At 39.9% G+C, this 124,056-nt stretch overlaps 9 protein-coding genes across 10 annotated transcripts; 5 read left to right on the top strand and 4 right to left on the bottom strand.

Moving 5' to 3' along the window:
- Nucleotides 1-2,220: 2,220 nt before the first annotated feature.
- pear1 (platelet endothelial aggregation receptor 1) lies at nt 2,221-29,551 on the bottom strand. Its single transcript, XM_073485177.1, has 22 exons — nt 29,445-29,551; nt 28,978-29,079; nt 28,780-28,880; nt 23,438-23,530; nt 18,881-19,127; nt 15,873-15,975; nt 15,352-15,488; nt 14,631-14,843; nt 13,875-14,049; nt 13,626-13,746; nt 13,341-13,504; nt 12,193-12,295; nt 10,777-10,929; nt 10,541-10,672; nt 10,290-10,421; nt 8,962-9,084; nt 8,537-8,755; nt 6,529-6,638; nt 5,869-5,995; nt 5,042-5,104; nt 4,272-4,466; nt 2,221-2,892 (listed from the first exon to the last, which is right to left on the bottom strand). The coding sequence occupies exons 1-22, from the start codon at nt 29,549-29,551 to the stop codon at nt 2,753-2,755; spliced, it is 3,060 nt and encodes a 1,019-aa protein (XP_073341278.1). The 3' UTR covers nt 2,221-2,752.
- Nucleotides 29,552-59,087: 29,536 nt separating this feature from the next.
- Nucleotides 59,088-63,879, top strand: gpatch4 (G patch domain containing 4). The gene is made up of 8 exons (XM_073485298.1): nt 59,088-59,225; nt 60,190-60,268; nt 60,349-60,422; nt 60,554-60,646; nt 61,230-61,346; nt 61,577-61,704; nt 62,143-62,196; nt 62,361-63,879. Exons 2-8 carry the CDS (start codon nt 60,190-60,192, stop codon nt 63,103-63,105), a joined length of 1,290 nt encoding a protein of 429 aa, XP_073341399.1. The 5' UTR covers nt 59,088-59,225; the 3' UTR covers nt 63,106-63,879.
- Nucleotides 63,880-64,259: 380 nt separating this feature from the next.
- On the bottom strand, nt 64,260-69,048 carry LOC141011516 (C-type lectin domain family 4 member G-like). The gene is made up of 8 exons (XM_073484678.1): nt 68,988-69,048; nt 68,418-68,483; nt 68,022-68,123; nt 66,698-66,892; nt 66,389-66,543; nt 66,063-66,181; nt 65,556-65,671; nt 64,260-64,297 (listed from the first exon to the last, which is right to left on the bottom strand). Exons 1-8 carry the CDS (start codon nt 69,046-69,048, stop codon nt 64,260-64,262), a joined length of 852 nt encoding a protein of 283 aa, XP_073340779.1.
- A 1,769-nt stretch (nt 69,049-70,817) lies between these two features.
- On the bottom strand, nt 70,818-74,728 carry LOC141011515 (asialoglycoprotein receptor 2-like). The gene is made up of 7 exons (XM_073484677.1): nt 74,681-74,728; nt 73,684-73,762; nt 73,486-73,593; nt 73,207-73,401; nt 72,347-72,507; nt 71,843-71,964; nt 70,818-70,971 (listed from the first exon to the last, which is right to left on the bottom strand). Exons 1-7 carry the CDS (start codon nt 74,726-74,728, stop codon nt 70,818-70,820), a joined length of 867 nt encoding a protein of 288 aa, XP_073340778.1.
- A 1,892-nt stretch (nt 74,729-76,620) lies between these two features.
- On the top strand, nt 76,621-82,512 carry LOC141012253 (tetraspanin-13-like). The gene is made up of 6 exons (XM_073485686.1): nt 76,621-76,785; nt 79,989-80,156; nt 80,378-80,458; nt 80,609-80,722; nt 80,846-80,965; nt 81,266-82,512. Exons 1-6 carry the CDS (start codon nt 76,723-76,725, stop codon nt 81,338-81,340), a joined length of 621 nt encoding a protein of 206 aa, XP_073341787.1. The 5' UTR covers nt 76,621-76,722; the 3' UTR covers nt 81,341-82,512.
- Nucleotides 82,513-85,600: 3,088 nt separating this feature from the next.
- bag6 (BCL2 associated athanogene 6) lies at nt 85,601-98,195 on the bottom strand. 2 transcript variants are annotated; one of them, XM_073484844.1, is made up of 25 exons: nt 98,061-98,195; nt 96,446-96,533; nt 96,237-96,354; nt 95,504-95,718; nt 95,027-95,098; nt 94,821-94,943; nt 94,505-94,722; nt 94,129-94,261; nt 93,295-93,495; nt 92,992-93,211; nt 92,600-92,650; nt 92,025-92,377; nt 91,862-91,934; nt 91,398-91,729; nt 91,000-91,261; nt 90,721-90,890; nt 90,488-90,541; nt 89,996-90,104; nt 89,492-89,616; nt 88,891-89,025; nt 88,440-88,496; nt 88,108-88,332; nt 87,308-87,415; nt 87,062-87,208; nt 85,601-86,202 (listed from the first exon to the last, which is right to left on the bottom strand). In XM_073484844.1, the coding sequence occupies exons 2-25, from the start codon at nt 96,524-96,526 to the stop codon at nt 86,107-86,109; spliced, it is 3,678 nt and encodes a 1,225-aa protein (XP_073340945.1). In that variant the 5' UTR covers nt 96,527-96,533; nt 98,061-98,195; the 3' UTR covers nt 85,601-86,106. The 2 variants fall into 2 exon arrangements, with proteins under 2 accessions (XP_073340945.1, XP_073340946.1); XM_073484845.1 differs by having other exon boundaries at nt 93,124-93,211; nt 98,061-98,172.
- Nucleotides 98,196-98,209: 14 nt separating this feature from the next.
- On the top strand, nt 98,210-99,774 carry glrx3 (glutaredoxin 3). The gene has a single exon (XM_073484846.1). The coding sequence runs from the start codon at nt 98,240-98,242 to the stop codon at nt 99,215-99,217; it is 978 nt and encodes a 325-aa protein (XP_073340947.1). The 5' UTR covers nt 98,210-98,239; the 3' UTR covers nt 99,218-99,774.
- Nucleotides 99,775-102,004: 2,230 nt separating this feature from the next.
- LOC141011423 (uncharacterized) lies at nt 102,005-107,429 on the top strand. The gene is made up of 7 exons (XM_073484577.1): nt 102,005-102,197; nt 102,616-102,755; nt 104,114-104,184; nt 105,367-105,501; nt 107,005-107,103; nt 107,198-107,225; nt 107,312-107,429. Exons 1-6 carry the CDS (start codon nt 102,084-102,086, stop codon nt 107,215-107,217), a joined length of 579 nt encoding a protein of 192 aa, XP_073340678.1. The 5' UTR covers nt 102,005-102,083; the 3' UTR covers nt 107,218-107,225; nt 107,312-107,429.
- A 9,452-nt stretch (nt 107,430-116,881) lies between these two features.
- lta (lymphotoxin alpha (TNF superfamily, member 1)) lies at nt 116,882-123,119 on the top strand. The gene is made up of 5 exons (XM_073485756.1): nt 116,882-117,176; nt 117,426-117,465; nt 119,203-119,235; nt 119,368-119,400; nt 121,551-123,119. Exons 1-5 carry the CDS (start codon nt 117,054-117,056, stop codon nt 121,883-121,885), a joined length of 564 nt encoding a protein of 187 aa, XP_073341857.1. The 5' UTR covers nt 116,882-117,053; the 3' UTR covers nt 121,886-123,119.
- The last annotated feature ends 937 nt before the right edge of the window (nt 123,120-124,056 follow it).

Genomic DNA, 124,056 nt, shown 5'->3' with positions numbered 1-124,056 from the left:
ACCAAACAAACATTATAGCATTTTTAAAATGAGGCATGACAAGACTTCGGTTGATAAAATACAATTTAGAGAAATGATATCAAAATTAAATGTAGGCCTAAATATTTTTTCTGCAAACTGACTGCAATGTTAAACACAGTTTTTAAATGCAGTTCTGGCTAAATGGATAATTAAAAAGCCAATTTACCCATTAAAGTTCTTTGAAAAAGGGAAAAACCATCTGAAGCGAGCAGAAAATCTTTTCTGTGAAAATGGTTTCTGAAATGTTGCAGCTTCCATCAACCTTTTCTAATGTGATGCTTCAAAATGTGCATAAGTATATGTTGATGGAGGCACAGCTGCAGATAGTTTTCCAGGATTTTTTAATATCTTGTTTCTGCCTCAACCCCAATAAAAAAAGACGTGAATAGTATTGTATTTATGGTGCTCTAAACGCTGAAACGGTGTCTTTGCAGAAAAACTGTCCCTGTTTCTTGGGATAATAATCGAACACACTGAACAGGATTCATTGGGGATATGTTTCAATGCAAAGTAGTTTCAGTAAAAACTGTTGATGGTGACACTGAGTTGGCAGCAGAAAGTCTCAGAGTGAATATGTGTAAGGCCTTTTGAGGCTTGAGAAGAAGGTGTCTGATAAACTGCCTCATGTGATGTCACCTGAGTCAGTGTCAGTACAAGAAGTTAAATACTACATCTGTAAATGAAAAAAATCTGGACATGTGAAGTTAGAAAGAAGTGATCTTTCCAGGCCCGTGTAGCCTGCTCTTTATCTCTGCATGAGGCTATATTAGCTGCTAATAGCATAATGCATCCAAATCTCTGTTGTAATTGCTGGCGGTCTAGTTGCATTGTGGGTAACGTAGGCGCAAGGTTTAGACAAGGAAGCATGGAATTAAAAAGACGTTGCATGTTCGATCCAGGAGTGCAATGATAAAATCGATGGAGAACTCTTTTAAAGGTCCAGTTTGTAGGATTTAAGAGAGATAAGGTTGCAGATCGCAACCAACTGAATACCCCTCACCTCATCCCTTTCCCTTCCAAGCATGCAGGACAGCCATTGATGGAATGTAATTGAGTTCCTTTACTCAAGTGCTGTACCAAAAATCAATTTCAAGGTACTTGTACTTTACTTGATTGCCTCCATTTTCAGATACTTCATGCATCCACCCCACTACATGTTAGAGGCAAATATTGTTCTTTCTACACTCATGGAATAAATGTAGAATGTAGAAATCTGTTAATCTTAATGCCGAATATGGAATCAGATGATCGGCCAGGCCAGGAATTGGTCGACCCATACGATAGAACAATGTATAATGTGCTTTTATTTGTACTTTATATACTTGAGTACATTTAAATGTCAGATACTTGAAGACTTTTACTAAAGTGCTATTCATATTGGTGACTTTCACTTTTACCAAAGTAATATTTAACACGATATCTTTATTCTTACTCAAGCACAACTTTTGTGTACTTTTTACAACACTGATGAGAACTCACAGTGGCCCCTTAAACATGAAAGGCTCTCTCTTAAGGTGTTTGGTTTCTCTGTAGAAGAGGACCGGCTCTCTCTATAGATATAAAAGGCATCGATTCTGAGTTTGAGGTGATTATACACTAATAACAAAATTTCTGCCATTTTATCCTCCTAAATCCTACACACTGGACCATTAAGTAAGGATAAATGTTTTTTTTTTTTTCTCTTTTAAGTGAACCAGCCCTCTAAATATCACACAAAGTTGCTGTAGGACACTGCATTGACATTCAATATGCTGCTTTGATTTGGTTTGTAATTCCCTGTTGGAAACATGAACAGTGTTTGTGCAAACACTGAGCTTTTGGTATTTGTCAGTGACCAAATATATCACGTAAACCCCTTAAAAACATGATCAACTTAAAATAAGGCTGATTTTCTTACTGTGAAGCTAAAAATATATTCATTTTCTATATTTACAAAGTTTTTCTTCTAACAGCAGCAATAAGTGAGCCACATATCTTTAGACAAACAGGGGACACGTGTATCATTGTGTATCTAAATCCCACACTTGGGAGTCAGTGATATGAAGTAAAAAATGCTGTAAACAAATCTTTGGCACTGCTGTTCCTGAAAGCAGCAATAGAGAAACGAGGTTTTTGAACAATGTGTCTCAGACAAAAGCCTCAAACACTGGCAGGATTTTTTTCACTATTCGATGACCTTTGTCTCTTTTCCTATTTTAAAGTTGACAAGGTTTTTCTGGACTTCATCCAGAGCTGCCTGTTTAAAAAGTTTGCAATTGCAATTTGAAAAAGCAGAATAGAAAATGTGAATTCTGATAAATGAGACCTTTTAAACAGCCGATCGGTAGCAGGCAAAATATGTGGAAAATTTAAATTGGATCATGTTTGGATGAGTTCAAACACATGAACATTCCCATGCGGCTGCTTTTAACCGTAAAAATCTTCGGGCGTATTTTCCCATGGGAGGTGAGCGCAGCTGAAGCCCCGCTGGCGTCGCCACAGTCCAGCCTTCCTCACCACAGCCTGTCTGGATGACAAGTCTGTCACGGTGAAGCGAGTACCACTTTCGCCCACAGAGGGGCGGTGTTGAGTTGAAAAGGGGGGCATCCACTGTAAACAATGGTTCCTCAGTGTGACAGGAGCCTCACTGCTGCTCTGATTGTCAGAGGAGAGCTTAAAGTTTGCTCTTTCTTTGCGAGAACAGGCCTGAATTCATCCCCAAAAGTCAGGAGGAGGAAACTCGCTCTGACTGTCACTGAGGTGTTCTCCTGGGGGAGGGGGGGCGGCGGACGGGCGGCAGGTCGTAGTGTCCCGGGATGTGGCTGTTCACGGGGAGGTCATAGTGGCTCTGGGGGTCCTCTTGTGGAGTGTGACCGAGGGAGCTCTGACGCTCTGTAGGGGAAAACATGAACAACAGACATTAAGAATAAAAGGTCCTGGAAGTTTTCAACAGCTGGATCATCTTTGATTGTTTTTCTTCCTGGATTACACCTGCATACTGTGTAGTATCGAGTAGGGCTGCACTATATGGCAGATACTGCGAATGAGTGGGAACAGTCATTTTTGCATTTAATTTTCTCTTAAAACATATAAAAAAAAGATGCATGTAAGCTCACAAATTCAGTGGCTAAGTTGCTTTGTGGGTAATGAAGGCACTGGTCTGGAATTGCACTGTTGGATTCATTATGGACAGTTTAAAAATCATCAGCAGAACCAAAGATATCTTCTATTTTATTCCAAATATTCTTCATCCTTTCAAAACCTGGCGCCTACATTACCCACAATGCAAAATAAGCCACTGAATGACATCACTGGAGGCAACCTATCTATACATGCAGCTTCCTCTGGACCCACAAAAGGCTTTATACTACTTAATTTCACGTATGCAGTAGTTCTCCAGAAGACTTGTAAACACACTTTAATGTGAAAATTTTCAGAGTGATCCTTTAACTGCAGTCTTCTGCTTTCAAATTAGTGTAAAATGAGTGTAAATAAAAATAATAAATTGTTGACGGAGGAGAGAGCTATTTTCTTCCACTTTTCCTCCCCCAAATTGTTCCCAACAACCGGGATCCAAATTAGTGATATTCTCCTTCTTTAGTGGAAAAAGAACGATATCAAGCTCTTATTTTATATTAATCTATGGATTTAATTTTCCTAACCTACTATAATACTTGTTTATCATCATTTATTAGTCGTACTTCATGTTGATGTGTTACTTGTTTTACATTATAATAAATAACATCCGCAGCTACTCTTCTCCCACTCTCCCTCTTCCCTTCAGTGTATTTTCTGGTCTTCCATGTAAACGCTTGTTCATTCATCAGACTCCGTCTTGAGGAAGCCCGTCCTTCCCATCTGTCAGAACAAATCCTGCTCTAACTCTGGACTGATTGGGACTCTAAAAGTAACTTAATGAGTTTCTCATTTTGATGTGAACATTCTTTTAAGTCTCGGCTTCCTCAGATGGGTTGACAAGCGCGTGGTCTGATTCTGATTAAAGGTGGAAGAAAACGAGAAATTGGAAACAATCATTCAATTAGCTGATTGGTCCGTCGACAGAAACATATTCTGCAACTATTTAGATAATCAACAAATCATTAACTTTGTGTGATTTCTGTGATTGGCTCACAAGAAAATCCAACATGTCTAACAACCTGATCCTTGTCTTGTTATACTAAAAAAACAAAAGGAAGAATAATAACTGGAATATCATATTGAAGTAAATTACGATCAATACGCTGCTGCAGGAGGTCTAAAGTGTCGCTTACCTCTGCGTAAGGTGGCCGTGTTGAACGGCGGTGGGCTGATCTCGGTGTACGCTCGCTCTCTGGGCATGGCGGACTTCATCTCCATGTAGCTGCTCTCTGGGGGGCAGAAGGGCAGGCCGGGCAGGTCCTTGATGGTGGCGTAAGGATTCTCGCTGTTCAGGGAGCTGCTGCTCGCCGCCACCGCGTCCTTCAGCTCTGTCATTGCACAGAAAAAAAACGAGACAGGAGTTAAAAAACATCTTCTGCACATACATCATTCTACACAGTGAAGCTCAAACATTCAACTGTAGGAGCAGGAAGAAAAAAGGCAGCTATTCTGGACTGGAGCGGGACTTTAAACCATTTTCCTTCACATTTTCCAAGATTTTTCATGCCTTTTTTGAGAAGTCAACCTGAGACTGACAGCAGAAAGTTTAAGGTCCCTTTGATTTTATGGGTTGAGAGGGTTTAAAGAAAACTATAAGACGGCTAAATATCACAACCTGTGAATGATCTCAATCACTTTGATGATCACTATTATTTTGGCTGATTTCAAAGTTCACAGTTTTGAACGAAAGTGACCCAAGTTAGTTGTCAATTAAGCTGAAACACGAGATTAAGAGTTATTACGATTCAATGTGTGCACCAAATTTAATGGCAATGCATCCAGTAGCAGTTGACTGACCACACTGCACGCACAGCTAAAACAATCACTGGTTGTAGTTTCCTTTATACGACAAAAGAAATATATTTCAAAAAGGAAAAGGGGTGAAAATGGGTCAATGAACTACCTTTGTTGTAATATTTTCCGAGGCTGGCACTGTAGCTGTAGCTCCGGTCGATTCCAAACGCTCCTGTAAACAATAAAAAGACAAAATCTGGCATCTTCGTTTTCATTTATGGCAAACTAATCAAAAGCAGGTAAGCTGCCTTTTGGAAACCTGCAAAATCAATACCAGGTGAGTGAAAGCTGGCAGTGCAACTATCACTTTTTATGAAGTCCTTTTTGGTTTTATGGTCTCAATTGTGCGTTGTTGACTGAAACGATTTTCTATCCAAAGGAAATGTGATGGTCGATAAACTTTTGTGCAGACTTTATAAAAGAGACGTTCTCTCCTCAGCTGTTATTGCGTCTCTCTGCCCTAAATTTCTCAACATCTACGCTCCATCTGTGGTTTTGTTCCATCTGGCACTCTGAAGGCTTTTATCAATACAGGTATCTTTACACTGGAGCTGCTGATATTTTAATGTGGCTTGTATAAAAACAGCTTTAAGCATGATTATTTTACTGTAAAACACATTAGACACATTTTTCTGCTCAGGATTACTAATTCTCCTGCAACAACTACTACACTTTCCACTGACACTTAGAATAAGGAAACACTTTTAGGTGTGTTAGCTGAAGGTTATATTAGCAGTGCGTTGCAGATTTAACAGATTTTAATGCAGCTGTGGTCAGGAGGTCAGGAAACCAAATCGTTTTATTAGCTTGTAAATGTTACTCCACTCATTTCATTTTACTCTCCAGCTGCAGGTCTCTCTGCATGAGTGTCTCCTCTCAATGGATAAAATACAAAGTAGGTGATCTTGAATGTGAATCACACAGTGAAGGACGGACCTGCATCTTTGCGGGGCTCGTGGTGTTTCCAGTCTGCAGGTAGGGTGGCGTTGCTCTCAACCCCGAAAAGGCCCCGTCTCTCCCTCTCCATGTTTTTCACGCTGCAGAACAGCTGGTTGTTGGTGTTCTGTATGACAAGCAGAAAAATAATAAACAGAAATCATCAATGAAAAGAAAAATCCCCAAGTTAAAATGTGCTTTAGACATGAAGTAAGAGCAATTAAATGTATCACTAAAGAGCTTTGAGTTACTGCATCAACATTTTATGATTTCATGCGCCCCGCAAACACAGCCAGCTGTTGCTGACTGGATAAATTAATATTTGTTGCTCAAGGGCGTAGGTTTCGTTTCAACACTGGGTGTTCTCTCCCTAGAAGCGCTGAACTCTTCATGCTTTCATCCCGGTGATTATTAATGCACCAATCCGTGCCTTTACCGCATCAATTTATAGACGAACCATCCACTCCAAATACAATGGAAAATAATGCAGGAAGCAGTTCATCAAAATAAAAGTCCTCTTCTAATTTCACATTTTTATTTTGAAGGGGTGGAGAAAAACAAAACAGCTCGTGTGGCAGTGCTGCACTCCAGCTGCTACGAGGCCTGAAAACTGCCGAAAGAATCAGATCACTGAGTTCATGCAACAGAGCTGACGTTCACCTTGATGGTGCGGTCATGGTTGTTGGGGAGGTGCGGCAGCGGAGGCCTGTTCTGGCTCAGTGTGTGGTAGCTGGGGTTGGAGTAGTAGTGGTGGTAACTGTGAGGAACATCTGTGGGCCAAAGCAAACACATGGATTCACGACTGCAGCAGTAAAATTACCTCAAGGTCAATAAAATGCATCTCCGTGGAACACTAATGACAAAAACACAACAGTGAGATACAACCAGGACCACATCATTACCAAGAAAAACTATAAATACCTGAAAATGTAATAATGATTTCTGGAAATGCTAAACATCCCCCAAAGAAAGCTAATTAATTTCCAATTTTCACTTCTTGGTATTTAATTTGACTTATAAATCGAGAGAAATCCAATTTAATTTAGACTTAAATGACGTGTTAGAACAGGTACACACACATTCAGTACATGACACTCACATGCTTTGTCTTAATATCTACTGACAGAAACTGTCATGGTCATGAGGTATGCTTGCACTTTGTTTCCAGTTTTATTTTGATAGTGTTTCACTAATTTCACTTCCTGTCTTTGTGCATTTTCCCGCCTGTTTGTTTGTCCGCCCCGCCCTCACCTGTCCCTCCTCATCTCCCCTCTCTTGTGTGTCTTTCTTTCAATCGCTGTCCGCTCGTCTTAGGCTGGACTCACACCGCAGGACTTTTAAAATCCCTACCGACGTGACATCTGGTTGCATCGTGCACATAAGGGGAATCTTTACAGATGTTCTTCTCTCTAATCTCAAACCTGCACGCACAAGACTTGAAAATAACGACGCATCACACACTACAGGATATCAAGAGGATTATCGTGCCAGATGGAGCAGTGCGGCACCTCCCGTGATCTCAAATGTGAACAACTTGCTGAAGTAACTTTAATATTTTGCAGTGAAAAAATAAAAAAGCTGAAGAAATTAGTGTGGATGATAAAATGGTCAACACGGACTCGTCTACTCTTCAATGACAACTGGAGGTGAGATTTTAACTGCCAACAGTTGTATGCTAGCTAGTGTTCGCCCAATGATGTAATGTAAGTACATTTTACTAAAGTATTGCACTTAAATACAATGTTGAAGGACTTGTACTTTACTTGAGTACTTCCATTTTCTGCTACTTTACACTTCCACCTCACTACATTTTGGAGGAAAATATTGTACACTTTACTCCACTACATTTAACTGATAACTTTAGTTACTAGTTACTTTTCAGACTACATGCTGCATCAGAGCCAATGTGGCACATTTTTAAAGTAATCAATTTTATCCACAAGCTGATAAAAAAAAAAAAAAACACTAATTCAGCAATCATAAAAAGGCAGATTATTGAAGCCAGGCTAATAATCAGTCCACCCATCGTATACAGTATATAAATACATGTAAGCGTATGGAAAATTGTACTTTTACTTGTACTTTTTATACTTAAAAAACAGAATAAAACACTGATTCTGAATCTTAATGCTGAACCTGGAATCTGATAATCTGCCAGGCCAGTAATTGGCCGACCCATACAACAGAACAATGTATAATGTACTTTTATTTGCTCTTTATATACTTAAGTACATTTAATATCAATTCCTTTAAAACCTTTACTAATATACTACTATTTGTGTGTATGACTTTCACTTTTACCAAAGTAATATTTCAACACCATATCTTTACTTTTACTCAAGTATGACTTTTGAGTATTTTATACAACACTGCGTTAGCTTAGCAACACCGTCAGCTGCTCCGTGATATCTCTCTCACTGGCTATTGTAAAAAGTAGTGACGTAATGACAATCATGGTCGTCCAGACTTTGAATCCTAGATATCAAACACATTTGATATTTATCAGGCAGCCCCTTTGTACCTTATGTGTCTATATCTGGGTTCTCCCTTTGCCTGCCTCACTGTTCCTGTGTGGTTTTGTACAAACATCTATAGTTGTGTCCAACCCTTCTGTATTCTCATTACCTAGCTGGCACACACTGTGACAGTTATATCATCTGTGCTGTACCTGGAACGGCGTATTCAGAGTTGACTGTGCGGCTGGTGGAGAAGGAGACAGACGGCGTGTTGTTCTGCTTGTCCTTCTGCCTGCGGCGGTAAAGCAGCAGCAGTGCCAGGAGCAACACCACCAGGATGACGAGCACGACGATGCCGCCGATGGCTCCCCAAGACTCCCTCTCGCCGGGAGGAAGAGGAACCATGACGCTCCCTGACTGCTCAGACGAGTCTGTCAGACAGGACGTGGAAAGAGAAATCAGACTTTTCACCTCTGAGACGGAGCGAGGAGAAGCCACAGGATTTAAACAGGAATATTAAGGCCTGATGTTTTAGAAAAAACACTGACTTGGATCACAATAAGTTAATAAAGGCAAAAGGAGAGGCAGTCATTATATTAGATCCTATAATAACTGGAAAGCTCGATTGTCTCTATACCTTGTTTACAGTCATCGCCTCCACCTTCACACAAACAGTCTCCAGTAAATCGGTCACAGATGAGGTTGGGCGGACAGGAGCAGGTCTGAGTGCAGAACGGGCCAAAACGTCCTGGAGTACAGGCTGGAAACACAGTGTGCATACCACATCCATGTATCAGACACAGGTAACAAGAATTTGACTATGGTCTTAAACTTGTGTGATCATATTTCATCAGATCTGGGATTAATAGAGGATGTGAGTGCAATGCTGAGTACAAATACAACGTCTCTTTTCATATTTAATTATATTTTATGTGTGTAAACTAATTTGGGTTTATAATTAGGTAAAACTGTAGAGCTGCAACATTTAACTCATTAATCGATTAGTTGATCAACAGAACATTCATCTGCAACAATCTTAATGGGAGATTAATTGTTTAAGTTATTTTTTAAAAATGATGGCTGTGGGAAACATAACGGAAAACGTTCCCTATTTTCTGACATTTTATAGATTTAATCGAAAAAAAAATCAGCAGATTGGTGATGAAAATAATTGTTAGTTTCAGCCCTTTTTTTACTTTTCATATTGTAAGCAAAACAAAAAAAAAACACTTAAGAGAGCATGCAAAACAACTCTATATGTTGGTGATAAAAGTTGCTTTATCACCCATAATACCAATGAGTTAATAAAGTTATCCATTATTGCAATGTTCAATTTGGCCCACCACATTTTTCTAGCAAAGAGAAAAATGTCTTAAAATGTACGTTGTTTTATTTTATGGAAGGTAAAAATGCTCTTTAAATCTGTAGGATCCCTAATTATTAATTATTTTTCATAATCTGAGCACGGAGGGCAGATCGACACCTCCCCCTAACCCTGCGCAAGAAGTCATTCAGTTAAGGGAACTTCCGAGTGCCAGTTTGCATCTTAACAATACAATACAATACTGCAGGCGTTTGCTTTTGGCCCGTGGCCCACCAATAAATTACATTTTTCGCCCTCCAAGGGCAAAAATGTGTGCATCTCTGCCACAGGGAAATTGGGGTGGGCAGCCACTGTGTAACTCCTGGGGACCGGCTCTACCCTGTCAGTGCCCTGTGAGAGTTAACCTAACATACATGTTTTTGATGGCATGCAAACCCACTCAGGAAAGCCCTGACCTGCTAACCACTGAGTCACCATGCTGCAAATAATACTGCTACACTTTTAATAACACTAAAAGACTCTCTTGGATGTTATGTTGTGACTGATGCAGCAATCAGCCATATTCCTCTCTCCACAGTCAAACTGTATGTCGTGTTGGTCATTGTGACATTCCTACTTGCTATATATGATTTTGCACTCACGTATGGAGCAGTCAGTTGCTGTCCAGCCAGGCAAACATTCACAGTGGCCGTCCCGGTGGTCGCACGTGGAGTTGTTGGCACAGTTAACACACACCTCAGAGCACAGTTTGCCGTAGTAGCCAGCTGGACAAACTGTAAAACACACAGTGTCAAATATAAAAATTAACTGAACTGCCACCATCTATAACTGATTTTTATATATGAAATGATGATTTTAACATTTGTGTACAATTATTGATGTTAATGCCAACCTTGATCACAGTTGGCTCCGGTGTGTCCTGGAAGGCAATCGCACTCTCCTGTCACATGGTGGCAGCGGTACGACTGGCCGCAGGACGGACATGACATGCTGCACTGGTCGCCATACATACCTGCTCGGCATTCTGGGAGACAAGAGATAAAGAGTGAGCCAAGGAAGGCAGGAGCTCAACTGGTCTGATCTCATCAGATATGAGCTGTCTGTCAGCTGGCTGACAACAACACTCACTGTTCTGACAGGTGACTCCCCAGTAGCCTGGGCGACACACACACGCTCCAGTTTCCCTCAAGCATGTGTCGCTGTTGGGGCAATGTTTGAAACAGGTCTGGTTACAGTGGCGACCCCACAGGCCCTCCGAACACGGCTCATTACAACGAGAACCTTGACAGGAAACAAAGGAGAGAGGATGAGTAAGAAGAGTAGGCCAAGAAGTGCTCATGTCCTTTATATCATTTTTAACACAAACCGTAAAATGTATTCAACTATCAAACGTTATCGATGTAAGTAATGGCTCCCTGTAGACTAAAGTATTGATGCAATCATCTGTAAGTTCTTAAAGGACCTCTGCTTTAGCATGTTTTAGTCTGTAAACTACACATTGTGTACACTTAAAGGTCCTATTTGTAAGAAAAGTTGATTCTTGAGTCCCATTCCCAACTTGTCAAATACTGAAGCTTCAGGTTTTCCAATTCATCAGAAAATGACACTTTGGGATGGCAGCCGACTCGACGTTACAATCCCAAAGCGTCGCTATGTGACTAGTCAGCAATGAGACTCAAAAATCAACCTTTCTTACAAATAGGACCTTAAATCAGTCCCTCCAGGAACCTACCTTGCAATTTTGTCCAAACACCACATCATCATGATGTTTGGACAAATTTGCAGGAAAGTTGCAGAAACAAATCCTACTCGTTCAGAATTCACAGGGATTGATCCCAACATTGCAACCTTCTGGAGGGACACCTTAGTACTTTCTTTAACTGATTTGTTGTTTACCAACCATTTTCCAAAGCATAGTTTAGCATCAGTTTAATTAACTTCTTTCCACAAAGACAACAGTTAACTTATAAACACTGACTGTTTTAAAGACTTTATTGGTTTCTGTTAAAAATAGTGTGAAAGGGATCATGTGAGTTGTAGTTTCTTGCCTTAAAAATGTTGCTGTTTTCAGTCGGTGTAGTACCTTTGGCTGATTGTACATTAATACTTTTACATAAGTAAGATTTTTATTTGTTTAATATTGAGGCATTGCTACTTTTACTTAAGTAAAGGATTTCAGTACCTCCTCCAACACTCACTGTATTAATAATGTTAATCTGAAAGAAAAAAACATTCAAGCAAACAAGCTTTTCTCTGTGATCATATACACATTTTTAAAGCCAATAACTGCAGCGAAAGTGAAAAATCAAATATAACATTTTTTTGTAAAGGATAAAAATCTTTGTCGGTTTTGGCAAATTGTTGTAAAGTAAAGGTGATTTGAAGTTAATTGGCACAAATATGCAGATTGAGGTCCTTAAAAGTCAGAATCAAACAGAGACAAAGTGCTTTAAAACCTGTGGCTCACTTAGTTCTGTTGGACCAGACTTATCTGTGATACTAAAGCCAAGCTGGCAGCGGCACCAGGACGACGTCATCACTTACCCCACCAGCCTGGCAGACAGTGGCACTCCCCGGTGGTAGCTTGGCAGCCGTCAGCATGAACACAATCACACCTCTTCAGACAGCCTGGCCCAAACGTGCCCATCTGCACACGTGAACAAATGCCAACGGGCAAGGAATCGTCAGGGGAATCTCTTCAACATTCGGCCAGCTCAGTCAGAGTCAGACAAAATACTACACTGGCAGTGTGTTGTTGTATAGACAGCCTGGTGGGCTGGCAAGTCCGAGACAGGAGGGGCACGCGTCCAGAACTCAGATTAAAGCGTACAGAGGGTGAGGTAAGGGATGAAAAGCTGGACAACATTTCTACAGACTGTCCAATCACCACTGACATGTTCTGTATAATTACCACCCTTATGATTTATGTATTAGTCTTATCAAAGATAGCAGTTCATTCGAGCACTCAGCTTGATGTAGAATAAACATAAAGTGTATTTTCCTTATCTCCTACAAAGAGTTCAGGACGTTTTCCGTTGTTTTGGGAGACAAAGTGGGAGGATTAAAACGTTAAAACTCATCTTTTCATTAAAACCGTTTCAACCATTTTTCTACTACTATTTTGTTTATTTAATTTCATTTGGATGTGTATTCATTTTATAATATATGTATATTTAGTATATGTTCAAAGGATTTCGGGCACAAAATGTCTTTTGGCATTAATGAAGTTCTCACCTATCTGACCTCATAGTTTACCCATTTTTTCATGACAAAAGTTTTTATGACCTAAACTTACTGCACTATACATCAACGGTTGTTGTTTGCATTCTTAAGAGATCACTAGAGGTTAGGGTTTACCCAACTCTGAATTTAAAGCAGATACAAGGAACTTTCATTTATTGTTGATTCTGGCGGCCCCTGTGGACAAAAGAGGTATGACGACCAACACCTCCTGTTGAAAAGATCTTGATCTGGCTACATTTGTCAGTGGTATTTTCTTTGGATGAGTAAAAGACAAACTGGTGGTACAATCTGCTCCCTGTGCAGTGATCATATCGTAAAATAGCAGGTTTAGTGTAGTAGGTTTAAGGTTTGCTCCTAAAAGAGAAAACTGTCTTGGATTAAAGGAGTTGCTGCAGACACTTCTTTACCGCTTCATTAATGAATACATCAAGCTTATATCAGGCATTTACCGGGCACGGTTGGTCACAGTGCGGCCCCCGCCAGCCTGCTGTGCAGACGCAGGATCCATCTGCAGCTTTACATTTCGCCCAGTTGGCACAGTGGCAGGTGGCGTTGCATCCTGGGCCCCAGGTTCCCTCAGAGCAGGGGGTGGAACAGTCTAGCCCTCGCCAACCTGCAGAAACAAGCAGGACCATAAGCCATGTTCGACTGCTTAAATAGAAAAGTTGCCGAGCCAATTTTGCCCATCAACAGGTCAAACATCGACTGTTATTGACTGTGTGTGAAGTTTTTACCCTCTTTGCAGAAGCAAGCCCCGTCGATGGGCGAGCAGTCAACAGAGTTTTTACAGGAGCACTCCAGAGAGCAGTTCTTCCCATAGGTGCCACTTTTACATTGACTCTCACAGTGAACCCCCTGATGATAAAACACATTATTAATAATAATAAACCTAAATAAAAATAGGCAATTCGAGCTCCTGTGTACCAGCACAGGGAGCGATCTAATAAACTCTCATTAATCGATCTACTGGTTTCTCCACTCACCGTGAACCCGGGGGAACACTGGCATTGGCCGGTGGCACTATCACACACGCCTCCATTCACACACAGACACGGCTCCAGGCAGCCTTGACCGTAGAAGCCGTGAGCGCAGGTCTCGTTACAGAACAGTCCTGCCCACCCGGGCTGGCATGTGCACTCTCCTTTCATTGGGTGACAGCTGAGACGATAAGAAAGGAGATACTGTAAATATGATGAAATTGTTACAAAATACAAAGAAAAGGTGAGAAAGTGCCGAAACAATTTTCAGATTGAAAATGCTTTTACAGCCAGTGCTTATTTGGACTCATCACTCTGTTCCAGTTATCAGGTTGCTAACGTTTGCAGCTAACGTTGTCCAGAAGGGGGAAAACCACCCAAAACTGTGGTCTTCAGCAGTTGACAGTCGACTTGAGGCGTTGGAGAAGCCCCGCAAAGGTAAGAATTATAAGAGAAAATAAACTTTTAAGAGAAAAGTCTCGATGTAGAATTGAATTTGTAAAATATCTCTAAACTTTTCCATCTTCAATAAAAAGCTGCACAAATCTGAAAACCTACACTTGGCTAACCAATCAGAAATGGCTTATAAAGAGTGGATGACCTAAAGTCTAAATGGGGCTCATAGCTAAGTCTCTTTCCCAAAATTGTGTCTCTTTGGCTCCACCACCAAACCAAAATTGAATTATTTCTGCTGCCAGAGCAGCACTGCCTCAGAGAAGTGTTTGCCCGACTTTAATCCCTTCCTTGACACCACCCACTCACCTGAGTGTGTGTTTGTCCTGGCAGAGACAGGTGCGCTCACAGTGCATGCCGTATTTGCCGGGCGCACACATCCTGTCCCTGCAGTGTGGGCCGCTGAAGCCCGGCTCGCACAGGCAGCCTCCGTCGATGTTGTAGCAGCGTGCGCCGTTAGCACAGTCACACACACTTTTACAGTCCTGACCGTAAGAGCCTGCAGCACACTCCTCATTGCACCTGAGGGCAGGAACACAGGGGGTTATAAATATCCAAAGAAGAGCTGGACGAATGGAGAGTCCTGCACAAGTCTGTTGTTGATTTGCACATGAACCACAAACCGAAACTAAGCTTCCATTTCGTATTGTGGTTAGCCAGTGCAGTAATGTTAGCAAAGGGCTGTTTTTGTTTTTCTCTCTGGTGTCTGTTAAATAGTTTGAATTAATTCCATTTGACAGTAAAGGACAGAAAAGCTGCTACGGTTGACTGTTTAGTGCCGAGAAAAATCTGTCATCATTAAACTGCACACAGTGTTTTCATGTTTACCAACCCGGCTGGTCAGTGATGCTTAAAGGACTTCAAGAGTATGAGGGACAAAATACCTCACCAAGGTTTTGTTTCAGACTAAACAATCACTAACAGCTTTAAGACTGAGGTTTTTTGTTTTGCTTCTTCGCTTGCAATGGAGAAAGACGTCCCTCGCTATGAATCGACAAGACAACTACATAAAACTCCTGCACATACACACCTGTTACCAGTGAAACCTTTAGTACACTGACACTGTCCAGTTTCAGGGTCACATTTGCCCCTGTTGTGGCAGACGCACTCCTCAGCACAGTTCGGTCCATACCGTCCCTCCGGACATCGCTCTGTGCAGACTGCACCCTGCAGATCAACAAGGACAAACAGTGAGGATGCAAAAACTGAAATGAGATACCAGCATAGTACGATCTACACGGTAACTCGCTCGGTTTGCTCTCTGATGGGATCACGATCATTTCTGCTCTCTTGCATGTCTTCTTTCCAAAAACAAAGAAACCTCACGATTCATTTTTTCACATTTGTGGAAAAGCAAAATCGTCTCCAGAGATGACAGGTTGCCTTCAAAATGTCTTTACAGATAAGTCAGTGTTAAAAATTAGAGACTCCTCGTCCAAAAGTCTGAGAGCCAGCTGGACTATAACACAGGAGCTAATTCAAAATCTGGCAACCTCATCCACAGATGACATGAAGGTTAGTGTCGGCGCAAGATTTAACTCAAAGACTCACCGTCCATCCAGGTGGGCAAGCGCAGATCCCTTTGCCCCGACAGATGCCACCATTCTGGCAGGGGCATCGTGCCTGGCATTTCCTGCCACACGCCTTCTCGCAGCTGGAGGGGGGAGAGATGGAGCCGACGCTTAAAAACAATCCTTTAATGGATCACTTTAGTCCAAAACACTTCGAGTGTCCTGGGACATTCCTGAGGACTTAGGTAAATGTTTTGTTGCACAGTAAAAAGGGCAAAAGTGAGCTTCAGTTTTCCTGAAATCCTGAAAGTACATTTACTCAAGTATTGGACCAACTACAACTTTTGAGGTACTTCTACTTTACTTGAGTTTATCCTTTTTCTGCCACTTTATGTTTAATCTCCACTTCGCTTCAGAGGCAAGTATTGTGTTCTTTACTTGGTCGCATTTTTGGACAAAGTAACTTAATTTTGAAAAATCGAGGAAACTGATTACCTCAAAATGACCAAGTAAAGCCGACTAATATTTTTTTAGGTTGCTAAAACCTTTAAGGTCGTACAACTTAAATCTAATAGTGTACTTTACTCTGAAGTAATCGGCTTCCTGACCTTTTTAAAGTAGTCAGCTTTTAAACATGTACAGTTTACTGGCTCGTGACGTCCTTGTCGTCAGTTTTTGATGCTGTGTTAGTACTTATTATTGTAGGTAGCTGTATAGTGAGCTAAAAGGCTTTTGAATATATGATTCTGTATGAAAGAAGGTCATTTGAGAGGTTGTTTCATACATTTGTATGTTCAGATTTGTTCTTTTTTCAGGAAAATGAAGTGTAAAGAAAGGCTGAATGGCTTTAAAAGAGTTCGGCTGTTTTTTCTATAATATAGTTTCTGAGATTTATTTGATGACTGCATACAAGTTACTCTGCAGAGTCAAAATATAATCAATAAACGCTTATGTATTATAGATTACGATAAGACTTTATTGATCCCCATGGGAAATTGTCAGCTACCAAGCAGTAAATGAAAAATATACATGAAACTTAATGCATCAATAATCTTAACCCAGTCATATAAAATGTTGATAATGATACTTTTGTTCTTCATGCAGGACTTTTACTTGTAACAGGGTATTATTTACACTAAAGTATTGCTACTTTTTCTTACTAAAACGATCCTAGTACTTCTTCCTCCACTGAACACCAGTGTTGAATATTGATGTCACCACTCTCATAGCTTAATAGTCTGTAAATCTTGTAACTCTAAAGCAGTTGTATGCAGACATTATGACCTCATGGACAACATTTAACTGTTCATACATCACTTTTAAATTCTCCTGAGCTACTCTGAAGAAAAGTAGTAGTGAAAGTAGAAAAAAGAAAGAGGGAGCAGGAGAATAAACCAACAGTAGCTCTGTGATTACTCTAAGACTTGGCCTCACAACAGCTTTGTGGGAATCAACAGCACAGCTGGAACATCTCCTCCACCAATCGGATTTCTTGGCTCAAGCTACCTGTTGTACAATTCATTTTTGGGGTATTATATTTTCTAAAACACCCTTGAGGTGTAATAACACGGACCGACTTCAGATATACACAATTCATCAAGGAGCTTTAGCCCATAACAAGAATTGCCAAGCCTCCTTTTTATTTAGCTCAAAGTGGCGTGTTGTGCTTTCACATTGGCAGTATAAGAGTTTCCACTAATATCTAGTGGGGAGGAATTTTCATTGCCTACTCATCCTCAGGGGCATCTAAAACAGGGTGTAACAGATGACTCATGGATTATAGTATAGTACAGCAGGGTCTGTTTTCTTTCTTAAATTAAGTTGTGGAAACAAATGACTTGGTAAGAACTGACAGATCTGACAGAACTCCTGAGAAAAATAAAGATAATGAAGTTAAGCGTAATGAAATGATGTGTAATGAAGCGAGGTATCGAGTGACTCCTCAGTGAGCTAATTAACTGTACATACTGAAAAGGAGGTTGTGTCAGTTTGTAGGTACACAAGCGGTGTGACTCTACAGATGTTAATGTCAGTTGGTTCACCGGTTTGAGTCCATTTTGAGCCTCACTTGCTCTTTGAAGGACCAATTACATATTTTGGCTTTAATTGAAAATAATCTGTACATAATCTAAATATCAAAACTGTCAAACCGTTCCAAAATCATATAATTATTCCAGATTTTCAGTTTATATTCTTCTCTTATTACAAAATCAACACAGCATTTCGTAATGAATCTCCTAATCTCAGAACCCATCAGCCATCGTCTGACAGTGGCGATGACTTCCTCTTTCGTGCGTCGACCATTGTTTACAGTCCGGGTGGCAACTTGAGACACGAAAATGGAGTTGGAGATGACATTTCTGCTCATCTCTATAAACAGTATCTGCATGAATTAATTTTTTTTACGTATAAAAAGCCAATGTGTTCCACCTTTTTTGCTCTCCACACTATTTACTATTTACCTCCATACAACCAAAGCCCAATAAAATGCACGGATCATGGATTAGTATCTGGTCACAGCGTTGGAGACGGAGCCCTGCTCAGTCCTATGAAAGCTGCTCAGCGGAGCACAAAGCCAAATAAGCTCGACTTCCTGGGTACAACAATACCCGGATCTTCTGAATTGTTATTTGTACATTCAATTAATTAATCTTGTGGCTTTTCCAAATTTTATCTGACCAAATGGCTCAAATTATCATAGTCAAACGAGTTATTTTGTGGGTTGTGATGCTAAAAAAATGTATTCACCATTCTACAGACGCTTCTTTCACAATGTAAGCTTATGGGAAAAGTCTTTTGGGGCCCCTGTGCATCATGTGACGTTGTAATTACACAGTTTGGCCACTGCGACCTCTAAGCCCGGCGCTCTTCCTCTGGGACTGCTCGAGTGTGATTTGTCAATTCAACACAGATAACAGACGGAAACCAGAATGCTTCAGATACCAAAGTCTAGTCCCTTGTCAACAGATTCCACATTCATATCCAGATATCCGTTTAAAGACATTATGAATCTATTTGATATTTATTTATTTATTTGTGTGTACTTACAAAGTCCCAGTGAATCCGTCCCGACATACGCACTCTCCGGTTGCTTTATCGCAGGCTCCTCCAGTCCCACACTTGCACCTCTGCAGACAGCCCTTCCCGAAGGTGCCGGCTGGACAGAAGTCCTCGCAGTAGCGTCCAATTAACCCCGGGGGACACTGACACGCCCCCTTGACGGGATCGCAGAGAGCTCCGTTCTCACACTTGCACTGCAGACTGCAGCCTGGCCCCCAGTGTTTGTCATCGCAGGCTGGAAGGTAACAGGGAACACTGTTATTCATTGATCCAGACTGTGCAGACTCCAATTCTTCTGGTTTATTTGAGTTTTGTTTGTGATTTTCTTTGTATTTTTGTTTAAATCTCCTAGTTTGATTCATTTCTTTTTTCTCGATTCAGTTTTGAAGAGGAGAAAAATACTATCTGGAAAAATGGATCCAATGTAAATCAAACACTACCACCAAAATTTACATTGGGCATCTCCTCACTGTTTAAAACTTATTTATACAGGTTTTTTCCAGAAGAGCCTTTACTCCTGCAGTTAAACAGCGACCCACATTCACACCAGGGATGTTCTCACTTTCCCTGCCCACATTTTCCAACGACTGCCAGTCAGCTTCCAGTAATATGCCCTCTATTCTAAACATTGAGTCAAACCTACTCTGCTGATGCTGGAAAATTAAATAAAAACACCGAAGCAAAATACGATTACTCATGATTATTGAAGCTCGCATGATCGTCTTGTGTCCCTTCTGTTTTTCCTCACACAGTTCTCCTCCTCCGTACACTGTGGCGTACGCTTACAGTAATATATGATGTCATTAAAAACAACTAAACAGAAACAAATCAGATTAAACGCAGAAACAGACACGAGAGAAGAGGAGTGCTTGAGGATGACATGAAGCACTGACTCTTCCACACATGCTTCCACAAACCAAATCCTCCTGTTTAGCACTGGAGTGTTATATTACCAACAAATAATTTGGAACTGGCAGGGAGATTTGCATGGAGCTCACAGGACGGAGGAGTTTTGAATGGTTAATTCTACAGAAGCCTGAGGATCGGCTCCGGGGGAGGGGGTTAGCGTGCAGCGGAGGTTCACACAAGGTTTGGATTTCAATTCATGATGAAGAGATCTCAGTCCACTGGGTCGTGTTATGAGAACCCAGATTGGTCAAGGGTGCATTCTTCAGATTTCTCATCAATAACTTCGCCTGTCTCGAACTTTGGACACCAATCGAGAAAATGTGACACCCAATCGCACTGACGTAACTCGTGGATGGGCTTCAGTTATCTTCTCTCGAGCTGAAAAACAATTCCAACAATTTCATGCCGACCTCTGTGAATCATCCTTCAGACATTCGTGCACCGAAGCCGGAGCTCCACATTCCCCCTCCTACCTTTTTCCTACGCTGAACATATGCCCTGCCACGGCTTTGAAGAGTACAAGGACTGCTTTGACAATAATTACACAGAGGGTAGAGTAAAGCCAAATTTGGGCCTGGAGCTGAGCACACTGCCTTGGACTGTAGTGTTTATTGCACTAAGTTGGAGCAGGACCCCTGCCTCCTTTGTTTAACCGAATCATAACTTCACTTGTTTCTCTGTGTGGGCATTGGAGGGGGGGGTTCTGCAGGAGTGTGTCACGTTGAGTAATGAGAAACTCAGCTGGAGCAGCGATTATGTTTACACAGACATTCTCCAGGACAGAAGGGGAGATTTACTGAAGGGTCTGCAGGGCTGATGCATCCAGACAGTAGATGAGTAAACGGGTGAAATTTACCAGATTGGACGTGTGATTTTTTTTTTGTTGAGCAACCAGCCAGCAGAGATGAAGCCGTCCACTGATGGATATCAAAACTCTCCCCATCTGTTTGTTTATCTGCACGTAAACACACATCCTCGAGAGCAAAGCTTTTCTCTGCTCGTGCTGCTCAGTTTGGTCACCTCCATCAAACATTTATCTGAAGTCTCACTTTGATTTAATCTCTGTCATGGAAAATTGCAAGAAGGATGACATTTGACCTCAAAAAAACGCTTTCATGGCCAATTTTCCTCCTAAGCATTTGCATCTGTGCATAAAAGTGACCTACCACATGTTTGATTATTTATCACAGTGACACAACACAATGCAGTCGCCCTGAAGTGTAAACCACGACCCCTCATAAACAAGTCAACGTATCGGAACATAATGTTTTGCGTACCAAATTTACAAAACTAAGGGATGTTTTAGAAAACAAATTAAAAGCAGAAAACACAACAGAAGTTCAGGGTGTATTCTGGATTAGCATGTTAACCAGATCAAACCCAGAAAACCTCTTTTCTCAATCAGCTTCTTACTATCGCACATTAGGTCCAACATGAAAAACCTATATTCTATCAAAAGATGTGGATTAAAAGAAAATTTAACTTTGATTGTTGCTCATTTAGTCACAAATATTTAATGTCATTTATCAGAATGTAATGGCTTTAAATCAAACTTAAGGAAAATCCTGTATTTTTTGTTTCTCAAAAAAAGCTTCTGTTCCAGAAAAAGCATCCACCGGCTTCACTTCACGTCAGGTTAACTTAGTTTTTCCCCTGATCCGCAGTTAGTTTTCAGCTTTTACATTTCAATTCCAACACTCCTCCATGGGGCTAAACTGTCGTTAGTACAACCATCATTTCCAACAAGAGCAAACCGAGCGATTTGTCAGTTTGTTTTGTTAATAGTCCTTGTAATTTCTTCCTTTCTAAAAATCTTGCTGTGTGTAATCACTGCAGCATGTCGTCATCGTGAATGTAGGTCTTCTGAAACCTTGAAAACAAACAGAAATTCTTGCTCTCAAGTAAAAATGTATCCAGAGTATCATTTACATGACATGAACAGTAATACAAACTGTATCAGCACTACTGTGTGCATGTAAACCCACTGATTAACACACACTTCAGAACTGGCATCTCTTGGCTGTCCTGTATGAGGAATGCACTCTGATATGGTGGGAACATTCTTCCTTTCCCTCTGAGAATTGTTCAAGTGGTGGTTTGGGTTTTACTTTGCATCCAAAGTCCACATAATCTCCTGGGCATCTAACCGTCCCTCGCTAATCGTTTTTGATTCAAGCTCTCCGGGTTCCTCTATCACAATCTGCTCTGGAAGCTCACGCACAGTAGAGTATAAAATACTTTGACATGAGGTTTTTATAGCTTTCAATGAGCCTCACTCCTGCGTTTCTTTTGCCTTCATCAGCGTCATTGCTAATATATTCTCCTTTTTCATTCCCTCTTCTAGTCTTTCATATATGGAGCTAAGAGTATACTTCCCCCTCCTCTCCTCTTTTCTCTATATTCATGGGCAAACAGTCCGAGGAGAGTTCAGCATGAAAAACCTCAGGCCCCTCTCCTCTTTCCCATACTTAGATAGCTCAACACACAGGCATCCAGGAAGTGTAAGGCCCATTCTGCCAGAAAGACTCCATTATAGGACGATGCAGTGCAGCCAAGGCTGGAGAGAGGAGGAGGAGGAGCAGGAGGAGTGGAAGAAGAGAGAGGAGCAGAGTGAACGAGTGAAAACAAAGAAAAAAGTGAGGGTTAGGGGAGAGAAGGAGGGAGTGTAAGGAGAGACGCAGGGAGCTGAGCCATGCAAGAGAAGGAGAGTAGGGTAACATTTTCCATTTCCCCTTCCCATCATCCCCCTGTCAGGACATCAACCGCTACCCGTTAAAGCTAATTCCTTCTCTCTGCAGAGGGGGGAAAATGGAGGATGGCTGTGTACTATTGACCCAGCTGACTGCCATGAAAACGGGCTGGAGGTAGTGGAAAACTTCAACGAGGGCAACAGCAGCCCCGCGAAATATGGTTCTGGTTTCACATTCGGTGTTGTTCAAATTTTTAAGGAGATTTCAGAGAAGACAAACAGGGTCTGATTTACTGTTCTGAGCTGGTGCCTTTAATAACTATTATATAACTTTTCTGCTGACTTTGGTTTTGTAAAAGAAGTCATAACTGGTAAAAGGAGCCATTTTAATGTCTGTCCTAACTCTTTTTATTGACGTTGGCTTCTTTCAGTACATCACACAGTCTTAAACTCATAACTTATTGCTCTCGTGCTATTTTGTTACATATCTGTTGGAGCAGGAGTGTTCAGTTTTATTAAATATGATTGTTTTATTCGTTTATTAAGGAAAGCTGCTAAAAAAATGAGCTATTGTGATCATTAATATTGAGAAGTGACTGTAAGCGAGAGGTGGAGGTGCAGCTCGGTGTCCTTCAGGTCCAGTAAACTGTTTTTCTGGACTGGGGCTGACAGTGATGACTCACTGCTGTGCATGCGGTAATGCTCCCTTGATGTTTCCAATGGAAAGGCGTTCTGCGTGTGATGGAGCGGTGTATGTGAAGATCGGCCACTTGACTAATGGCCAGTTGTCATTTCCTGTTGTGTATGTGGAGTTTTATTTGTGTGTGTGTGTGTGTGTGTGTGTGCACCTGAAGAGACAGTGAGAGGGAGAAAGCGATGGGAGGAAAAGCAAATGAGAGGGAGAGTGAGGAAATGTCTGCGAGCGAGGGGAAAAGGCTGATTCATACCGCTGGAACAGTCGTCGCCTCGCCAGCCTCCCTCACACTGGCAGCGGTCCGGAGCGACACATCGACCGTGGACACACTCCTTGGTGCAGCGAGCTGTTGATGAGAAACACACTTTTGTAACAGACCGGGCTTTGTGGAGAAAAGTTCAGTATTCAGTAGAAGCATTACAGCAAAGGTGTGCAGTTATCTGACGCTGCTGCACGGCATAGAGAGAAAACAAAACGCGAGAAACACAGCAAGCAAATAAACAAACAAACAAACAAACACATTAAAAAAAGCTGCAGTGTTTAAAGTTCTTTTTCTATTCTATATTTGTTGTAAACATCTGTTCTCCATGTCGCTAAAGCCTCTCAAACTGAATCGAGTACGAGCCAGATTGAATGAACATTAGTTCCCAATGTTGTTGGTCCTACTTGGCTCAGTCACGTTGTGCGTACCCCCACAGCCCAATAACCCAGGGCGGATATTTCATTTCACTGTTTGGGGGGAGAATAAACAGAAATATTTCTCAAGAGTAATTGACCCTTCCAGATTCCCGCCCATTTTCACTCTGTGCTCCAATAACAGTTGAGCAAGCTCGGTACCCGGATGAACCTCAGTCAACTTTGCCGTTTCCTGTTATACTCATATGTGCTCCGTGTTGGTTTCGTTAACACAACACCAGAGAGAAAACTGATGAATGATGATTGAAACCTTTTGTTCTTTAAAAATCATTTTCTTACAAATAACATGGACACCACATGTTTACTGTCCATAATATTCCCAAGGTACTTATTATTATGTGTCTTAATTGTGTTACATGTGTGTTGCTCTTTCAAACACTTGATATAAGAAAAGTGCTGCAGAAATGTTTATCTATGTTTCTAATGAGTCTTAACTTTTCTGAAAAGTTTTTTACTTTTAATCCCTTCATTTTAACACATATCTGGGCTTTTTACTCCTTTCATTTTAAAAACAGACTCATTACTTTAGTTTTAATGCATTTGATGGGAATTTTTTTTATTTTGTGTCATTGCACGCCGCCTTCCCAACATCACAAGAACCTGTCAGTGTGTATCACACACAGCAGAGGTAGAGAGAAGAAACGAGAAGACGTAACAAGACAGAAAGAGACAGCAAAGGCATGTTAGTGTCTCGTATCTGCAGAGACCCTGCAGCTCTCTGCCTGGATTTTCTTATTTTCTCATTTTGTTACTGCTCAGGACGCTTTAACAACCCAAAATGTGGTTATTTGACATCCTGGGAATGAGACTCAACAATCAGCTATCTTTCTGGTGTGTTTACGAACAGCTCACACAAATCCTCCTGATTCTACCTTTAACTTAAAAGCTAACAAACTCTAACTCTTTGAATAAAATGAATATGAAGTGAGGTTCAGTTAACTTTGCACAGAAATGGCTGTGAGAAACGTCCTTCAGAGGGATCATTTTCACTTTTATACTCTGAGTACATTTCAGAGTCTGTACTTTATTACTTTTACTCGAGTAAAGAAGTTGAATCCGTGCTTGAGTCTTTTTCTACACACGTATCTGTACTTCTACTTGAGTGAAGTACAGTACGTGTGGACTAATGCCACCTCTTATTATTAATAAACACCATCGGCCTGTTAAATCTATTTGTGCACTATTTCAAGGGTGTTTTTTTTCTTATTCAATCAAAAGTCTATTCAACTGAATTGCATTCTTTCCTTCTAAATGTATTCCACCCATAATAAACATTGTGGAGGCTGCCAGCCGACTGCTGGGCTCAGCCATACAGCTGAGAGCACCAGTGTGTTAGATACCATTCACACTGTCGAGGAGCTTCCTCTCGGAGAGAGCTGCGTGTTTGCCAACATCGTAAATGGTTCTGCTATTAATTAAGTTAATTCAAACTTGCATTTATGACTGAAGACTAATAATTCTGCCAGAGATCTCTTCATTTTTTGTTACGCTAGAAGTGTTTTTCTGAACCCACGCCAAAGAACCACATGCTGTATATGCACACTTATTTTCTTCTCATCCGAACACAATAAATAATGATGTCACTGATTATATTTCCTCTCCGGTTGAAGGTGTGTGAATACTGGAGGCTGGAGATTCGGGGGATCCATGAAAAGGCCAACTTGTCATCGAATGGAGGAGGTAAGTTTAGCCGGAAGGTAATTATATGTGTTTAAAAATAAAAAACATTGTACAGAAAGTGGCTTTAGGAGGAGTGACAGATGATACATCGCAGAGATATTTCCAATTACAAACTCAAAACAGCGATTAGTGGGCTCTTTTGTTTGACTACAAAAAAGGACCTACACACACACGCACACACACACACACACACAAGTCTGCAGTGTCGCATGAGGCTGCTGTGAAAGGTGCCTCAACAACAAACAAACCAAAATGCATATTACGGCTGCTGAACGAAAAACATTTATCTCCTAAATGACAGTATTCCAAGCACAAAGCACAGAAACCTTGTTATTACCATCCCGCGTCTCTGAGATCACCCAGGGGTGCATGAGAAGGTTTGTGAAGCTAAGGTAGAATTTTCTCACCCATGTGAGGCTGAGTATGGTTTCCCTTTATTTATACAAGTCGCCGCTGACTGTCAGCAATAACAGTGTGTCAGCAAACTGTTGACAGCTGCATCAGTCTGGTATTTTCAGATGACAACAATTAGTTCACTGTTTATTTCAACTACTGCACCCATTTAGTGTGAAATGCATTAAAATGACATTTGATTTTGAGTAAGAGTACTTAAATTAAGATTAGGATTGATTTATTGAGTTTATGATCACTGAAGTTACATAAAAAAGCTGAGTTTGTTAGGGTGAGATCATGGTCTCAACTGAGTCACCAATCAAACCCACATGTAGGATTGTTTTCCCCTTCAAACATAGTTGATTTTGATTTATTTATGGATCCACAAAACACAGTGAATCCAAAGGACAACATGTTGAAGTCAGAACATTTATTTCCACGCTGGATCCCAAAATGTTAGAAGACAGTACAACAAAAACTAAATAAATATCAGATCAAAGCATCTAAAATACAACAAAAACAGATGAACTGAGTGAAATCCAAAGAAAAACGTGTCACTTTACTCCAGTAGAATAAGTCCTGACCTGACATCTGAAAGCCTCCCTTGTTTTGAACAACTTGATGTGGAGCTTTGGCAGCATCAGTTTCACACGAAGGGACACTGGGCCTGGTGGTAAAGTCAAGCTACATGTGGACCACTGATGATATTAGGGATGGGAATCGAGAGCAGGAACCTTTGAGAACCAGTTCCAAATAGTCCGATCCACATGAATCATATTCCTCCGAGCTTATCAACTGTCACCTGTCAAATTTATACTCAAAACAAACAGGGATCACCAGAGTAACTGCTAACTCCTGCTAACTGTAGCTGCTGTTAGCACCAGCACCCAGCCGAGCAGCATATTTGCTACCGACTCCGAGGCTAAATATCTTGTGTTATAAAACATCAGCACCACACAGGCGGGCTGAGCAGATATTTTTCTTCTAAGAAAACAAAAATGAAAACGAATGTTGTAAAATGTCATTTATCCATTTCAGATGATGACGACTGTTACTACAGTTAGCTCTCAGGCTTCAGCCAGCTCGACTCGCCCATTATTGATCAAGAATCAACAAGGAAATTGCTAAATAATCACCATTCAGAAATAATGGCATTTATATCAATGACATCTTATTAATCCCCACCCCTCAATAGTATTGTTAACATGATGCAGTTTGTGTTGCTCTACCCTGAGCTGTACAGGCAGCAGTGCCACACCTCTGACTTCATCAGTAACAGATGCTTCGTTGATGAAATAACAGTTGTTGAAATGATGTGAGTTTCTTGAACTGAAGTGAAAATATGTGAATTACGAAAAAGGGTGTATGAGGGTTTTCACAGTGTCAGCAACACAAAGTTTAGTTTAGCTAGAGTTCCAGTTCATACAGCCAGAACATACTGTGAATGTCAGCATGAGAAGCCCGAGTGGGAACAGAACCTATAATTGTGGTAATTCCAGTGTCATATGCTCCTCATATTGACTAAGCACGTTGCATGGAAAGAAAAAAAAAAAAACCCTTACTGTCAATAACGAGAATCTGACTCAGAAATGTGATTGTCCTCTTCTCTAACATCGTCTCACATGCAAACCACGACCTTAGCATTCATTTTGGTAATGCGCTGGATTACAGCCAGCAGCAATCTGCCAACATCATCTTAACTTTGTTTTAGCCAGGGACTCTTTCACATGTGCACCTATGGCTCTATTGTGCAACACTGACTTTCAACATCAAGCCTGCAAATAGATAACTTTTTATCTGCGAACAAAGAACCATGCTTTCATGGTTTAAATGGAACCAGAAACTGTGAGAACTTGGAAATAAACAGATTAAATCCCCCCAAGGAGACTCCTCTCGCTGTTAAATTTCTATTTTATTACATTAGGAAAATGTCTAAAGCCCAAAGTGGCTCATAAATCTGTTTATACACGTGTTAGTTCAATGTTCTGCTGATATTGTTTGGATTGTCTGACTTAAGAGGTGTGTGCTGACCGTGGGGTTACAGCCACACCCATGGGTGGGACAGGGCTGTAGCTATCATTGAGGTCGTGTCCTCAGTATGTTTTCTGGGAATTTGGGCTTTTTAACAACTGAGTAGAAGATTATGTTCTATAAATAAAGAGTTATATTTTGTGGACATTTCACGGGTTGATTTTTCAGCCTTTTTAGATGAGAGATTTTAGATTTGACTGCATGTAAGCCAACTCCTACCCACACTACATTTTGTTATTGTTTGTTCCCTTGTGACAAATTGAATTTCTCCTGCAGGGGATCAATAATCACACTCCATCTTATCTTAAACCAAAACAATTAACAAATCAAGATTGCAGGTTTTCTCCATCAGAAGTTTAATTTCACAATAAATAAAATAAAAGCTTAAGATGTTCTTGGAAAATATTAATAATTTATAACTAAGGATTAAAACACTGTAATTTATTTTGGTGGCTTGGAAAAAGTAATTTAAGGAATAGGATGGGGGATTTACTTTGACTTACAGCTTCATTTTTTACGACCCTGAACTGGACAAGACTTTGTATTCAACACCTGAGCTGGTTTGTTACCTGACAAAGAGACAGTTTGGCCTCAAAACAGGCTTTTTAAATTGTGTTGATGGCGTTTAAAGCCTCATTGGACTCTAATGATTCCCTGCAGGCCGACGACTGAATCTTGCCAAACCTTTTCCTCTTCCCCTCCTCTGTTTTTACTTTTAGCTTTCCTGCTGTCAGTCTCGGTAATAAAAAAGCACACGGGCGACTGGATTGTTAAATGGTTTCCATAAATACTTACGGACACATTTGTCTCTGCTCTCGTAATAGCCCGGACAGCACTGGTACCTCTTGCGGTAGTCGGTCTTCACCGCCTGCCTGTAGGCCGTCTTGTAGGTGATCCTGAAAGAATAACACAGACAAACAGGACGCTTTGACCCCCCACTGACAGGAACAGGAAGTAAACCCAACAGGAAATGAGTCATCACTCTGCTGCTACCTGTGGCGCGTGCATCTGTAGGAGGTCCGGGGGTCTGAGCAGGGCTCCTCTGTCACGTGGTCGTAAGGATGCGAGTAGGACTCTTTCACCGAGGTGGTGAAGCTGAAAGGCAGAACAATGGCAATGTCTTTCAGTCCACCGACTATTAGTTACACATCTCCTGTTATAAAATAGGAATGGCCACTATCAGGTAAATGGTTTTCAGCTGTAAAGCAAGAGAAATGACAATTTTCATTAAGGGGGGGTTTCCCACCACTATGGAGCGAGTATAAAACACAGTGAAGCTGTTTTTTTCTTTAAAGTTTTCTTTGTCATGGTGTGACGAATGAATGTCTCGACCCCCGTGCATCCTGTTGAACCGTAAAGTAAACCCTCTGCAGTATGTGTGCAGCGCTGTATGAGAAAATGTTTGATTGGATACAACAGCAGCGACATTTATTTGTTTGTCACAGTCCGACGGGCCTCACCTCTCCCACATGCTGCACACATTCGGGTCTCTTGGGTTCAGAGAGAAGCTCAGACCAACCAGGAAGCTCAGAAGCAGCAGGACAACGGAGCTCTGCAGAGTCGGCATGGTCCTGAGGGAAGAAAGGACGGACATTTACTGAGGGATGTAAAAACCCAAACATTTCAGAGCAGAGGCGGCATAGGGCCCAAACATATTCGTATTGTTATGAGGGGGAAAATACAGGAGGCGGACACACTAAAAGCAATATTATTACAATGCAAAACAGTCTGGTTCTGCAAGAAAAACATCAGTGTGTAATGCTTTGTTTAGGCTGCGCTGAAGAGGTGGTGTTTTTGTTTATTCAACAGTATCATGTCCATCTTAACCGTAAAGGCTCATTTATATGCTTCAAAAACCTTTAAAAACAAACAAGAGTAATGTGTTTTTGAAGGTGAAGTGAAAAAGAAGTGAATAATCTGAGCAGCCTTGACACAGCAGTAACTGCGTGGTGCTCTCTGAGGCAAATGTAAAGTGGAAAATGTTGCACACACAGCTGGAAAATGTACAAAAAAAAATTCCATTCTTACTCTAAACTAGAGATTTGCATTAATTGTTTGTTTTTATTTACTATAATTAACATCTCACAGCATGGGCGGATAGAAAGATTCATTGAAAACTGGTTCTCGGTGCCTATAAATTGCGGTTTTAGCCTCTGACTGTAAAAGAGTTCATTAAACGCTCAGCGGAGGTGAGGCAACGAGCCAGACGTGGAGCGTAACGCTGTCTGCGCCCCGCCGAGCTCCACACCGTCTCAACAGGGTACATAAAACACAGGCATCAGGAGACAGCCTGACAGCAGACAGGATAGATGGGGCAGAGTGAGAGCGTTAGAGAGACAGACAACGAGAGAGAGAGAGAGAGAGCGAGGGATCACAGTCAAGAAACGTGACTCCCAACTTCATCTTGACCCCTATCAGTCAGTGCTGCAGTGAAGCCTGCACACTCCTCTGCTGTCCCCTTCCACACTTCAGCAGCATCTGGATCCGATCAGCGCATCGGCCCAAGAGAGCGCCTCGGCACAGGGACCCTGTTAGGCTCTCAGGGAGCAAAAGGGAGCACATTTTTTTTCCTCTTAAAAATATCCCGTAGAAATGAACAGAAGTTCAGCAGGGCAGTGGTGTGAGCCCCTCTGGTAGAAGCATCGTGGGAATGTTACGGCATTTTGTAGACCGCGGGAACGTCATGTTGACACTGCATCAGTCAGGCCAGTTCCTCTCTGTTTTCTCAACAAGTCCCATCTGACAGAATTACTGTACCACAGCTTCTCATGTAGTCTACGCACGTCCTCAGGGAGATTTCTGATATGTTAGGACAGTGACATCGCAGCCACAGATCAAGATTCTCTTCTTCGGTCAAGTGACGCATAAAAACAACAACTCAGATCTCAGAAGAAGGAGCGACAACAACACAGGTCTCTCTTACTGTTACACAGATTGTCTTTAAGGAACAAAATTTCATGGTAATCCATTAAATTAATGTTGAGATATTTCAGTTTGGACTGAACAACAAACATTAGCCATTCAGCCAAGCTGCTAGCAAGGCCAAAAAATGTCTACTGTTTCAAACTGGCATTAAAGTTTTTCACTCAACTTTTTGTTATGAAGTAACTGTTGATTGCACAATGTTAAAACTATAGGATAATGACATCCATCTGCGTTTCGATTGGTTCCCGAACTCATGTTTTGTCCTGTGTTGTTGTTTGCGACTGTGGAAAAAGGAAAAGCCATCAGCTGTTTTTGTGACAGCGCGGAGCCAACAATAGTACTGCTCGGAAACGCTAGGAGGGGAAACTGTTGTCTGTTTCCAGTTTAAGTTAGGGTGACTAGAGCTTTGGTAAGAATCAGGGCAAGATTTCTGGCAATGGTGAGAAAAAAAACTCCAAACTAACCCCCCCGAAAATTGGTTTGACCCCAGTTGCTGGCTGAAGTTTCCATTGCATCACCCCACTGTCAAACTACATCCTGTTTCTAGTACCGTCTCCTGCATGTCATCCATTTGTGGTGGAGTTTCATAATGCACATATTTGCATTGAAAGAGACTGTGTTCATTTTGGGGAAAACATCCTGACACACACATAAAAAGATTTGCATTCGGCTTTTCCAAAAGTGAGCAGATTGCGTCTCTTGTGAAGTATGACCACTTTCACATGGCTGTTGTCACATGAAAACGTTCAGGTGACTAAACCTCAGGGTAAGATTTCGATCATGGTTATGTAAGATAAAGTATGATTTAGAGACTTGACCCTGGTTTGTGGCAGTAGTCTCCACTGCATCATTTCACTGTCAAACTATTTTCCAGCCTCGTCTTCTTCATGTCATCTGTTTGTGGCGGAAGAACATATTTCACTTTTCATGCGCATATTTGCATTTTAAGCAACTGTGCTTGGGAAATTTTGGGAAATTTCCTGAGCAGAGAAAAAAGATCTGAGCTGTGGTTTGCTGAATACTACATGACTCTAATACTGCCAAGGTCAGCAGTTCACTTCCCATCAGAGCCACTTCACGTATGTTTTGAAAACGTAAACCTTCTTTAGGGTGCTGTGCAGAAGATAAACACCTCAGAATAGAGTTTATTCAGCGTGTTTGTCGAAGGAATCCACCGTAAACACCTCTGCCATCAATCAGAAGCTCGTTTAACAGATTTACATCTATGTTAACTGTGTCCAGTAGCTGGTTATCACTGCTGGAGATTTGGCATGGTGAGGACTGCAGCGTAAATCAGAGTGAGCGCAAAGATCTCCTGCTTCTGATAAACTGCCTCTTACTACTCTCCTACCCACGGTCAGGAGTTAATTCACTCGCTGGCACGAACGCTAACGCCTAAGAAACCCGTGCCACAAAAACAGGATTTTATGAGAACAGGCATATGGCTTTTATTAAGAGGAGTCATCAACTTCACCAGCCACTTCATTGGACTGGGGGTAAATATTTTTCATTACCTTCTTTTCATTTTAATTGTGCTTCATTAGAGAAAGGCTTCAAACCGCTGGGGAATTCTTAAACGCTGAGAACGAGAGCTTAATGAGTGCAGACGGAGTTGTTTTGAAGTCGAGCTCAGCCGTTGTTCGCATCGCATGTTTTGGGTTACCTACAGCGAGAAGGGCGGCCAGGTAGACGTCTGGAGCACCAGGTGGTAGTATCATCATCCGGATGCTGGACTTTATTTAGTGGGATAAAGGAGGGCAGGTACTAACATTGAGTTTTTCACGAAACCCCACCACAACTGTGGACTGACTGATTCTTCCCCTTTCCTCCTTTTCACATAATAGCCTTCTACTCCATTACACTCAGCCCTAAGCTATCATTATTTCCTTTGAGCTTTTTCCAGACTCCAGCTCTGAACCTTTTCACTTGGACAAGCTTGGCTATGCAAAAGCACAAGTAGCGTGATGTATTGCAACAGTTTTTTCCATTCACTTTTGATGTGTTCAGCTAAGAGCAGAGCGGCAGTAACGTGTGCACACCTCCACAATTCACATCCACTGGCGAAAAGAGGTAAAGTCTGGCCCGAGATCTGTGAGGAACCACAACAGTAGAGGTTTGCTCCGGCATATTTTGGGCTTGTTTGTAATGACAAAAGCAGACAATCTCATCCAGAGTGGTGAAACTTTGATGTGGCTCTATAAACCAATAGAAAACAGGCAAAATACCACACACACAGGCAATATGTGCACTTAAACACACCCATAACATCAACACACAATACACAGTTTGTAGGGCTTTCAACCACTGATCATGTGTTTTCATGTTCTGGAGACATTACACACACACACACACACACACACACATCAAATGAGTCCCAAACGCTGAAACGAGTTCAGAGAGAAACTATTTTTAGCATCTGAGGACGTTTTGCTAATTCGCTGAGCTTCTCTTGACTCATGCTGTCAAAGCCCAAAACAGCGGCCCACGCGTACGCCACGCATCGCACCAGCTGAGGAATTCTGTGAGCTGTTTGAGAGACCCGCGATGCTCTTTCCAGAACCGCACAGGGGCTTCGGCGAAAACAAAAGCCCAAATGAAAACACATGCACTGGTTTTATATTAATCCCGCTAGACACTCGTACCCGTGTTATTACCATATTCTGTTTCAATCAAGAGCCCTTCAGGACGCATTAGTGCTGACAACTGCAAAATCATTGTGATTCGATTTCATGCAGCGGAGCCATTTTTGTGACAGATGAGTTTTCAAATCTGACTGAAGCTTCATATTTCTTTGGGACCCACTAGCTGACATCATGGCGTTAGCTTACGGGTATCTTTAATAAACTAATAATGTGATTATCGACAGCATGAAGTCAAAACAATCTGTTAAAGGAATAATCCAACATTTTGGAAACTAGGGTCATTTGCTTTCTAGCGGAGAGTAAATGATACGATTGATGTCACTCTCGTGTGAGCAAGGAGACATTTAGCTTAGCTTAGCATGAAGACTGGAAACAGGAGGAAATAGTTAGCTTACTTCTACCCAGAAGTAATAAATCCAGCTAACAGCACCTTTAAAGATATCTTATCAATATGCTTTCTCTTTTTTTCTAATCTGCACAAAAACTGAAGTATAATAACTAGAAGTTTGGGGGTTTACAGGGGGTTATGTGCAGGACTTGTTCTTGGTGAAGCACAGAGACTTCCTGAGGTCTTGTGTTCACCGTGTGACAGTTAGTCTGCTGGTTGCCTTATGCTAAGCTCAGCTACTAGCTGCAGGCTCCAGGTCCATATTGAGATATGACAATAAGAAGGTTATTAGTCTTATCATCAGACTCCTGCCCAGAAAACAAATAAGTCAGCCGATCCTCACCAGAAAAATTACCAAATAGACTGTGTTTTTTGTTAGGCTGCGACCTCTTGAGGCGGGAGTGATTATTACAGCAGCAAAGAAGGAAGTCGGGTGATGTAGTATAAGAGTGACAAAGGCTGTGTAGACCTGGTGGACAGGTGGGTTAAACAAGCACAGGCCTTTCACTCAGGAGTTTTTTTACTTACTGAGGTAGAGAAGTTACATCACATACAAACTTTAACTGCAGTTACATGCAGAGCATAGGTACATTGACATTTTAACCCAAACTTCAATGTTTTCTTAAACCCACACAAGTAGTTTTTCTGCCTAAACCTTAACAAACTGCGACTATACGACGAAGGTCCAAAACCATTTGCTATATCTTGGTTGTGCCATGATCGACTGTTTAATCACTTTTCACGAGATTTCCATGTATTTTCGATTATAAAGCAGCTGCTACATAAATATGGTGAAAGTATTGAAAGGCTCAATCAATAAGTCGTTCAAGAGAAAATTAATTGCCAACTTCTTTTACAGTCAGTTAATTAGTCTAGTCATTTCTCAAGCAGAAATGTAAAACATTTGTAGGTTCCAGCTTCTCCAATATGAAGATTTTCTGCTTTTTCCAGCCAAATATAACAGTTATATAAGTATATTTTGGTTTTGGACTGATGGTCGGATGAAACAAAACATTTGAACACGTCGCTCAAAGGTCCCATATTGTAGAAAGTGAGATTTCCATTTGTTTTGTTGACTATAAAGCAGCTTTTCTGCAGGGGTGCCTTAAAAAGACATTCATCAAATATTGTTAATTAGCTTCACTTTTTTGATTTTGTCCTTTTGGGTCAGATTAAAACTAATACCAGGTTGCATTGAAAAAAAGTGTTTTTCATTCTGCTGAGCACATGGCCCCAATCAAACTGTTTGCCTCTCAGTTTCCTTTCCATCTAACCTCAAATGTCTATTTATTTCTTTGTACTTGCGACGCTAATTGAGGTAGAAAATATTAGTCACCCGCTGGAATGGAAAGTAACGGGGAAAAAGAGAAATAGAATAGACGGAATAACATATTGGCTGGGGTGTTAAGAGAGACAGCGGGAGAAAGTAAGAGTGACAGTCCTGCCAAATACGAGTTCATTTTCATGTCGAGGTGCTCTGATGTCAGTCAGACGGAGGAACTACAAAATACGTCTCCATTTTCCTCTTTTTCGAAGCCGTTTCTGAGCTTCTCTTGGCGCTGCAGACTCCACATGCTCTTCCAGAATCAATAACATAAAAAGTTGAATCGCCTTTATTCTGCGCACTATTTTTAAAACTCCAGCGGAAGTCGGTGGAGCTCCCAAAGAAAGGCAAAACAGTGAAGTGCTGTAGGTTTTCTTGCAGACTTTCTGCTCTTGAGTTATGAGCCATGATCCTGCAGGTGCAAAGCATTCTTGTTAGGTTTGGAAGTGTAAATCAACCTGCAGATAATGTATGTCTTGTTTCATGCTGTCCTGGTAATAAGTTAGTCTAATATCAGCACCAGAGCCCCGCTACAGTTTAACATCTGATGTGAAGAGTTCATAATAAGATCAAAACCGGCTAACTCGACAATAATAGCTTCAAGGTTCGAGCAGAAAGCTCGCTTTTCTATTGAGAGATTATATTAATGGAAAACAAAACTGGAACTGGATACCGTTGTAAAATATAAAATAAGATGCGTTCAATTATGAATGTTTTTGAGAAACATTAAAGGATTACGTCTGGGAATACTTCTTAAATAAAATCAAGAAACTTGGAAGGCCATTTAAGTGGAGGCAGGTGTTCTTAATAAAACTGTTTTCAACATGATATCGATTTCCTGAACTTTGTCACAGCAGCGAAAATAAAAAAGTAGAAATCACCAAGTAAATGACAGAAATCCGAATACATTTATGAATTTTTGTAATCCCTCGTGTTACTGATTGACTGGTTTAATGAGGTAATTGCAGTGGAAGACAGTGTCAAATTAAAAGTAGCCTGCCCAACCTGTCAGCATACAGCCGAACTTCAGGGAGTGATTTAATCAGCCAAAGGGAGGGATAAGGAGTGGTTAAACTCTATTATAAAGGCATTAAAACAATGAGAGAGAAGAAATGAAGAATAATTGCTCTAGTATCAGAGATTATTCCCAAATGCTCTGCCCACCCTGAGTGAACTCTGTACAAATTAAAATCTCCTTAAATTGAGCTCCCTGAGACAAGAAATTAGCAATCAGGAGTCTGTGGTTTACTACAAACCCTACAGGGCAGCCCAGTTATGTTATGTCCTCAGTTAACACTGCTGCAAACCACAACGACGTCCAAGGTTGCCATTTGTACCAAAGATGTCATATCACCATCACATTATATGCGTATTAGCCACCTGTCACAGCAAGAAGTGGAGGGGAAGGTGGTGGCGTTATTATAAGCCAAGAAGGCTGTCAAACGGGCGACCAGAGTTCAAGTCAACCCACTGGGTGTTTTTAAGGACATCTGGACATTTCCATACGTGTTTTGTGGCATGAAAAAAACAGTTTTTTTTATAGGAGCCATGGAGACGTTGCCATTCGTGCTGTGTGGCCTGAAAACTTGCTATTTTTCACGGGAAATCAAACAGGTATTAAGCCAAACCATGATTTTTTCCTAACCCTAACCAAGTGGTTTTTGTGCCTAACCCTAACCAGAGCATATAAGCACAGCGTTCAAAATTCAAACTAAACAAACTGAAAATTTCAACATGAAGAAATGTCCACGTTGTTTTGCAGAAACATACTTAGCTAACTTTATTCTAGCAACTGGGTTGTTAAAGGAGGCCTTTTATAAAAAATGGGAATCCAAGTTATCCTGAAAAATTGTGAGTATTATAAACAGTAAAAAACAGACAAAGAAAGGCAGACCAAAGGACAAAAATCAAGTCAAATGTTTCCTGGCAACAAGATGATCACACTGCACATGATTAAAGCACTGCTGTGCACCATTACACTTAAATGTTGGCCTATAAAGCTGCGGTGTGTATCGCAGCCTTGAAGAGATTTAAATGATCACCCTCTGATTGTGATCATTGCTTGTATCAGAAAATATCCTCAAACAGGAGATTGGAACCAAAAGTTTGCATCGCAAATTTACAATTCAGCTCCTAGAATAACAAATCTATAAAACTGCTCGGGGGCAGAAACTGACAGAAACTGGAATAAATTAGCCGGAGTCCTCCATGTGACACATCGACCGCAGTCCCCTCTCCCCCTCTCTCCCCAACCCACCCTCACATTAAACTACAGTTACTGTAAACTGAATATAAAACCCATAATCCTTTGCATCTGGGTTCTCGTCTTGGCGCGCAGGACGGGTTCGGCTGCGAGACCGCAGTTAGGCTGGCACACACTCCCCAGTTGCTGCTCTGCCTCATGTTGGGTGGGTAGAGACCCTTAACAACACACTGGAGACTCTGAGAAACAATCACACGCCACACCCAGAAATGTAACGTGAGAACACACTTTAAACTCCAGAAAAACACTCTACATCGTCACACACGTTCCACTCTGTTTACAGTAAAGACATCATCATATACGGTAGAAGGTGTTACGTTGCCACAAAAAGCTGAACCCCCACTCTGGAAAAAACTTCTGAGTGGAAAACTCTTGGCAGCTCAAATGCAGTTGACGGTTCTCGGGGGAGTTGCGTGACAAAAGGATGATCTAGCTGGGGATAGAGGAGGGGGGAGGCCGTGCACAGATCTTGGAAGTCTGAATATCGCTGAGTGAGCGCCGCAGTGTTTGCTATCTGCAGGATTGATGCAAGTGAGGGGATATTCCTGAACACATGAACTCTGAGCAACGCCGCACACCTTTGCACTCTGAAAAGTCTGTTGTTTTTTCTGTCTCTGTTTTCAGACGGTTAAATTGACTTAATTTGACTCCTTACTCTGCAACTTTATCTTTTAATTATGTCAGCAGATCTGCCCCACAGTTTTGCTAGAGTTTCCAGTAATAACATGGTTATAAATTTGGATCCCCCTCAACAAAAGACTTCTCACCAACAGGCTCATAAATACAACGACAGATGCCCAGTGCAGCCTGCCAATCTGTCCTTGGGTTCGACTCATTTTGTAGCTCTGTTAATTAGGCAAGCTGCAATGGAAAAACTAAATGAAACCACCTCATGTCAACTCTATGTCACCTCCACAGCAACGTCAGGCCAGCTTTCATTTGGCAATCTCAGGCATTGTGGTCTGGGATCTTTTATTTAACTGAGAAAAACAGGATGCAGTATGTGTCCCCCCTTCCTGGTCCCTCAAGTTTAGGTTTCAGTGGAGACCAATGACTGTGAGCAGCACAGATTTATCATATCAGCACAGCTGAGGTACATCATCACTTCACTTTATTGGCCCTTAACGTCACTCTGCAGCAGCCAATAAAAATAAGATTTCATGCAAGATCCATGCAATATGTATATTTATGTGACATGTATGCGCATACAAAAATGACAAAATGGCAGTGAACAAAAAGAGCAGACAAGAGACAAAAAATTAAACTTAACAACTTAAAATTAATTTGAAAAATCTTAAAACCTTTGTACTTTTTGGTTGCTGAGACTGAAAATATGGTTGCCATTTTTAGTCACCTTATATGTTACTTAATTAAGATACTAGGCAATCTATGCAGTCAAATATATGCTTAATAATACCAAACATTACATTAAAGAATGTTTAACAGCTTGAATACAAGAACTGAACAAAATCTTTTGTAGTTTGTTTTATGTGATATGTAACATTTTAGCAATTTCGTGAGTGTAAGATCAGCGATATTCAAATAAAACTAATGCAACAACTATTGATTTTGGGGGGATTTTGGGGTGCACATTGTGCTGTTTGCTGTCCCTAAAGTCCAAGAATTGCTTGCCAATTTCTCAAAATGGTTGCCAACCTGGTAACCTTTACTGTTGAGCCTCACGTGAAAGAAGAAGCTGATTTCAGATGATGGGATCCGGGAGGATGCAATGTGCGCTGACGACACCTTTTCCTGAAGTGGTAAACTACTAGTAGTTGGATACGCTAGAGCTTGTGTGTGTGTGTGTGAGAGAGAGTATGTGTGTGTTTATTTTGGAGAGTGTCTTGATGAGTGAGGTCACAGCCTCTGTCCCCACGGTGATGGAGAACAGAGCCAGTGGATAACAGTGGTTACACTGATAAGGTCGCCACGGTAACGGTGTTGTTTTGGACCACATGAGGACATCAACACGAGTTCGACACAGAGCCGAGGCCGGGCCGGTTTTTGTATTGGCTCCTATCTGAAACCAGTAGAAACTGCAAAAACAGTGATAGGACTTAAACTGAACATGTTTCTGCTGCAGAACACTGGAGCGCTTTCTGGCTCGACCATAAGTTGTTTTTAGCTTCACAAATCCAGAATGACACGAGCAAACCCCAGTTTTTTTTTTTTTCTGAGACATTAGTTAGAAAGCATCCAAAGAATAAACTAAGCAGGAAGATGGGGCCAATCTGTGGAGAGTGGTTTGGATAACAACAACAAGCAGTGCTGTATTTTGAGTGTTATTTAAGAGTTGATTACCTATCTCTGCACTTTCAGACCTTGTGATTATGTATTTAAAAATATGACATCGCAGATCTAAAAATATGCATGTTTCAGCAATTGAATTACCTTTTGCTCAGCCAACACTTCCCACAAGTTAGGTTGCATTATTTGTAATTTGTGTCCTTCAGAACAACACATAGAAGTGTTTTCTGATGTGACGCCACAGTCAGCAGGAAGACGTAAATCACCTGAGCCTTCCAGAACTGTTACGTCACTGTCGATAAATAAATCAGTCTCATTTTCTTATTTTCTTATTTTCTTCTATTCTCAGTTCTCACGATGGTTAAAGTCAGGTTTTAGGCACACAAGATCTTGGTTAAGATCAGGGAACAATTATGGTCATGGTTTGTACAAAATGTGACCTTTAGAAGCAAATTGAAAATGAACAGCAGTCTCCATCGATTAAGTCTAATGTTTTGGTGACCCATCGATCCATCTACCCTGACCTCCTCTCCACGTTGACTATGTCTTTCTATAATAATGTCACTTCACTTCCTCCTCTGCGCCAGATACACACGAGTCCAAACTGTCACAGCCGATAGAGGGCTGAATGTAAGCCAATGTGTTTCAACTGATTCTGTCGCTCAAACTCCAACCATGTTCAGAAAGGATTCATGCTGATCCTTCACAATCGTCTGCCATCTAGTTAACGCTTGTTTCAAATGCTTGCAGTTCAGTTCTACACCCATTAATGATGCTCCCCTCCCAAACTAATGTCTACTGAGTCATGACAAGCCACAGCTACACAGGCAACATGAGTGGGCTTGGCTTTCTGGCATTGAAGTCATGAAAGTGTCTGTAGTTAGCACCAACCTCCACCACTGAGGAGCTGTAAATGCTTGTAGTGGCTAGAAAACCAATATCTTGGGCTGCAACTATTGTTCTTGAACAATTTCCTCAAGTTGTTTGGTTTATAAAATGCTAAAAAAAAAAATAAAAAAAAATGTCTTTCAGTGTTTCCCAAAGCTCAAGAAGACGTCCATAAATGTCTTGTTTTGTTTACTGTCATAGACCAGGAAATACTCCCATTCAAGAAGCTGGAATCAGAGAATTTTGGCTTTTTTTCTTAAAAAACAATCAGACTAAATAATCGATTATCAAAATAGCTGATGATTAATTTAATAGTCAACAACTCATCAGTTGTTCAACCAATAAGACTTTTAGATCCTTTAATACTCAAGAACAGTGTTATGCATTGATCCCTATGTGAAAATGTGTAATATGATACAACAGTAAAACTGCACAGGGAATAAAATTAAAACAAATGTTGTGACTGCAGTCCTTCGGGATGCTGATGAGAAAACAAATAAATAATCCTTGTTTTCTCCCTTCACGAAATGTTTACTTTCTGCAGATGTGTGTGATCTGATGTGGTTTCCAATGAAATTCTCCTTTTTTTTCTGTTGAGCCGGGCTTCTTGCCAGTAGGAGGCCGTTGCTCTCCCTGTTGAATTACTCTGACACGTTTGAGGCTCGTGCGCTCTCGTACACAGACCCACAGTGCAAACTGCCGCCTGGTCCTCCACACTCCAGACCGAAACCACAGGCAGGATGACTGTGGCTTCGATGGTCAGAGAAAGCAGAGAGGTCCACAAAAACAAACTCAAACACTAAGACACTATGATAAACACACAAATTCACCTCTATGGTGCAGAATAAACAAAAACACAGACTCCCACACCTTGGATTGAAATCATGTCTGCGCTCTTTAAACAAGTGCTTTACACAAACTTCAGTGAGTGAAATGGTGGAAAACCCAAAATGGAGGCCCTGGCTGAGGTTTCAGAGGGACATGACCATACAGCGCTGTAATTATATGTGCCGTAATGCTCCGTTGATCATAATGGTGCAGAGACACATAGAGCTCTTTAAAAAAAACACAGCCTTTCCTCAAACCGTGACCAGAAAACATAGCTTTGCATTGTAAACTCTCACAGTAAGAACACGGGCGAAAAACCTCTCAGTCCACACATTAGAAGGCCGCCGCTCGTAAGAAACATCAGACGTGTTTCAAATTCACAAGCATGTAGAAGCAGCAGAGAACATGCCTGTTTTACGCGGGACAACATGTTAGTTATTAGTCACATGAACTTTTATATATCAATATTGTCCCTCGTACTCAAACTCGAACTGCGCTGAGTGATGGACTGATGTTGGTGTTGCCCTGTTGAGTGAACACCCAGCAAGCACAATATTTAACCTCATTCAAACCCCTTTACTGCCAACTTGGTGAGCTGGTGTCCTGGACTCCTCAGTATCTATATGCGGTCAACCTGTAGTAACCTCCCAGATATCGACACATCTTGCCTCTGCTGTCATGACCCGAGTGCATTTCTTTTCAAAATAACTCCTAAAGATGCTGAAACAGCTGTTCGATATTAGATATCGTGAAAAGTAATGCCATGTGACAGCAAATATCGCGACACTCTTTATTTAACAGACATACATATAAACACCTGGTAAAGTACTTAACTCAACTGCTCCTGTGTTAGTTCCCACTACAATAGGTGTCTCCAAGGACCACATTTTGCCATGAAGGCACACACGCAGACTCACATGTCGAAAACATTCTCAGCCGACGCTGTAGCGGCTGGTATTAAATAGAAACCAGTGCCTGTCAAGGTCTTAAGCCCACCCAACTCTTTCGAACAGATGCAGTGATGAGTAGTATAAATGTCATCGATAATGAATCTGAGGGCTGAGTGATGAATTTAAATCTTGGGGGCTTGAGAGTGGAGGCGGAGGCGCCTCTATAGATAACATCAGCATAATCCAAGACAGACAGGAAGATGGCCTCAATTATCCACTTCCTACTGAGCAGAAAAAATAGCTCTGTTTCCATACAAATATTCAATTGTGTGTTTAGATATTTGTGATCGTATGGCATCCAAATGTGATGGACAATGTAGAGCACGAAAAGACACGCCCATTGAATAACCCAGTGAGCAAAAAGTGGTCTAGATCACGTCTTTTAGGCGTTGTATAGACGTTTATATGTCGTTTGTCGACTAATTCTGGCTGTCTGTGGACGTCTAGATCATAGCCAGTATGAACGTCTATTCTCAGCTAATTCTGGATGTCAGTGGATGTCTAGATTATGAGCTGACTGGACGTCTTTTCTCAACATAATTTATCGACTAATCCTGGCTGTCAATGGACGTCCAGATCATGGCCTGGCCCGACGGACATGATATCAACCTGTTTTGGACGTCCACAGACGTTGCCTGCTCAGTGGGAATTGTTGAGACATTTCACTCAAAACTATGTCAGGAAAAGTCCGGTAATCACCAAAAACAATCGGCTACATCATCTGGGAACCATGAAAGCCTGTACAAATGTTTGTGCCTATCAAACTTGCAGATATTGAGATATAATTTGTAAAAATGTGACTTGCTGGTGGCACTAAATGAAAAGTTAGGGGATCGTCATAGTTATTAAGATTAATTCTCTAGGCACCTTGAAAATGGCACAAAATTGAATCCATCCATCGAGGCTTATGAGTCTGAACCAAGCTGGAGCACCGACCAGCGGCCCTCACCAGAGCCACGAGAGGCTAAAAATAAGAGCCAAGGTTTTGATGAAAAACACATTCACAATACGACAAGAATTTCAAACTCCACTGAATCACGTTCCAACTATTTGAAAAAGCCATAATGATTCTATAAGCAGGATATTTCTAATGACCGCGCCACTTGATTGATCTGCTGGAATGTCCTTCTCCCATTGTTTCAGCCTGAATCACAGGCATGTTGTTGATTCAGACGCACACTTCCTCCTCATCTCTTCCTGTGCTTTACTGTCTGGCTGCTTCACCGCTGCCAGTCAGGAAGCTCTCTGACCATGAGTGTTTCTGTGAGTCAAGTTATTCTATTGAATTTGTAATGTCATTGTATTACTTGACGATAAGGCAACTATGCTTGTAGTCTGACTAAATCAGGCTATGATGCTGTTTTATTACTTCCTAATCTCAAAATGAGTTATAGTAATAGGATTGAAAACAATTTTAAAACGTCTGCTGTGATGTCATATGGCACGAGAGAGAAAGTCTCCCATTTGGGAAAATAATTATTTTCTCTATTAATCAGTTATTTATTTAGCCCATAAAACATCAGAAAACTGTCCCAAACCACAAAACATTCAATTGTCTGTAATCTGAGACAGATGTTTTAAGTCTCCACTCAAAAAATGACTTGAAATGAGTTAATCAAAATAACTGCAAAATTAACAATCTGTCAGTCGCCAATACTCTACTCGAGCGAGGTCATTTATCAAAAAACAAGCATTTTGGTGGATTTATGAAACATTAAACACTTAAAAACTGAATGATTATTTCCGTTATTAGTTAATCTGCCATTAATTATCTTGATTATGTCATGTTTTTGGTTTTTGGGTAGTTATTTCCTGTTTTATTTTGTAGACCTCTTGTGTCTTGTTGTCACTTTCTACCTCCTGCTCACCTGTGTTCTCAGTGTTGTGTTCCTGGTGTTCCCTCTCTGTTGCCAGTGTCTCTCCACCTGCACCTCATCCCCTCATTAGTTTAGTTTGTTTTTTAGCCTGTGTTGTTCCCTCACTCTTTGTTTGTTCATCTGTTTTTAGTCGTCACGTGCTCCAGTGTTTGTTCCCCGGTCCTCGTGTGTTCCCTGTGTTTCTGATTTGTTCCTTGTGGTTTTCTGGTTTGTTCTCAGTTTTGTTTTCCTCTGTAGTTTTATTCCTTTGCCTGTTTTGTTACTTGCTTTTTGGATATTCTTTTGTTGTTGTTTTTTGGAAATGGGATTTTGGGTTTCATTGAACATCATCTCATTAAAGTTCACTTCTTGTTTTTAACCTGCCTGCCTCTCTGAGTTCTGCATTTAGATCCTCTTTTGTTATACCTGGTAGGTTAATCAGTTAATTGTTTGGTCAGAAAACAGGGAAAAATCACAATATCCTAGAGCCCGAGGTGATATCATCAAATGTCTTTGCATCAAACAATCGTACCAAAAATACAAATACAAAAAAAAAATACAACAAAAATCTGAGAACCAGGAAGTCCGACATTTGGCATATTTGCTTGAATAATGACAATTATCAAAACTGTTTGGTTACTTTTCTGTCAATTGACTAATCAATGAATAGAACAATCTTTGTGTCACCCATCACCATCTACCCGAGGAATAAGGTACATTCTTTGTGGAAAAGTGAGTGTTTTTAATGACGTAACAATATTTTACATTCACCTACTGTATGTTATTGATATTTCCAAATCTTGCAAGAAATAAATCTTTACATTTGCAATCCAGAGTCAAAAAACACATCTAAACTTTATTGTGCGCAGTGGAAAATTTTGAAGTAAACATAAAAGACAATTCTTTAACGTTTTGTATGAAAACATTGTTCAGAAAGATCCACAGCTGCACGGTGACTTTAGTAGTCTGTCCCTCAACATGTCAGAAAAATTGACCCCTTTTGGTCCTAATTCATTTTACACATAAGAGCGTCATCCTAATGCTCGTTTTCCCACCATGACAGGCTTTCTTTTTCTTGATAGCGCCTCAAAAACAAATTATTTCTGTCCTCCTCTTACGGGGTCAGAAAGTTGTGGGAAACGCTGCTTTAAAAAAAAAAGACTCGTAAGGAACTTTAGTCGCTGTGTCTTTAGCTGATCTTCCCATGAAAAAAGTATGCAAAGGCCAACACTTCTTCATCCATATTTATTAGTACGCAGAGTTCCTGAAACATATACAGAACCGGCCACGAGGTCAAGAAGGCTTTGAAATCTTCAGAGGAACTTAAGAAAACAGAAACAACCTCCACTGAACTTTTACAAACTGTTGATAACACACAGTAACTCTTTGTTGAGAGAAAAAAGGATGGTAATTGTACAAGCAAGCAAGAAACTATTGAACTGGTTTCATGACCACATTTCTGCAGCCCTGGTTTGTTCCTTTCTCTTAGACTTTATTTGTCTTGACAGTTTGCTGCCAAATTGCAACAGCATGTGGAGTAACTGCATCAATATTTCATTAATTTTCTCCCCATTAGCGGAAAGAAGATGACATCCTGTCTGCAGAAACCTGCAGAACCTCTGAATACAATGAGGTTGTATAGAGCTGATGTGCAGCTAAATCAACACGTTCATCCTGAAAAAACCTAAAAACCATTAATTTTACTATTGGGAATTGTTCAAGCAGAAACTGAAACTTCTTTTATTGTTCTCTTGAGTCAGAAAAGGTCGAATCAAGATGAACTTATATTGTAAAAAAGAAAGGCAAGACCACTGATGGCCCTTTAGAGCCAGGGAAACAAAAAAATCTTCATCTGATCTGTTTTAAAGCTATTCAGCCTTTCATTGTGGTGTCTTTGAAAGAGCAAAAGATTTGATCATACATTCAAGGAAAACACCTTTGATACAACCTTCTTTCACATGAAAAAGATTATTTTAACAGGAACTGATTCAAAAGGAGCCTCTTCAGCTGCTATACAACTTCCAGTTCAAGGTTTTTTTTAGTATTTCCACAGCCTTACAAACAGATGGCATGGAGGTCACAAGCCAGCAGCTCATGAATGTGCCAAGTCACAGTTGATGTGACACAAATAAACATCGACCGCTGATATCGGTGAATGTCATCTCATTTACCGACGGACCAACAGCAGGCAACAAGGCGAATATCAGCCGATGTATCGCTGCATCTCTTGTCACACTATGATCATATGCTGTATATACTGACTCCTTGGTGCAAAGACTGATGGCTGTAGGGTGTCATGTATGCATTGCGCACATCTGGATGTACTTATAAAGTGCGGTGACATATGCGAAAACAGTCTGAACTTTTTTTCACAGCTTTGCCAAACTTTACAGTCCGTCCCTCGCAGGCTGGTCCATCACTGCTGTTCACTTCTCCAATCACTTGTTTGCCTCGTAGTTTCTTACGAGGGGAAACAGCCGATCACACCGCCGCCACTAAAGAGGAAACGCTGAAACACTGCAGGCGGCCGAACCTGCCAAGTCATCACAAAACTCTGCATCGTACATCGACATAAACACAGATGTGCACACAGAGACCTGGCCTGTTCCATGTACCTCAACACACACACACACACACGGGCTTGTCGTTCCTTTCCATTACAACCTTTGTTTTGGCTAAAGACCGCGCAGATTGCTTACTCTTGTGGTCTTGACCCTCATGGTTGGGGAGCTGCTGTCCAAACCCTGTTGGAGAGGTGTGAAATCAAACCCCATCTGCTTTGGCAAAACATAGCACGAGCAAAGGAAGCTGAATGAGCTGCAGAGTCTGCACGACCCCAAAATAAGCTTGTTTTAAATCATTTATGCTGCTCTTAATAGGAATTTTGTTTTCTGATTTGAACAAAAACTACTGCACAAAAACATCTGTAGCAGCTCGGTGTTTTGTTGATGCATGTTGGGTAAAATATGGGCTTCTTGGGGGGTCTACGGCGGCTAACAAAATTGCACTGATCCCTCTGAACGTCTGCGGTGTCTGAATAATATCACAGGAAGCATCATCCTCTACTGAGACACGGGGGTTTGAGAACAACATATTTCATACTGCGGACAACGTTCCCATGCAACAGCTTTAATACGAGTCTTTAAGTCATGGCTGTATGAAAGGGAGAGCAATTTACAGTAACAGACGTTAACCACGCCACATCTGGTTTCAATTAAGACAACACTTCCAATGTGACTGGATGGCAGCTTTTTTCTCTCTCTCTCTCTTTGCAGCTGCTACGACACAGCGAGCCGGGACCCAGTCGAGCTCGTGTGGCCGTCTTTTTTCTGTTGTTGTTGATGTTTTTCTGCCATTTGTTTCCAGGATTAATCCTACAGTGCCATTTCCTCCACAAGAAAAAAAAAAAACACCTGAGTGATTTACCAAAGACTGGAGTGTTGCTGCCTGCAGGGTGGTACAGGCATTATGCAAGGAGAGTGGGAGCTGCACACTGGGAGACAGATGTGCATCGCAATTAATGCCATGTGGTCAAGAATCTGCTGTAAGTGAGGTACCTAGATGGGCAGGAGAGGCTTGGCAAAACAGTAACACAAGCAGCAGCAGCAGCAGCAGCACCACCAAGCCAGGTAGAGTTCAGCAGAATCGTTATCAGTTATTATCTCTATTGATTTTCCTTCTCTATCTCTATTTCCAGGAAGTCCAGCCTGGGCCAGTAAATTCCTAAAAGTTAAACCCCATTGATTTACAGGGCCTACCTCTGGCACATGGTGTGCTGCCTTTCTGGAGGACGAGGTGGAAACCTGCAACTTATTAAAGTGATCATTTTTAGAGGGGTTTTTTTTTTCACTTTACACATAGACCCAAAAGCTCCGTCCCCCCTCCCTCTCTCTCCAGATGGGCCTCATTCGGCGAGCATCTGGAAGTTAAAGCCTTATTTTCTTCACTCAAAAAACTTCGGCCACGTGTGCTACCCTGAAGGTGAACCCTCGGAGATGTTCCTTTACTTAGTCCGTTTCTCCGTGCTTTTTCCCAGCAGTGTCACTGGACTGCAACAGTTTCAAACTCCACAGGTGGTGCCATTAATTCATTTTGTTGGACTGCCTCGTGGCTAAAGAGAGATGAAAGTAGGCCCTGCAGAATTTGCTCAAGTTAATTGAAAACCCTGGCATGGCTGTCTGCATTGCACAACACATTAGCCTCGAGGGGCTTTTTGGTATGACACCTGCATATCTGCCCAGCACAACAGGAAGACGGGGGGCAAAGAGGAGATGAGAGCCAGATACAAGTCACCACACAGGACATCCTGGGCAACACTGTGGGAGGGCAAACACTGTCGATGGTAGGAGGGAGAGAAATGTGTCCAGGCGCCTGTCAACTTGTTTGGGTATGATGTTTCAACTCAAGGAAACCAAGTGGAGGAGGAAACTGTTAACACTTTTCTTTTTCTGGATGCCCAGAGGTAAACAGAAGCAGCAGGAAGCACAGCAGGTCTTCTGTGAGTCACGGAGGGAAAATCTTTTTATCGTAGTGAATCTTCTTCTGCTGCTAATCAGTTTCAACTTTTTACCGATTAATGAGCAAGTAAGCTACTTTGTTAACACATTGCAACAGCAAAAGAGTGTCCTGTCAGCACTTTATTGATGATGTCTTTGAAGAAAACATGCTTTTCTCATTACTATTTAATTGACTACAACTCCCTAGTTCATTATCATCTGTCTTTAACTAATAAGCTCAACAGCTGACTTTCTGAGTTTCTTTCTGAGGGGCAAAAGAAAAACAACTTTCCAATAATCAAGTCCCATCAACTCAGTCCCTCAGGTCCTCTACTCGGTCTTCACTCATCTCTGCAGAGCAGCAGGGGAATGAAAACTGGGACAAACAATAGGAAGCCGATAGGAAACATCTTGCATGTACATCCAGGTCTGCATCTCAACACTCTGTTCCTCTGACATGTAAACAGGACTGAGCTGGGAATAAAGTCGGGCGCGCAAAAGGAAAAGTCCTTCAACGATGCCATGAGACCTATACCGGCTCTACAGCTCCCACTTTTTTTCCAAAAGCAAAAATTTGGCTTGTGCGACAGGTTTTTACTAAGAATCCTTTTTTTCCAAACAGAGCTCGTGTTGTTTTGAGTAATGGGGACGCTGACAAAAAGTGTTCATCTGTCATCCTGCCTCTCCTGAGCCGAGGTTTGTCTTTCAGAAGTGGCCTGGAAAATCGAATACAAAAAAAAGAAAAATAGGTCCTCTCATAAAATGCAAGATGGACAACTCAGAGAGTCATTGCTGAACACAGCTGGTGGAGTGGATCTGGGTCTGGGCTCAAGAAAAACATCAAGAGTTCTAGCAGTTCATGTCCATGTGGTGCCAAGCATGACACAAAGGCCATTTGTTTTTCACATGCAAAACACATCTTGTACGGTAAAGTCATGATATTTCATCTCAGAACTGTCAAAAAAAACGTTTTGCGCTCAATCTGCATGACCGATTACACTTGGGCAAGTATTAAAAACAAACAAACATAAATATAACCTCATTTTCATCACACAGATGGAAACAAAACAAGAGAAGCTCTCTGGACCTCCAATTTGGTGCCGTATTTCCCTCTAATTCTACGTCTCAGGTTTCACTTGGTTCCAGTCATCCTGCATAGACACCACAGAGAGACACCAATGAAAACCCCTGAAATCTTAATGAACAATGTCTCCACTGCTGCTCCACCCACCACCCAAAACACCACCCACCAACCACCAACACAAGCAACTTCAGGAAAGACCCTCACCACAGTACAAGTAGTCTGTGGTCACTTCATCAAGCCGCTGCTGGCTCCTCCTTCTGTTCCAGCCCCAAACCCCCCGACCCCTGTTTTTTATGATTGGTTATTTGAGCCAGGGCCCAATGAAACGGTACATGTTCCACAGTCAGAGCAGAGCGGAGCGACCCAAAACCCCCAAACTGGAGGGCTGCAGCCGAATCTGCTCCAAATTACTTGCGCGGCTGCAGAACACATGGAGTTGAAAGACTTATATAAGCCTGTGGTAGGAATATTCAACCCATGTCACCTTCTTTTGAATTCCCTGTGCGCTTTGTCTTTTTCATTGAGACTGTTTTAGCATCACAAATAGAAGCTTGGGGAGTGGACTAAGGTCACTTTTTATATCTACTCAACTTTCACAAGGAAAACTCTGTCGCTGATGTATAAAAAGTGTGGGGCGGATAAACAGAAGTTCTAGTGATATTATGCAACATCTAACACATTAATAAAAGCCAATTTTCCTACTTGCCACCAGCTTCCACCCACATAATTGACAAGTGAATGCAGAAACACCACAGTAAATCAACCAAAAAATGCCATCGTCCATCGATGATTCCTGACAGTAGCTGCATTTACACAGACCCTGATTTTCCACTAATTATCAGAACAAAGATTCCTCATGTAAACGCCTCAATCGGAAGAGACTGATCCGATCCGGCCTGAATTTTCAATCAGATCGAGAGGGTTGGTGTAAACTTTTGATATTCTGATCAATAAGAAAATATTAACCATGTAAACACGTCCAATTCCAATCGTTTCTCCCTGGTTGGAATATTTCTTTTGCGCATGCTCGCTCCACGTGGTGAGACAGGCAAAAAACATGGCAGGAGCTGAACAAAACTTGTCTGTGGCCGATACAACTTAATTGTTGGAGGTCTCAGAGGAGAAGATTGTTGAACGTGTCGATGGTTGAACAAGTTGTTCAAACAACAGTTTGAAAAGATGAAGGAAGCAGGATTCCACCGAACCACTGACCAAATCAAGAACCGCTGGAGAGGTTTGAAGGTAGCCTACTAACGTTACAAGGCTAAAAGTCAAATCGTCAAAGAGGTTCCGACCCAGACAGACTCGCGGATGATCTAATGGTAGAGCGACACTGGCGAACAGGACTTGCTACGGTGTGGATGTGGGGTTTGAGGATAACTCGGCTGAGGCTCCTGTTCCTACTCACACATTACTAGTATGTTCAATCTTGCCAGCTAACGTCACATTAGCAAAGTGTACTGACAGACGGCACAAATTAATGAATAAACTCAATATTCTCAATACAGTTTGGATGGAATCAGAAGTCTTAATCCTCTGGGGACCATGATATTTTTATATTTAGTGGTATAGCATAAGATCAATAGATGCATTGGGATATTTCTGCCTGGAGGACCAAACTTCAGTTCGTGCTTCAAAGGATAGCACAAACAAAGACCTCTGCCTGTGATCTCAACTTAAATAACACAAGTGGTGTGTGGCCATCGGGCATAAACTTGTCAAGAAAAATTGTGGCCTTCAAAAGACAACATGCAGACACACGGGGTACCCTGCATGTTGTCACACTAAATTTTAAAACATCCAGGCACTGGGGGATCAAATTAACACTAATGCCTCTTACCCCAGTTCCATTTTTCTTACTTCTACCTCATCTCTTTGTGTCTCTGGTCAGTGTCATCTCCAACCAAAACATATCCAGTAGCTCGCCTGAGACCGAGTCCTCTCCTGGACAAACAGATGGTAAGTCAGCCAGATCTCCAGCTGTCAGACGAGAGACAAGTTGCTCGACCAGACAAAAAAATGGGTCACCATTACACCACTGATAGCTGAAACAGTCTGGAGGAGGGCAGACACATTTTCAAGGGGGAGATGCTATTTTCCACTAAGGAGGATCTCATATGAGGACACCGAAGAAAAACAAAGATGGTTTCAGGGAGCCACAGTTGTGCTACTTTTCACAGAAGAATTAAACTCGTGAAACCAATAAATGTAAATAATGACATGTATAAAATTGGCACAGTCCTCGCAGGAACACTTGGAGAAGGACAAAGGAAAGTTCAGTCTGCAGTCAGAGAGACTTCCTGGTGATTTTTGGTTGCCAGCGCAGATGTGAGGTCATGAGTCCAAACCAGGTGGCTGAGATTTACTCTGATAGTTAATCATATCTTTCTTTTCCTCACAGATGTTTTTTTAAGCCTCAAATGATGCCAGGATCTCCTTAATCAAAACGCCATCATTTTACAGTCACAGACAATAAGCGCAAAAGTGCAAAATGCTGAATTTACAAGGTTATTTTACAGCTCCGCTGAGGAAAAGAAGTGAGTCCAAAACAGTACGCCTCGATGTACAGCAGTTAATCATCTCATGGCTCTCAACTGAGACGATGGAGCCTGTAAAAGTGTCAGCCAGTTTGTCAACAAGTGTTTATGTAGCATCCTGTCAATACAGTAGTTTGTCTTCTTACTACTTCACTACTTACTACTTCAGTAATTATCTTCATTTGTGGAGCTTCACAGGAAAACAGTGTTGCAGCTTTATCCTAAACAACTGAAGTAGATGGGGCACGCTAATGCTTTTATCTTAGCAGCTACAGTGAAAATTTTTGCTTAAAAAGAGGGTGTAAATAACATCTTTTCAAATCAAGGGGGGGTCTTGGGGCTTCCAGAGACTCAGATTATGCTAGATGTTTGTTTGGTTCGCTTTAGGTTTAAAATAAGTGCCTATCTTCTTCCATTGTTTAGAAGAATGCTGCAACAGTGTTTGTTTTTGAGGCTCCAGAAATGTTTTGTGGACTACAAAACTTCACCGGGCTTACCATCAGCATGTGGGTGAGTAGATAATGACTGAATTTTCATTTTTGGGTGAACTGATCCTTCAAATTTGGTGCTTCTGTTCCTCAAAACTGCACCGGCTCAAGAAAAAAGTCAATAAAAAAGGGGACAATCAGTTTATGAAAGCATCATATTCTCTTTTATCGTTTGACCGTTAGATATGAGAGTCACACACAGTCGTCATTGGGGATACCAATAACACTTATTAATCAAATTAAATTAAAGAGCCGTGACGTCTCTAAATTGCCTCTTTCTGTCCCGGCCACAGTCCAAAACCCAAAGACTCTTTATTAACTATCTTAAATGACGAAGAAAAGCAGAAAATCCTTATATAAAAGAGTCTGGAACCAGTGAGTGTTTGACATTTTTGTCTGAAAAAAATGACTATAATTATAAAAATAGTCCGCAGCTAAAATGGCAGTCAGTGGATTTATACTGCTCATACTGTAGCAGCCACCTAGATACAGCTGTTTTTGTCATCAAGATTCAGGCATTAATCCTCAAGAAATCTCGCAATGTTAAAGACAATGAGAAAAAAATCCTGGATCTGGATCTGCACCAAAGGTTTATGTCTAATCTGGGCTGAGACCCATCTTCCATCCAAGTTTTGTGGAAATCTGTTCAGTAGTTTGTGTGTAATCCTGCTGACAAACCAACCAACCCACAAACAGACGGACCAGGTGAAAACACAACCCCTTTGGTGTAGGTAATCAATTTTCTTTCGAATGACTAATGATTGCAGCTCTAGTCCTCATACATATGTACCCACAACAAGCATGACGGCATCAACAACCCACTGGAGCCTCTCACATCTGCAGCAAGAAAAAAAAAACACTCTGCTGCACCTGATTAACTTCACTGACAGGACATGAAAGTTGAGTCGCGCCGTCACACACAGGATGTCACACAGTTGTATGGACTGCAGCCACCTCGCCGCCACGTTTCACTGGCCTGAGTCACAGCTCCTCTGTGACCTGAACAAAGATCAAGAGATGGATCCAGAACTTGGAAGGAGTCTGCATGACTTAATGAAAATCACAACACAGCAGAGGAGGAGGAGGAGGTGGAGGACAGGGAGGAGGAGGAGGAGGAGGAGGTGAAGACTGAGGAAACAGCAGACCTACTCCCATCGACTTCCTCTGAAGTGAGTCGATAGAGGAGGCATGCCAGAGGAGCGCAGCGTCTCTGAGTCACACTCTCCTGATAGTAAGTGGAGAAGATTTCAAAGCAGGAGCAGAGATGCCAAAAACACTCAGTCAGGAAGGAAAAACAGAGCAAGTGCATCAAGCGAGCTCACTCGAACAAGTGGTTTCATTCTCTCACTGAGTATTGTTCTTTTGAAATGTTTTAACGCTGCACACATCACTGCAAATCAGGATGACCTCAATGATTTTTCAAGGCTTGAATAAGGTTGATATGTCTTTGTATGCAGATAATAATAGTCTGTCCACTTGTTAATGAACAGACAGGTGGTTTGATTGTCAGAGTGTCACATGAAGCATATTTCAAAGCTGTTCAGTGGAACAATATTCTGTAGTTTGGTCCATGCGGCAGGTGCCGAAAACCTAAAAGCTCTCTTTTCCAATTCAGTTCGGACTTTGGGAACAACGAACGCCAGGAGAACGAAAAATGTGATTTCCATGTTTGAAGTTAGGGAGAATGGCTTTGTAAACGAAAACATACCAGTGACTGAGGCGGCGTGCACCACACAGACCATTTCACTTTTGAGTCTTACACACAATGATGAGCTAGAGAACCTAAAGAACCTCAGAGCCCCGTGATACTTCATCCAGCATGTGAAGACTGAGCGGAGGCATTCATATACAACACATGTCCATAATCAATAACAGGCAAACAAAGAAAGACTCCTCCAATTTCTGTTTCACACAGAAATAAAAAGCAAGATTTGTTTCTACAGTAAAATCCCAACAATAGTTTCAGCTTCTTTGTAATGTGCTGCATATGTGACTTAAAAGTCAAGTGGTCACTGATCACAAAAACAGATACTAACTCAATTTGTTAACCATTCCTGGTCAGAATCTTCTCAGACAGTGCAGATGTTGTTGTTTTTTAAAGTGGTAATGAACATAAGTTTTGTTTTATCTGCATTTAGGCTGAGATTTAGTTGACAGAGTTGATATTTGATCAATAAAGAAACACAACAGCTTCAGAAATCTGCCAGAAATGGTAATGAAACGTGATCAACACACTTTCACACCCAGTGGTGGAAAGTAACTGAGGACATTTATCTGATCGATCATCAGATCTGATACTCAGCATTTTTTCTGATGATTTTTAGAATTTTGTTTTATTTTTAAACCTCTTTCCGATGATATAAAATACATCTTAAAGGAGCATTCTGTAGTTGTGTGGAAGACATTTTAATCAGGAGAGAAAAATCTTCTCTGATGATTATTTTATGCCTAAACAAACTAAAGAAACAAACTCTTAAAGGACAGCACAGTTACATACTGTTTTACTTTGCTTGTATGTGGCACCTTTCTAGTTTCAAACAGTGTTCTGGGGACCTTTGTTTCCTCTGAGAACAGCTTGTTTATTCAGTTATGGAAAAAATAAACATTTCTGATTTGTATTATTGTATTATTATCATTATTATTAATAATATTGTAAAAATTTTAATTCCGAGTTTGAATTTCTTCTCCAAAACTACACAGTGCCCCTTTAAAGTTCGCTACTTCAGCTCTGATGCAGAATACAATCTGCAAAGTAACTAGTAACTAAAGTTAACAGATAAATGTAGTCGAGTAAAATGTACAATATTTGCCTACAAAATGTAGTCGAGTGGAAGTATGAAGCAAATACTCAAAGTAAAGTAAAAGTACCTCAGAATTCTACTCAAGTGCAGTACTTGAGTAGATGTACTTAGTTACATACCATCACTGCAATACAGCATTGTAAAAAATACTTCATTACATGTAATAGTACATAAATATTAGCAGCAAAATGTAATTAAAGTGTGAAGGTAAAGGTGCTGGACATTTGAACATTAACTGAAATGAAACCATGTGAGAAGTTCAGAGAAAATGACAATTTCTTGGAGCTTTTAAGAACTCTGTTACACAAGTTTTTTGTAATATGTAACGTGTTGTATTACAAAAGCTTGTTAAATTATGTATTATGTAAAAACTTAACCTTTAAAGTAACTAGTAACTGAAGCTGTCAAGTTAATGTAAAAATAAAATACTGCAATGGAAATACAATAAAATGTAAATAGTTCCTCAAAACAAAGTACCTCAAACTTGTACTTGAGAACAGTACTTGAGTAAATGTATTTAGTTACTTTCCACCACTGTTCACAACTATTCAACACGTGCAAATAACCATCTTTTAAAATGACTCAGCCGATGTAAAAAAAAAACTGTAGTGTGCTTTTAGAGCATGTTCCTTTTATGGATGTTAGAAATGTGCCAGATTTTTACGCATTTTAGCAAAATAAGTCCAAATCAAGTGAGATCAACACTCATAAAAGTAACTATCACCTCACAGTGGAGGAGTAAAGTTGCACTTTAGGTCCATGAAGGAAGGATTTTGTCGCAGTTTTGGTCTGAGTTGCATCTTTTTACCATTTTGGGAGCTGCACCGTGGATCATTACAGCACATTCCCACACAGTACGCGACAGTTTAAAACGCAGCTTTTGAGTGTTTTACAGTGACATGCATCATAATAACTGTCTGTAGCTTTCAAATAAACCATAAAAGCTCCGTGACAAGCCCGTTTTCTTCAGTCGTTTGTATTCATTGACAGCATTTTACTCACCTTGCCGGCCGAGAACTCCCGGGTCGCTCTGATGATGCAGTTACAACTTCCCAACAGGACGAGAAATGGAAAAGAGAGAAGAAAAAAAAAAGGCGTTTGTCTCAAGAGCTCCTCACGCACTTAGACAAATCTTCAAGCGGTGTAAACATTGAGAAGAGTGTAAGGAGGCAGAGAGATGCAGCGGGGGAGGGTCCTGAAGAGGAGCTGGAAAAAAACTGTGACAGCGAGGGGACTGAGGAGGAGGAGGAGGAGGAGGAGGAAAAGTGGAGGAAAATAGGAGGAGGACGAGGAGAAGGAAGAAGAGGAGGAGGAGGAGGAAGAGGAGAAGAGAGGAGGAGGAGAAGGAAGAAGAGGAGAAGAGAGGAGGAAGAGGAGGAGGAGGAGGAGAAGAGAGGAGGAAGAGGAAGAAGAGGAGGAAGAAAAGAGAGGATGAAGAGAGGAGGAGGAAGAGAGGAGGAGAGGAGGGGGAGAGGAGGAGGAGAGGAGGGGGAGAGGAGGAGGAGAGAAAAGGAGGGATGTGGTAGAGAGGAGACTTGGAGAGGTCAAGGAGGAGAGTCAGAGTTGTTTTTGTCTTCAGCAGGCCTCCAGACCTTGACTACAAATATGTGTGTGTGTGTGTGTGTGTGTGTGTGTGTGTGTGTGTGTGTGTGTGTGTGTGCGTTTAGGATTTAAGGGAGGATAAATGGCCCAATGGGAGAATACCTGGAAAACAGACGGACTTTGGTCTGACTGTTGCAGGTGGAAAAATATGACTCATTTAATCTCTAGATAGATAGATAGATAGATAGATTGTATGCTACAACCTTGAAAACTCTCTTGTTCCTTCTCTCACACACACTTTATTGACAGCTGTAATAACCTCCTCTGAGATAACTGTCAGTCAGCGGTCGGAGGGCTTCCTCCCAAACAGTAGGCCAGCCATGATAACCGGCCTGTTTAGGACGGGTGTTTTTCCCCCCCTGCTGAGCGCTGACACAGATAAACAACTCGTGGATGGAGGCCTGGTGGAGCAAACATCCTCAATGCACGGAAACCAAGAGCAGGGGGAAATAAAATGGTTTCCTGCAGGCCACAGAGGGACTGACCAGAAACAGCCCCAATGCTGAGGACACAGAGAGGAGGTGAACAGATACTCAGTGAACAATCCAGGGTGTAACTCTCTGTCATTTCTGACATTAAAATCTTCCTGAAAACATCCTGTCAGCATTTGCAGTAAAAAGTCTGTCTCTATTAGTTTCTTATTTATGGCTGAAATATGACAAAAAAGATCAGGATAAGCAGATTCATGTCACAACAAGTAGATGAGCAAATTCATTTTGGGGAGAAGAAGTTACACTCCACAGAAACAGGCTTTAATGGATGCTCTGGAGGGATTTATAGTGAAGTATTGTTTTAGGATCTTTTTCTGTCATTACTTGGGAGTTGGGTATGATAATATTTGAAGTAGTGAACCGGCTCATAAAGGAAAATCATAAATCCTGCAAGACATGTGTTGACTAAGGCATCCATCAGATCAGTTTAGCTTCTGCATGCAGGTCTAAACCAGTAAAACTCCCCTTATTAAGGCTTGTTTAGCATTTAGCTTGTTAAATGTATTTCAGGAACTCCTGCTGTTGATGGCACCTGAGATGCTGTGAGAGAAACGCTTGATTATTCTAGATGTCTTATTTTTCTGGTATGAAATACTGCCATCTACTGGCAACATCCCCTGATCCACCACTGGGACAGTCAATAAAAACTCGTCCTGTGCAGCCCTTATTTTCCAAACATGCATAACTTTATTCTGAGTCTAGTGGAGATTCAAACGTTTTCAATGAAACTAGATGTATCAGGGTGAATATGGAGGATACATTTGAGGGAATGGTGCAGCCATAAAAAGCAGTCGTTGAATAATGAGTGAATATTTCACTGGAACAAACTGATAAAGAATATATATGTGACATTACATTACATATATACATTATACATTAATGGTAATGTAAGAGTATTAATTTTTTTTAATATGATACAGTACATTACAGTGACATACCATTCTGCCGCATGAAGTATACTTTTGATACTTTAAGTACTTTTGTTGCAGTTACTTTTTCACTTTTTACTTGTAACGGGGTATTTTTACACTTATATTGCTTCTTTTAAGATATTTCTTCTACCACTGGATGTAACATAGCTACAGTCGTGTATCATTACAGTTTTATTATTACAGATATCATATAAAGAAGCTTATAAAGGCTTCAAACGGGATTCAAATAGAAGATTTAATTCACAGGTTACACTTATTTTTCTCCTTTTGTTCTGTGGAGAGCAGCGTTGGGCCACCAGTGCTCTGATTGGCTGCTGCTGCGAAATTACACCGAGAAGAAGAAAAAGAAGGCGGTACCCACAGTGACGTGTTTCCGGTGTCATGTCAGCCTTCTGCTAAAGCCGCATGGCTAACGAGCGACTGGTGCTGCATTTTAATGTATTTACGTCTCGTCTGGCGGTTTTAGTGATGCAGATTTAACGAAACAACACGTCGAGAGGTAGGTTGGATTTTGATTTCTATTGTGTTATTATTGTATATAATATTTTAGCCGACGAAAGGGTGCTAATATGGGCTAATTGTTGCTAGCAGGTTTTCAACTTTTGGCTTTTATGTTAGCTGTTAGCATCAACTCACTCCTGTCAGCGTCAGAGAATGCAGACCTGAGAAAGTTGAAATGTGGGTTTTCCACAAGAAATACTAATTTGTCGGATACGAGTACAGTTAGCATGGGAGTGAAGTCTGTAAATAAACCTTTGACGTGATTGTTTACATGTCAGAAGTGTTCATACAGACATAGTGTTTCTATTTTTGTTGCTGGTTCTGCTAAGAAAGTGAGGCATAGCCACAACCTGTTTAAATACTCACTAGCCACACACCTGTCGGACATTACAGTACAGTGAAAAGTCAAAATACAGGAGTAGCTGAGGAGGTATAGGGCTGGATTATAATGTGGTGCTCATAGGATGTTATGGTAAACTTGGCTTGGTAGTAATTTAGTTAAAAAAAAGTGTACTTTATTTCTCAAATACCTACCCATGAGTTCTTTCTAGGGTGATTATTTTCATTACAAGCCAAGCCACATATTATTGATCAGTCAATTGATCCATAACATATCAGAAAATAGTGAAAAATGCCCTTTTACAAGTTCACAGAGCACCAAGGAGTGTGTGCTTTTGTGTTTTTTCCAAACTTCAAAGATATTAAGACAAACGGCAGCAAATCCTCACATTTAAGTGGCTCAAACCAGAGAATTTTCAGCCTTTTTGTTTGATAAATGACTGCAAAAATGAATTGATTATCAGATATCTGTCTATTAGCTTAATGTTCTATGAATCAACTAATAGACCAATAGTCCAGTAGTTTTAGTGACTTTCAGCTTGTTCTAAACAGACTCAAATAGCCACAGTGAAGGTCTCAGATCAATTAGAGGCTAATACTCTTCACACTGTCCTTTTACACAGATGGCTGAAGTTGTACAAGAGAAAAGTCGTGGCTTGAAGTTTGCAGAGCAGCAACTCCTGCGTCACGGCTGGGAACACGGTAAGATGCTTTGATCAGTGTTGTGAACCAATGTGTCGTACTCAGGAGCAGATTTCTCACTCAGTCCACTCTGTCCACAGGCAAAGGACTGGGGCGAGCTGAAAATGGCATATCAGAAGCTATCAAGGTCAAAGTGAAATGCGACAAAGGAGGAGTGAGTGGCATTTGGTTTAATTTCTTTTCGTTTTAATTGATTGCTAGTGCCCATCTGTCACTGGTTTACGCTAACCTCCATCATCCGTAGGAAGTTTCTGTTTGTACACTCACATGTTTGTCTGCTATCAGGTTGGCCATAAGGAAGGAGAGCAGTTCACCTTCCACTGGTGGGATCATGTCTTCAATAAGGCATCGTCCAGTCTGCAGGTGGAATCTGATCAGGTGAGTTCACAGGCATCAAAGACATGACCACTTTGGAGACTGACACTAAATCCAGTGAGTGATGCAGTCTTGCTATGTTAAAAAAAAGGTTATTCAAGTGAGTTGTGTGTGTTTTATGTTTTGTTTTTGTTTTTTTTATTTATTTTGTTGGAACTGGATGATTTATTTCAGAATGAGAGAATAATCACTTATTGAGCTCATTTATCAGCCAAACATTTGGAAAGGTTACCTGCAAAATCTTGACTGAGAAAACCACTTCACCTCCTCCACTTGTGAATGTAGCTGTATTTATCTACTTGGTTGGTGCAATGTGTGAATATTTTTTGGACCAGCTTGATGTCTGCAAAAAATATTCACACATAGTTGCAACACGTTTGCAGCATGTATGAAAGCTAAATTTACATCCTTAGTCTCTGAATTAAAGTTACCGTTAAAGTAACTTTTTAGTCATTAAAAACACATTTTTTTGACACTTCAGGAGATAATGCTTGTCATTCCTCCTCTCTTGTTAATGCATGATCAGCTGGCTTAGTCTTTGCGAGAGGGTAATTATTTTTGTCTGTTTGTTTTCTGTTCGATCCAGAACGGTATTCAGTTGAAGAAGACACTGGAGGAAGATGAAGAGGATGGGATGATCTCCAATAAAAAGCCACGGAAAGCTGCGCAGGCTAAAGCCAGACTTTATGGATGCTTTGTCAAGGTGATTTGTTTATTTCTTTTTAATTTATTGGGTAAATATCTATGGATATTTGATAGTGAAGATGTATGGCCAAAGAAATGTCTTGTCAAGCTTTGGCTACATGGAGAATACTTGTTAGGATCAATTCTTTGTTGGTTTGGGATTTGCTGACAAAAAGGAATAAAGACTGAACATCACCAGACTTTTCCTTTTAATATTTCAAATGAACTATTTCCATCCTTCTCTCTCAGTCAGCCACACTGCTGTCTGGTCAGGAGCAGCCAGAGCCAAAGTCTTCCAACTCAGACAACGACAGCAGCAGCAGCAGCAGCTCAGATGAGGAGGAGGACCAGAAACTGGATCTCTCGAGTACCTTCAAGTAAGAACTTCATCTGATGCAGTCTTTGTTTTAGATCTGTAGTTATTTCTTCTCAATAAGCTCCAAAAAATGTGAGCACTGTCAACATGACTACAAGAAGCGATGCAACGATTCTAGATTCTGATGCTACGATTATAGTAGGAGGAAAAATCCTGGTTTCACAATTATGTATTAAATTATGTCACAACACTGGATATATAGAATCACATGAGCATTTTCATAATTAGAGGTTTTATTGTATTTTGTCTGCACAAAATGTCTTTGTTGTTGTTAATCATTTAAAGGTAGGACATTAGGTAAACAAGGAATACTAACTACTTATACTATTAGGATTTTAATTACCATCTTCTGCTTTTACTGATGTAATTTGATTGTGAAAAGTATGAATGTATTTTGTAACTGGTTTTAACAGTGTTACTGTTATTCATTGATACTCAGCAAGCTGTCTGATGCTGATCTAATGAAGGCTTGTGGAGGACGCACAGCTCACAAGTAAGTTCATTCACAAACTTATTCAAAACCTGATTCATAATTCCCATTCAACGTTTTTTACTAATAATAACAAAGAATAAAGTACTGTACATCATAATATTTCAGAATAAGTAAACGTTGGATAAAAGGACCCAGTTTCTGATACATTTGTTGTTTTTCTCTAGAGGAGCAAGGCACGGCTTGAACATGAACGCCAAGTTAGCCAGGCTAGAGCAGCAGGAGGCTGAGTTCATGGCCAAGTATGGCAAGAAGAGCCAACCAGCAAGTGCTTCACCAGTTTGTGTTGAGCCGACTCCACAGACAGCGGACGAGGATGCTCAGAGAAAAAAGGTGAAGAAGAAGAAGAAGAGATCCACTGGGAGCATTATTGAGCTTAATGGTGATGAAGTGCCTGAAAGTCCTGAAACAGATGTTAAACCCAAGAAGAAGAAGAAGAAGAAAAAGAAAACCAATGGGGACACTGAGGAAATGACTGAGACAGTTTCCGCTGAGGGGGATGTGATCTGTGTAGAAAACGCTGAAGCAGACGATTCCCACAAAACAAAGAAGAAACATAAGAAGAAGAGCAAAAATGCAGAGCTCAATGAGGAAGAGAAAGTACATTCACCTGTAGCTGACAGTCCAGAGGAGACTGCTGAGCTGCACGCTGACACAAAAGTGAAGAAGAAGAAAAAGAAATCTTCCAAACACATCAATGAGCCTGCTGAAGAAGAGGAGAGTAACAGTACAGAATCCAGCCAATCAGAGCCGGTCCAGGACTGTGTTTCTAAAACCAAGACGAAATCTGCAGAGACGACAGGAAAACAGAAAAGGAAAAGATGTAAAAAGGACAAACCTTCCATAGATGAGGATATTAATGAGGAGGCACTCCCTCCAAAGAAGAAGAAAAAGAAGAAGTCCAAAGAGTAGTATTTGATTTCAAAATATTTTGGACTGTGTTTTTTCTTGGCTGATTGGGGAAGTGAGTCTTGGTAAGGGATGTCCCAAACATGAACTTTATAGAGGCTGTGCTCTCACATCTGACAGGTTTTCTGTTGATTGGAGAAAATCGAATATCAGAATATTGACCTCTACAGTTGTGCCTCATGTGCCAGCTAAACCAGTCGTTCTAAAAGTGGCAAAATAGGAATAATTTATTTCTGTAAGTAACTCTATGACAGAAAGTTGACTATTTTGCTCATGGGTTTCAAACGCTTTCTGTATTAAATCATCTGAATGCTCAATTCTTATCAGATTAAAAGGGCCAGTCGATTTCTCATCAATATTCTCGGAGCTGTAAAATGTATTATAACCTGCTGCAGATTTTCAAGTGACCGAGGAAACCAGGGGAGGCTAGTTATTAGCTGGTGATGCAGACTTTTAAAGATTTTTGATTGTGTACAACATGAAATGTGTCCAGCTGAATCGATCAGTAGATCTTTTAGTTTACTTTTTAAATAATTGATCTAATGAGTCGAGGACTTGTGCCAATTAAGGTTGCCTGTGTTGACAACCTAATGTGGAATATGCAATTCAGTGGAAAGTTAAAATTAAATATCAAGAATTGCATCATAAATAACTCTTCTTGGAGTTTGACATCTGTCATTACTGTGTTGAATGCAAGTACACATAAGAAAGATGAAACTACAGATTATTACATACAATTCTGAAATTTATATGCAAAATAAATGATGTGACATCAAACTGCGCTTGTGTGATTCTTTCAGATGTACACATTTTAGATTTGTTATAGTCTGTATTAGAAAGGATAAAATAGATCCTAAACATGGCCATTAACACAAATCTAAGATTATATTTTTATTTTCAAACTTCACAAACCCCTTTGAATGAGTTTGAATCTTCCTTGAATAAATCATCTTTTAAAAAGGTCTCACAGTTAAACCTCTGTAGTACATTGAGTACCTGTCAGTGATGAACAGCACGCTATTCAAAATGCTATCCAAAATCTTAATACAACAGTATCAACAATGTAAAATGTGAAGCTGCCATTTCATCAGTTCATAATCCGACTCTTACACCCAGAAAATGTTCTGAGTTGAAGCTCCACATTTGAATATTGATGATTACCTCAGATTCTTTCTAAATTCTGTCTTTTCCACACCTGCGAAAAGGAGAAATCACAAAGTTTGTGACAGGAAGGACGTAATGTTAGTCAGCATTCTGTCTCAATAACTTACAACAGGTTTGAGTCCGCTGACGTATGAATTGCACGCATGTTCCTGGATGTTAAATGACCTTTATGTATCTGCTTCTTCATGTCACAGAATAAATACATCTCTTTAATGCTCATTTGTTCTGAAAATAAAGTCATGATTTTATTTATATAGCACAATTTATGTAAAAGGTGCAGCTCAAATTTTTTTTACACAAAAACAACAGGACAAAAATAAAGATATTTGAGGTAAAAATTGTAATAAGTGGATAAAAAATACTAGCAATAAGAAAAGTGAGTAACACATGACATAAAAAACAATAATGTAATTAAGTTAAAGTTAACCTAATGACTTAGACCTACTGTAGGTGCTAACTACAAACTAAACTTATTACGTCATAACAATGTTATGTGTTGAAGTAAACGTGTATGTAACGCTGTGATCCTGCCCTCTCACTGAAGATACGTAGTGCAGAAACAAGAGACAGAGACACCCTTCACCCTGTTACAAAACACTGTACCAGCAAAATGATTCTGAAGCTGTTATGGTGCTTTACATGTCTTCTGTCAAACAAGAACTTTTCTTTCTTTCATTTTTTGCACAACACATTTGATTATTATGAAACACCAGAAACTCTTCCCTTCTGTGCAAAACATGCAGCAACTCTGCCACAGGAACGGAAGTTGGTGAAGTTGTTGCATCAGTCCGCTTGCTTAAAGGATTTTGAATTTTCGATCGTCTCAAGAAACACTGAGCAGTGATCACATGTTCATTGACTTATCCAGTGATGACACTGAATAACTTTGATATGTGACTGATGGATGGTTACATTTTTCCATTGAATCAGTGCTAACTCTGCTTTTTGGATATATGAACAAACCCTGATATCTAGTGGAAATCAGCAGCATTTACAGATATATATATTTATATATATATATATATATATATATATATATATATATATATATATATATATATATATATATATATACATATATATATATATATATATACATATATATATATATATATACATTATCATCCTCAGGCTATTTCAGTAAAATAAATATATACATGTTTTATTAAATTTCCTCTTTTTTCAAAATTGGTGATACAGTTTTGGAAATGTCATTTTTTTACGCACAACATGAGGATCAAGAATGCGTTGACACTATTGATTAGACCATATCAGAGCGTCTGTCTCACAGATGAATTTGTTGTACATGTAACCCGCTTTGTCCCAGCTGGCTGTCGGATTCCTCTCGGGGATCAACAGTGCGTATGGACCACGGTCGCCAAGTTCATCCGTGACGATCCAGTAGCTTCAATTGCAGAACAGAACATGAACATCAGTAACATTTAATAACACTTCTAATACCACTAATCGGACTAATATGACAGAAGTGTGAAAGGCAAATTGGACAAATTACCGTCTTCGTCTTTGCCAAATGGACAGTTATTTTTCAGTATGCATTTCATTTTGGTCAACAGTAAACAGTGTCCAAAATTTAAAATCATGCTCCACACCTGTAAATGGCATCACCTTTATTTATGCAGTTCACTGACCACATTTTCTCTTCCTCAAGTTTCTAAAAACCTCTGTATGGCAAAGCTTGAAATAAACTGGGTTCATCTTATGTTTGTTGTCAGGTGCGACCTGCCGGATGTTCATGAGGAAGTTAGATTGTCTATTTTAAAAAAAGGCCGTCTTACCCGAGAGTGTCATTATGTCCGTCGATCCAGAGCCAGTTTTTGTCAGCAGTTTCATATAACCCCAACCAGTATCCATGTGCCCGGTCATAGTAGAACTTGGTGTGATTACTGATGAATTCCTGTAGGTCATAGGGCAGATTGTCAAAAACATGCACACTTGAAATGCCAAATGTTTACTTACCAGAAACTTTTGTCCACTGCATTAAACAAACTAAAGGTTGTAATGCATATAAACTATATTTCTGGTTTCTATCAGTTTCCGTGTAATCTCTAAATCTGAAATGATGCACAATTAAAATCTTTATGAGTATGATATTGGAGCTCACATGTTCATGGGGACTATCAATAACAACCAGATCGGCAGCTCTGTCTTGACAATACTTTCGGCTGTCTCTCCATGTCAGCCAACCATAATATTCATTGTAAAACAGGTAGCACTTTCCCTGGAACAGAATCCAGTCTGTCTGACACGGCTGGCACACTGCATCCATGGAAAAAAGCAGAGAAATTGAACCATGAAAGATTAAAATCTCTTATTTTGAGTGTTAAATGTAGAGACACAAAAACATCATCTGTGCAGAGTATTAACATACATGCAGGAGTATTATTAAGATACTGCAGAAAGAAGCACATACTTTCTTCTGGGCAGAATTCAAGCACTGGAAAGTTGTTATATTTCCTAATGACTCCCAGCGTCCAGTTGAGATTGTCTGCAGCTCTGCTCAGCTCCTCTGTCTGTCTCTCTAAGATGCTCTTCTCCGTCATCAGCTGCTGATATTCTGCCGTGAGATTGCTGAGGTTTGCTGTCTGCTGGTTCATCACGACACTGACTATGGTGAGAATGAGAAGGAAACAACACATCAGTCAGTCATTGGTTTCATTTAGTGTTATTAGAGAAGTATTACTTTCCGTTATTCTGCATCTGACCAGTTTCCTTCCTACAGTGACACTGCTTTCCATATTTGTGGATGTTGGGGTGCTTTAAAAACTGCTGCTGCTGACCAGCGTATGGATTTCAGTTTTTTTGTTTTTTTCCTGTTGCGCCACATTTGTCCCTTTCCCACTGAAGACAAGTGCCAGTTCTGGTGTGTTTCAGAGGTTCTTTGTTCAGTGTGAACGGGGTCAAAACAGTGGTGGGTTTTTTTTTTCAGATTTTGAAAATATATTCACAATTTTTATAGGTTGCTGCAGTATTTGCTGTATTTTCACCACTTTCAATCTAGAAAACAGATCTCTCTATCCGTCATGCCTGCACACAGACCGACACAGACACTGTTCTGATGACACTGAGCTAAAAAGTCTGTTTAAACTTCACCACAGTGAATTCAACTTCACTCACATTTTGCATGTGTGGGCAGTGAGTGTGCATCACATACAGACCATCTAGCTTAGTTCCTCTCTCGTTTCCTTCCCCATCCAAGTCAGGTGTTTTACGAAGTTAACTACACAAACATGGGTTAGTGCTTAAAACACCTGCCCGCTGATTGTTTGGCAGAATTAAATATATACGTGTGTTCATAAATTCAGTCAGAAATGGTTGTTCAGAAATTCCCTGTTCCAGTTTCAGCCTTCAGAGCATCCTCTCTTCAGATAAACTGGGTCATAATCAAAATTAAAAGTCTATTTATAATTGAAAAATTAAAAGAGATACAATTAAGATTATTATGTTATTTCACTATGAGGAATAATAAGGTTGTAACAGAAAGACTAAAGCATGTTGGTCCTCTAATGTCAACTTGGATCATAAAATACATCAAACCAACCAAAAAGGAAACAAAACTTCAAAACAGTAATAAAGAATAAGACAGACTTCTACATGACAGCAAGCAGAGAAAACTGAACTCACATTATATACATATATTTAATTTTTTCTGTTGGTAGAAGGCTGACTCTGTTGGTCTGAACCATGTAAGCTGCTATAATTGTTTTGCACCCGGCGTGCATTGAAATGAAACTCACTGTAGACGATGACACCGATGCTCGCCAGCAGCAGGACACAGAGTATCCCCGCAAACACAGCCAACGCACGAGAGTGAGCGTGTGCAGCAGCTGCTTCACCATCTGCTTGTAATGAGAAAGCTCATATTCAGATCATGATCACAGTTATCATGAAGTCATTCATTGTCAGCCTTATTATGGCTGCATGTAGAATGTATTGTCATTGTAATACACTGTATTTTAAGGTTTATTCTCTCTTCCTTTGGGATTAGATGACTGGAATCAACCACTGAACAACTATGATTTATTCCTAATGACCTTAAACACATCAAGTGTGAATTTCTAATTTTTTTGCATGGTTTGTTCAGTTTAATTGATGAAATGAACATAAGATACTGAACAGGTTTTATAACGTACCTGGTACAGCAGTAGCAGGAACTTTAGGTGTTATTACGGCGTAAATCGTCGGCTCCTCTTTGTTCTCTGGATGACAATATGGGGAAATCATGAGAGAGAATTTAATTATTGTTACGATTCCTCATCACACTGAAGTTGCTTCACGATGTAGAGTACTTCCTGATGAAACAGGAGGGGACATGACATGAATCATACAAGCAACTGTGTATGAATGTCAATGCCGTTACTGAATGGGAAGGAATGAAATATTATGAGTCACAATCACAATTCTTCTCACAACGACACGATCACCTGCTGATGATCAACCCGTTTACCTGTGGAATATTTAATGCTTTTTTGGAGCATTTCACAACTTCCCGTGTCTTTTGCCCCAATTTCTTTGAAACACGTCGCTGACATCAAATTCAGCATGCAAGAATGGATGAAGCTGATGAGGTAGAACAATGAATATACCTTTGTACGGTTTTCCATGGCAAACTATCACATCCTGTGTCATAGATGTTTAAAAGAGGATGATTTGTTTGGAAACTGGGTTTTAGTTCTAATGTTCAAAAAGCAGGATTTACTCACCTTTTGGGGGGAGTTGACCATTTTTAAAAACCACCGTGGAATAATTGATTTCTTCCTCCATCCTCAAAAAGTCACACTTTGCCGTATACTTGCTCCAGAGCTTCAGCTGCAGATGCTCGAGAGCTGTGACTGAACTAAATGTTCCAACTCTACCTTATGGAGAACAAAAACGAGGTTCCTCTTCCCTCTAACACCTTTGAGTGACAGCCTCAAACAGTTGTGCTGAAGGTTTAGATCTCACTGATTACACAAGCTACCTCTGTGACAAACAAATGTGCCAACTGTTGCGATAGAAGAAGTTGACACATTTCTGCACCATCTAATACTGACCACAACCTCAACCTTAAAGTCATGTTTGTTTCTGGTGGGTTATCTCACATTTGGATTAATTGGTGAACAGTCTAGTTGTAACACGCTGCACACGTCAGGTGAAGAGTCATCATTGTTGTGACGACATTGGTGTGTTGTCATCATCATCACATCAGTCTGTGTGTGTGTGTGTGTTTGTGTGTGTATGTGGGTTTGTTTTTATGTCTGACAGTTGTGGACGGAGACATTATGTTTTCAGCTTGTCTGTCTGTGCGTCCCATTCTCGTGAACGTCACATCTCAAGATCGCATTGAGGGAGTTTCTTTAAATTTTGTACAAATGTCCAGTATGATTCAAGGATGATCTGATTAGATCATGGTGGCCAAAGGTCAGAGGTCAAGGTCACTGTGAACCCACAAAACACAATTTTGGGACTATTTTCAGTGATGGATGAATACACATGTGGTGATCTGGAGAGTATTTATGGCAGCAAGAAGGTGTATGTGTGGGTTTGCCTCAAAATAAATGATGTTTCCTGTAATAAAAGAACTTGTCATGCCTACAGCGATGTGACTCATGGATATGAAGATATATCAGGCTTTGGCTTGACAAATGACACCTTGTTGGACCAATTCATTGTTTTTTTTGTCTCTTCATGGGATTTCTTGACATTAAGAATAATATATAGTATATTATCTGACGTATCCTTTAATACAAGTATTTAATTCTTATAAAATGTTGGTTGTTAACACATTTTATTAGGTACATTTGTACAATAAGATTAAGATTAAGATTGTCTTTATTTATCCCACAATGGGGAAATTCACATGTTACAACAGCTCGAGGTGCAACAGTACAAGTAGAATTAGAAAAATATGCATAGAAAAATTAAATATTAAATAGAAAATAAATAGAAAAACACAAGATATTTACAAAAAACAATAAGATATTTACAAAAGCAAACAAGTGGGTGGAAAGTGACTGTTCAGGTAGTGCTTGAGTTGAACAGTCTGATGGCTGTGGGGATAAATGATCTTAATTATTTATTATTATTGATAAAAATATTCTTAATAATTTTTTTTCAAAAGAATTTATTTTTTCACGTGAAAAAAAAATTCCTTGTGAATTTTTTTCACACTTTCTTAAGCATTAACCTTTTTTCTTGGAAAAAAAATCACTCTTTTTCACACATGAAAAAAAATTCAGAGCTTCACCAGAAAAAAAAAAGAAAGAAAATCTCACTTTCCATACAGTCCAGTACAACATCAATAACTATGAATATGAAGATGAATATTTCATTCAGTTTGTGTTCTTATCTCTTAAAGTGATAGGAGCATTGAAGCCTGCTATATGTAACATAAAGGTGATGTATGCTCTGCAACATTTGTAGAAATGGATCATTCCAATAAATTACAAAAAGACAAGAAAAAGTCTGCAAGAAGAGTAAACAAACATCATATATCAGTTTTGATTAAAAGAACAGCTTATACAACCTCTTAAATGTTAAGTGATCTGTTGGGATTATGGGGCTGATCCTTTGATCAGGGCTCTTGTTTCACAGATCCAGCGGTTCCCCATGTTGCAGCCTGCTTTGTTCCAGTTGGCCAGAGGAGCTGCATGAGGCAGAGTTAAAGCACAAGCTCTGCTGTAGCCGGCTTCTCGTGTCTTCCAGTACCTAGAGAAGAATAATATCATATCAGTCTGTGTGTGCTCGACACACAAAAAACAAAACTGTGCTCATATCTGTCAATTAAAGATGAGCATTGGTTACTCAAGTACTGTACTTAAGTACAAATTCCAGGTACTTGTACTTTAACAGAAAAGAACGTAATGTTTTAACTTATCTACGGTTTTGCAGAAACGTACTTTGCCAACTTCTGCTCTGGCAATGGGGTTAAAACAAGGCGAAAGCCTCTTCAATTAACAAGTTATTCCGGTTTGGTTGGGGTGTGAGATTTTTCTTGTTTCCATTTGGTTGTTTTTAAACTTGGGTTTTACATATATTGAACAAACAAGATATAAAGTGTTATTTCAGGAGCTTTAGAGGTGCTGACAGGTCGATTTGAGACAAGGTAGCTGTTCAGTCCTGTTTTCAATCTTTGTGCTAAGCTAAGCTAACTGCTTGCTGTTTATAGCAATACATATAATTCATTGAAATAAAGACACCGTTGATAGTGTGGGGGTGAGGTAATGTGTAAGTCTCAGTGCTGTGTCACACTGAGCTGTTGTGTCAGAGTCACTGTCAGGATCATTTCATGGTTACAGTTAATAAACTACACCGTGGTCAACTTTCAACCAGTTTGTTGCTTTCCCCATCCTTGCTTCTTTTGGCAAAGTTTCTTGTCTTTGGTGTTATGTGGAGATGTTGAAAGTGCCATCTCCATCTGCTTTTTACTCATTTCACCATCTGTCTCTTTAGAAAACTGGAAGATTTTTTGTCAAATGTCTTGGCGATGATAAAGTCACGTGTCTGATTTACTGTGGTCAAGATTCAATGTGGTTAAAATGGCTTATGTGGCAACTTTGGAGTGTGCGTTCTCACTTACGTCATGGTGACGTTGCTTCCATCCACCCACTTCCACCCGTCTGTCATATCCTTCCTGCTCAAGCCAATCCAGTAGCCGTGCCATTCATCATCGTAGGCTTTTGTGTGGTTATTGATGAATTCCTACAATTGTGACACAGGTGTTAAGAAAAATTAATCTCTTTGTCTTCATTTATTTAGTGCATTTCATACAAAAAGATGCAATACGACGTGCTTCAAAAAGGTGAAACAGGACACCAAGGATAAGAGACACAGAAAAGTTTTTAAAATGAATGAAATGTGGGATTTGTGGGGGTTTTGGTACCATATTTGTTCTTGTTTTGGTCAAATATGTGGTTCTACTTTATTTGTACAATGAAAGGATGAACTCTAAATGTTCAGATGAGGATCTTCTGTTTCTAAATTACTGTCTATTTTAGATGCTATGCATTTTCGATGTCTGTCTATGAAGATAGAGATGGAGAAAATAAAAATGAAAATACAAATCAAATTAAATGAGTCTTGCCTGTTCCTCCTGGCTTTCAATCACCACCAGATCTGCGTTCTTCTCTCTGCACTTTTCACGACTACCGTGCCAAGTCTCCCATTTGGAAGAATAACCAGATTCCAAAAAAAAGTAACAGTTGGTCTGAAACTGCACCCAGTGGTCCAGACAAGGTTTACACACTGTTAAACAAGAACCAGACAGCAAGATTATAATTTCACAGTAGTTTTCTATCATATATGAAATATACACTCAAAAAGAAATTATGCCTAAAAAGGTGACTTCAAATGTAAAATCATTACACAAGTTAAAGTGTCTCATTTTACTTTAGGTTTGTGCGTTTATATGGAAGGAGATTCAGGCCACTGTGAAACATTCATTTGAGTTCTGACTTAAAAAGAAAAAAAATCTATTACATTAGTTCAATGTAAAGGCCCACACGTCATGTTGAGTCATTGTCAGTGAATAAAATAGCTCGAAGTGTGATGTATTACAGGCGAAAGAATAACAGTTTGAAATGCATTACTTTATGTGTAATACTGAAATAATAAACAAATAGTTTTTTTTTAATTATTTATCTTTATGTAGAAGTTCCTCTTAACTTTAAGTGCAATGATTGAATAAATGAATGGAAGATGATTAGGGCCGCTGTGAATGTAGTTGAGTTCTGACTTTTTTCTCAGAATTCTGACTTTATTTTAAGAAAAATGTGTATTTAAAAAGTTATTTATAAACATAAATTTAAAAAACAATGTGTTTTTGTTTATTATTCTGGATTCTTATTATTCTGTTCTGGAGCTCTAAAAGTTAGTGGTTTCAGTTGATCAACAGGAGCGGTGACAAAACCCAAACAGAGCAAAGTGTGCCGTGTTTTCTTTCACCTTTCTGTGGGCAGTGGTGATCCACTGGGAAGTTCTTGTATTCCAGGATGACTCCGATGGTCCAGTTGAGTCCGTCTCTCTCTCTGGTCAGCTCTTTCTTTTGTCTCTCTAAATCAGTCTTTTCTGTCCACAGCTGCAGATTCTTGGCTGTTAAGTTGCTGTTTTCTCTGAGCTGCTCTGACACGACTGTGTTGACTGCAGTCAGGGAAGAAACTGTTACTGCCGCACTCACTTGTTACTGTCACTCTGCCTTGAAAGTCTTTGAAAACAGGTACTTACAGTGGATATGGATGGCGATGAGGACTGACAGCAGAGAGACACAGATAATCCCCAAAACTGCTGCCACCAGATGAAGCAGAGTAAACAGTGGAGCTTTCTTTTTATTTTCTGCCAAAAGCAAGAAGAGATTCTATTATACAAATATATTCTTATCATATTTTACACTTGTTTTTTAAATCACGGTAAATCCAAATTAACCTGGTTTGACAGGATTTGTGTCCCATCCCAGCTGCGCACACTTCACCTCATCGTAGATTGTTTCCAGGTCCTTTGGTTTCTCTGCAAAAAGCATGAAGGGTTAAAGTCACTTCCTAGTCTGGGGTGAATGACAAAATCATTATTTGCATCAACGTCTTTTTTTGTCAAAGCCACAGGAAGACGCTACAGTATCTGACTAGACTGTAGCCTCTCTGGAGAGATGTGCTGAACTGAAACTGGATATTTTTAAGGCACTTAAAAATGAAATAATAACTTTGCCCGGCCAAGCACTGTAAGAGCTTTAGAGTATTTTGGGTGAAATGCTAAAGTTTTCAAATTTAACAAAATGCTGTTCAGCAATTCAAGATGTTCCAATGCTGCAATGCTGCAGCCAGAAACATCACAGATCATAGATAAAGAAAGATTTCAAATGTTGAAGTGAGAGAAAGATCTTTCCAAATTTAAAGAAAGACATTTCTGAAGGAAGTAAAATGGTTTAGAGTATTTTTACTTTTACTCAGATGGCGGGTTTAGTGTGTGCAATCATACATAAAGACATTTTATTGAAAGTAGCAGAGTGACCTCCTCAAAAGCCAGTGGTAGAGGAAATATTCAGATCCTTTATTCAGGTAAAGTATAGAAATACTCTGTTACAAGCCTTATTCAGACACAAGTATCAGTAAAATGTACTAAAAGTACACATTGTGAAGCAGAAAAACTCCTGTCAGTGTTTAGTTATTGTATTATCTTCAGTGATTATTACTGCTGTTGCATTTCAATGTTGTGACTAATTCAAACTGACTAGTTTTATGTGGAACAGTGGATCATACAATGTTTTCTTATGTAGTATAGTACCTACAGTATATCTATAAAAAAGTTAACTAAGGCATAGAAAATTCCAAGTAGAATAAATGTACTTAGTTACTTTCCACCAGCTCTGGCTTCACTTCATCGTATCATCAAAAAACAGAATACACGACTCACCGTGTGTTGAGACGCTGTTAGTCCTGAAAGTCACCGACGCGTAGTTCAGTTCTTCCTCCATCATTGGATCAAGTTTTATCACAGACAAGAATTCACCTCTTCCCAAAGTCATAAACAAATCTGAAACCACCGCAGCGGTTTAAACGCAGGTCATTATGGATGCAGTCTGGTTTGGTTTCTGAGACAGAGAAACCAACTGTGAGTTATTACATGAATTGCAGTTCTTCTTTTTGGTCAGATTACATAAGACTCGTGGTTCTTGACAGACTCAGTGTGGGCAGGATGTCTGTATACACCACATTTGCGTACAACAGCATATTGTTCCCAATAACGTTTGTGCCTGCATTTGCCTTTATTTCATTATATGTATCACCATAGATTAGATCTGCTCGGCAAACATTAGATGAATGTTGGTTTTCAATCATTTGGTTGGCTCAGAGATGTGATAACATGAAATAGCTGCAACACGCAGTCGAGCAGAGGTGAAAGGAGAGTTTTTGCAGAAGTGGCTTTATGAACTCCACAGTTTGTCATCATATTGTCAACTGAAAGAGGAGTTTAAGTTTGAATGGTATCTACTATGTGAGCATAGGCTGTTTCTAATGACATAATTCCTAAAATAACAGGAAGATACAAAGATCTGGAAAGTAATAAAAGATCTCGTACTTCATGTGATGATAACTGCCTCAGGGATGAATATCGTGTTTTGTTTGAAGTATTGTTGATAATAGAGAGAAATATTTGCCAAAATACTTTGTCAATCATCCGTCTGTGTTTAGACTTTTCCTGTTATCGCAGACTGATAAAACAAAGATTGTCTGTAAACTGGGAGCAGCTTGAGTCATGTTTTACCTCTCTTTAAATAACTTGGCCTGTGCTGGGAATCTGTTCTGGTTGTATTATGTTTTTGTTTTGTGTTTGTACTCCACACCACCACCGGTCAAGAATAAATAAAAAATCTGAAACTGAATCTGAAACTTTTGGTCATGTTTGTTTTGGTTATGAGGCATTAGTTGTAGTATCTGTTTTAAGCCACAAGGAGGGGCTATAGAGCACAGTCATAATGTGTGAATTATTTGACTCCTGACTGCTTTAAAGTGGAAACCATCTGTGACTCAAGTGAGTTTTAATGATAAAGTATTAAAACCAGTGTGAACAACTGTAATTCAGTGACATTTTGAAAGAATTAGCCTTCATATTCTTTGTTTAACTTTCATTTTTGGATCATTTTGGCAAAGGTGTTTTTTTTTTCTTTTGAATTTTAACTTCAGCTTATATAATAAATCTATAATACACTGTGTTTATTACAGACAGACAGCTAAAACTGTTGATCATGTATCCCATGTTATCAGGCTTTCATTCTGTGGTCCCGGATGAGTTTTTGTAATTTTTATTTTTTTCACTAGATAGGGCAATTTACCTGTATTTAGGCCCACAGGGGGCTTTGCCTCTTAATAACTGAACCGTCATAGAACTGATAAAAGACCACATTTAGTACAAAAGGAAGTTACATGTCAAAAACTGCCATAAAAACAGTATATATTGAGTATATGGAAAATAATATATTTCTTTTGTGGCATCATGTAAACAAACTTAAAGGGTTAAAATCCTGAAAATGAATTAATATTTGGTAGTATAAAAATATAACCCAGTGAAAGCTGAAAATAATATCAATATGGTATTTTTATGGCAGGAACATTACATGTACTAAATGTGTTTTTATCAGTTGCATAAACATGAAGTGTAGGCTCTTAATGAAAGTAATTATAGTGACCTTTACCTGCAGGCAGTCAACGATCTGCTTTATATGTATCTGACGATATAAAAGCAATTATCCGCGTGAGGAGGAACAATAAATGACTCATGTGATCTGACCAATCAGCGAGCAGGATCTATTCAGGAAGCGCTCCCTGGTCGTTTCACCTGCAGAGAAGAAGAAGAAGAAGAAGAAGAAGCCTGAAGGAGCCGGACAGCCTGAACAGACATCCTGAACACTGACAGCCTCACTGAGAGTGGAAATATATTCATTTTGAAGGACTGTCCCGGAGAGCAGCGATGGTTTGTGGCGGATTTGTTTGCACCAAGAACTCCCTCTGCGCTCTCAATATACTTTATGTTGTAAGTATGAAGTCATGTTGTTAAACCGGCGGAAAGTTACCGGGAGGTGCTGCTGAGAATAACTGCTGCTTTAACAAGGACACAGGTGCCTCTGCTTTTGTCTGGACTCAGAAATGCGCGACATGCGAGTTATTCTCACACGACAAGAGATGAAAATGTTTGTGTCCAGTCTCCTTGTTGTGTGAGAGCAGCAGGCAGGTGCTGGATGATCAGGGCCACTTTATGGGAGCTGATTACTTTCGCCAGTGCTTTGAATAAAAGACAGATACACGGTTAAGCAGGCTACTTATTTCAGCTGACATGAATACTTTTTTTCTCAAAGGCCGTCGTTAATTGATTTAATTGATTTCTTATGAGGTCCCTCACATGCAGCAGCTCTGGAGCTGCAGAAGTTGGCTGTCATCCCTTGTTTGTGTATAAAGTTCTAAAAAAATAAAATAAAAAATGAAATGAATGACACATGCAAATATTTAACTTAAGCCAAACCCAAGTTTTCTGTAGAGGACCATTTCTGCCAGTCAAAGAAAATAAATAAATAAAATGAGATGAATACTAAGCTTGATGAAAGAAATATCCTATTGTAAGTCATGACTGTGAGATGAAAAGTCTAAATTATGAGATAAAAGGCAAAATTATGAGATGAAAAATCTAAATTATGAGACGGAAAATCTAAATTATGAGATGAAAAGTCAAAATTATCAGATGAAAAGTCAAAATTATCAGAAGAAAAGTCAAAATTATCAGAAGAAAAGTCAAAATTATCAGAAGAAAAGTCAAAATTATCAGATGAAAAGTCAAAATTATCATAGAAAAGTCAAAATTTTGAGATAAAAGTCAAAATTATGAGAAGAAAAATCTAAATTATGAGATGAAAAATCTAAATTATGAGATGAAAAGTCAAAATTATGAGAAGAAAATGCAAAATTATGAGATGAAAAGTCAAAAATATTATATGAAAAGTCAGAATTATGAGATGAAAAGTCAAAAATATGATATGAAAAATCTAAATTATGAGAAGAAAAATCTAAATTATGAGATAAAAGGCAAAATTATAAGATGAAAAGCCAAAAATTATCAGATGAAAAGTCAAAATTTTGAGATAAAAGTCAAAATTATGACAAGAAAAATCTAAATTATGAGATGAAAAGTCAAAATTATCAGATGGAGTCAAAATTATCAGAAGAAAAGTCAAAATTATCAGATGAAGAGTCAAAATTACCAGATGAAGAGTCAAAATTATCAGATGAAAAGTCAAAATTATCAGATGAAAAGTCAAAATTATCATAGAAAAGTCAAAATTATCATAGAAAAGTCAAAAATATTATATGAAAAGTCAGAATTATGAGATGAAGAGTCAAAAATATGATATGAAAAGTCAAAATTATGAGATGAAAAGTCAAAATTGTCAGATGAAAAATCAAAATTATGAGAAGAAAATGCAAAATTATGAAATGAAAAGTCAAAAATATATGAAAAGTCAGAATTATGAGATGAAAAATCTAAATTATGAGACGAAAAATCTAAATTATGAGATGAAAAGTCAAAATTATCAGAAGAAAAGTCAAAATTATCAGAAGAAAAGTCAAAATTATCAGATGAAAAGTCAAAAATATGAGATGAAAAGTCAAAATTATCATAGAAAAGTCAAAATTTTGAGATAAAAGTCAAAATTATGAGAAGAAAAATCTAAATTATGAGACGAAAAATCTAAATTATGAGATGAAAAGTCAAAATTATGAGAAGAAAATGCAAAATTATGAGATGAAAAGTCAAAAATATTATATGAAAAGTCAGAATTATGAGATGAAAAGTCAAAAATATGATATGAAAAATCTAAATTATGAGAAGAAAAATCTAAATTAGGAGATAAAAGGCAAAATTATAAGATGAAAAGCCAAAAATTATCAGATGAAAAGTCAAAATTTTGAGATAAAATTCAAAATTATGAGAAGAAAAATCTAAATTATGAGATGAAAAGTCAAAATTATCAGATGAAGAGTCAAAATTATCAGAAGAAAAGTCAAAATTATCAGATGAAGAGTCAAAATTACCAGATGAAAAGTCAAAATTATCAGATGAAGAGTCAAAATTATCAGAAGAAAAGTCAAAATTATCAGATGAAGAGTCAAAATTACCAGATGAAGAGTCAAAATTACCAGATGAAGAGTCAAAATTATCAGATGAAAAGTCAAAATTATCATAGAAAAGTAAAAAATTTTGAGATAAAAGTCAAAAATATTATATGAAAAGTCAGAATTATGAGATGAAGAGTCAAAAATATGATATGAAAAGTCAAAATTATGAGAAGAAAATGCAAAATTATGAGACGAAAAATCTAAATTATGAGATGAAAAGTCAAAATTGTCAGATGAAAAGTCAAAATTATGAGAAGAAAATGCAAAATTATTAAATGAAAAGTCAAAAATATATGAAAAGTCAAAAATATGTTATGAAAAGTCAAAATTATGAGAAGAAAATGCAAAAATATGAGACGAAAAATCTAAATTATGAGACGAAAAATCTAAATTATGAGATGAAAAATCAAAATTTTGAGAAGAAAAGTAAAAAATTATAAAATGAAAAGTCAAAACTATGAGATGAAAAATGTATTTGAAAATATATACTTAAGTTCACTGAAATATAATTGAAGTCACAGGTGTGATCACCAAATCATACGAGCTGCAATTTCTTTGATTAAGGTGACGTGACAAAACGGCATTATAATAGTAGTGTAGTGCTGCAGAGATGTCCTGCCCGAAAAAAATCATGTCAGGTTTCCCTGATAGACGCCAGACAATTGATGCATTTGCATCTTAACAACTAAAAGCAGGTCCTGCACATTCATTTAATCCGAAGCCTGCAGTCTTCTCTCAGGGTGCAAAGACCCAAATGACCTCCACCATTAAAAGGAGGCTTTAATAGCCTGTAGTAAAAACCTGAAACTGTAAATGTCGGAGGACTGACATTGGCATTTTAAGATTTATACACTGTCATTGTAGCCTCGACAAGCGGGCTGTCAGTGAAAAATAACCACAGAGTCCTAAAAATATGCTCATTTTTACCCCAGCAAGTACACCTTCAGCCAGCTGGTGAACAGTATCGACCCTCCAGTTGTTTATCCCTGGTGTGGAGACTTCCTTTAGAGAGGTGACTGATTGAACTTCCTCTTCCTCCCATGCCAACATCGTCTCCTTCCTCCTCAGTTGGTGAGTCTGCTGCTGATCGGAGTGGCAGCCTGGGGGAAATGGTTCGGCCTGGTCTCCAGCATCAGGGTGGTGGCGGGGGTCATCGGCGTGGGCACGTTCCTGTTCCTGGTTGCCATCGTGGGGCTGTGCGGCGCCCTGAAGCACCACCAGGTCCTGCTGTTCTTCGTATCCTTTTGGTTTCTGTGTGCTTGTAGGATCACGGGGAGTCGCCTCGCACCTTCTGAGAGTTGTTGTTTGCCGAAGCAGAATGAAAAGCAAATAACCCAAAGCTCTTGGAAGATTTTGTTCTTTTGCTCTGTTGAGCTTTTGTGTTGGCGGTTCTCGTGTAGCAGCAACAGACTTTCAATGATTTTCAATCCAACATAAGCTTCCTCAACTTGTTCCAGTACATGATGATCCTGTTCATAGTGTTCGTCGTGCAGTTTTCTGTGTCCTGTGCTTGTCTGGCCTTGAATAAAGACCAACAGGTATGTTTATTTTGTCTGTCCTGAACTAAATGCACATCAGTAATAATGCCTTACATACTATAGTTCACATTAGATAAACATAAATACCCTCACATTTGCAGCTTTTACACCTTTTTATAGATCCAACCAGATTGTGTTTTTCCTTTACAGAACCTCCTGCTGGAGGTCGGATGGAACAAATCCGAGGACACTCAGAAAGACGTAGAGAAAACACTCGACTGCTGTGGCTTCTCTTATGTCGACTACAACAGCTCGTGTGCCGCTGTGAGTGAAATTATCTGGAATACTCTTTTCTTTTTCCTCCTCTTGGGAACAATGTGATCATGATTTGCATGATCACTTCTCTGGAAGTTGTTGAATTTTCTCCCTCACTTCCTCTTCCTCCAGAGATGCTTTCATGACACCCCCTCACCGTCCTGTAAAACGTGCTCAGACATCATCGAGCAGTACACGGGCGAGGTGCTGCGGTTTGTCGGTGGTATCGGACTCTTCTTCAGCTTTACGGAGGTCAGTAATTGTCAGGATATGTGGAATATCCTGACTTGGATATTAAAGGAACAGTTCACACAAAAATGAAAAGTCATTATCTGCTCACGCACATGCCGATGAAAAGTCAGGTGAAGGTTCATAATCCACAAAACATTTATGGAGCTTCCAGAAATAGCTGGGGACTAATTTTAAAATATATTTTAAAAAAATACATAAAATGGCTCCAAACAGCTCCTCCAGTGTAATCCAACGTGTTGGGACAAAGTTTATTGTAAATTCTGACTCACGGTACACTTGCTTCTTTATCTTTCCTTTCAGATTCTTGGAGTTTGGCTCACACACAGATACAGAAATATCAAAGATCCTCGATCAAATCCTGGAGCCTTTCTATAACCACGCACGATTTAATAAATCCCCCCAAAAATGCAGCGCTGAATAATTATTTTCCTGTTTGGTGATTCACACATTTCTGGTTAACAACTGTTAATATAGGCTGCAGCTACAAACCCCTGTTTGAGTGTATTTGAATTGAGCAAAGGTAGATTTGATTGCTTGTGAATTCAACTTTTGTGTTTCAAAAAAAAAAAAAAAAAATGTTATTTCATCTTCCAAAGTCAGAGTTTTGCTGCTCGATTAATTAGATTGAAATGATGTGAACTTGTATTTTTTCTTTAAAGGAATAGTTTGACATTTAGAGAAATAAGCTTATTCACTTTCTCGACGAGAGTTGGATAAGAAGATACCGATCACTCTCATAAAGACTTGAAGCAGGGGGAATGAGCTAGCCTGGCTCCGTCTAAAGATAACTATCAACCCTACCAGCACCTCTAACGCTCACTGATTACGTGCCACATATCAGCCATGTGTAGTGACCTCTGTAAATACGGCCAACAAGATATTACATGTTGATTATTTAGCTAAGCATTAGGCAGATTTTGTAACTTTTGGACAGGGTCGGACTAACTGTTTCCTCCTGCTTCCAGTCTTGATGCTAAGCTAAGCTAACTGGCTGCTTGTGGTAACTTGGTATTAATCTTCTGGTCTGACTCTGGACAAGAAGAACAAACGTCATTCCCAAAGTGTCAAACTGTTTCTCTGAGTGAAACCGGATACACATAAAGCCTACTGGTAGTTATTGTCTCTTTAATTCTAATCTGTTTAAATGTGATAGGAGTCGGCAGCAGCTGTGTGCGCTCAACATACATACACCTTATGCAAATAAAGGTCAGATTAGCACCGTGATGGCTGAATGACTGTATTCAACACTCCCAGAGTAACAACTCATGGGTGACCACACACATTGGTGACAGTGGATTTGGGATTTGGATGTCGTTAGAGCAGGAAAAGATTAATATCAAATTAAAGTTGATCGACATACTCTTACTTAACCAGGTTTGTTTTTGCTTTGCATGTGTATTTATTGCTCTTTGTTTCACGTTAAAACACACCTGTATATTATAAATTCATCATAAATCATGGCTCGTCATGTTAATCGTCTCACAGCTGTATTGATTTTCCTTAATTATCCTAAATAAACATGCAGAGTTGCAGTACATGTACGGAAACTGTTGCCTTTATGCTTTGTCATGTCCCATGCTCACGGAGAGGTGTGCACGTCAACTTGGTGCCACATGACTCGCTCACATTCCTCACCACACAACAGGATGCCAAGCAGGAAGTGCACTTGCTGTTTAGATTCCTCTGAATGAGCCAACAGGCTCCTCAGGCAGCGGTCCAACCTGTTCACCGAGGTGACCGTGGACTCAAACAGCTCGTGAAATAAAGTCATTGTGTGCACCACACCGTATAATTAACTGCATTCTATGTTTAGCTCTATTTATTTTAAACAGATAATTACACACAATCCCACCCTAGACATTTCAAAACATTCAAAAGCATTGTTTGATGATTACATCTTTATTTCAGTAAGGAACAATGATTAAAATTCAGTGACGAACACACACAAAGAAAAGGCATTGCATTATGAATTACCTAATGAACTATGAGAATTCGAGTACAGCGTTAAGAGTTTACATACACACAATTTTTAGGCAGGAAAAGCTCAGAAGTACTTCGAGGCTCAAAGGTCATTTGAGGAGGAAGCAGAGAGGAAGCACACGGTGAAGGTGTTGCTCATAAATGTAAAAGTTTGTTTGAAAATCTACAATATTTGTTATATTATTAAAAATGAGGCAGTTTAATTTGCACGTCCCCCAGCTGACCTTTAAAGTAGTCGACTGTGATTTGATGCAGCAGGATGAACAGTTACTGATGGAACGAAATGAGCAGAGAAGGATACAAAGGTTGAAGATGATAACTGAGAAGTTGTGGGGCGAATAAAAAGTGGAATTTGACAGAAACTACTGAGTGAGCTGAAGTCACTGTGTCTTCAGTCTCCTCCTGCGCAGTGATCAAAGTGTTCCATCACACTCGTGTTTCTGTGTATTTGCTCCTTACTAAACATGGCAACCTTCTTGTCAGCACATTTCAAAATCGTGCCCCTCAGCTGATAACTTCAAAGCCAAATCTTGTTGTATGGAAGGCCATAAATCTGCCGCTCTTCTGAGGCTGTTTTCAGACACGTTTTTTGATCATGTCCAGCACTCTGAGGTTGTTATCTGGGGAGCTCTTATCACATTGTCTGCGTACTCTTTACTGAGATTGGAGGCATGAGCAGATATAGTCTGTCACATGCTGCTTGGATCTCCTGATTTTCATCTTTGCCTATTTTTTTTTTCATCCAGATAAAGAAGACAGAATTAAGAAAGCCCTTAAGTTGTCTTTGCATGTCTTGTGACCAGTGTCCCACTCTGATCAGGCTCTCTGACTTTAGCAGCTCGAGTGAGAAGACAGTTGAGACTTTTTTTTTTTTGCATGTGTGAAACTATCCCAGCATATCTGAGCATTAACCCTTATTATGAGGAACTCACATGGAAGATGCAGGGACACAAACTTTCCTCAGATCATGTGTATAATGACTGAAAGGATAAAGCCATTTTCCCACAAGGCAGCTCAACAGTTGTAAGCTCCCCCTGCTGGACCCCCCTGCTAACTGCTACTGCTGTTGTAATAATGGCATTTTGAACATACAATATAAGAAAACACAAAAGTGCTGTACTCTCACTGCTGCAAGTGTCAGTAACCCTTAGAACCACAAACTATGACAGTAATGTTACAGAACCTGCTGACACACAATACATGTATCTTGTGTTTAGTGTGCACAGAGAAATTACAACAGCCCCAGAAGAAAACATGAATGCTCTTAGTCCTGTTCAGAACATAAGGTAGTGGTGCACTGCAGCCTCTTGTGGTCAAAATGAGTATTACAAAAACAAACAGAAAAATTTGCCTTACATAAATAAAATAAAAAAACTCTTACCAAAACTATTTCACTCTGGGGAAAAAAATCATGTTTTCACAGATGGAAAAAAAATTAAGGAACTTTGGAAGATTATTCTGGCAAATTAATAATAATAATTAAGTACAATGTTTATATATTTTACTTAAATATTTCCATTTAAGGTGACTTCTTACTCCCAATCTTCTACAGTTCAGACTGAAATGTTGAACTTTTTACTCATTTGACACCTTCAGTTGATGGTTTCTTTTCTATTAAAGATTTTACAAAAAAAATGTTTTTATAAATTTATAAAATCCAACATGATCAGAGATTAAACCGGTCATTCCCAAACTTTTTTGCTTGTGACCTCTTCTGTAAAATAAGTGTCGAGTTGGGAGTCCTTGTCACATTTCAGTGAGTCCAACCACAAAAAAATGTTAGAATTGTAAAAGTAAATCCTGCTTTGTGAACTTAACTTCACATTTACACAAGAGATCGAGATTGTATTGAAATAGTATAGGATTATGCATGTCTAATGACTTTAGCATTGCTTTATTTGGCTCAGATTTCCCAAATGAATATCAACCAGCCCCTACACTGGCATTATTAGGTGGATTGGAAATGGGCCATGATGTGACCAATCACATTAACTACAGCTTCATTGTCCATGTAATTATAAAATTCAATTCATGCTGTCAAGGGTGGCCACAGTAATTGCAGGCTTCATGATACTGTACTCTAAATTAAAACGAACCAAATGAGCTCTGCACAGTGTGGTACAGATTTTAAATGTGGGAAAAGAGAGCGCCGAGTCAAGGGATCCCAATCTGTTACTGGTAGAGAAAAGGTTTAATTGGTGTACACCTGATTGTTACTCAACGAAAGGTAGCAAGATTATGTTATATTCGTTGATAAACAGCAGAGCAATATCATCATTTCATAGATCAATCAGAAGACAGAACAACTATGAGACATACTTGAAATTTCAAACGCTGTGCAGCTCAAGATATAATCCTGTTTTTTCATATTTTTCTGACGTTGTGTGATTCTCGAAGTGCAAGAAAATAAAAGCAGATTCCGTTTCCATGAACTCTCAACTGGAGCCTGATCAATAATTTCAAATCTTAGTTTCTTTAACAACTTAATGAGAATCCCTTAAATTTGGTAGAAAGATGAACTTGCCAGTGCCCTCTGGTGGACAGACTATGTCATAACAACTCTTTATAAATTACCATATGTTTGGTATTTTTACATCAATACTGACATCTGTGATACGTTTATATCCTAATTACTCAGACTCAGAAAAAGTAATCTTGTATTGTATCAAGATTTTTATTAAGCTTACTGTACATTCATGTACCAAACAGCATGTTCATCACATGAAAGCATACTCTTGCGCTCCAGAGTATTGAGAGGAAGGCAAAAGTCCACTAAATAATGAGAATTCAGGCGCCATATTAACAAAGCAACACGAGGATAAGAGGGCAAACAAAACACAGACATACACATGTATCCAAACAGAATTAAAGTGACCTGACATAGTCAAACTTAGATCTGATATAATACATTTTAAACAAGGAGCACTCTCTCTCAGCTGAAGTTGGACCAAAACAAACACAAAGAAATAAATAGGCACTGGGGGAGTAGTCACATTAGCATTAGGCAATTAGTCAAGAGAGCTGCTAACTGCTTAAAGGCAAACAGACAGTTTGGGGGGGTGAAGCTGCGTTGAGTGGAAGTCAAATGAAAATCCAAGAAATAATAAAGATGATGATGGAGAGGGCGAGAGACTTGCAGGTTTCTTATCAGGTGAACTTGATTATGAGTCTGATGAGAAGGCTCTGTGTGAGTTGGGGAACTGCTGAGAGTTGAAATCCTGGTCTTCCCTCACTCGTTTCTTGATGTCTGTTTTAACCTGAGAGGAAAAACATGATTAATATCATGACAGGACGTACAGGCAGCATGTCAGAAGGTGACTTGGTAGTTAGAGAGGCAGCCATGAGATCACAGGTTTGTTCCCAGTCACTGGCAACCCAAGTGAGAAAACCACATTCAAAGTTGACATTTTCAGTGATGCTAACAATTAAAAAAAACAACAGCCTCAGAGCAGAGGATCTCAAAAGTATCTTGTGTGGCTCAGCTCATGTTTTTGTAGTTGCCTTTAACAAACAATGGGTCCAAGTCAAGTGGTTAGTTAGTTCAGACATGTTTCTAATAACAGGAGGACTGAACGCTGTAAAAGTCTTTAAACAGCACAGATTACAGTTTAACATTTAAAAAAAAACAAAAAACTTTAGCAATGATTGTTCACAAGTTGTATAGATATGGACAAAACAATGTCAGTATACACACTGCTGCGCTTGTACATTTTACAGAAGCCCTGAGGGGGCTTTTCCCAGGAGAAAAAACTTTTTGTGCATGTGTGAAACTGAGTGAAACAAAGTTTTGGCAGCAGAATTTTTTTTTTTTTCTTTGGTAAGGCTAGTATTTAAGTTTCAGGTTATGTAACATTACTGTCATGTCTTTCCCTTGGAAGGAATGTGTTATAATTGCCGTTATTCTGCCATCAGTGTCACAGGTGGAATATCGTGTATCATCAGCAAGTCAGATCAAGCAGCAACATTTAATGGCCTAATTTCTGACACATTCAGGAACTTAGAAAGATTGTTCTGGCTGTGAAAACCTCTGAAAACAAGAGGACCAAACTGCGGTCATTATTAGCCTAAATGATGTGTAGTGAGTTCCTGGTTTGTTCTAATATAAAATTGAGTTACCTGTTCTGCATAAGCTTCCTTCAGCTCGTGGGTCTCCAGATCGTCTTGTAACTGCTCGGCTGAAGTGATTGGCTTCACTCCTGCTGTCCTTGCTGCTTGACTCACTGCATCAGAGAGGGAAAGGAGGCTTCCTCCACCCAGTCCTGTCTGAAGACACGAAGACACAAAGACACACAGACACTTTGAAGAAGGTGAAGTCGAGTGACATTCATGTGTAATAAGTAAAGTTATAGCTGATATTATTACCTTCCTGCGTTTAGCTGGCATGCCATGCAAATAGGCGTCAGACATGGGAGGCTGAGCCTTCATCTTCCTCTGGGTCATCATGTCACACCGGATGATGGGCACCCATTCCTACAACACGTACAGCAAATGAACATCTTTTAAAGGACAGGTTTTACATTTAAAGTAAAACAATATTCAAAAGCATTCAAAAACTCTTTGTGTTATGGTTTCGCTGCTGCAGGGGAAAAAAGTACGAGGGAATTTTGGCACTAAAAACACTAACCTTTGTATATACTAAACTATTTGTATTAAATAAGCATTTGATTTTATTTGTCTGGAGTTTAAAATGCATTTTTACACAGAAGACGACTGTAGGTTTTGTTCCCCATCTCTTACACTGGAATCGTATTGTGTGGGAGGTTGTGATATTCTGTGGGACACGACTGTAGCAACCGAAAATGGTTTCAATGGTTACATGTCGGTATCCATTTAGACTCCATTTACATACTCTTGTAAAAAAAGAATTTGAGTTTTAAAAAACTTTATCTTTACAATACTAGTTAGAAGCTCATTAAAATTAGGCAGATCTCATCTCATCACAGCATTAAAATTGAAATCCACACATTGATGTGTCTTTCCAGAAACAATTTATCTGGAAAACAGTTTTCAGTGGAAATATTTTCTACAAAACAAACTGTTTCTCTAGAAACTGTAACTGTGAAACAGGGCAGAGCTACAAAGAGCACATGTGGTCATGAAAAGCCTTCCCTGGAAAAAGGAGAAGATAAATGTTACAACAGTAAAACTGCGGGGGCTCTTACAGGGGGAACAGCAGCCGCCCAGGCTTCTGACTCTCGAGCAGACTCCTCACTCCCTCCCTCGGCTCCTGCTGCTGCCATGTCGCCACCTAATGGTGCGGCTCCTCCCGAGGATCCCAGGTCCCCAGGCAACACCCTTGGCTCCCGTGCTGACGCCCTCGTGTCGTGTGACACGGACATGGCCTCCTCTGCTGTGGTGGCTGCAGCCGGTGAGAGGGTGTCCGCAATCTTTGGAAGTGGAGAGCAGTGAAATGAGAGAACTAAAAGGTAAAGCAGTACTTAAAATGTCAAACTGAGTTCACCTGAAAAGAACTTCGAAGACACGGCATGCTTACCGTTGTACTTTGTGCTCGTTCAGGTTCTTGTGTGCCAGTTGCAGAAGACTGATCTCTCTGTGAAAGAATGTCATTTAATATTTATTAGCCATTTCAGACGTGCCGCCCAAAGTAACAGGATATGTAACTGCCATCAGATAAGAGGGACTCCTTTCTCTTCATGTAACATGTTACATATGCATCATGTTGTGCAGAAAATTAGTAAGGTTTTCAAATATAAAATTCAGAAAATTTGACTGAAATCTACAATAACAGGAACAAAATTTGGGGAAAAGAAACAGATTTTAAATTCCTGAGTGTAACTATGAGCCTCAGGCTTGAGCAGCTACATCATGTAAGTTGATTTTCACCAACTGTTAACATGTGTCCATGCATATTCTGGGAGGAAACCATAAATTCTAAGCTTATTATAAAATAAAGGTTTAAAAAGGACATGCAGTTGGTCTGTTACCTGTGTGTGAACTATGTAGTTCTGGATCTGCTCCTGTGTGATGGGGATGTGCTCGAGAATGACTTGCAGCCTCATCGTCATCATGCTGGTCATCCAGTTGACCAGGCTGGGGCTGATGTCACTGGACATCCTCCGCTGGAACAAGAGAAAATAAAGCTTTTATTCTACAGCTGTTTCTTCCTATCTTTGTCTTTTTGGCAACATTTCTCTCTGGATTGTTCAAACTTTTAGCAGCTGTTGTTTTGTCTACTACTTGAACATTCCACAATTTTGATCTTTTTGCTGGAAAAGTTGCTATTCTGTACTTAAGGCTGAATAAGAGAGTCAGTTTAAAAACTATGCTGTATTGTCGTCTCGACTGCCATTTAAGTCTATTTCAGTTATCTGTGACACGTGTGTCAGTCTGCAAGTAGTTTTAACAACTTATTCATGCATTCCTTTGTTTCAAAATGACAGATTCTTTTCTGTACAACCTTGTCAGCAACACTATATAATTTCAGGCATGAACATGAATTCAAAATTTGGAGCATGTGAAAATAGGGTTACAGGTAAAGTAAGATTCACACACCAACAAAACATTACTGAAATATTGTGTACTGACTATTCGGTGGTTGATGACTGCAGTGAGGGCTCTCTGGTCTCCTCTCAAGCAGTGCAAGTTGAGGGCAAGACACTCAAACAGTGCCTGGTTACACATCTGTAGCAGCCGGGGGCCAAATGAGTCATCTGGATTAGAGAAAGATAGATATTACATACATAGCAAAGAGATACAAGTCCTACTGAATAGTGAAATTAAGATTCTTAAGTCAGTGCTTCATCTCACAGCAGTATTCATGAAAAATAATGTGATTACTTTAAGTGCTGCAGCCTGGAACCAAAAACATCAACACATAAACCCAATCACAAGACCGATTGATTTTAGGGCTGTACCGGACGTTATTTCTACATTAAGAGCTTCTGTTGAGATAGTTGATTGTTGAGCCTCATTATCAGGTTGCTTTGTGTTGGTCCCTTAGACCCTAACCAAGAATGTCAACTATTGAACAAAGCTTCAAACTGTTCAGTACAGCCCTGATTGAGTTATACTGCTTGTCCCAAAATGTACCAGTGCAACGCAGAATGTGTGTGGCAATGTGCTGCAGCTGCTGTCTGAAGAACGACATGTTGGTCTGAGTGATGTCAACGCCCTCCAACACTGTGACTGAAGACTCTGCCTGTGGGGGTTGAACAGAGAAATGCAATCAATACATTTAAAACCTACAAGGGTAGCATTTCAACTGTTACTGGTAAATCATCTTAAACCAAACTCGCTTTGAACTTTCATCAGCTACAGCTGAAATACAGTATAATGTCTTAATAATAATCTGTTGGACTACATCTTCATTTTCTGTAATAATGTAATAATTGTATAATAAATTGTGTAATAATTTCTGAATAATGTGCACTTGCTTGTGTTTAAGTTTCCATAAAACAAGACTCACAAAATGTGAAACAGGGTGACTTGAGTCATCAACATTTAGAGGGCAGCCCTACATTCAACCATACACTGTTTTGTATTAAAGCGGTAGTGGAGAACGAGTAGACATTAAGAACTTACAAAGCTCTCAGTGATATACTCCTCCAGTTCGTTGACAAGACTGTCAGCCGCAGCCTGGTGGGTGGAAACATAAGACAGAGAATGATCGCGTTTAGATGGAGAAGAAGACAAAAATCCAACAGTTATTGGTCATTTATACAATTAAAGATGGGTAATCCATCTGAAATATATATTTATAAAAAGAAGCACTTGAAGGAAAAACATTTCTCCTTCAACTGGTGAGTGGTACTGACAGCAATGTTCTCATCAGTGGGCTCTCTGCCATTGAGGTAGTTCTGGGTGAAGAACTGGGACAGTTGAGGCTGGATGCGGCCCAGGGGCTGGTGCTGGCCATGAAGCAGCATCACCAGATCTGACATGGTGAACGTCTGACACACCAACATCAGCAGCTCTCCAAAGAAACCTGGGAACCACAATAAAAAAAGAAAAACAAATACAAAGTTATATCATCAACAGAATTTAGATCAATCCTTTCCTGATATTCTTCCTCATGGAAAGCTATTGCTCTTTACCAGTAGGATCCTCGGGACTGATGAAGATGTTGGTGGCCTGGGACAGCCTCTGCATGAATTGGGCAATGCTCTCTGTGTCATTCTGGGCCTGGCCCAGAGAGCCCATCATGGTGCTCAGGACTCCACGGACGATGCCTGTGAATAGCTCCGGGTTGAGGGGTTCAGCAGCGCCAGGGGGGTTGGGTGTGGGATTGGGCCCTGCAGCATTAGCAGGAGTGGTACCAGAGGGAGGAGGGGGTGGAGTGAAGATGGGCTGGGAGGCCTAGAATTAAACAGAATCAAGGAGTGAGGATTTGTTAATACAGCAAATGCAAATCAGGTGTGAGTTATATCCATATACATGTACAATTATCAAGTCCACTATAAGGTGCACTCGAGTCAAACATTCAAACACTGACCTGCTGCATGAATTCACTCACTCCCTGGATGAAGGCTGGGACACCAGATGTGGTGACAGTGATTGAAGGGGCCCCTACAGGTCCCCCACCAGCCCCACCTGCTACACCCAGGAGAGAACCCAGGAGCTGGCCAAGGTCTGGTGGCATTTCCTGGGACTGGGGCTGACTGGTGTTGGACTCAGGTTGGCTGGTAGTGTTTGTGGTAGGCGGAGGTGTGGGTCCCGAGGTTGAGAAAGAAAAGGAGGAGGTGGATGAGGAGTTTTGAGAAGAGGAGGAAAAGGAGGAAGAGGTGGAGGAGGATGTGGATGAGGAGGATGTGACTGTCTGACCAGCTGTAAAGAAAATAAGGTAGAAATACCACAGATTAGCAGTGATTCTTGACGAATATTTTTAAATTCGAACTTTAACGGAAAAATTTGTTAATATTGTTATAAAATTTTAATTCAACATCTGGAAAAGCTTACCCATTTGTCCTGGCAGCAAAAGCTGTCCAACCAATCCACTAATCATCTGGTTGAGAGCAGCAGGATTGAAAGCCTGTAGAACAAGATTCTTTAATTAGTATCAAATGTTGAAAAATGAAAACGGTCTCAAAAACAGGAACCAATCAGAAAACATTATTCTCACCTGTCCTGGCTGCTGGCCTGGCATAGCAGCCCTCACATTAATGGTGGTTCCCCGGGTGCCGAAGGCTGGCGGGGGCATGTTGGGTGCAAAGGGGGGTCGGGTGAACACAACCCTGGCCTGGGGCTGGGGGCCAGCATGGGGAGGTGGTGGGGGAGCAGTAGGGGTGGTGGTGGGTGTGTTTGGACCTGTGGTGGTAGTTGAGGAGTTGGCTGTGGAGCTGTAGCCGGGAGGGGTGGGCTGGGGTGGGACTGGCTGGCCAGTAGCAGTGGCTGTGGCAGCGCTAGTAGCTACGGCAGCAGCATATTGGCTGATCTGTTGCATGAGATTCCTCATAAAGTCAGGGGGGAGGGCGCCTGAGGGAGCAAACAGAAACCAGTGAATCAGAAAACCATGATGTACTTCTGTTATCAGCAGAAAATTGAGAGGATTTCCAAGGATAGAAAAAGAAGGCTTTTGTTTATGATCCAAACCGATAAAATGCGTTTCACTGAACTCAACTGTTGCAAGTTGGAAATATAATAAAACTAGACTTAAGGGGTTTTACGTGACTAGAATGTACTACCGACTGGGTTTACCTGGTTGTCCAGGCATTTGCTGTCCAGCTGCAGCAGGGTTTACACCTGGGCCTGCACATACACACAAAAACAACACACAAATACTGTGAACTCCCTTGCACAATCATAAAGTAACTGCCAGTATATTACGCTCCACAGAGGTGTATTTGCTGTAACAGAGACATCATTTAATAAACAGGAAGGAAAAGTCATGAAATTTGAGTTTGTAAATCAGATAAAAGTTAAATTCTTCAAAACACCCAGCAAATGCTTGCGGCAGCAGTGCATAAAGGATATAGCAGTGTTTTATGTGCGACCACTGAACTCCAATGCACCGCCGCCCAGCAATATAACATACAACCAACTTTGATGTAGGGGGGCATTCAATCAGTGGCGGGTAGGGGACAACACACCGTCCGCGTTCATCTGCATCATAACCACCGGGACTGCCTGGTGGCTGATCCTGATGACCCGGGGGCCAGCCTGTCCCTGTCCAGCCTGCTGATTGGAGGGGGAAGTCTGTGGGGGGGAGGTCTGTCCCTGACCTGCCTGCTCAGACTGGCTGGCCGACTGAGTGGGCGGGGCTTGTCCTTCGCTGTTACCGCCAACAGTCATCGTGGCACCCAGGTTCATCTGTCGGTTAAGCACAGTCAGTCAGATTATATTAAAGATTCAATTTAATGACTATTAACTCAAATCTGTGTGCATTCACTGACTTGCACAGGGATGTGGTGGTGCACAGCTCCAGGCAGAGTGACGGGGGAGGCATAATGGGAAAATGGCCGGACCACATGCAGGTGGCGGGGCACAGGGCTCATGAGGTTCAATCGCAGGTCACTGAGGGCCACAAGGGCATTACCAAGGAGACGGAGACACTCCCATGTCAGGACAAGAGTGCGCTGGTCGTCCTCCCTCTCCTGTGGCAAAAAGAGAAACCAGCTTGAGCAACGTTTTGAATGAAAACTACATAATCTATGTTAAATACCCAGGTTGTTGCGCAAAATCAATACCTTGGGAAATTTTCTTTCTTGTCGATAGTTACATGAGAAGATGGATACCACTATCAAGCCTCTACGGTTAATATAAAGCTACCCCCAGCAGCTGGCTAACTTAGGTTTGTACAAAGACTAGAAATAGAGGGAAACAGCTAGCCTCATATTTAAATCCAAATACAGGACCGTAAAAAAGTAATTGCTGTTTTATTAGGGGGTTATGTGTCAAAGTATTACTTGTTATACGGTTGCTAAGCCAGAAAACTCTAATGACTGTCTGAGCTTTCCCTTAAAAACATTAGTAGTAGTAATGTAATATTATTTGTACTGTTACACCATACTAAGGTTGGAATGGTTGTGATTGCTCCATTTTTAATAATTTACTGATACAGAAAATTGGCCTTATAATTACCTCATATTAAAGTTCTTGCTGCTGTACAAATTTAATATCTGAGGATGTAAAACATTTTAACAGATACCCTGGCATTCTATTACGAAGCATATTTTTCAAAAATTAAGATTATCAGTTAATTATTAATTCGGCTGTTTGAATCCTACTGTATTATTGTTGTATTCTGCTGTGGTGGCGGTCTCTAAGATGGTATGAGCCCTCTGAATGAAGGGCTGCAGTCTCTCCTCCACCCGCCGCAGTTCAGATAACATTTCTGCCAACTCAGCTGGGCTGGGATGACTATGGGGGAGGCAAGGAGGGAAAAGCTGATTACAATCAAACACATCAAGGGACTCCTGCTGTGGTTCCTATGATCTGCTTTATGTTTACAAAGTTGTCTTCATTGATTCTATGTTAAATAACTTCATGTCTTTTACAAGTTCACCTGACTTAAAAAGGTTTGGAATAAAAAAAATTGACTTGCAATTACGAATCCTCACGTATTGGCATAAGTAACAATCTGAGTCAGAGAGGATGTCTTACTTGGGTCCAGGTTGGGGTGTTGGTCCCTCAGATTGTGCTGATGAGGTGGGTGGAGGTGGGGGAGTTGTTGGAGGTGGGGAGGTGTCCATGGGCTGGGCAGAGGGAGAGGGAGTGGAGGTGGTAGATGAAGATGAGGGAGGGGGGGGAGCAGCAGCAGCAGCAGCAGCAGCAGCAGCAGAAGTCGCCTCTGTTTGGGAGGATGAGTCGCTCAGCCGGCCCTGAAAAAAGACACGCGGCAGCAGGGAGTTTGTTACTGATAAGGTCGGGATTTCTCTGGAGATTTGTTACTAGAGTAATTTGAAGGTTGAACTCTCGCCTCCATTCTTTGAATAACATCATTGATGTCCCTCAGCAGATTCTCAGCCAGCACCAGCCTCAGCCTAGGCTCGCTCTGCACCGGTTGGTCCATATCAATGTGCACATTCACAGACCCATTGCTCTGAAAAAGGCAAAGGTGATAATCAACAAAACACAGGGTAATGTATATGTGATTGTATGCCATTGATATACATAGTATCTCACCCCAGTGCTGGTTGTGACTCTGGCATTCCTTGCATTCTCTCCCATGCCGGACACCATCTGCTGAACAGACATCTAAACGAGAAGAATAAGAAAAGTAATGCACTTCTGGAAACAAGTTAACAAGCGAGACAAACCTTCTTATGGCCATCTAGTGATATATGATTAAGGCTGGGCAACATATTAAATATACAAAAAACAAGACGACCAAATTCTACCACTACATAAATGTTCTAGATGTCGCATTTTTGCCAACACATTTTGAAATCAGATTGCATTCTGCACGTGAGGAGAGTCTTTACAGATGTTCTTCTCTGTAACCTCAAAAATGTACACGATACAAAATTTGAAAACATTGGCGTATCATACATTACAGGATATTACTAAGATTATCCTCGAAGAGCGAGTGATGCATTAACGCAGCTCACCTGCCGAGAGTTTGGTCTGAGATTCCCTTAATAAGTCACAAAGAAGGCCTACCTGTATCTGCTGGGGGTCCATGATGTTAACAGGGAGGTTGAAGGTTCCAAGCATTACATAGCTGTTAGCATTGCGATCATGTGGAGGCACTTGTGGTGTTCCCTGGGAGGAAGAAGATGGCCCACTGTCAGCTGAAGTGCCTCCTGACCCTGAGCCAGGCTGGGAGGGTGGAGGTGGTGCCCGCTCCACAAGGTGTATCACCTTGCCACCAACATCTGGGACAACAGAGAACTACGGTCAGATCTGTACAAATACAATAGTCTGGTTGACTTCACACTTTTGTTCTGAGAAACAATAGAAATTTTAGCTGGATGATTTTAAATTGCCTTCAATTATGTTTGCAAACAATACTGTTTAAATACTGACAGACGCAAGTTAACTCAAAGCGCCTATTTATTTGAAACAAGCTAACTTAACAATACACAGTCATTATCTTGTCCTACATTAGTGGTCTACCACAACTACAAAAAAAAACCAAAGCAACACAAAACACTTACAATAAGATAATGCAACCCTCAGGAAAAAAATCCTACTTATGTACTTGTTAATTACTTGTTGTAGGAAAATGTTCAGAATCAATATGCACATAATGATAAATAAATAAGAAAGTAATTTTAAGAGTCTACAATAGCATTATACCTAAAAGGAAAAATTGCCAAATCAAATCTATAACTGCCTTTGATACAAGATTATATTGAGCAGCATTGCCTCAGTGGACCCAGTGATTACTTACTATAGTCTGCCAAAGTCCTCTCATCCTGTAAGACTCTGCCCTGGTAGATCAGCCTCTGTTTGTCCACAGGAATACCCACCGAGGGCGCAATATGCTCCTTGAACTCTTTCACTGTCAGCTATAAAAAAGATGGGATAGACACATGTCACTAACACAAAGGGTGACTAAAGACAAGAAGTCACTCTTGCATTGTGAACTGATGAATTTACCTGAGCACCAACAGTGTAGGTTCTGCTTTGGGAGTCTAATGTTTTGACTGTCACCTCTATTTCTGCAGTTTGTTCCTCCATGGTGTTCCTGTATCATAAAACAACATATTCAAGTGATTAAAGCTCAACTGATACCAGATTCATAAAACCAATGCCAAAATCAGCATTTGAGATTTTCACATTTGATAACATTATATCAGCTTGTATTCATTTCTGTTTTTAAAGACTTGTTCAAAACAGAGCAGGACATTTAACAGCTAAAAAAATAACTCTTCTGTGCTTTCTGGTGGACAAACACTGTTAAGGAACCACTGTCTCTAAATAGCCTCAAACATATCTTTGGCATTCGTGTACTGACATTTTTCATATCAGTTGCCCTACGCATATACAATGTATTGATATCATTAACAGTAATTTATATTCTCAATTACACTACTATTTGTGAGGGATATTGAGATATGGGTGCATATATGCATATGCATGGATATGCAACAAAAGTCAAATGTGCCACATTATTTTTGGAGGGGACCACAAATATTCACAAAACACAAAATAAAAACTCATATGTTACAGAATAAACAATCAAGTGAAACACTTAAATATCCCACTATCTCTAACTAATCTTAAGTAGTGTAACGTCATTTTTTTCCCATTAAATGAGTGTATAAAATGCCAAAATATGACAAAATGTCCATCAATATTTCTCAAAGATAATGGACGTGTACTAAATTGCATATCTGATCGATTAATCATTAAAGTGACTCAAGTTTTCAAACAATTAAGAGTTCCAGTGTGAGTTTTCTACTCCTGTCTTTATTTTTAACATTAGATTAAATGAAATGTCTTTCGGTTTTGGATTCTTGTCAGACAAAACAGGACGTTTGAAAACAAGATCTTGTGACATGGAAACTTGTGAGTTAGTTTCACTACTTTCTGACATTATAAAGCTCAAACAACTCGATTAATAGAAACAAATAACACATGCACACATTCAGAAAACAAAGAGTTGTACACTCGTCAGTATCACAAGTGACATTCTTCATCAAATACACAATAAATAACAAAACTGTTGTTTCCCTAATGTCAGTAGCAACAACAGTTGCCGAGAGAGCAAGGAAATAGCCATGTGTGCCAAAAGCCACAATGGTAAAACGACTGAGAGCAGCAGAGGCTGAGCAAATAAAGTAACGTAGGCTAATGTCGTTAAAAGTAGCGTTAGGTAACGTTAGCATCGTGATGTTAACGTAGTTAACTGAGAGCTAAGAGGCTTAACGTTAGCTCACTTAGCCGTGTCCTGTTGGGCCAGTCAACGCCACGCGTATTTAAATTTCCCAACATTTATTCAACAATGTGAGCTGCGACGTGTAGCTAACGCGGAGAGTAACTGCGGATATCGTAAGCTAGCAAACGTTAATTAGCACTGGCTAGCTAGCAGGATTTAGCTTAACTTAGCCTGGAAACCCAGGCAGACGTTTGCACCGAAGCTAACTTTCACCAAGCTAACCAGTAAGGAGGCTAAGCTAATGCTAAATATACTAAACGTTACAATACGCGCATCATTTCAGAGACAATACGGCATTTTAATGAACACCATACTTTGTTGTTTGACGGTTACCTTAAAAGTCACACTATCCTTTCAACTTATCCAGCGTATGCAGCTGTTTCTTATCATCAAATAACATGCAAATGACTTCCTAGTACGAGCTCCTGCTCTGGTACTTGCCAGAAACTACCAGGGCAACGCGGATGTGACGTCAGGGCGACACCGGAAACGCTGCGCAGGGGGAAAGAAAAATGGAGAATCTCGTGGAGGCGAAGACGCAGCAACAATTTGAAGATTTCCTCGCTAAAGCCGGAAAATGCCTGACCGTGGTTCATTTCACGGCGACATGGGCTCCTCAGTGCGGCCAAATGAACGACGTGATGGCCGAGCTGGCCAAGGAACACACGAGCAGCACGTTTGTCAAGCTGGAGGCGGAAGAGGTGCCGGAGGTGTCGGAGAAGTATGAAATCACCTCCGTCCCAACCTTGCTTTTCTTCAAGGCGGGAGAGATGGTGGACCGCCTGGACGGGGCCAATGCTCCGGAGCTGACCAAGAAGGTACAGCGCCTGGCTGTCACCGGGAGTCCGGCTGGAAGTGCTGCGAGCGGCGCCACAGACCCGAACCAGCGGCTGAAGAGGCTGATCAACGCGGCCCCCTGCATGCTCTTCATGAAGGGGTCCGCACAGGAGCCCCGCTGCGGCTTCAGCAGGCAGATCGTGAGCCTGCTGAAGGAGCACAATATACAGTTCAGCAGCTTCGACATCCTCTCTGACGAGGAGGTCCGACAGGGGCTGAAGGCCTACTCTAACTGGCCCACCTACCCTCAGCTGTATGCGAATGGAGAGCTGGTGGGAGGACTGGACATAGTGAAGGAGCTGGCTGAGACTGGGGAGCTGGAGAACACCTGCCCGAAGGCTGTGACCCTTGAGCACCGCCTGAAAACCATCATCAACCAGAGCCCAGTCATGGTGTTCATGAAGGGCAACAAGGGGGGCGCAAAATGTGGCTTCAGCAGGCAGACACTGGAGATTTTGAACAACACCGGGGTGGATTATGACACCTTTGATATCCTGCAGGATGAAGAGGTGCGTCAGGGGCTCAAGACATATTCTAACTGGCCAACCTACCCCCAGCTGTACGTGAAGGGAGAGCTGATCGGAGGTTTGGACATAATCAAGGAGCTGATGGAGAGCGGAGACCTGGTTTCAACGCTGAGGGGGCAGTTGTAGGAGGAATTGCCATGCCACCAGAGAGAGGGGGCAACAAGATGCTACTGCACATGCTCAGATCAGCTGATGTAACATTACTCAGGAGATCAGAAAGTTAAAGTTAATAATCAAATTGTTAACTGTTGTAGCGTTTGGATTGATTAATTTTCTATTCGAAGAAACTGCAGTTTCCATCGTGTTATTTGAATTCTTAAAATCATCACAAGAAATGTTTGAAGCTAAAGTTAAGCAATCCCTGTGCTTAGCATGACTCTGGCAAAAGCCACCGAGAACATCTGGCTCGTGTGTCTGGCATTTCTGGGTTAGCTTTTTGACCTTTCAGTTTTCACAACCTCACCTTTCAGACCTGGTTTATATTTCTAGTGAACCATTATTCGCCCACTGGTGCAGCCTCTGACTTTCCACGCCGTCCTGCTCAGCTCCTGTCGACGCTCTCCTCACCTGAAAGACATTTAACTATATCTAAGAATCACTCTGGTTTAAATGAGTAGAACTAACTCTATATGGCACTTATGGGTATTTTGTTCATCAATAACATGATTAAACGATTAAACAAACCTAAGATTTGGTGTTGTTTTTGGTGCTGCTGCCTTTTATTAGCTCATATGTGTGAACAGTTGCTTTGTAGAATGCAACCAACAAATCCCATCATCAAAAACAAGAATACGACAAGGCCTTTTAACCTGATATGTACTAGGGAAAGTTGTTGAAATTGTTTTGATTTGTCTTATATATCTGAATGTCTATACAATACAATGTGCCTTTAATGTAAATTGTCATCAAGATAGAAATCCAAACATCTTCAGTTACGATTAATCTCCTGGACTTGTGTAGTTCAGTGGGTTTGATGTCAGGAAAGTTAGTTTATCAAGGTGGAACGTGTGCAGACGAGTTTGTTGTCTGACACCACCTTGTGGAAATAGACAGAATACAAGTAGGCCTTTTTAACCTGATGTCAGTCTATAGGTTTCTTATTTTGTTGTTGTTTTTAACTTTATTCAGCATTTTCAATTAACAAACAGATGTCATCATTTTTGAACATACCTCAGATTTTCATAGCAGCACACTTAAATGAAGAAATAAAAACAAACACCAACAAATAAAATTCAGACTCAGTAATTCAGAGTCTCATGGCACTCTCAGTCTATAAGTTCACCTCATGATAACATATGTTAGAGCTGAAGCAGTCTGTTAATCAGTCATTAAAAAGGAATCTGCAATTATTTTGACAATTGATTAATCATTGAAGTAATGTTTGAGCAAAAAATGCCAAAATCTACTGGTTTCAGCTTCTCCAGTGTTAACATTTGCTGATTTCCCTAGTTTTATATGATATTAAAGCAACATTATGTAACTATTTACCCTAAAATAACAGCTCCAACATCATGTTGATGGTACAGGGTCTTGTAATAGGGTGAATGGTGTCTCTGTCTCAGCCACTTCGCCCCCCCATCTCTTGTTTCTGCACTATGTAACTTCAGTGAGACGTTAGGATCACAGCGTTACACACATGTTTACTTCAACATACAAGTTTTCAACACATAAAATAGTTATGACGTCATGAGTTTTGTTTGTAGTTTGCATCTACATCACATCTGACAAATTGTTCCAGACCTCGGATTTGTATTTACGGCAGCTCAGAAACTGTGCTCGGGCTCCAAATTGTACAAAATGTAAATTTCTACATAATGTTGCGTTAAACTAAATATCTTTTGGGGTTTTGGACAAATAAAGCAAGTTGAGTCTGTTGGGCTTTATAAAACTGTGATAGGTGTGTGTAATTACAACCCTGATTCCCAAAAAGTTATGATACTGTGTAAAACGTAAATTAAAAAATGCGACGCAATCATATGCAAACAAACTGTTTACCGACAACAGGTTCACACAGTGTTTTCTAGTATGTATTAATTATTCAATCGTGTGTTTCACATAGAAGTGAACCTCGCTCTATCCGTGCTTGTGGACAACTGAGCCTTTCAAGGACGCCCCTTTCATAATCAATCATAACACTATCACCTGTTACCAATGGACCCGTTTACCTGTGTAATGTTCCAAACAGGTGTTTTTGGAGCATTTCACAACTTTCCCAGTCTTTTGTTGCCCCCGTCCAAACTTGTTTGAAACGTGTTGGCTTAAATGCAGAACAGGCATATTTTTACAAAAAAATTAAATTGAAAAAACACTAAATATATTGTCTCTGTGCTGTTTTTAATGTCAAAAAGTATTAGCATATTTTACACAGTGGCCCAACTTTTTTGAGCACCTGATAAAGATAGACAAACACTAGTGTGGGATGACAAAAGGTCGCCATTAACCTCAAACAAGTAGTTAATGATTGGTAGTTGATGAATGTTGACAGGCAGCGAGTGGGAGTTCTTCAGTAGGGACAGATCAACCTACAAGAAATTTGCAATGCTCTGTTTTTTTCAAAACAGATCCTTGAGGTTAGGCGTGTTTTTTTTTTTCCAATAGTAGGAAACGTTCTATAATTAAGTGGCTTAAAAGAAACCACCACCTCCTACAAGAAAATGATGACTCAGCAGGCCTCCAGAGGAGTGCTTTTAACCAAGTTTCTCCTTCGAGCAGATTTTGGAACAAAACCTGCCTTGTGAAAGAATGATTCATTCGACTGTAAATGTGTTTATCCTAAATCTCAGTCTTTACATTAAAAGGACAGAGACACCACATGTTTAATCAACTTTCTCCTCCTGCTTTAAAGATCAGCTCTTGTTAATAATTTACCTACACCCACACTCTTTTAAAAGGGACATGTTGGAACATTACAGAAACTCAGAGTACCCTGAGGATTAACAGGTGTTTGATCAGGTTCATTGTGAATTGAAGAGTTAGCGCACAGGTTGCAGTTATGTTCAAAGAAGTGTTGTCATATTTTCTTTCCTTGTATAGTTTTTTGTCTCAGGCCATCGTTCCTTGCTCACTACCTGAGCAGTTGTTTGTCAAGACTATCAACCAAGAGCAGGTAAGAAACAAAATCTAGATTTTCTGTTCATCAAAATGTCAAAGATACTCAAACCATAACCAAGTATAATGTCATAATGGATTATTTATTTAGATACATAGATGATTTTTCATGGAAAATAAATTTTGTGATAAATTATCTAATCTTTGATTCATGCATTTAAACTATAATGTCAACATATACCCTCTGGTTAAGTGGGTCTTTTGAGTAAGTAGTGCGTTGGCTTAACACAGTTTCTGCAGATACGGAGAGATTTAACCGAGATAGGCATAAGTGACGGCCACACAGACGCACTTTCCACCCCCTCTGTTGTTTGCTGCAAGTTGTGGGCTTATATTTAATGAGAATTTTCCGTTCCTGCGTCGTTGACACCACCTCATGCTGCAATACCAACTCTCTGTGTCTCCGTCTGTTTTAGTATCTGGGGAAATGGTACTTTCAAGCTGCAGTCAGTCACAGAGAGGCTGACATCCAGAAGTTCAGACAACTGGACAACCTTTGGTTCACCTTGGAGAAGACAGCCAATGACACGCTGCTTCTGACCGGAAACATGCGCATGTGAGACACACGCACTACCTCAATAGGGAATAAATCCTAACACCTGAAAGTCTAAACAAGAAGAAATTAAAGTAAAAGGAAGTTCAAATGTTGTTGTTTTTTTAACACACATCATATCTGCATCATTTGCAGGAGATGAAAATGTCCATGTCAAATTCTCCAAAACTACTCAGCAAGAACATTAGATTTTACAAAAATATGGAGCTATTGCAACACTTCAGTTGGTACTAAGTCAATAGAATAAAGTTTAAAGGTCCACTTTGTGGAAAAGCTGATATTTGAGTCTCATTCACAGCTCGTGAACGCTTTGTGATGGCGGCCGGCCCGTCCTATGACTCCAAAGCATCATTTATTGACAAGTTGGGAAGGAGACTCACATATTAACAAAATGTTTAAGACTGGATTGGGTCATAATAATATTATTCATTTAAAATATTCAGAGATGGAAAAACTGCCCAGATCTTACACTTATAAATAAATACAAGTAAAAATACCCTGTTACAAACTGAAGACCTACTTAAGTAAAAGTAAAGCTGAATTTCAAAGAATCAAAAGTAAAACTACTCATTCAGCAGGAAGTTCATCATTTTCTTCTTGCGCTTATAATGCAGTAAAAGATATTTGGGATAAAATATAATTCTTAAATTCATAGTGAAGTGTAACTGCTAATGGAACAAGGTAAAATGTGCTTGATAAGATTTCTTGAAATAAGATGCAATGTCTAAAAAAAGGTCCCTTTATCTCATTTAAATGTGACTTGTTAGGTGATTGTGTCTTACATTAAGTGTAATGACGTATTTTGACTTGAAATAAACTTGGTAAGATTTTGAGTTTTTGCAGTCTTTGATAACCGTATGTGAGGAATTACTGCAAAAAACGTGTGTTATGTATAAGAATATCGGCCAATATGTCGATTTTTGAATCTGACCCGGTGACAGGCATTAAGAATAACTATTTTAATTGCTGATGGTCTTCTTTGCTTATGTAACTCAGATAGAGACATAGGACTTAAATCTAGACTTTACATAGCCAGTAAAATGTTCCTTAACTTTCTCAAAAGACAGTAAAGTACTTCCTTTCCATCAATGACAACATCAAAGCCAAAATTAGCTCTGTCCAAACCAATCATATCAATTAATAATTATGTAACACATGTCATATTGCAACATGTTTAAAACACAACATGAAACAGAAACAAGAAAACCCAAGACCACAAAAAGACACCAGAATAAGGGAAGTGACATGTATGTATGTTTCAAAAATGAAAGTCTTAATGTCCTCTTATTGTGTCATTATTTAATAAAATATAAAACCCCTTCAAGCTAAATGTGTGTTTTATTTTTAAATATGTTTTTTAGGGGAGACGACTGCGTGAAACAATCCTGGACCTATCATATACGCCCTGACAGAGATGATATGGTATTGGAAGGTAACTAGAGCCACCTGCATTCACAGATGCTCAAAGCACACATACATATGTCAGATACGGCAGCAGGTACGGGGTTTTGAAAGGGCAATTTTGAGACCACACACTACACCAAAGCATTACAGGGATTCAGTAACTTTCCCAGAATTGTATTTTTAGCAGGATGGGAAAAACCCCTGAGTATTTCTGTTAGCTCTGTAACGCTAAAGCTCACCACTAAAATTACTTTTACTTTGGTGGTTTTACAGCCTTAAAAACGTATACAGGCCCCTGAATAAATCACAAAAACAAATCAAAACAACGTTAGGTAAATGTAATTGCGAACTTTTCAAGCTGTATTCTTGGCAAAACAAACCTGGAGTGACCAGCAGGTGCAGATTTGAGACTTTGTTTCTTTAAATAAATTTTTAGAAATGAATCACGGCGTCTCTGCTAGCTGTTGTTGTTTCGCACATGCCTAAATAATGTTGCCTTGTTTATGCTCTTAATTATGAAACGTATTTGTGTTGTATTTTGTGTTGCTGATTTGATGTCGTCCTGTCACAGTCGCTGCTATCTGATTGCTGTTTTTGCTGCGTATTTCATCCCAATGTGAAGATGTTAAATAAAGGTTATACACAGTATTTATATGACCGGACACATGTAGCTACAGTTTGCCAAAGATTATTTCAGAAATGCGCAGTTTTTAATGCTGTGTTGAACTGAGCTTACTGTGCAAAACAGGTGCTTAACAGGTGTCAAAACTTGACAGAGAGAAAGTACCTTGTCCTGCAGCAAAAATAATGAGACATGGTGTAAAAAAAGACATTGTGGAAAATCTTTAGAAGTTTCCCCTGTTTTCAGACTTTTCAGACTACTTTTAAGCTTCTGATAAGCAAAACAGCTTCTGGATGTGGCCTTATCTGACCTACGCCAGAAAGCAAGTTATCATAATGTCAGTTGATGCTGTGCTTTAATGGTGCACACTCCCAACAAGAAACCTGTTGACACACAGTAAGCTTAAAGCTGCCTGCTTGATAATCCAGCCTTGTCCGAGACCATCAAAGGTTATTGGTGAACTGATCAACTAAGAGAAAGCAGCTGTAGACCAAGACAGTGATTCGCCTTCTGGCCTTTTGGGGGTGCAGTATGTCGACCTCGTCCAGAGTCACTCACTACAGATGCTGTCTTCTTGTTTTGATCCAGGAAGGACGTTTCGGTGGAGCCTGCTGTGGAGCGGCAAGTGGGCCAACTGCACTGAGTGCATCATTTTACAAGAAATAGAGCCACCTCTTAGTCCATCTGACTCAGAGGACTCCCTCAACAGATTCATGATGTATGGTAAGCTATCAGTTTGTAAGTAACTTTTATATCAGCCCTGTCCTCCACTAGCAGGCCACCATCTGTCGATAACGTTAAATATTCATAAGCTTGTCCTGCAGAATCTGTGTTTTGTGCTTCCCTACAGAAGGAGTAAAATTGAGAAAAATGGTTTAAATAGTTTACTAAAATACTTTTAGTATTTACACTATGTTGAAATAACTTATATTGAAATCTATCATTTAAAACATTTTCAGTCCAAAGCTAAGATGGCAGTTAATACTACTCTCCTAAGCATCACAATTGGATTAAGCTGCCTCATCAAGTCAACAAACTGAATTACCAAGATGATGATTCATCCTAATGGATGTTTTTCATTTGCAGAGAACAGCGAGAGAATAACCTGTCAAATGAATTTTGTTTTAGCTTTAGCTAAATTGGATTTCTCATTAAGTGCTTTCATTGATATAGCATTAGCTCTTCTACTTTAGTCTTGTTGTCTTTCTCTCTGTGACAAGAGTGCTACACTGAATTAGATTTTGGATCATCACCGTAAATGAGCTCTGAAGCAAACACAAGTTTATGGTACTGACACGTTTTGTTCAACAAGGTAATCTTCACAGATGAACACCACTTTTGGGATTTTGGAAGCGTAAATTAAATCGCTAGAAGTGAAAAGATAATGTTGGGCTATAAACAGACTACATTGTGGACGCATGACTTAAACATCAACACCACGAAGTGATCAATGTACAAGTTGTAAAGTGAGTTAGAACAGTTTGTAACTAAAGTCGGCCTGTAAAGACGGACAAGTGAGTAGATGAGTCTCTGAGTTCGGTGTGATGACGTTTAATGTCTGTGACTTCTGTAGTCTCATCAAACCACCGTTTTTAAGACATAAAAGCACTTTTTAATTAAACTGTGGGACATTTGATGATGTATTTTATGTCGTAGAACAAAACTTGTAAATATCTTAAGCCTGTGGTGACCACAGACCTTATTTCAGGCATTTAACTGAAAACCAATTCAATAAACTCACTGACTTTGAGACGAGGGAGCCGTAAGAGCAACAAATGCTGACTGATTTCTGTGTTTTAGGACTCATAACTGCACCACTCTATCTGATTACATCCGGTGCTTTTCACTTTCAGGTTTGAATAAATCGGTCCAAGATGTACATTTCAACTTTCTAGCTAGGAAGTGGTTGAACATTAGCCGTGTCTAACAAAAGCTAAGGGGGTTTATGAAATAGGTGTTTTACCTTAAAATATGGCCTGTTTTCCCTCCAGACTTTCACTGTTCTGTCACTAATCAATCAGGAAGCAGTTAACTTATAAGATGTGTAACCAACATTTGAGCTTTCCACCCTGAGTGTGATATGAGAGGAAAATGGCTGCCATGTGATACGGTCTATTACTCCTAATGAGGTTCTTTAAACAGACACTCCATGTGATGGTTGTGAATGTTTGACAGCGATCAAACTGTCTACTGCGTCTTTAATTTGTCTATTTCCTTTTACTGTAGCTCGCCAGAGTGACGTCAACGCCAGTGCGGTGTCAGCGTTTCTGTCAAACGCAGCTTGTAACAACATGACAGTAAACGTCACACTTCCTCAAGAGAAAGGTTTGTTGTTAATAAAATTTCTTTTCATAGAGGATGATTCTCATGAATGTCAAATGTTTCTTTATAAATTTAACAATTATTTCTGCATTTACAGAGTTTTGCACCGAAATATAATCACTGAGGTAGGCATGATTTTTACATTTTGCTTCCATTTTTATTTTAATGATTCATATTCAACCTGTTCTGTACTTGCTGGTTAAAATTGCAGGCTCTTGGTTCAAGATGCTGCTGGAGCCGTGGACATCCTGAATGAGAATAAGATAATTAGTTGATTTCCCTGTAAAAGTTAAACAAATAAAGCAAGCAAACATGTTTCTCAAACATCAGATTACGTCATATAAACGAGTGGTATGTGGTGTCAAAAAACATCATTCTATGAATTCTATAAAAAAATGAAAAAAAAATGAAGCCAGCCATGTTGTGGCTCTCGATTATGTGTTCATCCACCCATTATCCCTGTCACTTTCAGTCCAAATAACCAAAGGCACGGTAGCTTGAGTTGACAAAAACACCTTTGTGGGGGAGGATCCACCCACAACCACTCAGCAAAAACCTGGGAAATTCCCATGGTGCCACTGAACAGAAATACCTGTTGACATAACTTTATACAAATAAACTTATTAAATTTAATTAAATTATTGAAGGCAGCACACAAATGTGATGGAATTCTGATGATGTTATTGTCTGACGTAAAACAGATTTTATTCAAACACAGTTTTGTTATAAACACCCAGCTTCTGGTCAGTTTGTCCTCTGGAAAAATGTCTCTCCTGCGTAGGAAGCTCATGTATTACGTTCCTAAGCAACAACAGTTTATTCACGAGCGAAAGGATAATTATGGTAGCGGCAATTAATTTGTGTTTATGCTCTTGTCGTTAGGACAGCAACCCATAATTTACATCCCCTTCCACCTTCCTTATAACTCACCTTTACTCTGGAAACACACAAAATAACAAGATTGTGAAATCATTGTTCCGCTGCGCCTCGTCAACACTGAACGTGTCCCAGAGACAGTGACACATCACGACTGTGTCATTTCGTCAAACGTGTATTTAGTCAACACAGCGCAGTCACTTAGTAACACACATGTTTAAGAGATTGGCCGGGGTGGTGGAAATGCTTATGGAGATGAAAACACAATAAAAACAGAAGTTGAATTCCCCACAGTTACTTTCTCTGGCTGGTTTCCCATAATTGGGCTCTGCTTGGTAGATGAACTCCGGTGTGTCATCTGATCCTTATTTACAACTCACTGTGTCAGGGGACCACAATGTAAATACACTCCATTACAAGTTAAAGTCCTGCAGTCCAAAGCCTACTTAAACTGGCAATGGACGACTTTTTTGCTTCTACTTATCATTGTAAAGTAAATACTGATTGCACAGTGTAAGTGATCCGCCCATAAAATCAACATTCGCCTCCTATCCACCACCAATAGCAAAAAGGTGTGTGCCTGACACCTCAGATGGACTACAAACCAGCAGACTGAGAGGCCTCAAATTCTTCACCGCCCACATTCAGCACCGGCAGACGATTTTCATTCACCTACATTCGCATATATGTGACCGTGGCATGACAACTGTAATAAAATGACACCATCCTCATATAGATTGGTTCACTATAACCTCAATCTCACTATGATATCCGGCCTGCCACTGGGCCTGATTTTCAGAGCAAAAAGAAAGTTTATGCCACAAAAGGAGACGTGTCTTCCATTGCGCAACCAAAACAGGAAGAGGCATTTTTTCCCCCGGTTGTATCCCCGGATAACAGTGAAATAACTTAAATAAGTGTGGAAACTGCACTGCAAAGGAAAAAGAGCCCTGCTGATGGAGGTTAACGGGTGGGCATGCACTTGATCTAGTGCTCCGGTGTTGTGTCTGTTCTCTGGCTACTATTCCCTCTTATCAACGGGACTCGAGACGGTTCAAAACCAGCATTCTTTCTACTATAACAGTGAGTCACAAAATCTTCCCAATTATAAATACAACTGGGTGTTTTACTCTGCTTTTCATACCACTGAGATCAGAGTTAAAGGGATTTTTACAGCTGTTTCATGCTTTGGACAGTAGCCAGCCTGTTAGCCGTAGCCATGTTGCTAACTTCCCACAGATTTCCACTACATGAGCTCAACTGAGTGAGTCCCTCTGTGCAGTCCGGTTGTGAACACTTTTCACCAGAGGATTACTGTCCAGAAATACATGGACCAAATGTTCGTGCGTTCGAGCTTGTGCACCAACTTCACTTTTAGCTTAACAGCTACAGGATTTTGGCTTAAAAAAAGGGAGTAAACATCGTCTTTTCAAATCAGTTTGGGCTTTCTCTGCTTTTGGAGATGTGGATTATGCCAGACTAGCTGTTTTCTGTCCCCATCTACCTCTGGTGTTTAGGAGAATGCTGCAACACTGTTTTGCTGTGAAGCTCCACAAATGTTTGATGGACTAAAAAACGTAACTCAACCATCGACATGGGGGTCAGAGGATAATGGCTGAATTTTCGACTGTGGGTGAACTGTTCCTTTAAGTTCTACGCGTTTGGTTTAGACCTGCACAATTTGGAAAGAGTCACAAGATGACTTTTGTTGTGAATTGGCGCTATACAAATAAAGACTGACTGATTGATTGATTGATATTCATTGATCTAACAATATAGCACATGCTTATTCCAGCGATGTCTTGAAAAGCAGAACTTCATATGATTACTCATGTGGTCTACAGCAGAGCTATGGGACTGGACACTGACATAATGTTCCCATTCAGTTGTACTTTGACGTAACAACTAATGACCTTAAACTAAAAAACAATGTGGTTTTCAGTGGCTGAGTCCAGGGACACACACTTCTGCATTTCAACACTGATCGTTTGTAATCAATGTGAAATCTAGACAGTATCTGAGATGCTGACAACTGACAATGAACCTTTTGGGGAAATAATGTGGATTTGATACGAAGAACTCAGTTTCGATCAAACACTGTCACTAATACAGGTAATATACATGAGAGACAGCAGTGCTCGTGCCCTCTGTTTGATTCGAGCGAGGACAGCACCGAACAGCCCACATCCAGCCCACCTCTCTTTCATGTCGCATGTGTAGGTGTGTGTGTTTGTTTGCGTGTGTGTGCTTGACAGAGATAATACAGGAGAAAGTTGGTGACATTTACAAAATCCAGGAGAACATAGACTGGCTGGTTGGGGATGTCCCATGGAACGTGAAACCGAACGCAGTAAAGTGAAATGGAAATTGATCCTCAGTGTCTGTCTCTCTTCAAAACCCAACTCTCACTTCTGTTTTCATACCAAGATTTCTCATCGTCATCTCTGAGTGTACGACTGAAATATGGTGCCTTTATTCCTCTTACCATCGCTCTTCACTGTCCATTACAAGTGCTCTCCGGACGTGGCTAAAAGTGAAAGCAAAGCAGCCGCTTCAGTGCAACTGGGTCCACTTTAAAGGATAGGTTCACAATTTTTCAAGTTTGTCTTAAATTAATAGTCCGCCGCCCTGGTGTGCATTGAAACAGTTTTTGCTTGCTGTGATCATTCCTCAAGTTCAAACTGATCCCAAAACAAACCTGTTACATTTACATGTAATTGCTGGCTGGTTTATGTTCGGTGGAAACGTTTTGTTCAACCCAAATGTGAATAAATCAAACAATAAGGACAAGTGTTTCTGTGTCTTGTAGCAAATTTGATATCATGCATTTTTCTCTTCCTCGCCTTAGCCAAGGCTGTTCTGTGGGAGAAAGTACATAAAACTAGTTTAGAAGTTTTCTATCATTCACTCCTCTTTACCCATATACATATGTTTTAATGATAAAACCTTTAAAGGCAGCTGCTGTTGAAGTTTAATTTCTCACCTTGTTGTTGTGTAAAGAAAGTCCCGCAACATTGGCAAAGTACATTTCTGCAGCCATATGTTGAAAAACATATAACACAAATATTTGTTTTATATGTATATATATATATATATATATATATATATATATATATATATATATATATATATATATATATATATATATATGTTGAAACTTTACGTTTCTTTATGTTCAATTTTCCATTTTATGTTGTGGCAATGCTCTGCTAAAGGTCTGGTTAGGTTTAGGCACAAAAACCTCTTGGTTAGGGTTAGAATTAGTTTTGTAGAAATGTAGATATGATGCATGTAAAACCTACAAATTTAACTTGTCCTAGGTTTGTAGAAACTCACAATGGAAACTCAAAGGAGACCTATTTTGCGTTTGCTTTTTCACCTTTCCTTCAGTGTGCTATAGGTTGTTGCGCATGTAAAAGATTTTGCATGTTTAAAAGGTCAACGTCTGCACCAACAGAAGCTCCTCTCTCCCACAGAAAACACTGCCTCCATGACTTTGTGACACCATGCTACTGTATGTCACCATGACACACATTTGCATAATTAGTTTGGCACACTACCGGTGCTGTCTCGAGCGTGTGTTCGGGACGGGGCAGGAGCTAAAACAGAGCGTTTCAGACGGAGGGGGAATACAGCGCTGTGTAACAGATGTGTTTTTTGAGCACTAAAGCTTGTAAAATTCCAGTTCTAGTATTCTTGTAGTAACCCAAAATAAAATTACCAACCTAAAAATGAGCATGATGTCTCCTTTAACTCTGGTGACTGGGCGAGTGTAAGGAAAAGGTTGTGGTCTCGGTTAAAGGGTGAGAGTTAATTGAGCATGTTATGTCTCACTGCAGACTTTTTCTGCAGACCACAAACTTTCCATAACCTTAACCAATGTTAATAAAAAGTTTTATGTACTAGTCACTACAAGCGGAAATTGCATTGCAAGATCTGATAGTGTGGTGGAAAACAAATAAGAAATGTCAGTGTTCATTTTTACTGATGGGTTTTAGGATAAACATTTTTGTGACTTGCCAAATATGTTAATGACGAACATTTCCTCATTATGGTGATAGAAAATGTTTTCCAGCAGACATTATGTTTCCATCAGAGTGTTCTTGCTGTTGTGAATTAGTTATATATGAACGTAATTTGTGGGAGTCAAGGTTGCATTAATAGATCACTTCCTAATGAGCTTTGTTTGTACACAGTCCTTGTTCTGTGTAAAAAAAATACATTCCCAAGATCATCAGAAGCTGAAATGAGGCCTCAGCAGTCTGACTTCAGTCTGACTGGCAGTCTGTCAAATTAGTGAAAAAAGTTTTGTGGAACGACATCAAGGAAACTTTTGAGAGGAAACAAAAGGAGGTAATATATACCCTGGCCTCCGCCCTATGAGAACTGGATTTGGCCCCAGTAACCCCCGCAATCCCCTGAAAGGGGGGATAAAGCGGCAACATCTCCGCGACCCTCACGGAAAAGCGGTCAAGATAATGAACTGAACTGAACAAAAGGAGGTAATTTAATACCAGACAAATGTGTGTTTGGATGATATCAACTTCTATCCACTATCTTTTAATGCCCAGTATGAACAGGAGGATGTCATACATCACTTCACATTTGTAACTTGTAACTGGGGTATCACTCTGCCAATAATTCCTGACACCATAGGCAGCATTATGCAGTAAACATATAATCTCTGAAATAATGACAATTTAAACTATAAAACATATAATTACCATTAAATCATATCAATCGTCCCAATAAACATCAGCATACAAGATAATCTAACAGTATTTTATCTTAATATGTGCTCCAATACCCTTAAATACCCCTTGAATGATAAGTATGGGTAAGAAATTAAATGACTAAAAAAAAATGCCACAACAAAACTTCACTGCCAAAAAATGACCCCCCAAAACTATTCAAGGGAATTTACCCTCTGTGTTGACTTGGTGTTGGTGTAGCACAGCTTAGTCAATCTGTCCTCTTTGTAGATTAAAATAACCTTGTAAAAAATCCCATTCCAGTGATGTGCACTTTTTCAGATCAAAAGCAAGAAAACACTTCGAGTTCAATTAAATATGTGCAGGTCGTCCCATAGCTGGTCTGTGTAGGAACAGGAAGGAAGGAAGAAGGTGATAAAATTGAACCTCGAGTGATAATCTGATAATGTGAAGGTATTTCAACATGGAAATTTTAAGCGCTTCATGAAGCAGGAAACTACTCTTGTGGAGCTTTCTTAACTATTTATACTTAACAGCTATAACACATGTTTAACTCGTGTTTAGCTGTTATTGTACATACTGAGACTTACAGTCAGAAAGCGTGTGGGAAATCTTACTCATACTGTTCTCTTGGTAGTTTAAAAGAGATTTTATTTAAGACTTATTTTTATTTATGTGCACAGTGGAAAAAAAAAAACTCCAAGTAGCAACATCAAGTTGGCCAGTGATGGAATGTATTGAAGTACATTTACTCAAGTACTGTGTATTTCCATTTTCTGCTGCTTTATACTTGTAATCCACTACATTTTGGATGCAAATACTGTGCTTTTCCTACACTACATTTATTTGATAACTTTAGTTACAAGTTACTTTGCAGATTACATTCTTCAACCAGGGACAAAGTAGCACATATTTAAATAAATCAGATTTAAAAAACACTGTTTCTGATAATCAGAAAAATGCCAAATATTGCATCCGATTATCGACCAGGCTCACAATATACAGTATACATACATGTAGATATATGCATAATTTTACTTTTACCCTAAACTCTTGATACTTAAGTACATTTAATAACAGATACTTTAAGACTTTTACTCAAGTACTATTGGAACAGGTGACTTTCACTTATAACAAAGTAATATTTTAACCTGATATCTCTTCTTTTACACAAGTATGACTTTTGGTTGCTGACCCTTTAATAAAAACCACACATGTGCTCGAAAATCTGAATACCGGATGTGTTCAAGCTCCTCATTAAGCTAAGTTGTTAAGTCAACTACATACTTATATACTATACTTAAAAGTAAAAGTAGAAAGTCTTTTCATTCCAAAAATAGACTTTGGAGAGAGACAGAGTGAGGCAACAGCATATCAAAGGGATTCCGTAACGTGCTGCATTTTTAAAAGACACGCAGTGTATTTCCTCATCACACATGAGAGCAAATGCAGTGTGAAAAAGCCCCTGTCATATTTGTTTAGGTGTTAAACTCTGACCGTGGCCTATAAACGTGGGAAATCACAAACCACCCACAACAAACATGAATGTGTCAGTGAGGGGCCGCACCACAGACCTATTTCTTTATGTGTCACTGCATGCCTTCACATCTAATTCGACATATTTTTAAAACATTTTTAAACTTTTTTCCCTAACTTTCATTTTAAAGAAAGTGAAGGCAATGATTTTTTATCGCATCACATTATATGAAAGTGCATGTGGGTTTCATCAATCCATTAATACTTTCACACCAGTTCTTGTGTGGTACTTGTCAGTTTTCATATCTACAAGTAGCGCCACCTACACCACAGCCTCCTCCCTCCTCTCTGCCAAACCACAACTCTCTGTACAGAGAAAAACTCCATCTCATCTTCACTACAAGCCCGTGTAAAAGGGAAAACCCTGTCAACCTGTCATGTCTCTCAGAGAGAAGCAGCACATGAATTTGGACACTGAGAGTGCAACACACACTGGGTGAGTCACCATTTATTATGTGAGTTCAGTTAGTGTCTTAAATGTGTGTCAAAATATTGTTTTATGTTCCTGTGATGTCTCTGAGAATATAGGATTTTTGTGTTTTCACTCAGGGGTCTGTGGATCACTGCTTTTGAGAGAAAACTGTTAAGAGGCTGAAATTCCAAAATGATGCATGAAGTATGAAAAAGGGGAAGACACATGATCAGAGATAGGATTTTCTTCCTCTTCTTTTGTTAAATGAAGCCATCATTTCAGTATTTCTACAGTATTCACAGGAAATGATGAAATGTTTCGGTGCATAATTCAATTTTGACTCTTGAGCATCAGTTTTCCTGTTTCTATATTAAAAAGTCTGATCAACCATCCATATCAGTGCAGAAAAACAGATTTAATAAGACCTGATGGGATATTGTTTGTATTAAATGACTGATTTGCATTTGGAGTAATAAACCTATTAGTGGTTACATGACAAGTGCAAGTGAGGATGTGATTTAGAATCAGATGCAAGATGCCTCAGCCCATTATAGGGCTGCAGTTGACAATTATTTTCAGTATCGATTAATCTGGCGATTATTTTCATGATTATTATAATTAATCGTGCAGAATAATCAAAAATACTCATCACAATTTCCCAGAGCCCAAAGGAACATCTTCAAATTGCCTCTTTTGGTCAAGCAACTGTCCAAAACCCAAAGACTCTTTATTTACTTTCATAAATGACAAAGAAAAGCAGCAAAACCTTAAAATTTAAGAAGCTGGTACCGGCAAATGACATTTTTGCTTCAAAAAATGACTCATTCGATTAATTGATTATCAACATTGATTATCAACAGCTCTAGCCCACTATGGAAACAGCTGTCGAAAGTGAAATGGTATATAGTTTAGTTTTTCCAACTGCAGATCCCAGATTCTTTCTTATAATTCTTCAAAAAGGTGCAAAAAAAAAATGTATTTAGGTGAATGTGTCAGCTGACACTATGATAAACTCAGTGACACACCGGTCATTGTGTAACTCTGCCATGCTGTTAACCTGAAACGCGTTACACCCACTCTCGTTTTCATACATCATATACGGTGGAATGTAAAGTATGCCACTGGAAATTACCCAGACACCACTGTTACAATCTTGTATAAAGGTTTGGGGTTTGAGTGACAGACCCCTGACACATGATTTAGGGTCAGTGTACCATGGTATTTAAGCAATCATTGATCAAGTTTCACTCTATGTCATTACAAACAAACAACCAAACCACAAACAAGACACTGAAATGCTACTCTGTGCAGGACCTAAAAACACCCACTGAGGTGAAATCCCAGCCTGGTGGCTGTGAGCTGAGGGTACATACCCACAATGCAATGTGTGAATCTGGGATTTACATTTGGTCCTGTTGTTGTGTGTAAACACTTATTTTAGAGTTACTGGCTAAAGGGCAGTGATTTTTTTTACAACCTGGGTCATATTTCATTAGTTTTGACGATTATTCCTCTGAGTCATGTTAACATTTCATTTATCAAATAGTAACAAAAAGACACAGAGACTCTGGACTTAATCAAGACGGGTGACACGAGCAGTCTGAGAGGTCTCCTCAGTTTCTCTTTCGCTGTTGTTTAGATGATGAGGTCACACTGGGGATCGATTTGCAACCTTTTCTAACTGTCTGACCACATGGTATGTTGCCTGTGGTGAAAGAAGTGTGTAGTTTATTTACATGATTAGAAGTATTATTATCAAGTATGACAATGCCAGAAATACCGTTTACAAGTAAAAGTCCTAAATTCAACATAGAAATTCAAAAGTCATCAGCAAAATATACTAAAAATAAAGGTTATATTGTGATTCTGATGCATCATAGCATTGTACTGTTGTGTCACAATGTGTCACAAACAGCATCTGACAACCCAGTCGCCAGAATTAATGTTGGCAAAGTTAAAACTTTACATGTCCAGTGTTTTGGTCAAATGCAACTGGAGATCCCCCAAGGTCTGGTTAAAACACCCGGTTCATGTGACCAGTGCACTAGTAAATACACACAGGTTACTTTCCACCACTTCTTGTGAAGCTGCTCAGTAAAATGTTAAAGGTAGAGAAAGAGATTCCAGAGAAGAATAGTTGATTGTTGAGTTTCATTCCCCGGTTGTCAAATACCAATGCTTTGAGTTTGAATTTCAGCAGAATACCGACCCAAAGCGTTTGTATTCAACAACCTGTGAATGAGACTCAACAATCAACTATCTTTCTCCAGAACTGCCTTCCCTACCTCGAAGAATGATGCTCCAAGCTACAAGAAAAAGCGCCAGGATGTAAAAAGGCTCTGTATTGGTATCCGTCCCAGGACTCCTCAGATAAATGACAAAACTCACTAAAAGTGTCTGTGTTTGTGTTTGACAGAATGGAGTGTCAGTCGAGGTCATCTCCCAAGTACCTGCTGCTGCAGGTGTGGTGTGGTCTCCTCACTGTGGCCATGGTGGGTATGGCTGCGTTTCTCACTTCAATCAAGCCAAAGTCAACTGAGGTCAGTACATCCGCTACGAGAAGAGAAAACTCTTACTGCCTGTACAGCAATGCAGTCGGAACAGTTATGGACGACTGGATCAGGCTCCATATTCATGCATGACACTCTTATGTAACTGTCACATGTCACATGAATGAACAATGTGTGCTTTTGGTATTAAATACCAACGTGTGAGCCATTGAGATGACAAACTAATGGAGAGGATGATGAAGATGCAGAGGATGATGGTTTGTTTTCTGTCTTTTTAAGGATGAAGTCTCGACGCTGAAGCCAGATGTCAGTCCAACAGGTACACTGACCACATGTCAACTTTTCACAGTGTGCACTTCAGACGAAGCCTTTTAGAGTAACCCTGTATTCAGTGTTGTAAGAAGAACCCATACTTAAAAGTAAAGATATCATGTTAAAATATTACTTTGGTAAAAGTGAGTCACCCATATAAATAGTACTTGAGTATCGAAATGAGAGCTAAAAGTATATTATACTCAGTGATGGAATGTAACAAAGTACATTTACTCAACTGTACTTAAGTACAATTTTGAGGTACTTGTACTTTACTTGAGTATTTTCATTTTCTGTTACTTTATACTTTCACTCCACTACATTTTGGAGGCAAATATTGTACTTTACCTACTAGTTACTTTCCAGATTACAGGCCGCATCAGAGCCAAAGTGTATTTTCAAATAAATTAATCTGATCAGCAATCAGATAAAAAACAAACACTGATCCCAATAAACAGAAAAATGCTGATACTTTGATACGTACATTTATTGTCAGAAAACTATTTTTGATACTTAAGTACAGTAAAAATCTGATAAGACTTTTATTCAAGCACTATTTGTGCAGGTGACTTTCACGTTTACACTTCAACACAATAGTGCTTTTCACACTGCGCCTAGCCCCAGGCTAAGGGAGCTGTTAGCCCCGGGCTAAGGGAGCTGTTAGCCCCGGGCTAAGGGAGCTGTTAGCTCCGGGCCAAGGGAGCTGTTAGCCCCGGGCCAAGGGAGCTGTTAGCCCCGGGCTAAGGGAGCTGTCAACCCCAGGCTAAGGGAGCTGTTAGCCCCGGGCCAAGGGAGCTGTTAGCCCCAGGCTAAGGGAGCTGTCAGCTCCGGGCTAAGGGAGCTGTTAGCCCCGGGCTAAGGGAGCTGTTAGCCCCAGGCCAAGGGAGCTGTTAGCCCCAGGCCAAGGGAGCTGTTAGCCCCGGGCTAAGGGAGCTGTCAACCCCAGGCTAAGGGAGCTGTTAGCCCCGGGCCAAGGGAGCTGTTAGCCCCGGGCTAAGGGAGCTGTCAGCCCCGGGCTAAGGGAGCTGTTAGCCCCGGGCTAAGGGAGCTGTCAGCCCCAGGCCAAGGGAGCTGTTGGCCCCGGGCTAAGGGAGCTGTTAGCCCCGGGCTAAGAAAGTGTTAACACTTGCGCATTCCAAAGAGGGCTAACCCCGACTTTGGCCTAGGGCTTGCTGGCCCTGCTCCAGAGGAGGGTAAGCCCCAACTTTGTGGTGTTATCCCCAGAAAATCATCTAAGCCCGCGGCACAGAGGTGCTAAGAATTAGAACAGAGCAGTAAGACAACATTCTTAAATGTTCAGCTTAACTTCAAAGCACTTGTGTGCTTAACCCTGAGCTCATAAGAGGTGCAGTGTGAATCTTTAAGCTATGGGCTGAGGGTAAACCTGGGTGTTACTATATGCAGTGTGAAAAGCCCTTAAATCTCTACTTTTACTCAAGTATGACTTTTGGGCACTTTATACACATATTGACATGTATGTATTAGCTCTATACTTTGGGTCGACCGATTGTCAGATCGAATATTCATTAAGTTCAAGTTCTCACATTTATGTAGTGGAGCAAAGGTCACCTTTTTGCCTACAAAATGTAGTCGAGTGAAGGTATAAAGTAGCAAAAAATGGAAAAACTCAGGTAAAGTAAGAGTACCTCAAAACTGTACTTTACATTCCATCACTGCTCAAACACAAAACCAGCCATATCTACACAAATGAAACTGAATTTAACTCACATCTTGTCTTTTGCAGTCAACACTATGGTGGCTCCCTTAAAGTTAACAGGTAAGTTAGATCTTGTTTTACTACCAACATCCTCAAACCTTTATAAAGAAATGACTCTAAAGTTAAATGTACTGTGAACATTTCCACATGATTGCATCAGCAGCTAATCCTCTATGTTATGCTGATTTTCAGGATCCTCTCTGTCATACATCCAGCTGTACAAGCGTGAGTAAACACTTCCTCTTCTGGTTACTATTTAGATTTATTTTCATCTCTTCTTCCTGTGTGGAAAATCCACATGATTTAATGATTGTGTGTTTATAAAGACATTATATTGTCATGTATATTTTAGAGTTTTAGATAGCTCTAGAGAGCATAGTTACTTCTACTTTAATGCTGTCAGTGGTTGTTTTTTATGAGCTCGAGGAGAAATCAAAACTGTCAAGTAATGAGCGCTTTGGTGAGGTACGTCGCATTTTTAAATCCTCATTCCTTAGTTTTGCATTTCTCACACCGGTTGTTTGTTTATTTCTGTGAAAAATCAGTCAGGCATAAATGATGAGATGTCAAGTTGAGATTTCCAGTGACAGCAGAAACAATTTTAACTTTCTGAAATGTGCAGTCGATGTCAGGTTCTGTTGTCAGTGCCTGAGATTTCAAAGCAAAAGAGATTTCATTTTACACTGACTTTCACACAGGAAAAAAGACAGAAATGTCACTTAATTGCCCAAGAAGTTTTAATGGACCAAAATACAAGATGTGTTTTGATTATAAGGCCTTATCTCTCTTGCTGTCATTGTGTTTCTATCACATAAAAAATGCAGACACCTACGGATGCTAGGTGCAACAGGTTCAGACGTGCTCTCAGGGAGCTGCTGAAAGTCATTCTGAGAAACGTGGGAAGTCTTTAAATGAAATAGGGCAGACTGAGGGGAAGTGGTTGCACTTAAGAGTAAATAACAACAAAGTAACACCCCATTGGAATTTTTTTTTTAATTTCAGGTTCATAATTTTTATTTTGGGTAACTACTAGAATAGGTTTATATGCTTTAATGCTTAAAATCACCTTCTCATACTGTCTAGTGCTGCAGCACTGTGCCCTGTACCCGAATACCCAGTCTGCTCTGATTGGTCATCTAGCAAACGCCTGAGCCAGCGCTACTATCAACAACAGAACAGCTTAGGATAATAAATTAATTATTCTGTGCCAAACTAGCTTAAAACTTATAATAAATAACGCAAATGTGCAACATGGTGAAGTAGTGTGAGGTCATCAAGTCAGGGAATTAAAGGCGGGCCTACTGATGAGGCGTTTCAGGAGCAGTGTTTTCTGTGGGACAGAGGAGCTTCTGTTGGAGACTTAACTTTCAAGACCTTTTACATAAAAACCAAAAAGCACAACAGGTCTTTTATTAAGTGAGAAGTTCAGATGGACTGAAACAGGAACTCAAGTTTCACAAAAAAACACATTAAAAGCCTTGAAAATGTATTTTCTGAATCAGGTTCCTGCCACATGTGACAGGGTCCTAAATTAATATGCAACTTTCAGGTTTGGTTAATTCTCATGAAAGATTGCTATATTTTAGTTTTTGTCCTTGCTTTATTTACTGGTTTTAAAGTCGGTGGGAAAAAGCTGATATCACACATATCACAAATGTGCACCAAAATGTAAAGCTTTGGGCTTATAATGAGTTTTACTTTATGTTTTTGAGTGTTAAACTCTCCACAAATAATAACTCATCATGTATTTTTCCGTACATCGTTGCTAATATAGTCTTATAGTTTGTAGTAGAGAAGTAGTAGTACAGTAGTAGTATACAGTAACATACACAGTGTGTTTGTCACTCTCCAGTTGAATAACTGTCATGTCTTAGAGATTAACATAAACTACAGTCACAAATAACTCATCTGCATAAAAACACAGTCAGACTAAACCACTGACTGAGAGAGACAGTACGGCACTGTCATGTTTCCAGTCTCATGCATTGTGTTCCTCCCACCACATTGCCTTTTTTCCCGTGTGAAGTGGGTTCTTAAAACCTCAACAAACCCGAAGCAGAGCTGTAATGTGGGCTGAGCCAACTGAAGGTATAATTACAGCCCACAGCGACAGACATCGTCGGTTTGTCAGGGGATGCTTAGTCTGTCAAATGGAAGCAAAAATTAGCCATTAATTGAAAGATCAACTTTATTTGTCTTATTCAATTTGAGATGAAAATGTGAGTGTGGATGTCTCAGAGGGCCTTGGTAGACTATAGAGCCTCAATTTGAGCCAAAGTGGTCTCATATGTCACTGTCTAAAGTGTCATCGGTGACCTGAAAGGGTTTTCTCAACAGCTGAACCACTAAAGAAAAGTTTACTATTGTACCTACAGATCACGACTCTTGGAAAGCGTCAGACAGTTGTGACTCCTGCTCCCTCGTCCTGCGCAACGACTCCATCCACTGCAAGAAGGAGAGCCTCTACCTCATCTACAGCCAGGTCACCTTCAGCAAGGATGACCAGCCCAAATCTGTGATCTTGATAAGAAATGCCAGGCCTGGTATAAGTCTGAAGAAACTGGTCCAGGGGACCTTCCCACACGAACCAGAGGGATCTCTGTGGGTGGCCAAGATTGTCAAACTCAGTAAGGGAGACAGTGTCAGTATAGATATCAAAGGTGAAATTCGAAGAGAGAGCACATTCTGGGGTGCCTTTGAGCTTCGTTAGCACTGCAGGACTCAGATTTGTTACTGTACAAGAAGGAATTGTTTGGGGTTGGACTGATATGTCATTAGTGGTCCTATACTAAAGTGTTTCATCACCTGTATTTTGTTCCAATATTTGTTTAAAGGTCCAATTTAAATCTAATAAAATTAGATTTATGAATAATCACTAAATCCCTGTGATTTTTAGTATTATTGGGAATAAAGTCAGCAATGGAATGTAACTAAGTACATTTACTCAAGTACTGTACTTAAGCTTAAATTCGACTCACTTCTCCATATTTCTATTTTCTGCTACTTTTTACTTCCACTTCACTACAATTTGGAGGGGATGTATTGTACTTACTAGTTACTTTGCAGATTACATGCTGCATCAGAGCCAAAGTAGTCTATTTTTAAAGTAATCTACGGTATTTTATCCGCAGTAAGACAAGAAACACACTGATTTTGGCTGATCATAATAATTTGTCAACCCGAGGCATACAGCGCACACAAACATATTAGTATACGTAATTTACTTTAACTTTTGAAATGTAAGTATATTTAAATATATTTATTTATTAAAAATAAAATATGACTTTCACTTGTATTGAAGTAATATTTTAACACATTGTCTTATTATCTCTTACTTTTACTCAAGTATGACTTTTGGGTACTTTTTACAACACTGCATAAAACTGAGTTAAAGGTCCAATTTATAAGAATTCCCTTCTCATCAAATACTGATGCTTTGGGATTGCAGGTCGCGTCGGACACCATCTTACGATTCTTATAAATTGGACCTTTAACTCAATTTTATGCTAATAATACTCAAAACCACGGGGATTTAGTGGTGTTCAAAGTGAATAAATCTATTTTTATGCACGGTAGTTGAGTCTTTTAATTATCTTTGTGGTCAACAAGGAACACTAAAATGCTTACAGCTCCATCCGGTTTCTGTGAGGACCGAAACATTTTAATGAGGTCAAATGTTCACATCCTATTGACTTTGGACAAAAATATCAAAAGAAAAACAGAAATCCAACCTCAACAGAGTCTCTACTTTCAGGTATGCCAGCTGGTTCAGACTCTAATCGTGTGGCGTTTGGTGATGTTGTAAATGTTTAAGCTAATTTTAAATGAATGTAAACCGTCTGGGGCATGAATATGTTTGTTTTCACTGCTGTGTTCTTGTGTAATTTATGAAATGGTGGTTTGATTTCAAAGAGGGAGTGGGATGAAAGATTCATAAAGACTATTTGAAAGCCATTGAATCATGTACATTTTATTTTCACTGTGATCTGCCAGCTGACCACATGGTGGTGCCACCAAATTAGAAGTAGCATTACAGACTGCATGTACTGTGTATCAGACTCACTATTATGTAGATCACATTACACAGCGTTATTACAAATTAAAATCATTAAAAAAAACCAAAGACATTCCACAGATGCCTGAGAAACCTCAAGACAACTGTCAAAACTCCTGCCAATACACAACATGTTGTTGCTCATCTTGGCCTGAGGCTAACACTGTACACACATGCAGTAGGAGCAGCAAATGCAGAACAGGAAGTTACATATTTGGTGCAATATCCGTCATACTGCCTCCCCTTTACAATACATCCACAGACGTATTGAACTCAAAACGCTCTCACATCAAACTCCTCGGAGGCAGTTCGCTTCCTCTAATGAAATGAGTGTCGATACTATTCTCAGACTCACTGTCAGGCCTACTTTTCTGTCTGCGTGTCTGACCTTAGCACCGTGGTCTGTCAAACTGAACACTAATTAAGCCGGTGATTTGTCACTGCGCCAAATAAACCACAGCAGTCTCCTGTATATTAGTGGATGGGAACATTTAGACCACTTTGAAACAGCTCATAAGCCCAGAAGCCCATTTAAGTTTTAAATTTTTAATGCAAGTAAACTGCTAAAATGCCCAAACTTGTACTCAAACCCTAAATTTATCAAGAGTCTTCATGCCAGCAGCTGCTCTTTGAGGCTTTTCGTAGGCACAGATGAGCTTTCAGCTAAATGGTAACATCAGCACGCTAGCGTGGGCTCTGTCCAAAATGAGTCCTTCTTGATTATATAGTGTAGGGATAGACTGATTATCGGCCTCGCCGATTACCAGGGTTGATATTCAGCATTTTTCCCATTTAATGGTTTCTGTGTTTTTTGTGTCCAACTACAG

Source organism: Pagrus major, chromosome 17 (genome assembly GCF_040436345.1).
Source record: "Pagrus major chromosome 17, Pma_NU_1.0".
NCBI lineage: Eukaryota > Metazoa > Chordata > Actinopteri > Spariformes > Sparidae > Pagrus > Pagrus major.
This window is presented reverse-complemented; position numbering and strand designations above follow the sequence as displayed.

Bases quoted from the DNA above. Each gene is read 5' to 3' on its own strand.
- LOC141011423 (XM_073484577.1), top strand. From the start codon at position 102,084: ATGTTCAAAGAAGTGTTGTCATATTTTCTTTCCTTGTATAGTTTTTTG. The intron at 102,198-102,615 runs GTAAGAAACAAA...CGTCTGTTTTAG, and splicing joins AGACTATCAACCAAGAGCAG to TATCTGGGGAAATGGTACTT. The intron at 107,104-107,197 runs GTTTGTTGTTAA...CTGCATTTACAG, and splicing joins CACACTTCCTCAAGAGAAAG to AGTTTTGCACCGAAATATAA.
- pear1 (XM_073485177.1), bottom strand. From the start codon at position 29,551: ATGCCGACTCTGCAGAGCTCCGTTGTCCTGCTGCTTCTGAGCTTCCTG. The intron at 14,844-15,351 runs GTGTGTATGTGC...TCCTGCCCTCAG, and splicing joins AAAGGTTTCACTGGTAACAG to GTGCAATGAGGAGTGTGCTG. The intron at 8,756-8,961 runs GTATAGAGACAA...CCTGTCTGACAG, and splicing joins AGGCGATGACTGTAAACAAG to ACTCGTCTGAGCAGTCAGGG.
- bag6 (XM_073484844.1), bottom strand. From the start codon at position 96,526: ATGGAGGAACAAACTGCAGAAATAGAGGTGACAGTCAAAACATTAGAC. The intron at 88,497-88,890 runs GTAACAGACCAA...ATTCTTTCACAG, and splicing joins ACTACATAGTTCACACACAG to AGAGATCAGTCTTCTGCAAC. The intron at 86,203-87,061 runs GTAACTCAATTT...TTTTCCTCTCAG, and splicing joins AGGAAGCTTATGCAGAACAG to GTTAAAACAGACATCAAGAA.
- LOC141011516 (XM_073484678.1), bottom strand. From the start codon at position 69,048: ATGGAGGAAGAAATCAATTATTCCACGGTGGTTTTTAAAAATGGTCAA. The intron at 68,124-68,417 runs GTACGTTATAAA...CATTACAAGCAG, and splicing joins TCCTGCTACTGCTGTACCAG to ATGGTGAAGCAGCTGCTGCA. The intron at 66,893-68,021 runs GTGAGTTTCATT...TTCTCACCATAG, and splicing joins CATCGGTGTCATCGTCTACA to TCAGTGTCGTGATGAACCAG.
- LOC141011515 (XM_073484677.1), bottom strand. From the start codon at position 74,728: ATGGAGGAAGAACTGAACTACGCGTCGGTGACTTTCAGGACTAACAGC. The intron at 73,402-73,485 runs GTAAGTACCTGT...CCCTGACTGCAG, and splicing joins CATCGCCATCCATATCCACT to TCAACACAGTCGTGTCAGAG. The intron at 70,972-71,842 runs GTAAGTGAGAAC...ATTCTTCTCTAG, and splicing joins GGAAGCAACGTCACCATGAC to GTACTGGAAGACACGAGAAG.
- gpatch4 (XM_073485298.1), top strand. From the start codon at position 60,190: ATGGCTGAAGTTGTACAAGAGAAAAGTCGTGGCTTGAAGTTTGCAGAG. The intron at 60,647-61,229 runs GTGAGTTCACAG...TGTTCGATCCAG, and splicing joins TGCAGGTGGAATCTGATCAG to AACGGTATTCAGTTGAAGAA. The intron at 62,197-62,360 runs GTAAGTTCATTC...GTTTTTCTCTAG, and splicing joins GGAGGACGCACAGCTCACAA to AGGAGCAAGGCACGGCTTGA.
- LOC141012253 (XM_073485686.1), top strand. From the start codon at position 76,723: ATGGTTTGTGGCGGATTTGTTTGCACCAAGAACTCCCTCTGCGCTCTC. The intron at 76,786-79,988 runs GTAAGTATGAAG...CTTCCTCCTCAG, and splicing joins CTCTCAATATACTTTATGTT to TTGGTGAGTCTGCTGCTGAT. The intron at 80,459-80,608 runs GTATGTTTATTT...TTTCCTTTACAG, and splicing joins CCTTGAATAAAGACCAACAG to AACCTCCTGCTGGAGGTCGG.
- lta (XM_073485756.1), top strand. From the start codon at position 117,054: ATGGAGTGTCAGTCGAGGTCATCTCCCAAGTACCTGCTGCTGCAGGTG. The intron at 117,177-117,425 runs GTCAGTACATCC...TGTCTTTTTAAG, and splicing joins TCAAGCCAAAGTCAACTGAG to GATGAAGTCTCGACGCTGAA. The intron at 119,401-121,550 runs GTGAGTAAACAC...TTGTACCTACAG, and splicing joins ATACATCCAGCTGTACAAGC to ATCACGACTCTTGGAAAGCG.
- glrx3 (XM_073484846.1), top strand. From the start codon at position 98,240: ATGGAGAATCTCGTGGAGGCGAAGACGCAGCAACAATTTGAAGATTTC.